This window comes from Tympanuchus pallidicinctus, unplaced genomic scaffold (genome assembly GCF_026119805.1).
Source record: "Tympanuchus pallidicinctus isolate F22 unplaced genomic scaffold, pur_lepc_1.0 scaffold16, whole genome shotgun sequence".
Taxonomy (NCBI): domain Eukaryota; kingdom Metazoa; phylum Chordata; class Aves; order Galliformes; family Phasianidae; genus Tympanuchus; species Tympanuchus pallidicinctus.
The window spans coordinates 8,788,619-8,932,797 of NW_026294679.1; the positions used below are offsets into that span (position 1 = coordinate 8,788,619).

Consider the following 144,179-nt stretch of genomic DNA (forward strand, 5'->3'; position numbering starts at 1 on the left):
ATAATGAATTGTGATGGCTTCAGTTTGCCTTCCTGTAATGCCAATGGAAGATCTGTGCATATCCAAAATAAGATAAGAGTTGTTATGTGTCCTTTACAGTAATTACAGTAATCAGAGACCTGTTAGGATACCATTGTTCCCTTATAGCCTTTGGACTGACTATTTTAATAGTCCATGTTCAAGAACAATACTTCCTCTTATTTTAGTGAGTAAGGACTTGAGCTGGAAAATGAATGCGCTTGTGGAGTGGTGGAAACCAAGTCCAATTACCCAAAAATACCAGCTTCATGGCATGGCAGCATTTGTTTTCTTCCACAGATGTGCTGAATGTGAAAAAAATATTTCTGAGAAATTGGAAGAAACTCAGGAAATAAAGAATATTTTGCCTTAACAGGCCACATGTATTGAACTGTGTAAATGCCTGAGTAACACCATGCTTATGTTTTGCAATCTTCTATCATTTTGTTTTTTTCATTTTGATCTTCTTTGAATTCCCATACTTACTGAACAGAACACGGAGTCCTCTTGGTGTTTTTTTTTTTTTTTGTTTTGTTTTTTGTGTGTGTGTGTGTGTTATTATATTGGTTTTATTCCCTTTGTGGAGTGTATGTGTACATATTTATACAAAAATATATTATAATTTTGGAAGATGGAATGAGTCTATTTTGTTCATTTCCTTCTCATTGATGATGTAAAAGATTACAGGATTGGCATGAATGCTGCATTTGGCCCTTGTGACACTTCAATCACAGTTAAACAGATTCTGTCGTACAAAATGCAAAGAAAAGGAAAGTACAGAGCCTGGCTTAGGGAAGGGTTTAAGATTTATGTATGCATGAAGAATTAGGGTGTCAAAGCATGCTGGATAATTCTGGGATGGCCTGGTAAGCTGCAAGGCAGAACTGAATTCAGCAATTGCATGCAGATCCTGTCTGATCCAGAAATTGCAGCTGTAGAAAATTGTAGAAAAGGAATATGGTTTCCTTTCATCATCGTGGAAGGCTCTAAGAGGCAGAGGTGAAGGAGAAAGGGGCAGGGTGGTCAGTCCAGGCACTAATTAGAGTCAAGGTCTGTTGAGGAAGTTAATGAGTTTCTAAATAGCCAACTAGGAGCCAGAAGAGAGCAGAAAAATAGCCTCTGCATCCTGTTCTTGTTTATGCCCTGCAGTAAGAGAGACCTTTAGGAGAGCTAGACAAAGTAAATACTTGCATCTGATGTGAAAACTTTTTCCTAACACAACATGAAGGAAAATTTAAGCATATTTTTAGTCTGTTGAGATTGGTGACGATTCACATGCGTACTCCTTGTGCCTTGCTGCAGTGCTCAGGATAGAATATTTTGACTGCTCTGAGCTGTTCTGGTCTCTCTGACCCTGCATTTGGCTATGCTTCTGAAAGAGTCTGGCATGACTGCTCTTGTTTGCACTTCTCCCCCATCTTTGTATGCCAGATAGCTTTTGCCATCTTCCTGACCTTGCTGGACAAACATTGCACTGACACAGCTTTTGCATAGCATTCACTTGTTTTCGAAAAACATCAAAAGGCAAAAGAAATACAAGCAGGTAAGTGAAGGTAAATGAGTTAGAAAAAAAAAGAAATAAGATTGGGACGTCAAATCAGCACAAGCACCAGAAAAACTGCATGAATAGTTCTTGTACAATGTAGGGAAGATACGTTGTTCTGAATCAGGACCTAAGTGCATGCCTGCCTGCGTGCGTGTGTTCAGCTGTGGGTGTAAGTGCACCCATTAGCTTGGCACCCACCTGCGGATGTCTGAATCAACACTGCAGCAACAGTGGATTTACTCAATCGGGTTCTCAGCTTTGGAAGGGTCTGGGCTTTCTGAACCACTTGCACAGTGGATCTGACTTCATCAGTTTTGTGCCCTGCAGGACTGTGTGCTATTCACATCTAGCAGATATTAAATAGTGTGTACGGGTTAAGAAAAATATTTGATCGGCTATAAGGTTCTCTTCCATTTTTACAACCTTACTGCCTGATGGATCTTCATCAGGAAAGACCAGTGCATTTCTTTCAAGTTTGAAATGTTTGTCATTCCTGTGGTAGCTCACTTCTGACTCACGTCCTTTAATGACCAGAAAAGTAACATTAATATAGCAACAAGCAATTTCAAACCCCAGCATCTATTTGTCCCACACTATCAATTGAGTGTGATTCCAGGCCTATAATTAACTCTGCAGTATTTGGAAGCATGTTGTATTCACCACCTGCCTTCCTTGTGCTGGATTTCTACTCCCTATATTATTCCTATGGAACTGAGCAAGACTGAAAGACAAGGCTTAAAATGGAGAAGTTTCTTGATCAAAATCAAACGCCTCGTGTGATGTGGTTGATTATCTTCTACTCCTCTTGTCGAAACAACCAACAGTGGTGGCTTAGGTTTTATCATCCTAGCACTGTAGGCATTAACTTTTTCCAAACACATTTGCCCTCCACCTTCTTTCTGGAAAAATTCTCTCCCACCTGTAAAACTGAGAGCTGTTGATTCATTTGTGGATTTTGCTCTGCTGTTACGTAATAGCTGTTTTTAGTCTGAGAGGATACTGCTTTAGTTGTGTCATGTTCATCATCCTCTTGTAACCAATTTTGATTTTGGCTCAGAAACTTGGTAAATGGACAGAATGCCTCAGCCCCGGTACCTATACAAACTGGTTATCCAAAAAGGTAGCTGACTGCATGGACTTCAAAATTGTTCCCTTCAAACAGGCAAATGAAAGGGAATTACCAATGAGTCATGTGCTATTTGCAGGTTATTGCTATCTAGAACCTGGTGCCAAGGAAACTGATTTATGCTCTGTTATTACTGTGTTATTCTTGCATTGCTTAACAGACTGATTCCAAACATAAATACATTGAGTAGTCCATGGGTTAGGATAAAACCAGTTACGTTCAGGTATACCGACGTACTAGCCCTATCGTGGGAAATCAGAAGTCACACGTTGTTTCTCTGGATTTTGTGAATTCTTCATTAACATTCTTTTGGTAGCATTTTTATGCAATTTTTTTTTTTTTTTTGGCTGCTTCCCGTTTGATGGCAACCTTGAAGGAGTGACTTGAACAGAACGCTTTGGACTCGTTTTGTAACTCGCCGTGCTCACAGGGGTCTTTTGTGCATTTTTGAGCCCTGGGTGTATTTGAAGGTAGTTCAAACTTTTCGGAGGTCATAATTTCATCTCGACTCTCCCATCAAGATTCAGCAGTTAAGGTATGTTCATTCTTGTATTAGCTATGGTTTTTTAAGTTGTAGCAAACAGAATCAACTTATGTTCCATGGCTGAGCCTCTGTGTTATATAGAACATATTCCCATTTCTTATGTTCAGCAATGAAGGCGCTCTGGGAACATCGTTGTAAGTGATGCACATCCAGTTGAATGATTTCTGCAGTGCCTTGGACCTTTCCTAAAGTTCATCTGGTGATTTGTAGAATGCTTTCTGTAAAAGAACTTTGAGGCTCTTCTGATTCAATTTGAGAGTGCTCACAATAAATGCCCTGCTGCTTTTATCAATCCTGAGACAGTACTGGTAGGGTTTTGCCATTTAGGAGCAAGTTCTGCCATTTTTTTTTACAGAAAAGTAGCCAGCAACTCATGCAATCTTGCACTCATCAACATCTTTGGCTTTATGTTAACTTAAAGACATTCCATGCAATTTCTTTTTAGTGGTCTCTAGAGGCTTTTTTCATGTTTGCAGTCACTCTCTGGGCTGCATTCAAACAGTGCTGCAGGGACAGAGAGCAACCGTTGGGCAGAAACCAACTGGGTGATCACAGACACAGCATATTGCCCTGTGCCTTTGGCTGCCCTTCAGCCTCTGTCTTGTATTTTTAGCTTGCAGTCTCTTTAGTGGAAGAATTGTGTCTTCTTACTATATTTGTAGCACATCAAGTACTACGGATGGATCTGTGGTTACATCCACTCCTCCTCTGGTCTGTAGTAAAAAGTAAATATTCAAAAGCTATTCTTTAATAGTGATTAATGAAGACCTGTATTTCTGAGCACATACATGGCAAGGCTTCCTTGTTTAAGGGAATTTCCTTAAGCTGCCTTCTGGCTTGGATGTCTTTGTCACACAACAGGTGCTTCAAATCACTAATCTCCTGCAGTCCAAGCTCGTATTTATTACTGTTCAATGTCAGATCCTCTTACCTGGTAAAGCAGAGCATACCACATAGCCTGCAAGTTGTGTTGGTGAGCATATTTAATTATGTATCATCAGATTACCTATAATTAGCTCCATCTCGACTAGATCTTTGGAGATCTTCAGTGGGAGGCTAATATCTGCTTCAGGGACTGAAACAGCCCTCCAGGGAAGATGGGAGCCCAGTTGCGAAGTGTTGCTGGAATAGGTTTGAGCCTTTGAAGTTCAGTTTCAAGTTGTTTAAAGTTTCATATTTTCAAGTCTAGCTTTGACTTCCTAGAGCTGGTCTAATGGGTAAATACAAATATCTCAGGGCTTTATGCTAGCCCTGTGCATCTGTACACATTTAATTACTTCCTTTGTATTGTACTGCCAAGGCTTACCAATTGGGATGGGGCTTTCCCTGCCCAGCACTAGACGTCAGTGGTTTGCCTATATTTGGGCTAGCCTCCTCAAGCTAATTTTGTGCTCAGTTCAGAGAAGGAGGCTCCTTCAGAGGCTGTTAGAACGAAGCATCTGAATGTTCGAGTCATCTACTTTGAGATCAGATGAACTGTGCCCTAGAAATGAATGTTTCTTTCCAGACTGAGGTACACATATAGATGCCAAAGCTTAGCTGGATGAAACTCACCCAGTACATTTGGCCTTCACTGTAGGTCAGCTTTTTATTAGCCTCTCAGTAATCTCTCAGTATTAGTAGGACTAAGTAGGACTTAGGTCGATTTTTCTATATATTAGGAGGTGCAGAGAAAGTATATAGAAAGCAGGGAGTGGCAAATCATTTGCATAACTTGTTTGGACCTAGGTGTCCATTCCAGTTTTGCACTATTAATGCTTTAAAGCAAACAAAAATCCACCAAAACAAGCAAACAAACAAAAACACTAAAATAATCATCCCTTCTGAGTGTACCAAAGCAACACCTGTACTTATGGGCTGTTTGGTCCCTTTTAGATCTAGCACAGGCCAGGTAAAGAGAATCACAACTCCCTTTGGGCTACAATAGCTATGGTTACAATACTGTGTTTACAACATATGCAGTATTATCCCAGATGATTACCCTCCTCTAATTTAAGAACCCACAATGTTTTTCTTTGTTGTAACTTCAGACTTTCTCACCTGATTAGCACCAAATCTATTCCACTCATCTGAATATCTACTAATCATACCATTAGCAGCGACTGGATTTCTCTGAGTAATATAATGATCAAATTTATTTTAGGGGTGCATTTGAAAAAGACTGAAAATTGAATTTGCTGTTCTGGAGGTATCTACATACTTCTCCCAAAACTGGCAACGCTGCATCAGGATCACTTTTGTGAGTTGAAAATCCAAGTGTAGGAAAAGTAGGAATAAGGAGATACAACTGAGGCTGAGAATGAACGCCAAGAATACAGAAATACAGTCTGGAAAGCTAAACTGAGATATATTTACGAGGTTACATAAAAGCAAAAAGAGAAGATTCCATAATGAAAATGTAAAGTAAAGAAAAAAGTTGGAAATTCACTACCTAACAGGGAAACAGATCAGATAGCAGATGATAAGAAAGTACAATTATTCAAGGCTTCCAAATGAAAGCTAGTTATGTCCAAAAGTTTAGTAAATGAATTCCATGTTTATGGTAGGAGAAACAGAAAGAACAGGTTGAAGAATATTTTAATGCATATATACAGAGAAAACCAGAGTTTAAAAAATCTGCATTAGAATATTCAGCAAATTAGCAAAAACACTCAGTGAATTGTTGGAATTGTTATCTGGGGTCATTGAAAATGGAAAGGCACAACACACTTCAGCCTTCTCCACATTATTCATGAGCAATTTTCATCTGCACTGAAAAGTGAAGAGTGAAACTATTTCTTCCTTCCTCTTATTCATGCATAGATTTCTTTCTTACTGCCTATTATGGTCCTTGCAGTTTGAATCTTAATCATTATACATATCCAGGGGCTGAAATGGTAATTTTGAAGACCTGCTGGGAATATTTAGACATGCTGGTGTAAAAATGTGGGATGTGGGAACTCCTTGTAGCCTTTCTGCCCCACTTCCTCTCTGTGGAAACTGCTGGTCTGAAGCATGGCACAGCAGCAACAACTGGCTGATCCCATTACTGTGCAGGTGTCTGCAGATACATATCTACTGCAGTAATTTACTGTTACATTTATGTCGAATGCTTAGAGATTTTCGTTCTTCCCATGTATGATCCATGTAGGCCTGGCTGTTAAGGGAACTGAAACCATTTCATGCATAATGAGCAAGCTGGAAGTGAATTTCCAATTTTACACCATGGCTGCTGTAGTTCTGATCCTCACAGGACCCTTCAGCACCAGCAAGATTCACCTGCAGGAAGAGAACTGATCAGCTGAACAAATGCTGAAGGGCCAGGTCTTGAATTTTAAACAATATTATCTACTTATGCTTTTCTGCCCCAAAACAGCCCTGCACAGCTGAGTGTACTGGATGTACTGTCATGTGTATGTGCAGTGCTGTCGCTATCTAAAGAGAATAGAAACAAGTTAGTATGCACTCATAGATTTGTCCAAAGATTTCTTAAAGAGAGAACTGCAACGCATGCCAACTCAGAAATATTGTAGGGAGACCTGAAAGATACATTTTGGTGTGTGATCTTCTATCTCAAGATCTTCCTCAAGATGCACTATGCCAGAGAGGATGTTGCACAACGTGTAGCCTAGCCAAGGGTCCTGGCATGCTTTGGAGAATGAAAGCAGGAAGTATCTGAATTACATCTCTCCTGAAGCAGAAAGATATCACTGTCAAAGTGAGATGATCCTCCAACTCCATAAGGCAATGCTGCAATATTTGTAGGCCAACATCATTTTTCAGCCAGTGATTGGGTCGAAAATACTTCTCATTTTGGATGAAACCTGATTTGAATTGCAAGAAATATTCCCATAAAGGCTAACTTTATGTGAAACTTGCCATCTTTCACACAAAAATACCTTACCAATGCAAAACAATATTAAAACCTGTTAAGAATCTTTTAGAATTGGTTGGCTCATAGATGTGACTGCAACACGTTAAAGTTAGTGTATGGAATTGATCTTAAAACTCATCTTGGTTGCAGTTGAAATAGCCACAAGTATTTTTTCAGCATGGAGATATGAGATGTGGAGACTGTAGCATCCAGAGAGCATTGGAATAGGTGAACTGTGCAAAACTGTCTAGCATTGTTGCCATCATTCTCACCCGAGGCCTTTGATTTTTCAACTAAGCTCAAACTGTCTAGAGTAAAAATAGTAGCTTATTAAATATGTGCTGAAAACTCCTTTCATTGCACTACTGCAACAGTGCTGCTGCAGAAAGTGTCTTTGGCATCTGAAATTTCACGCTATTTTCTTCTTGTGTATTTTTTCCCTTTGTACCTTTATTTGTCACAGGTTTTCTGTCATGAGGATTTTCTCTAGACATCTCCAACATATTGTCATGACTCCGGAACAAAGAATAATAACTAAAAATTGATTTAAAAACTAAATGACTAAAAAAAATTACTGATAACGAGACTCACTGAGCACAAATACGCATTGACATCAACAAAATGATGGGAGACAGGAATGCACTCTGTTAGAAGGCTGGTACAAGATGAAATATTTAGGTAAAACTGGAAAAATACATGTCTTAAAGAAAAAGATATCAACACACTGAGCGTGTATTTTTCATTGCCAAACATTGTCCAAACCCATTATTACATTTGAGCAATTAAGCCCTGCTTATTTCTCTTGGCTACTGAGGGTGTGAAGCTGTAAGGATTGCAGGGGCAATGTGGTGGGTGTTTGTTAAACAAGTGTCAGTGGATCAGACATGTCTCTGTCAGAAATTGCCATTCAGCAGTCGTAAGGGCCTCTCTAAATAACAATTGTCTTTCCCAACATCCTACCAGGTAGGTAAGCATTTGTCCATTTCAGAGATAACAATAATTATAAACATGTTAATGCTTTACGGCTGTATGGTATCACATGGGAATCATAAATTGTATAAATAAGAACATAATTCCCATATTGTGTCAAAGCAGCTGCATAGAGGTTATAGACTAAGGGGTGTATGAGGCATTAGCCAGCAATGGTTCCTTTACAGGAGAACCTACAGGAGTCAGACAGTCATCAGCCTGAACTTAATATCACTCATGGCAGATGTTCACCCCTCCTTTGTCACATGCAGAAACCTCACAGCTGGCTTCAGTAAACCAACAAGATCATATTCATATAAAATATATCTTAGGGACAGCTTCTTGATGTATGTAAACAAGTACATTTTACTTCCAATTAATTTCATGTATAAGTCTGTATTAAAGCATATTCTGCTATTCTAATTTTGAAACCTAAAATAGACTTTTAGAAGTCTCATCCTGAAACATATTTATCTTGACAGCCATAGCTTAAGAGCATTTGAGAAGAAGCTGTGATGAATTAAACACCAGTTCATTACAACTCTTGGTTTATTTCCAAGAAAGCATCCAGTTTGGGAATTCTTTATGACATTTTTGGTAGCACTAATGTTTTGGGAATGGGGCTACATGTTGATTTACATAGAAATGGTTGCTTAGCATTTTCTATTGATCAGCTGCTTGTGAAGCCAGTGTAATGATGTGTTCTGCTTCAATCTTCTGGCCTGAGATGACCACATAAGCTCTCCACCCTATTTGGGTGTTGTAAGAATAGCTCTATATTCTCGTATATTCAGGCACAGTAATGGGAGCCATATAAATGCCTCACCAAGGCAGATAAAATAGCAGGAGGCAGAGATAATCCCTGGCATGTCTCCTGGGTACCTCCCCTCTACATATGAATCATGTTTCATCCAGGCAGATCTGATTTATACCCCTATCTATGACCAAACATTTGGCAGCACCAGTCAGATGTGGTAAGACACTGTCTATTTTGTCTTTTTATACAGTGCTCAGGCAGAGGGAGGGGTGGGAAATTCATGGTTTGCAGGTCTCCTGCAATAGGCAAAGTGAACTGAATTGCTTGGGGTAGAGCAGCTTAATTTTTCCATTATTTATTTTATTTATTTTTGGAATTGTGACCTGCTTTACAGTCATCTGTTTTTTGTGTATTCCATTATTGTTACTTTTTAATCCAGGAAGGAAAATCCAGTTAGAAATAAATCTATGGAATGGTGTCTATCTGCTAGTTCCAAGCAATACAAATAGGATATTGTAGATGACAAACAACTCTGGAGCAACCTGTATAAAGAAGCATTAAAAAAACGTAGTGAGGAAGTTTAAAAGGAATTCAGAATACAGTAAGTAAATCCTTCATGAAATTTTCCCAGATTTCTCTGTATTCATAGACAGTTTGTATGCAGCAGTATATAGAGATAAAATGGCACTTTGCAAATAATAGTGGTGTGATTTTTGCCTGGGAGGAAAGAAGTCTATATGCCATTATACTGTCCTCCAAACTGCAGGTGGTAGAAACCACTTAGGAAAGTATTTCATTAAGAAAAAATAATAAAATTATGTTCCTGAGTGACATAATTTTGGTGTTTTCAAGCATGGCTGACTTGGGTGTAAACTGCAGCAAAACAGATCTGAGAGAACACCTTGTTCAAAAGGAACATCTTTTGATGATTAATCTGCTTTAAAGGGCTTTGACAAATGGAGTTTAGTTTTGTTTAGGGAAAAAATACTCCTGTACTAGATCTAAGAAAGCTGCAAGGCCCTGGCACCACCAAGACAGGCTCACCTACCAAACTTGAAGCATGTGAACAGCAAGTGAAAGAATGGGAGCATGGGAGGAGTGAGGCCCAGGAGACCACAGTGCACAACAATATGTTTGCTAATGATCTGTTTGCTTTAGAGCAAAAGTTTATTATTGCAGTCAATAAAGATATGAGTTGAATTGCACACACATTTTGTGTCAGTGTTGGCCAAAGTTTTAACAGGGTTGGCCAAACCTTTAACAGGGTTTTAAAGGCAAAAGTTTTAAGATGAAGTACAACTTTTTGGCAGACTGTTCGTAAAGGCTTGCAAATGGACTATCTGCTTACGAGCCACTGAAATTCAGAGCATCTCTTGAGATGCATTTAGCATGGAAAAAGACTTCCTGCAGGTAGAATTTGCCTTCTGGCACTGCTTTGGTTGTTACTCAAGATCCTGTCTGTGCCATGTTGGTGTTTGTGTTACATTGTGCAACTGCTTCTTAATGCCTGTTACGAAAGGATGCATAGATTACAGCTCCATGTGGTATCCTGCACAAATCACCACTGATAATGTGAGCATGGTTACAAAGGTTACTCTCAGTGGAATTAATTTTACACTCATTAATATCATCTCTACATAAGCCAAATGCTTGATTAATACAGAAGGCTGATAGAAGTTAAAAGAGACCTCGGGAAGCATGCAGCTGTAGTCATCCTATAACATGGTACACATGTGATGAAATTCTGTTTAGGAGTTTAACCAATGGCGTTTGTGCTGCCATGATTTTCCCCAAGGGTCTCATGCTAAATTGGCTAAAACACAGTACCATATAGACACCAGAAAAGACACTAGAAGTCAAGTTACAAGGTGGGTTTGCTTGTTTGCTTGTTTATTTGTTTGTTTGGGAAGAGGTGCATTTTATACATCACCCAATGTGTTAGCTTTTTTTCTTGTATTTAATCTGATTTTATTTAGGCCAAGCTGGTATCTGTACTGATGAAAGAGAGTCTGAAGATGTCTTGGCAGTTGCACTAAAGACAGGAGTTAGCCTGGAATGTGAAGACACTTGAAATTACGGGGAGAATTTAGTTTAAGAAAAGCAAAGCAAGTATTTAAATCTAAATCAGAAGTACTCTGAAAGGATTGTGATTGCAATGTTGCCAGCTATTAAAACACTTAATTTTTTTCCATTAAGATGTCTGAATTATTAATTTGAAGCCTAATAGCAGACCCCAAAAGTTAGATTTAAGGCATTTCTTCACTGGAGTGCCCTATCAGCACATATAATCTGGTGTGGTCCTCTGCAAATGCACACTTTGCTTTGCATGGAACTTTTTCAATTCTGAACATCAGCTGGCTGTGTGAATATAAGATGTGGCACGCCTGTATTCAGAAACCATCCTATATAGGTGTCTCCTGTAGAGAAAGATGGAAGAGAGAAGGGGAGAGAGTGTGTTGTGCTACTGACCACAAAGTTACAAAATGGCATTCAGGTTCTTTGATCATTCATTGTTCTACTTCCAGATTTTGCAAGTACAGAGATACAGATAACTTTCTCTCCAGATCAATATGACCTGGGCTATGTGAAATTTAACAAGGCCCAGGTTAAAAAATAAGTCATGTTTCAAAATATGTTGGCTCTAATTTTGAGGGTTGGAGGGTTAATCGTGAACAGATAACTATGCTACAGGTTGAAATATTGTTAAAGTATGGTACCTAAGACATTTGTAGCTGCAACTTGTGTCCTTAGTGTAAAAACAAAAAAAATGAGATTTTACTCCATCTTTCATAATTCTGGGATTACTGATGGTGCATCCTGGCCCAGATGCACTAATGATCTACCAGAGGAGCTAAAAATGAACAAGGAATGTCCAAAAATGTCTGGATGATCCCATGATGTAGGCTGGAGCAGAGGCTGCTTTTTTTTTTTTTGCCCAAAAATTCTCTTGGAAAGCTGTTCCAGAAATTACTTTTTAACTGTGTAGAAGCCTCTTCCAGTTTGTGATCTGGCCAGTGCTTACTCATTTTCTCAGTTGTGCCAACGTTGCCTCATAGTTCACAGAAGCATTCTTCCCTATCTACTGTTTTCCCTGAGGAATTTCTAGAAAGGAGCCTCCTTCTCCATCACTGCTGCTTTAGAGTTGATCACCATAGAGTTAGCCCTGCTCTGTACCTGTTACTGTGGAAAGTCATCTGCTTAGAAGAATGGCAGCTGCACTGGACATGGTACTGTAGATAAAGTTTTATACTTTCCCCAATAATGTCACTTTTCAAATAATGCAGGAATATATTCTGGTTGTGTTGGAAATACTGTGGGAAATGCTTTCTCACGTGGCACCACTTTGGTGGCTTACACTCATGGTGTGGTCAACTTAAACCCCAAGGTGGCTTGTTTTTTTTAGTTGGTTGGTTGGTTGGTTGGTTTTTGCCATTTCTAACTGATGGCAACTTATAACTTGTAGGCAATTTATGTCAGTTTTTGGTGCACTCTAGCATTTCACCCATTTTCTATTGTTCTGGTCACTATGAACATCCAGTTTTTCCTGTGTAACATTTTCATCTCCATTTTATTGGCAGTGCTTCCCAGTAGTTTTTTTTGTTGTTGTTGTTTAATTCATTAACTTGATTATCACATTTTAAACATATGCATGTAAGAAATGGTGAATGTTAGCAATCTGGAAAAATAAATCTGAGAGGTGAAAATGCTCAGAAAGTTCTTTCATGAGAAAAGCTGGAAAAAGCTTGAGTGGAGGAGCTCAGTTTTTCTGCAAGATGCTGGGGTAACTCTCACTACATGTGAACAAAAACCCTGCAAAACCTAATTCTGTTTTACCTCTGCTTTTGAGAGAAACAAGAGAAAAGAGCAGTAACAATAAACTATGTATATATGGTCCTAAATCTGGCAGTCCTGTGGAGTGACTTGATCCTAACCCCACAAACAGCTTGATGGAACCACCCTGTAATGCTGCACGCCATATAATTTTCCTGAAGCAATGGCTGTCCATGTACAAATACAAAGCTGGAACATATGTAATGTCCTTTCATAAAGTGCAAAAGTGAGAATTGCAAAAACATCATCTATTTGCAAGAGAAAATACTATTTTCAAGAACTTGCTATTCCAAGAACAGTCTAGGATATATGCATAAAAGATCTGTTCTGTCACAGAAGTATAAGGAGCTTGGAAAATTATTAGTTTATGCTTCAAACAGTTAAAAATAAACACACATACACAAACAGACAAAAAAAATCACTCTCCAACCTAAGCAGAATTTCATCCTGCTGTGAGCTGAATATCTGTTATCACTGAAAAGTTCCAGAACTTTAACAAAGATATTTGCTGCAGTTCCCAGATTCAAGAGACACATAAGTGGGAGTAGGAAAAAAAAGCTTTTGTTTGGGAAACACGCTGTGGGAAAATTGCTCAATATGATTTGAGTGTCAGAATTGAAATGTAACAACTGGTATAGCCAGATTAGTCTAAAGAAAAAAACCAAAGGCTTTTTGAAATAAAATTCCTTTTGTCAGGGTACTTAGTCAGTTTTGTGGCGCTGAAACAGAAAGTATAGCTTATCTTTTGTTTATGGTCTACTTAAGTAATCACGTAGAAAAATGCAAAGTAATAGATATGTATGTGATAAACCGAAGCCTAGCGATCTTGTATTTTTTTGGTGAGACTGATGTTAAAAAAAAAAGTCTGAACAATTATGGGAAGTTTTAGTTCTTATTTTGCAGAAGCAAAACCAGCAAACCCATTTTGTTGCCTGGGTAATTTGGGTAGGGGTTTGTGAGGAGCCTGCATTTGGGAGATGGCTCCATTCATTGCAGGCAATCAAACAAGAGATGGGAAAATACTGGGGTTGTGACACCTTCATTGGAATATGGAATCCTAGAATGTCTGAGTTAGAAGGAACCTACAGGATCACTGTGTAAGGTCAGACCTCTCTAGGTGTTTGCAATAGACATCCCAGCAATTCTAATAGTGTCACACCAAGCATTTGTTCCTTTCACAGCAGAAGTATTAAGCCTCTTCCAGCAGCCACAGAGCAGCACCCACAACTTGCACCTTGCTGGTGCAGTCCCACTGCCTCTCTCAGACCTTGTGATGTGTGAACAATCTGGGGATTGTGTCCAATACCAGCTCCATGCTGGGGGACACTAATACCCCTACTAAAGTGAAGGAGTGAGACATGGTGTATTTGAAACCTCGTGTAATAATCTGTTGTATAGGTTTTTCTGTATTGAAGACACACCTGTGTTCATGACTTCCAATATCCACATTCCTGGGGGTTGAAAGATGTGGAAAGTGTTTCTAAAGTCGACAGCTGCAGAACAGAGCCAACCTGAGCAGTGAAAATCACCTCCTCAAGAGATACTGATGAAAAGCTAGTCTGACATTTCATGATAATTAGTGGTTGTGTTATTCTTATAGCAATTTGCCAGCCCTCAAGGATGAGTCACAGTGAGTTTGATAAGATCACAATTTTGTGATTTATTTATGCTATGTCTTCTTTTCCCCCCCAAAATGGTCCATGCTCCTCTCAACTCTCCGATTTATTTCCATTTCTTTGTTGTTTCTTTGGAGGGATAAAAAGCAGAACTGCGTCCTTGGAAAGGCACTGAATGGAGCTGGATTCTATAATCCTTATGGGTACCTTCCACCTTAGGATATTCTATCATTCTGTGAAATGAGAGGCATCTGACCTTCTCCTGGACTTCTGTGGAGATCAGGCAACAAATAAAAGTCCTGTGGGCTTGATATAAAGCTGTTAGTGGAGCTTGAAATACCTGCAAACACAAAACACTATTTATCCTTTTTATAGCCAATGTCTTTCACACATACTTAATGACTTAGAAATGCATATATTTTTTTAATTAATCCCATAGTATTTAGGCCAATTTATAACAAACTAGTGTTTCATTTTTGTTGTTTTTCAGGTAAAGTCAACTCTTAAATACAACCAACTTTGCAAATATTCTCAACAAACAGAAACAGAGAACTGAACTACTTTTTTAAAAATGCACCCCTTATTTATCATAGGTACAGGAAAGTTTGTACTGTTTTGCTAGAAAGCTGCTTAAGGTCTGGGGGGAAGGAGGGGAATCTTACTCCAAATTCTGCCACTTAGCATCCCTAAATTAAAAATGCTGGCAAATTCATTTGGATACTTAAGATTTTCTGAACTGTATGTAATACAAGTATGTGTGTTATTGCTTGATAAATGAATGGTGCTATGTTGTCTGTAAGTTGAAAACTTAGTTATACTGGTTTTAATCCAACAATGCTTTCTGTTAGAACAAAAACCATTTTTGTAATGACACGAGTTACAAAATCAAGGGAAAAGCAGGGAGCACCTTGGGCTGAAACGCCTTTATCTTTTCAAGTAGCAAATATGATATTTGAATGAGAAGAAATTACAGAAACACAATGTGCTGTATTACACAGGAGACAGCCACTGTACTCTTAATGAATTTTGTACTGGTTCTCAAGATAAGGGAGACGAAATAGATGAGAAGAAATCATTTGTCCTGAAAGGAGATATAAAGTATAGCCAAGCCACTTCTACATACACTCTTATCAATCTGTTTCATGGCCATTTGGCAGTCTCAAATGCTCTCGGTATATTTTATACCAAAGAAAATGCTGCTGACACTGAGTCCTGTGACTGCCAAATTGCAAATTCATTATTGTTCACAGTCCCGTGAGGTCAAGCTCGGTCACTGCAAATAAAGGATCTTTGTCTGTATCTGTTCTCCCTCCTCATGCAGTTTTTGGTTTCCTAATTTTTGTAGCGTTCCCTTGGGCTGAAAGTTTCCTTTTAAAGAGGATGCAGTGTACTCTTTTGTAAAGATGTCTCCGCTCTAGGAGTGACATCATGGGAATTGCTGAAAGCGAGCTGGGAGCACGGAGCAGGGGTAGCCACCACGTACAAAGCAGTTCCCTCTGCCCTACACCCCCTCCTCCCTACAGCATCTTCCAGCAAACAGGTGCTTTGCTGCGCTCCGTTGGATGCTTCATGAGGAATGTGAACATAGGAAAAACTGATCATTAATTGACAAAACATGAATCCTTTCGGCTCGTTCTCATTTGCAGGCTGCCATGCACGGGGTGGTATGTAGCTTATTCACAGAGTGCCAGGGGTCTGCTGGTTTGCCATCAAATGCAAATTCCCTCGCTGGCCTCACTGGCAGAGAAACACCTCAGTGCAAGAAGTTTAAAAAGATGCACTGCAAAACTCAGGCATGCTCCCGCTCCCACTGAGATCAGTGGCAAGCCCACATCGACTTCAATGGAAGCCAAGTAGGGTCCCTGTTTTCTGGAAGCGAGACCTAGTAGTATTTAAGTTTTCTGGCACACATACAGCCCTCAAAGATTGTTCCCTCAGGGCATTCCAATCTTTTCCTCATTTCCCTGATTCCATGGCAACACAACATCAGTACCAAGCACAGAATACTGAATGAGATTTTACCACTAAGCCTGAGGATTTATACAAGTGTATCCTGCAAAAGGATCTTGCTGAACTGCAATTGCCATTGAACTAATTCTTTATCCTTTTCAGATGAGTGACAAAACTATCTCTGGATTTATATTACTAAAAGCCAAGAATTTGCTAAAGTTAGAAAAACAAAAGCACTGCTTTAAAATCATACCAGAAACAACCTTTTTTTTTTAATTACAATCACTATGTGTGAGTAAAACACTGCATCTATTTACTACTCCTTTCAAATCAGCCTAGAGAACTGCCTAAGCAGCTTTCTCATAAACACTAGCATATGTTCTCCAAACTAGTATAAAATGATGATAAAACCAGTATTGTTTTACTTACATCAAACAAATAACCAATTTTGCAACATAAAAAAAAGTGTGCAATGGAACAACAAGTTAAAAGATCTGTATTCACTCCATCTGTTTGGAGGGATGTGATGTAGACCAGCACTTCACTCTCCATAGCTGGGAGCTTACTCTGAGTTACAACACAGCACGCTGAAACTAAATGCACTGTTTGATCTCATATTTTGACAAGTGGAAACTGTGCAGAAAGGGAGAAAGTTAAAGCAATTCTATACCTAGAGAAGGTAAAATTGTGTGTAAGTGATACTAACAGTCCTTTACAATGGAAAGTACCTATTAGTAGAGTCCCAAGTAAAAATACAAATGCAGTGAAGCAATAACATGATTAAATGATGCTAATTAGAATTTTAACCTTTACATTTAATGCATTTTCTTCAACTCAGTATTTCTCGCCATCTCTGTCTCACTCGATTTTCTTGCAATCCATTTGCTGAATCATTTCCTCCAATGTGATTTTTAGATCAGCTTTGCCTGTTCAGGCACAGCTCCGGGTTTCCCCATGGCCACGTGGTCTCATCCAAGATGCTACAATCAGAGTGAGGGCTGCAGGTTACATCAGGATGTTGGCTGCCACTCTGATGAGCTCCTTTTGCAAAAACAGATACAAAAACAGGCAGCATAGCACTGAATTGCCCTTTCAATACTGTTCAGCGTTCTTTCTTTCAATGTGTGCTTTTCCCACCTAGTACAAACTCCCCCCAGGACCCAGTATGGGCTGCAAAGCAGTTACAAATTCATTTAGCTTCCACAGACACAACAGAAAGCAGACTCTGATTTCTTCCTCATTGACTTCCACTAAAGCAGCTCATAAAATGTTGGTGCAAAGTCAAATGCTTGGTTATGAGGCTGGTCAGTGAGAAGTTGGCAATTCACAAGTGGCCACAAAACGCGACCTTTGGAAGACCAAAGCTTGGAAGTGGGTGTCTGGCACTGTTTGAACTGGCTCTCCTTCATGAGAACTGACACAGATACTAATCAGATCTGGAATTCTTGGCCTAGATGATGAGAAAACTGGGAGAAAACTCCAGAATGTGAATGTGCTGTAAGAAATACAATTAGGGACTGTCCTTTCTCTATACAAATACAAGATCTTAGGAAATGGTGCTTTTCTGTATGCTGTTCACAAGCACTGCTCTGTATGTTATGCAGAAATACAGTCTTCTCACAAGAGCTGTGTGTTTCAATAGATCACATTATTAAAGCATGATGTGAAAAGCAGTTGTAAACTCCAAAGTCTGCCTTATAACAAACAGAGCACCTTTGCTTGCTAAAGAAGTCCTAAATCTCTTCTGGGCCGTAAGCTGCAGAATGCACTTAGGAAAGCATCAGCTCTTTTGTTTTGAAAAGAATACTAAATATTCTCCTGGATACGGGAGAAACAGGAAAATGGGGAAGTTCATTAACACATGTAGTTTGGGTTTCTGTCAAGTCTCATGCACTTTCAGTGTGACAAGCATGGGTAGTTCTTGTTTGTAGTAAGGTCAAAATGGCATCTAGAATCATAGAATGGCTTGGGTTGCAGGGACCCCACTGATCATCACACTCCAACCCCCCCTGCCACAGGCAGGGCCACCAACTTCCAGATCTGGCACTGGACCAGGCTGCCCAGGGCCCTATTCAACCTGGGTTTGAACACCTCCAGTGATGGGGCATCCACAGCTCTCTGGGCAGCCTGTTCCAGCACCTCACCACTCTCTCTGTAAAGAACTTCCCCCTGACATCCAACCTTCCCCCCTTGATCTTGAAGCACTTGCTGTTCCACATCCAGCTAGATACAAAATCCAGCCAATGAGACATTTGCCCTTTCCCTCAACTCTGATCATATCTTCAACCCTTCTTCCTTACCAAGTTCAAACTCCTCCTCTCCAGACCAGAGCCAATTCCTCCTGACTTATGTTTCTACACTAATGAGCAGCACGCTCATCTCCATGTGGCTTTTTGCTTCAGCTGGCCCTCTCTGCTCACTTGCTGCTCCTGGGATGGAGCATCCATAGCCTTTCCTGGCAGCCTGTTCCAGCACCTCACCACTTTCTCTGTAAAGAACATCCCCCTTACATCTAATCTAAACCTTCTGCCCTTGAGCTTAAAACCATTCTCCTTTGTCGTATCACTGTTTACTCCGGTAAAAAGTTGGTTCCCCTTCTAAATACTGGACGTATGCCATGAGGTCTGCTCAAAGAGAATCCCTCCCTGGCTTAATTTAAAAAATAAAATAAATGGGGTATATGATGTGTTACTTTATACCTGTATCAAGTAACAGTGCAGACAGCAGCCTTCCTACAGGCACACAGCTCGAACCTACACCCCAGCGACACTGCCTTTAAATAGCCCAGCAACGCCAAAGCCAAATTATGCGATGATCCCATGTTTGCTTGCATGCAGCAATCTCAATCAACATTTACTTTGGTATTCAGTGAAAGGCAAACTGGCAGTGCCGCAAGGCCGGGGAGGCGGATCGATACCTATCCCGAATTTCCCGCAATGGTTCCAACTTCAACAGCTCCGAGCTGCTGCACATCCCTACGAACACGATTTTCGGTCTGTTTGTTTGTTAAAGGTTTTATTTCCAGCAGCTCCGATTCGAGACGCAAGGCTCGCGGCTGCCGAGAGCGGCTGAGCACGGCACAGAGCGCAGCATGGCGGCGGGCGCTCAGGAAGTCGCGTCAGGCCCGGCGCCGGCAAGGGGGCAGCGGTTGCAGCCAGAGAGCTCCGCGGTGCTGCCCCCGGCGGCGGGGCGCTGCAGGGCAGGGCGGGGGCGGGCAGGAGGGGGCGGGCCGGTGGCGGTAGCCGGCGCGGAGCGTGGCGCCGGGAGCGTGAGCGCGCTCTGCGCTGAGGAGGACCAGCCGGCGCGGTGCGGGAGGACGGAGAGTTGCGGCTGGAGGGCCGGGGGAAGCCGAGTGGCGGTGCGAGAGCTCGGCGCTGCTCTGGGCCGGCCCCTTGTCCCGCTGCCCGCAGGCTGTGCGGCGCTCAGCGCCCCGTGTTACTGATAGCCGGTCTCGGGGATGGCGGGCTGCAGCCGAGTGGCGGCGTGAGCGGAACGGGCTCTGGGAAGGGCGGATTTTGTCGGAGGTACGTATGGAGCTGCCGCCGCTCGGACTCGGACCGGCTTCTATAATCGTGTATTTGCTTTGGTTCGCTTGCTGGCCGTGCAGGTGCAGCCAAGGTCACCTTGAGCGTAATTTGGGGACGTGTTTCGTTGTCGCTGCTCAGATATTCGTGAGCCCTTTTTTTTTTTTATATTTATCGCGTAGCTCAGGTGTTGGTTTGCCTGAGCAGCGATGTGAAGAAAGAGGCGAATAGAACTAAGCCGCGGAGAGGAAGAGGACTCCCTGCGCACGTAGGTTGTAACGACGCGCACACGTGCGGGGCTGCGGCTGTATGGAGAGCTGTGTGCGGGACGGGGAGGTGGGGGGAGAGGTTTGTGCCTGTTGGGAGGGAGCTCGGGGACGCAGAGTGCTGTGCTGAGTTCTTGGGCCTTGGTCCTGCGGAACACCTCGCTCCGGGGTGGTGTGTAGTTTGGCTGTGATACAAGGATGGCTGCAGGGCGGGCACAGCTGCTGCTGATACTTCTTCTGGTTGGAAATGTTGGGATTCCTTTCTCAATGACACTTCTTGTCTACACATTGCGCTGGTTCGTGACTTGCAGATCAGCAGTACGGTGTGCTGAGTTGTTCTGTTTTGGCCTGCTTTTTCTTTTTTTTTTTTTTTTAGGTTGGTTTGTTTGGAGAGGGAGAATTGTTTGCCTTGCTTACTATAGGAAAGATAAAACGTTCATTTCAAAATAGTTGTGTTAGTTTAGACTCGTAAAGTGCTTTCAATCCGGCGGGTGTGTAATGTCACTTACGGCACCAGCGTGCAGAAAGTGGGGCTGTGCTTATGTGTGGAGCACTCCTTCGACTGAGGAGTTTGCAAACTGGTTTGACTGCAGCTAGACCAGGCACATAAAATATACTGTGAGATGGGATTAGGAGAGAACATAAATGAAATTCGGTGTAGGTAATAGTTGTCTTCTGGAAGCAGGTGATGAAAGGACGAGGTTACGTAGTGTAAGAGAATGGTAAACTTTTGAAAGTGTGAGTGAAATGTGTAACCTTGCAGCTGGTTTAAGTCACACAGTCAAGAACAGTGGGAAAGCATGAAGGGACTGCATTGATCAGCATTGGGAATAACAGCAGAAGGAGGAAAATCAGCTGGTAGCTGGTTGGTGTGCTTCAATCAGGTGGACTTTAAATAAACTTCTTCAGCATCTAACTTCTACTGAAAAGTGCTGGAATAGCAGTTAGCTAATTTATTGTTAAATACCCGTCACTGAAATTGCTTGCGTGTATATGTATTTATGTAAATGTTTATATTTGTGTATATGTGTATTTATATAAATATTTATCTGTTATTCTGTAGCATTTGATCTTCCGTTAACTCGTGTGTCATGGATGAAACTGCTTTGTCGCTTGGAACAATAGATGTTTCTTATTTGTCCACCTCAGCAGAGTGCAGTGTCAGTAGATGTAAGCATTCCAATGAAGAATGGGTAAGTAAAAATACTGAATATAGCTCGTCATCTTACCTTTTTTTTATTATTATTATTCAAGTTGAAGGCAGGTTGTTGTTTTTTTTTTTTTCATTTTGAAGATATCACCTCTCGTGCATTATACAGGTTTTGGTTTGAATTGAACTTTGAGGCATAAGGAAGAACCAACAGTCCAAAGCTGCTCCAACAACTAATGACTGCTTGGGAGAGGAGATCTTCATATCAAGCCCAATTTGTGGTCTTACAGTGTCCTGTTGTGATATTATTCATTCTTCTATATAGTAGCAGACATGCAGAATTACATTTTGTAGGGGACTGAAGTCAAACAGAAAGTCATACAGAGAGCTGGGTGTACTTGTTTGAAATGTGTGAGGGGAAAAAGACTGAGAGATTAAAGATGCAAGGTGATGTAACTGTTACAGTTGGAGCTAATCATGCAGTGCAGCAAGCAGAGAAAACTTGGTGGATATAAATAAGGAACCTATTAAAAGTCTGTGTCCTCAGAGTGTGCCTTGGATTTGCAGTAGACTGCAAAAAAAAAAGGGAGTGAGCAGAGATGGCCAGCTGAAGCAAAAAGCCACATGGAGATGAGCGTGCTGCTCATTAGTGTAGAAACATAAGTCAGGAGGAATAGGCTCTGGTCTGGAGAGGAGGAGTTTGAACTTGGTAAGGAAGAAGGGTTGAAGATATGATCAGAGTTGAGGGAAAGGGCAAATGTCTCATTGGCTGGATTTTGTATCTAGCTGGATGTGGAACAGCAAGTGCTTCAAGATCAAGGGGGGAAGGTTGGATGTCAGGGGAAAGTTCTTTACAGAGACAGTGATGAGGTGCTGGAACAGGCTGCCCAGAGAGCTGTGGATGCCCCATCAATCACTGGAGGTGTTCAAACCCAGGCTGAATAGGGCCCTGGGCAGCCTGGTCCAGTGCCAGATCTGGAAGTTGGTGTCCCTGCGTGCAGCAGAGGGGGGATGGAACTTGATGATCCTCGGGGGAGTCCCTTCCAACCTGGCCATTCTATGATAAGTGGCAGTAACTGAGAGGTATGTGAGAGAGGGATGAACTCAAACAAGCAAAAACAGTAGGATGGAGGTGTTGTCAGAAGGTAGCAAGAAAGTTTGGACAGGCTTGGAAGCATCAGAAGGAAGACATTTTTGTTACAATGATGGAGACAGGGAATTAGCATTACTGAGGGTGATAGAGAAGGAGGGACTGATTGGAACTTTATGATTTTGGTGCTTATTAATTTCAGATAGAAGAGTTAACCTTGGAATAATTTCACATTCATACTGCTTTCCAAATGTCACATATGCCTGTTTTTGTTCTCAGTCATCTTCAGTGTTACTTTTGACTTTCTGGTTGTCTCTCAGTGTGTTGGCTTTCTAGCTGGATAGATGATGATCTGTATTTGTGTTTCTGACCCACATGCTGGGTTATGGTACTGGTTCTACCATGCTTGCCTTCCACTAGAATGTACTATTTTGGTTTGTTTTGTGGCTTCCCTTTTTGTTAAAAACTTAACAATATTTTATTTAGAAAATCTGAGTCCAGCGATCCTGATGCTCATGCAAGCAATCATTCAGTAGTTTTAATGGGAGCAGGCTTTGTCAAACTTCTAGTGAAGTATATTTTCATTATGTCCTAACAAACAGAATGTGTTCTGTAAATGTAACTTTTGAATTTACGGTTCTGTAATTTACTCCTAACAATGGCACAGTGGTACCTTTTCCACGTTGCTTTCAATGAAACTGCTGGAGAAGAGCTTACAGAGTCAGCAGGGTTTGTGTTTGGTGCGTATTCAAATTGCAATTCTATGGGGTGTTGTCCACTAAAAGCTTGAAATAGATTGCTCATATTACAAGCACCTTTACGTTATTAAGTGTATAATTTACTGTTGACTTCTCCCCCTTTTCTCAGCTGTCAGTTTTCTTGCTGTTTCTTACAAGAATTATTGCTGACGCACAAAATGCTTAAATAAACAAATTTGCTTAAATAAGCTGCAGTGCTTAAGATACCTAAGCACAACACAGTGGTTTTGCTTTTATTTTTAAAAATTACATCATTTGAAGATGATAGGATATACTTTTTAGGAAAAATCTTAGGAAGAATAAGTATTAGTTACAGATAAATTTTTGGAGAAGTTTTGTGTGCATGTGTCTGGCAGCTCCTCTAATGAAAAGTTTTCAAATACCCAGTGTTTGTTTATACATTGCTGGATATTTACATAGTCTCTTTTTGTTCTGTAGGGAGAGTGTAACTCTAGGCCTACTCTCTTCCGATCTGCCACTTTAAAATGGAAGGAGACTCTGAGCAGAAAAAGGCCATTTGTGGGACGTTGTTGCTACGTATGCACTCCCCAGAGCCGGGTAAGAAGATTATGAGCTGGATTATGTTTGACAATAATGCATAGTTAAAGTGTAATGTAGTTTCTTACCTTCAGAATTAAGGTCAGAATGTTCTTGGGTTGTAAAGGAATATGGTTTTTCTACTTTGCTTGTGGTTATTTTTTCTTTGTTGTGGGATTAATGGTTGTCACAGATCTGTTGTGATGCTTTGTCTCTTCTTTTAAGTAGTTACTTCTTGCCCCAAACTCTGCAGCTCTTCAGAATTAGCACTATGAAATTGTATGGAAAAAATGTGTCTGGATTAGTAATTGACATTTGGTGCCTATGAAAGTGCTAAGGTTTAATTTTAGTACATTTAGTTTTCTATTGAGACACTAGATACCGTTTTGAAAATAAGCAGTATACTGCTCTTCAAAACTGAAGAAATCAATCCTGTGCTTGAGAAAACAGCTTGGTTTTCTGCACCCAAGTACTTTTTGTCTTGCCTGCCCATCCTCGCAACAAAAGCTGATTAGAATAGTGGGAATATGTCTGCTGGGAGCAGCCTGACGTTGGTGGCAGTAGGGGCATTGCAGCAGCTGTTTTAAAGTGTGAACTTCACTGAACAATGCTGGGGAGGCTTTGTTAAGTAGAAGATGTAAAATGATAAGGGGCCTGATGTAGTTTGCAACCAGCTCATCAATTCATCACCTAATTTGACTATGTGTACACTGCAGGCTTTAAATTGCACTCTCCTGCACCTGCACTGAGCTTCGTAATTGGCTGGGCTGAAATGAAAATTTGCCTTTTCCCTTAACCAAGGAAAAATTCTTATTTCGCTGTATTACTGTGCCAAATAGAAAACTGCTTCAGTGATAAACAAATGTGAGATAGAAGTCCAAATTTGCTGTGAAGGGTGTGGGTGAGATGGTCAGCAAGACAAGCAATTAGACTTGGGGCTGCTTCGAACAGACACTTAAGTGTTTTGACTTGTAAAAAATGGTAGTAATCCTTAGCTTAGGCCTTTATATATTTAGTAATTAGGCTCTTCCTCTTGACTTGGGAGTTCCACTTTAAGAAGAGAAATCTTGTTCTGTATTTTGTCTACTTAATAAGAAATTACCTGTCCTGAGATCTCACTTAGGAAAGGGGCATGATCTGATTGAGACCTTTGTTGCCCTCTACTAAAAGAAGAAGCTACCATTCTTGATGCAGACAGCAACAAACTCTCATTAGACTCCACATTTCATTTACTCTCACTATATTTAGTCAATTCCCTTCAGAAAGGGAATTGCTTAGTGGTCCTGACTAACACCTTGCTGGTCCTTTAAATGGCAGGGCTAACTTTTCCCTTGTGCATTCTTCCTGCTGTTTTGTGGCTGATTAATTTTACTAACCTGGTAGAAAACTGCTTTATTTATTTATTTGTTCTGGCTGTCCTTAGTTTTCTGCCTTACCTAAATGAAACTGTCTCACTGAAGAGTGATACTGATCAGTGCTACAAGCAGTCGAAGTTAAGAGGTGTGGGATGGGGTTCAGTGGGGAAGGATAGGAGGTGGTGTAGCAGCTGAGCTTTTCCCTGGTGCTGCAGGGAGGATGGTGTGAGCTTGCTTTGTCTCACAGAACATCTTCTGCCTGACATGGGATCAGGGCAGAGCTAAGTGAGGAAAAGTTGAAGTGTGACATTGCACCTGGAGGATGAATTTCACAGAGTGAGTTTGGAACCTAATGGGCAGAGCACTGGAGTGGACTTGCATACTCTGTTACTCCTCTGGATTTATTGATTATTTTTTGGGAGACTAAGAACAAGTCATTGATCCTTTTTTGCCTGAATGTTTCATCTAATTTTTAGAGCCTCTCAGCATTACAAGTGCGTGTTATAAGAAAGTGATATCAATTTAAAGTTTCCTTTTAAGTGCCTGAAGTTATGATTTATAGATTATTTGCCATATGCAGGAGTGTTTTAAGATGGAACCAAAGAGCATTTGCTCCCATCATATTGTGCAGCTGATTTGCAGGTGGCATAGAGCACTCATACATTTCAGTTTGTGGCAAATGGTGTTTTCTGAACAAAATACAAACAAAAAAGACTTACCTGACTTCTGCTGCAAAATTGGTAGTGGGGCTGATCCATTGCTATTCTGTTACTGTTGACCATCTTTCTTCTTTGTTGTCCTGTTTTTGCCTTTCTTGAAATGCACATTTGCAGTGGTTTTATCTATTTCCGCTTGGCAGTGTACCAGTTTTATAATTAAACATCATTTGGACAGAAAGAAACTAATCTTTTGGACAAGATTCTTACTTGGAAGGTGAAAGCTCATGTCTGCCTGCCAGGGAATATTTGTTTATCCAAAGTGGAACTGTTCCCAAACTCATCCTAGCACAGCTGATAGTCTGGCCTGTGGAGTCCTTATGTGGATTAAGTTTGTTGTTCAGGCAGAGCAGGTGTGTGAAGGTGATTTGCCATGTAAGCATGGATATCCTCACCCTTGGGCAGCTGTTATGTGATGCCTGATATGCTGTCCAGCTGGATGTCACAGGGTGCCTGTCAAAAGGCTCATGGCTCTACTGCTGGGACTTAATGAATTTCTGGCTCAAACAAGAGTTCTGTATTACAACAAGCCCTGATTTGTATTACATCAGAAACTAGTAAAAAAAATTATGGCTTGAGGAAAGCAACCAAAGCACATTCCTTTTTTTCTATATGCAGTAAAACCTAGGAACTACATTGAAAGTACTGGAACTGGGAATGGTGGCTTTATGGATTTTTATTTCCATTTCAAAACAGTTTGTGTATATTTTGCAAGCAAGTTCAGTACTTCTCTGCTTTGACTTTTGTTTGTAATAGAGGTGAAAAACATTGCAGTATTATTATTAGGAATGTGAAAACACAACTATTTTTACAAAGGGAAAGAGTCATGCAATCTTCATTTCCTTGTTTTTTCAGGATAACTTCTTCAATGCTAGTATTCCTTCTTTGGGTCTACGTAATGTCATATATATCAATGAAACACACACCAGGTAATGTAACAAGTCTGTCTTTTACTTTTGTGTGCTCACGATTCAGTGTGTTCTGATCTTATGGCAAGGAAGTCTTGGGGGTTAGTCCAGACTGAGTGAATATACGTTGTCCTGAAATACAGGATCTGTTGCTGGCTTCAGGAAAGATCTATACTTGTAAAATCTGGCTGTGTGCATTTGAACAAAGTCCTTTGGGGTAATAGGCAAAGAGTGTAAAGGTCATACCTATTTCACAAAACACAAGGGATGTACAAAACTTTTTATCCCTCAGCGCAGCATCTGTAGCATAATGCTGGGAGGAGCTTTTTTTTGGTTCCCACACTGAAGAATGACTTCAGGCAGCATTTTAATATAATGAGCAAGTCTGGCTCACAATTTAGACTTGGACTATTATAACTAATGATAGTTAAATCTGAAAATGTTTTGCTAGGCTGTGGTAGTGTGTTGCTTCTGAAGGATGGTGTAAGCAAGGTTTTGTATGTTTCTACTATGTGAAATAGTCTTCTGTTCTGGGATGAAGTTGCTGAAACTACACAAAAATTTTAATGTTGTTCTTTGGAAAGTTAATAATGCTTGCTGCAGTTTTTACAGTAATCATTAGCATAAGCAGATTCTGCAGTGTTTGTTGTAGAGTCAGAGCAAACAAAGAGAGGCCAGTAGCCTGAAAGAAATGAGCCCAAGTGTCTGAGTGGAAGAAAGGCAGTATTGTGCTGTGCTCGAGAGGCAGGAAGCTAATGTTTGAGACTGTTCTTTCTTCGAATCTGAATTAATTATTTTTTTAAGAGTTGTTTGTAGTTTAGAACACAGAAAAGTAACTCAAATAGGGTTTAACATTTTTAAAATTAGTTTCTGAAGTCTCACCCTGGAGTGATTTTGAGAATTTCTTAAGTTAGAAACGTAAGAGCAAGAAAATATGAGTTAATGTATTATTCTGAAATATAATGCCTCTAGCTCAGAATGTCATTAGTCTGAAAATTGATTATTTTAATGAAGTTGTGAGGTCCACTGGGGTTAGACAGTAACGGTTTCTTGGTCTTAGGCAGCTTACTGAAACATCGCCAACATCCTTTTTCTGACATGGGAATGTATTCTGTAATTTGGAAACAGGTTCTGTTCAAAATAATATATATTGATGGGATTTGCTGTGAGTTGTTTCTCTTGTCATTACAGATTATGATTAGAAAACTGGTTTTCTAATTATTTTACATTGTGTCTAAGCTTTAAAGTGAGTATAGGAGCTTTTATGTCTTGACAAATCCCTCCAATAGTTGCATGCTGTTGCAATTTGTTCTTAATTACCAAAACTTTTGTCAGAAAGAAGTATATCTCTTTCACTTCACTTTTTAGAAGAATCGATAAAGCTGTCAAACTCAGATGGGAAAATGGAAGAGCAATTAGAACAGTGTCAGCAATCTACTTCCCTGACAACATGGTTAGCAAAATTCTTGGTCCTTTGAGGCAGTCTGAATATTTGTATAACTGTTATGAGGCAGTGTCGATTGCTCGTGCACATGCACTCGTCCTAATTACAGTAGGATTGGCATGCATGCTCAGACTGCTGGGTGTTTTGCAATATACAGGTTTCTTCTAATCTTTTATAGCTGTTTGCAATATGTATAAACACACTGAGAGGTGGTAGGGAGGTTTAACTGCCAGCATTAGCAGCTGGGGTGACTGCAGGCAGGTGCCATAGCAGTGCAGTGCTACCTGCAGTATTTCCATCTGTGACTGGGACCACCACAGAGCAGCACATTACATTGCACTGCCAGCCCTAAGAACAGTTTTTGTAAAAACAAGTGGAAAAAAAAGATAGGCTTTGAATGCTTCAGTAGTTTCTTATGCTTTATGCAGTGCCCTGCATCTCTTCCCTTGTCGCCGTTCTGATGTCTCCTCAGTAGTGCTTTCTATGTCACTTGGTACAGACAGATGATAGAAAAGCCCAGGCTTTGTCAATTGGGCCCCAGACTTTGTACCTGACCTCAGCAACCTGCTTCTTTCTTTCTCGAATTAACAGCTTCTCACAATTTTATGTTCTGTGTTCGTGGAGATCTTTCAGCAGTGAAGTGCAAGTAAGCTTCAAATATTTCCACATGTGCAAGGTAATGAAAGAGTATTGCACAATACTAAATGCTCAGCTGGCCAAGATCTAAAGTACAGAGAATACAGAAGTTTTTAAGTAGATCTTCAAAGAACTTTACTGCTTTTGCTTCTTAAATGGTACTTTTTTAGGCATTTTTAAGGTTCCTTTTTTATGAAGGTGACACTCAAACATGCTTCATGTTTTGTAGGTACAGAGGATGGCTTGCAAGACGGCTTTGTTATGTTCTTTTTGTGCTAGAGAGGGATGCTCACAAGGGAATGTTTGCCAAGAACCTGACAGAAAATGTGCTGAATAGCAGTAGGTAAGTTGATGCAAAATAAACTGCTTTTTGTATGACTTAAATCATATGATAATGTGGAAACTGCAGGCTTTGAAAACTAGTCTATTTAAAATATCAGAAGATACAATCTCTTCAGCGCAGCACTTCAGAACTGTAGCTTGCAATTTCTGTTTGAATAATAGGAGAGGAGATTTATAATTCTTAGTCTCAAAATAAACAATGCATTGTGGGCAGACAGCAGACTCAGTACACAGAAAAATAAACTGCTATGTGGAAATGCTTCAGACTTTTGTTTATCTAATTCAAGTAAATCACTATTACTTGCAGCTATACTGCTGCTATCAAAAATTACCAATCCTTCAGAAAGAGTGGGAAAGTGGCATTTCAGAGTCCCATAGTTTATGATGGCAGTGTGAGGCAAAACTGGAAAAAGACTATAGTGATGAAATACCTGCTCTTTACTTTGTGGAGCTTGTTTTCTGTCTCATACTGCATCTTTACTTTGTGGAGCTTGTTTTCTGTCTCATACTGCATTTCAAATGCTGTGTTGAGCCTTTGATCAGCTATTAAGGTATCCATTTTCTTGTGGATACAGGGAAACTGAGCCTCATGCCTGCTCCTCATGTCTAGTTTTATTGGAGGCTACACACCATCTGCATTAACATTCTGAACTCCTGAATTTTTAATGTTTAAGACCCATCTGAAGATGATAATGTTGGCTTTGAAAACAAAGCAGACTACCTTGTGCCACAGTTATTGTGTTCTAGCCCATGTAATTGCTCATGTATGTGTTCTAAATGGGGAAAGCAGACCCTGTAATATTTTTTTACATGAAGCTGAGAATTTGAAGAGGAAGATATTGTAGATGTAGAAAACTGCAACTACATAAATCTGTGATGAAGTCAGTGAAACTGCCAGGGAAAGCAAAGTACCAACAAAGAGGAGATTTCAGGTGTTCTTTTGCACTTATAACGTTATTAACCGATTCTAAAACTCAGTGATCAGTTGGTATGGGTACCTATGAAGTGTGGACATAGTATGTTTTATGGTCAAATTTCATCGCATATATCTGTCATCCACCTTTCTGATTGGAGCATAGTGGTATTGAATTAGAGGTAATTAGTAGAGAATTTGGAGTACCTAAGTCTTTGGTGTGGTTCTTCTTTTATGATTGCAAATTATTGCTGAAGTAGCTCATTTCCAGTAGTTGTCTGTCTTGAACTCTTCTGTTGCACAACTGTCTCATAAATTTTACTTCTTTAATGTTAGGGTACAGAAGGCCATCGTAGATGAAGCTTCTGAGCCAAGTGTTCCAGGTAGCTTTGCTCAGGTGGATCCTAAAGCTATCAACAAGGTGAAAAAAAAAGCTAGGAAAATTCTCCAAGAAATGGTAGCAAATGTGTCACCAGCTTTAATCAGGTAATGAGAATGGTTCGTCAGTATTGTCGCTGGGTAGAAGAACAAGAGAGAGCCTCTCTCTCTGTAGTACCAGCAGATCTTATAATGTGTTATTCATAAATAATGAATAATTATCATAAATAATAAGACATTATTCATAAAAACACCTTTTCTGATGTTAACTAGAGAAAGGATAGATATTCTTCATTTTCAGATGCAGCAAAAGCCCTCCATTTTTTCAAGGGATAAACCTATTTACATAATTTAATACAAACTTTTTTTTTCCTGAAGCTGGGCTTGGTTCTAGTGCTTTACACAACGTTTTTCTGGTAACCCATTGAATATTATTGCTTGTAGTTATCAGCATTTTAGTCTTATCTTACATATAATATTCTGCTGTGATGTCTACTTTTACTAGTAAAATTGAATATTGTTTTACCACAAAATGCTGTCGCCTGATGTGTTTATCCGCCAGCTTAGTTATTGCCATTAATTGTAGGACCTCTTAACTTGCCCCATATGTTAAGCAGTCTCTGCAATTTGAACAGCCTCTGTGGTTGCTGCAACTTTTTCAGCCTTTTGTGATTATGACACAAATGTAGTAACTAATCACAGCTTTAGTTGATAGGCAAAGACTTGTTAAGCAACTTGATTTCACAGTGAGTTTGTTTGAATGTGAAGTAATGAAATTGCATGGCTTTATCTTTAGTCACATGGAAGCAATGTAAAAATAAAGGTAGCAATGAGTGAAAGTCTTTGAATTATGTTTGTTCTTTTCTTCAGGTTGACTGGGTGGGTGTTACTGAAGTTATTTAACAGCTTTTTCTGGAATATTCAGATTCACAGAGGTCAAATAGAAATGGTCAAAGCAGCAACAGAGGTAAGGGGGATGGGAAAGTATTTAGGCAGATTTTTGATGAAGTTTCATTTCTGTTGCTGTTTACATTTATAGCACTTTCTGTTCTCAGAAGGGTTCTGCTAAGTCTGTGTGACAGAATTGTGTAACCTTAAGTACTGTATTAGCTCTGGTTTTGTCTTTGCTTCAGGATCAAATTTTAACTATAAAACTGATTGATTATCTCATAACCTGCACCCAGGATTATTTCTTTTTCTATGCCTGGACAAACAGTACTAAATTAGTGGGTATGTTTAGGATTTTCCGAATTACTCTTGCCTTTATGGAGTAGAAAACAATTAAGAAATCAAGTGCATTCTGTGCTATCAAATTGTTGCTGGTCTTTAAATTCTTTCTGAAGTTGATTAAAAGTACCACCTAAATCTGCTGTTTTGTTTACACTCAAATGAATTGACTCTTTCTTTGCAGGATTTGTTTCTACAAAGATACATTAGATAAATGGAAGAGAGAAAAAACTGTTGCCAATATTTTTTTTTTTATATCTTTTGATTACAGTTTTTAAGAACCCCGCTTTAGATTCTTTTTGTTGATGTCTTACGCAAAGAAATAGCAACACTTGGACACTGGCCCCTTTAAACTTCCTAATTGCTGTATCAATGCTGTGAGTTTGAAGATTATCAGTCATTGTTTCTCATAAGCACACAACTGAAAACTGTGGTCCGTAGAAATACAATTCACAAAAATGTTGGCAGTACGACAGCTGAATGAAAACCAGAAGTAAACTGAATGCTGACAACTGAAAAATACCATCTCTTCTGATAATAGAATGCTAGCAATCTCAACGATGGATGTTTAAAAAGGAGTAATATTCTACATTTCTAATCAACTGTTGTCTTGTTTTTCTTCTCTCCCTTCCATAGATGAATTTGCCTCTTATCTTCTTGCCTGTTCATAAATCTCACATTGATTACCTGCTCCTTACATTCATACTTTTCTGCCATAACATCAAAGCACCCTATATTGCTGCAGGGAATAATCTCAACATCCCCATCTTCAGGTAAAGTTAATAAGTTGCATGGAAGTTCTTACTATCTGGAAAAGACGAAAGTGAGGGGATTGTCAGGTGACCAGTTGAGCAGTGTATCTTCCAACTACACGTAAGGGAATCTGAGGATTATTGGGCACTTCAGCTGAACTTTTTGCTTCCTATTGCATTCTCAAAGAGAGACCATCACAAAATCCTTTTGAGAAAGTCTGCCATAACCTAAGTGGAGTAAGGAATAGTAATTTCATTGTAGGAGTCTCTAAGTGGGTAAGTGACTAAGGAAAGACTAATATGTGAGTAATGTGTGAAACTTCTTATGAAGTTTAATGAACCAGCTATTGGGCAATGACAGTACCGAGTGCATAATGTTTTGTGGGAAACTACTCCAGTTTGTTCTGTGTTTAAATTGTGTTGCTGAAGGGAATCAGAAGGTCTTTTATGCAGTTTTTGCCAGGGAGCAAGAGTTTGGGGATACTGATCTCTGAACTGCTCCTGGATTTTGTGGAACATAACAAGGAAAGAAAGGAGGTGCCTTGGATGTTATGCATCAGTAGTTGCTGGTCCCTTATTATCCCAGTATGAAAGAATGTTCTCATGAGAACTTCTTGGTGCACATTTGGATAAACACAAGTCCACGCAGATGGTGTAATTGCTGGTAGGGAGTGGGAGTTGCCTGCGTGCTCCTCTATTAAAATTAGCTGGCTGAGGTTATCCTGCAGCCAGGGCATATGCACAGTACAACAGGGGCATGAAGGCCTACTCACATAGGCTGTTCTTTGGGTCACTAACTGCCTGACTTACAATGCTCAGGTTCACTACAGTGGATAAATGGTCTGTTAATGTAGTGAAATGAAGTGAGTCAGTGTAGAGAAGCCTATTTCATTTGAAATATCTCTGTGGTCCCATAATTTACGAGAAGATTAATGTATTGATGGTAACTTCAGTTTCTGCTGTGTGCTAGGAATTTGGCATTGAGTGGCTATTAGCTTCCTATGGACTGAAACCCATGAGTGTAATTGTTCTTGATTTTGTAGCACACTGATCCGCAAGCTAGGAGGATTTTTCATTCGTCGAAAGTTGGATCAGAGTCCTGATGGTCAGAAGGACTTCCTTTACAGAGCTTTGCTGTATGTGGTATGTATTTCTTGTCTGTGTGTCCATGGATAGTACTTGAGTTGGGTGGTTGATGGGAGAGTGACTTCCATCAGCTGGGAGAAGATTTTTAGTACTTTGAATTTGTTTAGGGTTCATTTTACATAAGCAGAATACATTTTTGCATCAAGGCTTGAATGCGTGAGGTAAAAGAGAACTGAATGTCCAGTACCTTTGAGGATATGGTTTTCACCTTGTGCAGCCTTTGTTAAAGAAATGGAATTAAGATTTCTGGATAAATACTAGATTTAAGCCTTGTTTCCCTGATTTCTTTTGTACCAGGACATATCTACATCAGTTTTCTTTACTTAATGAAAGTCTCTGTTTATGATGTGTTGATATGCTGCTTTGTGCAATTGAGTAGAATAGCTCTATTTACATCTTGGAGGATGAGATTTTCTGAGAAACCTGAAGAAGAGACATATGCAATTCAAATGAATCAACTGATGTTAGAGATATTCTTGAACAAATGGCTTTATACTGCTTGTATATTCATGCAAATTAAATAACTGTTTGGTCTGGATTTGTGTCAGGCATTCGTTATTGCTTATTCTTCTAAGTATTCGTGCCAAGTCACACTTGTCGTCTTACAAGGGTTTTTAAGAGAAAATGATTGCTGATGAGGAACAATGTGTTTCAAACGTGAACTTAGCAGTGTATGAAGATATGTATTTTTCTTCTTCAATCTCTTCGTATTCAGCACATAGAAGAATTGCTGAGACAGCAGCAGTTTTTAGAAATATTCTTGGAAGGCACACGGTCTCGAAGTGGAAAGACATCAGGTCCTAGAGCGGGTCTTTTGTCTGTGGTAGTGGATGCTCTCTTCTCAAATGCTACTCCTGATGTCCTAATTATACCTGTGGGAATCTCCTATGATCGCATAATTGAAGGTCACTATAACAGTGAGCAGCTGGTAAGGGCAATTGAATAGCCTGTTTTGTCTGGGGATTTTCTGTTGATGTGCGGGGGAGTCTGTTACACAGTTAAATTATGTGCTAGTAGTTCTCTGTCACATGCATTTGCTGTTTGTGATGAAGAGTGTAAAGCTGTGAATCACAAAACCTCTCTGATAGAGATTGCTGAAGAATAGGTTATATACTTGTAGGTGCCAATTCATGAGGTATAACCATTTAATTGTATTACTTTTCATACAGAAAAACATTAGTTCTCTAGACTTCCTTGAAGTTAGAAAGCATATCAGAAGTTTTACCCTTGTGTCTATTGAATCTGTTTTAATTTTAAACACAGCCTTATAATTGTAAATTGAAAAAAAATAATAATAAAACAACCATTCACGTTTTCCAGGGCAAGCCTAAGAAGAATGAAAGTCTTTGGGGTATAGCGAGAGGAGTCTTCAGGATGCTGCGGAAGAATTATGGCTGTGTCAGAGTAGATTTTGCACAACCATTTTCTTTAAAAGTAAGTTTGATATTTTGAAGATTTGATGTTTTTGCTCTTTCATTATGCAATGCTAACTGCCTTCACTTTTAAATTCTTATGGATTTCTTTGCAGAATCTGCTAGTATGACACTTCCTAATCTATATACGTTTCAGTAGTCTGTGTTCTGCTACAAGTAAGCTATAGCTTACTTTTAGAGTGACTTTAATAAGATTAACGTGCTGTAACAACAACCTACGAGAACATTATTCAAATTAATTAGGCATTCCTCTTTCTGCCCTACTTCTCTCAGAAAAGCAGGAGGTTGGAGAGCTTCAGAGGGTTCAATTACCACAGCATGAAATTGTTGTGACTGTCTGCACTGCATTATAATTACTGTAGTAGAGAAAGATATTAATTCACTTATGAGGAAGGCGGCTTGGGTCACTTCCAGGCTATTCTTGGTAGAGAGCTAACAATTGCTTCTGGATCAGTATAAGGAAAAGAAGGTTATCTGCCCTGTTAATCTAGTGAAATGCTGATCTCTCTGTACCTTCCTAACAAACTCTGCCAGCTCTCATTTGTATGTGTACTCGTTCTTGTACAACAAAAATAAAGTAAGCATGACTTAAATTTGATCAGTATGCCTTAACCAAGAGTTGCAGAAGCATAACTGCATCATTTTTGAATTAACGTACTTATATCACTGCAGGTTTTCTAAGAAAATGAGCTTTTAGGGTTAATTTTGAGCTTTTGTGCAGCTCTGTGAGTACAGGATTAGAAACAGAAGAGGAAGAGCTGGCTGTGAAAGTCTTTTAAGTAGCCTTCCTGGGAGAACTTTTCCTGACCAGCAGGCCAAGTGGCTCTGCAGTTTCCCACATCAGTCTTCGTAGGAACTGGAAGAACAGAATGTCCCAAAAGCACAGTAATGTAAATGCTAAACTGTAAGGAGAGACTGAGAAATTTGTAATTCAAGAATTTCAAGTTTGTAATACAATGTCTTCTTCCTGAGTACTTTAATTTTATGATATCTTACAGCTAGAGCTTCTGTAGTCATGTTTACCTATGGAAATGTTTCCTATCCCAGTGTTTAAAGGAAATAGTGTGAAGCAATAATTACAATCTGTGTGTTGGTTCTAAATGGGTATTGGACTTTGCTCTCATTCATGCTAATGAAGGCAGTTCTCATTAATTTAATCATGGAGAAGCTAGTCTCAAAGGACTTGTCAGCAAGATGCTGACAGTGATTATGCATTGTTTTTGTTACACTGCTTTTCACCAAGTGAGGATTCCTTGCTCTAGGAAGTTTTCCATTTCATTATAAAAGTGAGCAAACTCATGCAAACTTGTCACTTTTGTAACCTTATTACTGCACTTTTAGCATGAGCTGTTTTTAATCATAGTTGCAGTTTTGAATGATTGCCTTTTTCATATTAATAATGTTATCAGTTAAATACAGAAGTTAGGTGGAATAAAAGTACAAAAATAATAATCCTTTTCTTAACAGGAATATGTGAACAGCCAAAGTCAAAAACCTGTGCCTGCTCCTCTTTCTCTTGAACAAGCTTTGTTACCAGCTATACTTCCATCGAGGTAGACAGTCTTTTGGATTTTGGGGAGAGAAAGGGCATGTTGGGCTTGTTTTTAGTTTCTTTGTTAGTTTTTTCCCTTCCTTTGTCTTTTTAGAATTCTCCAATATGTTTCAAATGGTGCTTGAACTTCCTAAGGATAATCTAATTGTGTGTAGGCAAACAAAAATCTTAGATGTTTATTACCGTGCGTTCTGTTTTAAGAGTTACATTCTTGTGATTTTTTATTTTCCTAAATAAGTTCCAGGAGGCTTTTTTTCTTTTTTAAACTGTTGTGACCTCTGATGGTTTAATTTTAAACTGTAAGGAATAATTTGAAGGAAAAAATGACACAGTGAAAAAGGAAGAGTATGTTATTAAAAGCTACAAATATTTCAGATGGATTTTGATTTGTATCCAAACCAAATAACTCTTCCTAATGAGGTCTTGAGAATGAATATCCCTTGCTCAAGGAGATGACTCATTCAGAAATGCAAAACTTTTCTTGCAGGAATAGACTTGCATTTGTTATAAAAATGTACATTTTTGTGGAGGCCTTTGCTTGGGTCATACAAACCCACGTGGACCTAGTGGAGAAAACATTTTATTTATCTTGAGAAGGTTGTAGGTCCATACAAAAGGCATTTCTGGTTTATAGAGTGGCTGAGGTGAAAACTGCCCTTTAAGCTTAATCTACTTCTGTTCCTGATTCATTAAAAATTGCTGTGGAGTGCAGTGATGTAATGGCAATATGAATAGCATAGGAAAAGCCAAGTGTTCTACATAGCTCTTTCTCTTTAGATGGTCTTTTATCTTGGATTGTTGCTCAGTGGGAAAAGCTGGTGAATACTCAGCATTTTGTGGAGCTTGTTAGGCATAACATGTTTGTGCCATTACCAAAACACATAATGTATTTTTGCACTGTAATTCAGTTAACGTATCTTAAAAAAATCGATGTCATAATGCAAATTTTTGTTTTGCATTCAGACCTAATGATACTGTGGATGAAGGTACTGAGGCTTCACTGCCTAACTCCAGGGATATAACCAGTGAGCCCTACAGAAGGGAGCTGATAGCCAACTTGGCTGAACATATTTTATTCAGTAAGTGCTTCAGTATCACCATAAGCTACCTATTTTGTTTTGCTTATTGCATGAACTAACTTGCTGTTTGATAATGCAAATTCCTGGCATTCAGACGATCAATTTCTGATTTCAAATGCTTTCTTGACAGCCTTCACTCCTTTGCCTTCCTCCTTCCCTCTGCAGTTTCTGATAAATTGGCTTTCTGGTCAAGTACAAGCTCTCTATCTGTTTATGCTGGTAACTTGTGTATTTATTGCACCAGTGTACTGAACTTGATGTACTTTGAAGTGTTTGAATTAATTTGTTGATACATTGATTTCTTATCACACCACAGAAAAAGCTATGACAGTATCTTGCAGGTGTAATTTGTGCTACATGCTCTCTGTCTGCATGGACCGGTGTTGCCAAGCTTATAGGCTATGTGGCATGTGTTTCGGTTAGTATGTCTGTGATCTGTGGTCTTAAGAGATGTATACAAAACAGTACTTTTAGCTTATTAAGTGCTTGAGCCTTACTCAGGCTTCCTAGTTTAAATTACTCTAGTTTGATTACATTAATATTTTACACGCCTAGAACACTCAGAATTTCATTATGGTACTTCTGTAGGGTTAATGTATTTCTAGAAGGAGCTGAAGCAGTAAGAGCTGAGATAGAGTCAAGGCATTTTTGAAATTCTACAGCTCATAATCTGTTATTATTAAAGCACTCCTTGTATTTTATTCAGAAGGTACAGTTCTAAGCCAGTATTGCTGTTTGTTTTTTTTTTAAAGTAGTGGCTAATTTTTCACTTGTAAAGGTGTTCTGAACTTCTCATTCTATTGAAGTCCCACAGTCACTTTGTCTTGTTTACCTCTAGCTGCTAACAAGTCCTGTGCTGTGATGTCTACCCACATTGTTGCCTGTTTGCTGCTGTACAGACATAGGCAGGTAAGGCTTCTGTGCTGCTTGTAAGCCCTAACAGCACTTTACAGTTGTTGATTGAAAGCATAGAGTGCATTCTACTATTGCTTGCTACTAAGAAAAGAAGATACATGTATTTAAAGTGCATTTCGTGTATGCTAATGTTTTGATTAGTAGTAGATGCTTGGAGATAATAATAAATGTCCATGTGAAAACAGATTTTTTTAAATTCAAAATTTAGTTGTACCTTTTTTTGAAGACTACGTGAGTTTGGTTCAATTCTATTAGAATCTCATTTTTGAGCCCTGACATTTGAAAACATTTATCATTATATAGGGTAGCAACTCTTCAGTTAATTTTCAAATGAGTTCTGCTATTCCTTGGTACCTGAATATTTTACCATGTTGGCAGAATGATTCTAATGTTTAATTGCACCTTTTTGCATGGCACTTGGAAGACGTTTTTCTCCTACAAGTGTGTTTTACATTTTGTCTGAAATTCCTTTCCCTCTAATTTGAAGTTTTTACTGCACATGCATTGAGATCACATTAAAAAGTATCGATCAGATGCGTAATTTTCCCAGTCAAAAGGAATCACTACTCCCATCAGTTCAATCTTTCCAATTTCCTACAATGAAGGGATGAAACAAACACTGTATTATGTGGTCTGAATATGTTGCAAAAACAAACAAACAAACAAAAAAACAACCAACAACCATCACACCAAGCAAATGCTTAAGGAAAAGCTCTTCCTCATGCCTCTAACCACTTAAAAATTTTTTTTACTCACAGTATTTCCAGATAATTGATATTTCCTTTTATGGTAGAGGTAATGGAAGTGTGGCAACTCATAACATATCCTCTTAAAGAACAACTTATGTTTCTGTTGGTTGTGAAATGGACAAAAATCAAACAAAAATCTTGCGTTCTCAAATAGCTTTGTGGCTGGAATTGTAATTCAGAAACCATGCTCTATTTCAGCAAAATATGTGAGAACAAGGATTTATAATATGACTGTTGGATTTTGTATTATTGAAAATCACTGTCTCTTTATGTGTTTTCTACATACATGTCATTTATAATAAACTCTTGTGCAAAAAGAACATTTTTTTATTTTGTGATTCTGTTTTTATTTCTAGGGAACTGATCTTTCCAGGTTGGTAGAAGATTTCTTCTCCATGAAGGAAGAGGTCTTAGCCCGTGACTTCGATTTGGGATTTTCAGGGAACTCAGATGATGTTGTCATGCATGCCATCCACTTGTTGGGGAACTGTGTAAATATCACAAACACCAGTCGAAACAATGAGTTCTTCATCACTCCCAGCACAACGATCCCTGCTGTCTTTGAACTCAATTTCTACAGCAATGGAATTCTTCACGTATTCATTAAAGAGGCGATCATTGGTACGAGCTGGAGTTTACTATGGAAAGACTTTCCTGTGACCTGTGAATTCAAAGTATCTGCACAACCCCCCAGTTCTTCTTACTGTTTACTATTGCTTATTTCTTCCCTCCCTGCGTAACCCCTTGTCTATTCTAAGAAAGACAAAATTAGACTGGTTTTCGTGTGGAATGTTTGAACTCCTTTTGCCCATTTTCCCTTATCTTTCTTGGAAGTATTCATGCGTTGGTAACTACCTTAAACAAGGCACAGAGTTTGGAGCCAATTTGGAGAACTTTTGCCTTTGTTTAGCAATATTTTAATGAAATTTTGTTTCAACTAGAGATAAATGGAATGCAAAAGCTGTAGTGGCATTTTCTGTCCTAGTTTTTCAATTACATATATGATGTTGGACTGTTCATAGACATAAAAATAGACAAAGTTTTAAAGTTTCCTTTGTAAAACTCTTTGTGAAAGCTCTGCTGATGTTTGTTTCTGCTCTAGCCTGCAGTCTTCGTGCAGTTCAGAGTAAGAGGTTCAGAAATGGTACCAATGGTGCTTCTCCCAGTTTGATTAGTCAAGAGCACCTTGTCCGAAAAGCTGCCAGCTTGTGCTACTTGCTTTCTAATGAATTTACTGTATCTTTGGTAAGTAACTAACTGTTGATTTATCAAATTTTTACTGCTTTTTTTGCTTTTAATGCTTTAAAGAGAATTAATGGTTTCTTTAGTTGTCTTGATTCCGGTATGTTCTCTAGTGATAATGGGAAGTAGGAAGTTGTAGAGCATTTGAAAAAATAATGTGTGTCCACTTGTTTCAAGGAAGTACATTTGAATGAGTGTAGTTGCATCACAATAGTTCATCCAGAAGATGTATAATCTAAGATAACATGAATTAACTTGCCTCTTTCTTGTTGCTGGATGGTTTCGTTAGCAGGATTGGACACAGTCACATTTAGGGATACATACTGGGTGCATACCTCCTGCTCATGCAGCTGCTGAGTGAGTGAAAAACAGCACAAACCTGCAGCATTTCTACAATGCTGGCATCAGACTTTTTCATGAGAAAGAAGGTCTCTGGAGCTTCCCATAACTGCTTGTTGGACTTCTAAGTGCCTTCTAGCAGATTTTGTCTTGCCTAGGTCATGAGACCATCGCAGTTATTATCTGCATTTCCCCAAACCTATTTAAATATTTTCATTTAAACAGATCTAAGTCTTTGAGAGTACCAAACTCATATGAGTTTGCATGCGTGATTGAAACTACACTGGAAATTAAGACTCCAGATTGTAAAGATAATTTTAATTTACATAGTTATGCAAGAGTCCTGTGGTGCCACACCTAATACTTAGCGACAGTTTTAAACAAGGCCTAGCTTTGGTTTTTTTGTTTTGCTCCAGAATGTTAGATGTTGAAAGATGCTCTGTACACTTAGAATATTCAGTGCTGTATGGTTTTTTGCCATATGAGTGCAGGTTGCTTAGAGATTCTAGAAATTCTTGAATTAGCTCTCAAATTTGCACACACGTTTTTTCTGACTTCTGCTTTTTAAGTGAAACATAAGGCAAGCTCATTTGGTTGGTAGAGCTTTCAGTAATTTCATTGCTCTGGAGTTTGTGGTTTTTTTTTTTTTTTTTTTTTTAGCTTAAATATTTCCTATTTAATATTTGATTCATTTTTTTCCTACTGGTGTAGTAGTGTTTCTTTTCCAAAAACATGGACAAATATTTAAATATCTTCTTTCACTGTAATATTTTGTTTGTCTGGCTCCATGGATAGACAAACGCATTGGGTGGTAAAAGAATGACTTGTTTAAAAGGACTAATGCTGCTGTATGTAGAAAAAGCATACAGAACAGGAAACTGCTGTTTTTTATAATGGATTTAATGGATGTGATATTTAATTATAGTTTATTTAGTACATTTCCTTTTTTGTTTTGCAGCCTTGTCAGTTGATATATCAAGTTTGCCATGAAGCAGTGGAAAAGCTGATACAATATGGTATTCTTCTGGTGGCTGAGGTAAGGTGATAGAGATACTGATTGTGCTGTTTCTTGTACATGACTAACTGTGGGTAGTTTGTTAGTTGTTGGTTTTGTTCTAAATATATGTTGTTACTTAAGATGCATAACAAATTAACAAGTCCAGGCCTGATGCTACTTGATTTTTGCATTTGTAAGCATCAAGTATCTGGTTATGGTCAAATTTTGAGGCTACAGATGTATGTAATGTCACTGTACCAACTGAAGGTGACATACTGCCCTGTGAAATGGGGATTTTTTTTTTTAAGCCCTTTAGATTTCTAGTACAGGTGCGCAGAAGTTTAATTTCTATTCTTCGAGAGCCTGTAGAACAGATATTTTTTTTGTGAAGTTTCAGTGGTGCATGGAAGTTGCTGCATGGTGTTTGAGGCAGATGATGTTAAGAAACACAGGGACCCGGAGACAGCTGACTCACCATGCCTTTGCTTCTTAGACGTGGCAAAACAGACCTTGGAGTCCAGGAACAAGTGGCAAAAAGTCAAAGAGCATCTGGAGTGATGTAGGGGTGTAGTGTATTTGGCCACTTCTTTTTTTTTTTCCATAGCTGTCCATTTTCAAAGGAGGTTAAGGCTACTTTTTTAGGGCCTTTACTCTAATACCTTTTGATATGTTTCAGTTTTTATTACATGTAGGTAATAGTTCCTTGATAGTCCCAGATATTAACTTTCTCCTCCTTTGTTGTTACTACTGAGTGTTTTTTATCTTAAGTGTGATGTTGTCATGGCATTAATCATCATTGTTATTAAATAAATCCAAAAATTAATGCTGCTCTGAGGATTAGGAAGAAACCTGTATGTTCAGTGCCTGGGGGCAGGTCGAGAGAACAGGTGTGAATAGCAACAGGTAAAGACTTCTGTCTCCTCAAGCATTCAACCTGTGTGAGCTTTCTCTGAGTTTCAGTTGCTGAGTCTGGTACTTAGATGCTTATAGCTGGGATATAGGTGACATAAGTGGTATATAAATACACACCTTTGTTATATGACACACAACAATAATGCCACAGCTGAGTACTTAAAAAGTAGATGTTCACTGCTGAATCTCTTAAACTTAGAGATGCTCTATACCTATTTAATTCTGTTAAAAGCATTAAGAATGTCCATAATCTGTGCAAACACTGTAAGCAATGGTTGTTTCATGAATTGGGACAGCTTGTAAATGTTTGTGGATTTTTACAGTCTGTTCTCTAAAAGAGGTAGCTAATTTCTGTAACTTCTGGTGTTTTAAGTTTACCACTGACTTTAACACATCAGTAAATTTCCTTTTCAATTGAGCTTAATTGATCCAGGCTTTGTGTTTCTTAATTGTTTTTCTGTGATCCTTGTGTTTATTTCTAAAAATGAGGAACAGTCCCAACACACAGTACTCTCTTTAGTATTTTCTTAAACTTATTTTCTGGCCTCTGCTTCTTTTAGAATATAACATTTGGAATATTGTAAGGCTTCTGTTGCAAATAAAAAGTGCTTCTTTTTTGTCATGGTATTATAACAGTAATAAGGTGTCTGCTATTCATTAGTTTTTAATCTTGCATGATTTGTAATTCTAGGCAGGATTGTATGGAGGGTCTTTTCTCATTGACTAAGCATTGGTGACCTTTGCAAATCCTTCTGTTCAGCTACTTTGAGGAAAGTGAATAATAATGAGTGATGGACACTGATGTTTCCCTTGTTTTTCAAAGCGTGTTTTCACTATCTGGAATTCATTTATAAAGATGCATTGTCAAAAGTGACTGTTGCATCAGATATTGATCAGACAGGTGGAGTATTCCTCTTGTACCTTTAATTATTGTGTGCCTGAACTTGTGACATACTTGCATTATTTCACAATAGAACTAAGTTACTGTTCAGGCAGATTAATGTCTATTGTTTTTGCTTGTGCTTATTGTCTTGAAAGATTACCTTTTTTTTTTCCTTGCCATGGAACTTTACAGCGCTTTACAACTTTCCAGAGCACTTCATTAGTTAAAGATTTTACTGAAATTGATGTTCCTTAACAGAAGAGAAGCAAACAATGAATATTGTGAGGGAAAAAGGAGTTCAGGTTGAAGAATTCCACCATGGTAGTATTCTTGCCATCATGCGCTTGTCCCAAAAGCCTGAAATACGTGCTTACCTAAGATACCTGCCTGTGTCTTAGATGAGTGTAAATCCATGCCCTGCTCTGAAGGTGGATTACTGGTGGGGTATTTGTAGGCTAAACTGGGATGCTGCTTGTCAGGGTGATTAGCAGAACAGAGTTACTGCGTCACAACAGGTAGAAGGGGCTTAGTGTCTCAACCAAGATTTAAACAGTTTGTGTCCTTTCAGCTTGAAACTGTCTTGTCATTTTCCAGCCTATATCTCATGTGTGGATGAGTACTTAAGGGGCAGAAAGTTAACATTTAAAAATAGGAACTTGGGGCATTCTTTGTTAACTGAGATTTCAGATATTGTAATCCAGTGAAACTCAGTTAACTAGTATGTCCTTGAAGTAATAGCAGCTCAAAGGTTAGTGGCATCCACATACCGACAGCATCTCAGCTTTCTATCCTAATGCAATTGTATACCTTTTCTTGGCAACAGATACTGCAAGGCTGCGACAACACTACACCAGAGATTTTCTCTTTGATTTGATAGGCAAACTGCAGAAAAAATATTTTCTACTTATATGAACCCTGTCTGTTATTAAGTCTTGCCTATTTTCATTAAATAATGATTAATGACAGGACTGATTTGGCTGGTTGAGATTATACAATAAACTACAGTAAATTTATTTTATTTATTTACATTGCCTCTTTATCATCTCATCTTCAAATTTAAGCAGGATGATCAGGAGGATGTCAGTCCCAGTCTTACAGAGCAGCAGTGGAATAAAAAACTCCCTGAACCATTAACTTGGAGAAGTGATGAAGAAGATGAAGATAGTGATTTTGGAGAAGAGCAAAGAGATTGCTACCTGAAGGTAATGTTATCCCAAGACTAGTAACATTGAAGTCTGTTAGCAGAAATAGGAACTGCTTCACTAGCTCGGGAGGGATAATGATACAACCTTTCGTTTTTTTCTGGTTCCAGTGTTAGTCTGGTTGCATTCTGTTGCAGTTGGTTAAACACATTTTCTTCTCCTTCCCATGGGAAATTCAGCTGAAGAAACATCAAATATTCCAGTAGGGCAGTGGAAAGGCAATGGTAGTGTCATGAAACCTCCTGGAGGATGAAGTATTTTGGTTTCTAAATGTTTTATTCTTACTTCATGGACAGGTCATGTTGGTTTTAGACTTTTTTTCTCAGAGAACTGATACAAACCTATTTAGGATACCTTGTTAACGTTTGGAAACGTACTTCCATCTTCATGAATACGTGGCTGCACTTCTGTTGGCTGCAGAACAGTGTAACGTCTTTAGTTTTATCTTGAGAAAATAGCTATTACATCACTAATATTCTGGAGGAGGGAAAAGTAGCATTGTCTCATAGTACCTAATTTGCCCTCCATGGTAAAATACTTTCTGCTCTGCTTCCACATTGCACTGTTTTTTGCACTGTGACGTTTTGCCACGTACTGTGGTGTGGGTTGTTTCTCCTTTCTGCTGGTCTCTCCTTTAAGTTCTTATTTCCCTTTCTTAGGTGAGTCAGTCTCAAGAGCACCAGCAGTACATCACTTTCCTGCAGAGGTTACTGGGACCTTTACTTGAGGCATATAGCTCTGCTGTCATCTTCGTACACAATTTTAGTGGTCCTGTTTCAGAGTCCGAATACCTTCAAAAGTTACACAGGCATCTAATAAGCAGGACAGAGAAGAATGTTGCTGTGTATGGTATGTCAAACAGTTTGCCTTTGGAACTGTATTTGATTTTTTTTCTGATCCTCCTGGCAGCAGGATAGCCCAAATACTATTTCAATTTGTTTATATCTGTGTGTTCTTTCTTGCAGCTGAGAGTGCTACATACAGTCATGTGAAAAATGCAGTGAAAGTCTTTAAGGAAATTGGGGTAAGTGTTCTGTGATCAGAGTTGAAGATTCTGAATTTCGTTTTAATAAGGAGCACAGTTCTGGCAAGGCATAAAACCTCGGCAACATCAGTTTAAAATCTGTGAATTTATCTGTGCAAACTTATTGTGTATTCTGAGCATTTTGCTTTTCCTAAAAGGCCGTGGGAAAAGAGTACACAGTACAGAACAGAACGCTGCTTGCACCTGAGAAAACTTGTCTAGGTGATGGCCAGGGAACCAGTTGTTTTTATTCCCAGCTAGTGAAGTTCTCTGTTCTGCTCCATGTCCTTGATGCACAATCAATGGTAGGAGGCTGAGAACTCTGCTCTGCTTAATGATAGCTAATTTTGAAGGACTATTCAAATCTCTGAGAAGCATTAGTTCTTGAACTTCATCCCAGCACTGATTGATGTTCCGTGAGCACCATCATAATAGACATCTAAGGCCCACCATGAGGATACAGGTGTTCTTTATTTTTGAAGTAAAGGAGCAGTTTTGCACTTTCCCACTCAAATTTCAAATTTTAGACTGCTTATATAGAATTTGCAAATTAAAAGTTTCTTTCACCAAAATGGCATGACATCCTGGATACCAAGTGGAATTTAGGATTGTAATTTGAAAAGCACCAGTATTTGGGCCGAGTATTGCTGGGCAGGTATTTTTGGTCTTTAAATAAGCTAACCATAGTTAGCATATAGGAAAACTTACAGTGAAAGCATCCATCATTTTAATTCTAGTCTATTCTGCTGTCAGGAAAATGGAACCAGGTGGCATCTGCTCAGCACTGCATCTGACTTCTTGTTTTCAAGTGCGTGCTTTTTTAATGTAGGTGCTTTTTGAGTGCCTCTTTAGTCCCTTGCTGTTGGTGGAGTTGGATGTTTACTACACACTGTACTTATTTCTTAGTTTCTTTTCAAGAAATGTGATTACTTGAATATGATAATAATTATTTGTATTCATACTGTGTTTCAGGTTTTCAGTCAGACGAATCAAAAGAGAGACACTATTTTGGATCTTAGCACTACGTTCCTACCTCAGCGCAACAGGCAAAAACTACTGGAATTCATTATGAGCTTCATGGTATTATAGAACACATACAGCACTTTTGTCCAGGGACATGAAGGCAGGTTTTGAGACTGTATCAAATCCTGGGGACATTTGCTACCCTTCAAAATTTAAGGTGCCGCTGTCTGGGTAAGGCCTTCTCTGACTTGAACTACTGGAAGACAAGTGCCTTCTTATGTATGCATCTATGGGTTTATTACAGTTCCAATCCTGTTCTGATACTCAGATGACACTTTGGATACAAGTTATAAAACATGTTGCAAAAAATAAGAGCAATGATTAAAATTAGATTTAGGATGGAGAGTGAAGTTTTATCAATGTTATGTTTTAAATAAATCCACTTTTAAAAATGGTAACAGATGCACAAATACAAATGTTTGTGATCTGTAGCTAACCCTGAGATCTTGAGTTTAGTGGCAGCACAGCTTATAGCATAAAAAATAACTTTCATTCAAATCCAGTTTTATTGTTTTAAATAAAAAGTATCTAAAATCTTGTTTAGGCAGGATAAATACTTCATGGATAAAGCCATAGTTTTGCATCAATGCTAACATAAATGCCAAAATTCTAATGTGAATAACAGTTACAAACATCCAAGAATAATGATTGTGTAGCAGATGATTGTCAGAAATGTCAGCAGGCATACCTTGCACTATTAGGGCTGTGTAGTGCAGTGGCAAATTGCACTGATCACTGCTGTCATGAAGAATGTCAGAATAGCATTTTTGTTTTTATGGTGGCATCTGTCCTTCAGGCAGATGAAAGTCAGGAGCCAGTTGTCTAACTGTGAATATCTTGTAAAATCTTAGATTATTATTTAATTGAGAAAAGCTATAAAGATTTTATTTTTAATTAGTAAAGTGTCAGATTTTTTTTTTTTTTTTAAGTGGAGCAAAAACTTGATTTGGTGAAATAATTTTTTAAGTTTGGCCCTAAAAATTTCATCAGTAACTTCAACAATTATTTGGAAAACAGTAGTTCATATTCTGTAGCTGAGCAGATCTTAGTTAGTGTTCTAAAGTAGCCTTTAGAAACACAGAAATATCATAAGCAGTGTCCTTTGGTCTCTGTTTTTACTGACTTGCAGAAAAAAAATTCACAGAGAGATCTGAATAATTGAAAGCTGATGAATAATTCTGTCCCATGAGACAGGACTTTAGTCTTGCAGTTTGGTCATTTTGCATGGAGGAACTTGCACTGTAGATTTCTCTTCATGTGAGATGAGTTTAAATTGGAAGCTGTAGTCCTGTTTCCTCAGTACAGCTGATCGAGTTGAAGCAATAACTTGGTGGTACATGAAACTGGCTCGCTTATGAAATGTGTTTTCCTCATGTAGATTGCTTTCTGTGTGAGGGAAATCAATACTTCCATTATGGCATTGTTTCACTTGATTCTCATGTCATGGCCTTGTGAGCAGAAAATTCCCCCAAGTTTTTCATGTCAATCTCTGTTGCTTAACATAAATATGGAAAAGCATACTTGAATCCCAACGTTTGCACTGTTATGCCAGCACAAAACTGACGCACACACTTTGAGTTAGTGGCCAAGGAGCTTGTGTTTGTACTGCACACTTATCAACGAGGATATTTCTGTAAATTTTTTATTAAATGCTATTAATATTTGAAATCTATGGTTTATAGTTTGTTAGCATTATACAGTTAGCACTGTGAGACACTTGTTCTGTCACTAAACCAGGTGCTGTACAACACTTAAAGAATTTCTGAACCAAAGCTACATTAATATGAATAGAAACTGACTGTAGAATTGCTTTTGTTTTTATGCATTCCTGCTGTCTCAGCAGGATAGTGACTGGAAGGCACATCCTTTCTTTTGTCTACTAGCTTTTTAGAGAAGTTTCAGCTCATTCTAGCTAATGTTCACAGTCCAGTTAACCCAATGAATGCTCATACATTGTTGTTGCTGATGGCTTCCATTTAGTCTTTTAAAAGACTAGGTGCTTCTAAATAACAAGGTCTCATAGTTTACTACACTTCAGTACATGTGAAGTGTATTAACGGTGAAGATTGTAAATAAAATTTTTTACATATGAAGCAATATGAAGCAAACAAAACTTGAGTCATTTTGTTAAGATTGTTCTGCCAACTGATGTGTTAATTGCATTAACCCCAGGAGCACTGTGGTCGCAGGAGTGTTCTGACTAGGTGTTGCAACTAAACCTAACTTATGGTTTACCTTAAAAAAGAAAAAAAAAAAAAAAAAAAAGGAAAAAAATGAAGAGAAAATCTGATTAACAGAAGTCAGTGAGTGGATAGAGTACTATGCATGTGAATACACATTAATGAATGCATTTGGTATGCTGAGGCAGGATACACCTGTAAGGTTGATTTTGTATGAAAAAGCTGCACGTGAAAAATCATGTACTAGCAGTCATCTGCCACTGGAAGCCTTTGCTTTCTGCAGCAAGTGTGTATATGTGCAAGCATGGATATTATGACACACAGCAGCGATGCTTTTCCCTGGAAATAAAGCACAGTATAAAAATTACCTGGCTGTAACAGTCAAAAACTACAACACTTTTGCACTGTATTTACACCTTCAGTAACTTCTGACTTTATTTACCTCTCGTGTTTCCTTTGCTGATATAATACCAGGTTGAGTTAACCTTGGTAAAGTTAATCAGTAAAGAAGAAATAATAGACTTTGAATTACCACAAATGTGTTTTAAGACTCTCCTCTTAACAAAGACACAAGCACCATCATTCTATTCATGTTAGTCAGGTATGCAGGTCTTTTGGGGTCAGGGTCTTGCATAATATGTGAAATGTAATCTTTCCACGTGTATCCTATAGATCTTATATTTTAGAGCAATGGAAGTATAGAATTCCATTTCCATGCTGCCACAACCCCCCATCCCCCAGGGATTGTGAGCTTGTTAACATGTTACTCACAGTGACCTGTAAGGCATATCTGCCTTGTCTTTGACAGCATAGGGCTTTTTTCACATATCTTTGGTTAGGAAGCATATACACACACTTGCCTTTACCTGGTCTCTGCTCTGCCAAGAAATACTCAGCATCACGATTTTAAAGAACATTGAGCTGGAGGGGTTGTAAGATACTGTTGCTGTTTTGTTTCTGTGCTTATGAGCCCGGTACTGCTTCCTTGTGAATGTTACCACGTTTTACTTGTTGTCTATTGTAGAAGCACAGAGGTGTTCTGGAGTCATTTTAATAAATTAAACTGTTTGCTAATATGACATTTAATAAGTATTTCTGGTGTGTCTTTTTTCCTTTATTTTTTTTTTATAACCTGCTAAAATAATTGATTTGATAAATTCATCCTGTTCCAGGGACTGAAATTAAACTATGAAAAACTTTCATTACAGTGCACATGGAAGCTTGAGACTGGGAGGAATCTCTACTGGAGTATTTACTAGATCAGAAACATTCAAAAAACTGGCTGAGGTGACATCCTGATTTCTGAGTTACTTTATATTTGATCACAAAGCAGAGCTGCCATTTAGCTGCCTTTTTCCCATATTCTGGAGAATCCTTGTCTGGTTTCCTTGTTTTTTTAATGATTCTAAGAGTTCCTTTTGCCTTGCAGGAAGGGTTGGGCTATTCATAAGTCTGATTCTATTGATTCTCCCTTCATCCAGTGAGTTCAAGCTGACCTGGAGAGCAATAGGTCCCTTTCAGCATCTCTGACAGCATCTGGCAAATGTGAATCAATTGGAGTTGGGCTTTAATATAATAAAACCTGCACAGATGATCATCACTTAAATCAAGGAGGAGGGATGCTGTTTCACCTTTCAAAAAAAAAGTTGTAATCAAGTGATTCTTTCAGAGGCCTCTAGCAATGTTCACATGCAAGCAAAGTTCAATTAGCTGACAACTCAGGGCTGAGGTAGGAAACAGAAATTCAATTAGAGTGAATAGCTTGAATAAAACCCAATTTTTATTGGTGATGACCTTATGTGTTATTCTTTGTGTAAATGTCTTCCTATTTCTCAGTCTTCTAAAATCCCAAATGTCAGATAAAACACTTATCTCCTGTTTTTGCTTAATTCAGTTTTCTTCTAATAAAAGCTTGTCAGGCTTATTTAGAAGGATCACTTGAATTGAACTCTGCTTTGTTTTCTCCCATGGTACACCAAGTTTTCAGCTGCCTTGTGTTTTCAAGGTAAGATCTGCTTTGGTCTGAATTGCTACTTGAAACTTTTTGTTTTAAATCTTTCGCAGATTTTCATTACACTTCGCATTTGTTACATGGGCAGCATCATCACAAAGACCATAAAGCCTGAAGAGACTTTTAGACTTTGTGTCATAACCATTGACAGTAATGGAAACAAGAGCTAATTAATTTATCTGTTGTATAGGTATTAGTTGTTTGTGTATGTATACAGTGCAAAATTTCAACAAAAAATGCATGGAATAATGGCTGTGAGTAACGTGCATAGAGAAGCACTGAAACAGGCGGCCTGGGGAAGCTGTTGTATTTGGAGTCTGTGGCCACTGTCTTTGTTGTGGTGGGATGGGAGGTGAGCAGAATGGATGGAGGAATGATAACCTTAGCCTTTGAGCATCCCACCAATTGTAAAATCCCCAGTGACTGGAAAGTGGGCTAAATTTTCACCATCCAGACTGTTCCTGGCGGGTTGCAATGACAAATTACAAATTAACTCTGCAATCTGTTAGCAGATTACAGTTTAACTTTGCCCCTGTTTTGGAAAAGCTAAAGACAAGTGGCGTTTCCTGATTTACCACAACTTTGACTATTGTGTTGTCTCAAGGACTTCAGGCTCCACTGACTGTGCCTACCTAAAGACATAAGGTTCAATAAATGCCCCAGAATCAATGGCAGCACTATTTCTGCATTGTGCATTTTCTGTGGGAGTCTTTCCAGGACCTCAAGCAAACACTTCAGCAGCCTCTTTGCACAGGCTCTGTGCAGCGTGATGGCTGCTGTGTAATGCACTCACCATGGCCTGCTAACAGTTGTGAATTTATTTTCTACTGTGAAGTGAGGCTGTGGAAGGGGTGATGGATTGGTTTTCTTCTTTAGTTAAGCATTTCTGCATGGCTGGAAAATTTTATAGGCTTGCCCTGTGGCTACATTAATACCTGCATTAATAATATATAATAATGTATTGTGACTATGTGCTGCTTAATTCAGCTGAAGCCTAATGTTAGCAGCATCTTCAATCAGGCATCCTCTTGTCCCCGTAGGATGGAGAAGGACAATTTTAAGTACTACCTGTCAGAAAGCTGTTAAATACCCTTTTTCAGGGTTGATATTCCCTCTTAATTAAACGTGTTTATTACAGTTCAGCACCTTTCCCTACAGACCTTTTCCTTTGGCCATTTATAACCTCCATTTTCTAGAGCCGTTTCTTCCTATGCCACAGGTTCAGACACTTGCAATCATTCCTGAGTCCAGGTGCTTCTCATCATCCTTGCTTCTTACAGCCACTACTGTTCAGATGGGTGATGCAGCTTCCTTGTTCCAACAGGGGCCCTAAAAATGTAAGAGAAGTTCCTCTAAAATACACTTGTTATTGGGATTAATAAATATTTTCATCTGTTTTCTTTTCTCTTATTAGCAAATCCTCTCTTCTTACAAGTCGATGCGTTAAAAGGCATCTGCATTTTTGTATGTGGTTCCTTACTTTGGTCAGGCATTTGTGAGAGAATTTGATTGCATTTACTGGGTTTGTTCAGTTTGGGGCTCTGAAAGTGAAGGTAGAGCTAGCTTTTTTGAGAAAATGTTTTCCATAAAAGCTTTCAACAAAGCAATCTCAATTGAGATGCTTAAGATGTTTCATTCAAGTACCTTGACTCATTAAGTAACACTTTTCTGATTAATTGTTATGTATTATTTTTGAGAATGATCAGAATGACTATACAAAATGAATCTTACTGCTCTGCTGTTCTCAGAGCAATGCATTCTATACAAAGAAGCTATGTTTTTGAGGAAGCCATGTCAGTGGGTTCGTTTCTTGAGCAATATTTTTGAAACTTACTGAAGAATGAGAATGAATTCTGGTTCTAAGTTTTCTTTTCCACGCTCTGTGAATTAGGTTCTGCCATAATTGGAAGGGTAACGTGTCATTGTAAAACCAACATTTTCAGAACTGTCTAATTCAAGGAAATAGACACTTCTCAATTTTTCATTCTAATTTGAAACAAAGACTCTGGTGAGGAGGCAGTAGTCACAGTGGAACAAGAATTGCCTTGTTTACCAACGTTGTTTTGAGCTCATGTTTCCTAAATCATTTTGTTCTGATCTCTCCCTCCCTGCTGACCCTAAACACAAGCCCTGCTTTCATTCTTTCTTCAACAACTGCTTATTTTGTCCCTTTTAACCAAAATAGAAGAATCTGAGAGAACTCTTTCACTTATTAGGAGAATTATATCTCTCTGGTAATCGTTAGCCTAAGTTGTAGTTTAAGGAAATCTGAAGCACGGAAGCATTGAAATATTAAAGCTGCTATTTGTGATTATACTCCAGAAATCTAGGAGAGAGAATGCAGCACAGGAGGTAGTTTGTGTTTTTTTGTCTTATAATTGGTTTATACAAAGTTACCCAATGTGGATACAGAATGCAGTAAAAATGAAAAATGTTGGAACCCGTGAAACGTGTACTTCATTTTCTGAACTAAATAGATTAAGTATGAATTGGTTATTAATAATTCAAAGCAAAATGCCTGATAAGAAATTGGAGCAGCTTGTCTATAATTTTCAATCATTAAAAAATCAGTCTGAGCGAGGCTGTCTGAAGCTCCCTTATCTCAAATTAAAGCCTTGCTTCTTCATTTATTAAGGAGTCAGATCTAAATGATGCAGCAGGCTTGAGACATTGCTGTTGCAATATCCTCATGGCCTGCTGTAAACTGAGGATAATCTGGAAATTGGCTTTGGTACAGTAAGTCCTGAGTATGTGGGACCTCCTGGTGACAGCTGCATACCTGGCACCACAGCTGAGAAGCTTTGGGGTGTGATTTCATAGAATCAAAGGGTTGGGAGGGATGCACAAGGATCTTAGAGTACAATTCATCTCTCCACACAGGACCACCCAAAATTCAAACCAGATTTTTGGGACAGTTAGGTTTGTTTGCTTGTTTAAGTTGCCTAAGAAAGCATTTTTTTCCTATTGTTTGCTGCTTTTTGTGTTCAGGCTGTAAGGTAAGAATTAAGAGGTAAGAATTGTCTCTCAGATGTGTCTGGGCTACAATAAAATAAAATTAAAACCACACTTTTCAAAGGAGTTGCACAGCTACTGCTTCTGCCCATAGGTAGAAAAATTCCCTCTGTCTGGAAAACAAGGACCTTAACACCTCTCCACCCCAGCATTTTTATCTTTCCTTTAGTTTAGGGGGGGATTTTGGCACTCAGGTAGTAAACAAACAGGGATGACGGCAGCTCCATCCTCAGAATGTCCAGCAGATGGTGGTGGAGCTTCATCAACAGCTACACTTCCTGGGGGAGGGCCTGGACACCACCACTGCCATACCTCAGTCCTCAAGCTCTCCGTTAGAAGCAAAACAGAATTTCCTTGGCAGCCAGATGCAGTATTTGCATGGAAAAATGTGGAAAACATAGTTTGGAGCTGATTTCATCTGTTGCTGTGATAATTTTGATAATAGCAGAAGGCTGTCTGTCTTTGGCATCTGACACTAACAAGTTCTTGAAGTGTTCACAGTGCTTCAGGAGAGAATTAGCATTAGGAAGGAGCTCTTTGCTCCCCATCCACCTGCAACCTTCCAACAGGCTTTTTGAAGAAACAAAGCCATTACTCAAGGTCCAGGCCTGAGCATACATCACTGGGAAATATCCCAGATCTGATTTCTGGGATGTAGACTCTCATCCCATACAGCTGCAGGCAGAACTGGACCTTCTGTAAGTAGTTGGAAGGGAGAAGAACTGTCCTTGGGGTGTTCAGGACAGCCTGGCAGGCCTGCCAGGTCAGCTTACCCCAAGAGATGGAATCCCTGCCCTCCAGCTGGATGTGGGTACCAGGAGATTCAAAGTACTGATGTCCAGACAGAGCTGTGGAACACAGGAGATGAAATTCAAGTGTTTTATCAGATGTCAGTCCTGTTGCTGACAAATATACTGCCCTTCTCTGCCCCTGCTTGCTTCTGTTGTCCTGGCAAGGGATTTCCAGAAGCCTTAAGGTCTCTGTGGTGATTTGGGCAGCCCCCAGGAAGGGAATTTGGAAAGGGTGGGGAGCAGCAAGGAGAGTACCCATAAGCTGTGGGTGAGAGGAGAAGCTACTGCCACAAGCCGAAGTCAGAAAAGGATTTTTTCCGCATCGGAGAGCCCAGCTGTAATACATAGCATGCGGCCACTGGAGGGCAGCCTCGCAGCTCACGCTGCCCTGCATCAGCCCTCCATCCCCACGTGTCTCGCTCCGAGCCCGCTTTGTCAGGCATTTCCTGCTGGTATGGTTGAGCAGAGGTACAAACGCACACAAGCAGCTTCTTTCCCTACAATTTTGCTCCGCGTGGTAGATGAGACCTGAAAAAATGAACGTGCACGTTTTCCTATGGGTGATGATGTTCCTCTAACTGGTGCTTTTGGTTGCCAGCTGTAACGCATCCCTTCCAGCCCGGTGCCTCTCTTGTCACTGTGATGCCTACTGCATCTTTTCAGTACTGTTGTGCAGCAGGGTGGGAAGGTTTCCAGCTTCCTCCAGCCTTGGTTAAACAGTTTTTGATTTCTTTGCTGGCACCAGCAGCTGTTTGCAAGAACAAAGCATAGGTAGAAGCCAGACATCTCAAAGAGGCCTCAAGAGCCCCAGCCTGCTCTGCTCTGCTTGGGGTTGTGCTTGGCAGCTCTTCAGGCAGCTGGGATGTCTGTCTTATTTTCCAGGCATTTTCAACCTACTTGCACAAGCCAGGATAAATGCAGATGTAACAATGAAATGCATTATCTCTGCTGTGTGGTTTGACCTGCTGGCTGCTTCAAGTTGTGTGGCTGAGCAGCACACACCAGGTGACCGGAGGTGTGGGAAGATGTATGATGAGGTGGTGGTTGGAGGAGACAGGACACCAATTCACAGGAAATAATGTTTAATTGGTTTTGTGTTCATGGATTACCATCCAAGTATAAATAGTTTATTCTCTCTTCTTAAATTCTTTGTATTATTGACTTCTAGGCACTAATTATCTCCACACAGTCCATAGGGGACAGAATTGCCGTAGGAAAAACAAAGGGGGGAAATAAATTTACTTGCATCTATGGAGAACTTGAAAAATTGTGTGTTTTTGTAAAGCTTTTACATCATCATCCTTTTCAACTGAGCATCCTAAATGCTTTATAAATATTAATTAAGCCTCATGTGGCTTCTCTGAATTACGTAAAGACAGAATTGCCTCATCCATCAGATAAGAGGATCCAGAAGCTGCTTAACAGTTTGAAACAGCATCAAAATGAAAACCAGCTCAGTGAACAAAAACATAACACCCACCTGAAACTTCTGGGCTGGAGGAAAAAAAAAAAAAAAAAGAGTGACTTGTCTTTATAATTGAATTATAGAATGGCTTGAGTTGGAAGGGACCTGTTAAGATCATCTGGTTCCAATTGCCTGCTCTGGTCTGGGTGCCACCCACCAACTCAGCTGTCCATGGTCCAATCCAGCCTGGCCCTGGGCACCTCAAGGGATGTAGAACTCAGCTCCTCTGGGCAGCCTGTGCCAGGAAATCACCACCCAGTATCACTTCACCTTCACAAAAAAAGTAGGACTGGATCAGGAAGGACTGCATGAAGTACTCTCTTCCCATACACTTCTTTCTTCTGTCTTTTTTGCTTTGTGAGATTACCTTGCCTTCATGGCATAAGCATAAGCTTTATTTATGTTAGGATTTCAGAAAGAAAGCAACCTAGAGGGAAAAAGCTCATTCTGTTCTCTCTTTTCTTTCCCAGACCTAAGACTCCATTGCATGCTGAGAGATGCTGACACAAGGAGCTGCTGCAAATGAAAGATGGAGGAGCACGGTGAGTAAGAGATCCCCATGAAGCAGTGTGGGACTGGGGGCAGGATGGTGAAGCCAAGCTGTCTTTAGGCAACAGAGAGATATATAGGTCTTCTACAGCTGTATATATACAGAGAATATTGCAGTTTGGGAAGGACTGGCAAGGATATTTCCAGTCTTGAGACTGCAGAAGCTCCCTAAAAGAGACAAGCTAAGGGCAAGCTGCCTGCCAAATACGTATCAGACACTAGATAAAATGTGCAACACATCCAGCTGAAGAGTCTGGGTTTGGACTTCAGTTAATTTAAGTGTAACTCAGAGTGAAGACTTTTAATAATTGCAGAGGCATCAGTTGTTTACTGAAATTTCTCATCTCCTACTCAAATTATTCACGTTTTCTCTTTCAAATATCTGAGAAGGGACTGGATTAATTGTTTCTCCAGGTGGACTTCTGCAGATGTGTCTTTTAAATCTACTCTGTATCAATGATGACTGCAGACCAGGAGGAAATTAAAGAACAGAACAAAATTTATGTTTGAAATTTCAGTCATTTTTTGTGATATAGTGGATACACAAGGCAAATATGGAATGTTGTAAAATTTCAGCTAGTACAGAGAATGTGGTAGAAATGTGCTTTATTTCTCAGTGTCACTAATTAGCCTTATGCAGAAATTTACAAGAAGGGACCAGGCTAACACATGGGAAGCTGAGTTAGCAGGAGTGCAGGTGATTATTCCCCTCTGCGACATTCAGATGTCCACATGTGGAATAATGTGCCCAATTTATATCCTCTGTGCAAGTTTCCTTCTTTGCCTACTACAAGAGAAGTACACTGGTTAGGAGGTAATGGTCAGGTGCTGCAAGAACGCAGTGGAGCTAGGAAAAACAGTGACAGATCAGTGAAACACTGAAGCAAGGGTTTAGGCTGTTGTACCAGAGTTCTTGTAGGTCACCCCCCCAACTTTCATTTTCCTCATTTACATTTTGGGAACTGGAGCAAATTTCAGGAAGTGAGCTTTAATCTGCTGTGAGTTTGCTGGCTTTGTTTCTTGTGACTTCCTTTGAAGAGCTCTTGTAAAGAATTGCATGGGCTTTGCATGGAAATGCCAGTTAATTCAAAACATCTTAGTATACACAGGTCAAACATGCAAAGTTGAAGCAAACACTTACAGCATGCCTGTAAGTAGTCTGTAATTAGCCTATGCAAGGTACACTGCACGAAAATCGATGGAGGAAGAAGGAGGTGACAGTGAATTTGTTTCTGGTCCCAGTTCAATGATTTTGTTTATGCTTGACTTGATGACCCAATCAATGATTGGCTTTATAAAATAAGAGAATTGACATATTTTAATGTATTTCAATTACATATTCAGATATTTACAATGTATTTCATAGTTGTTTTCCTGTATGCAACCTGAGTGCAGGGAAACTATTGGTACTTGACTAGGTAAGTGAAAGCATAGTTAATTATTAGGTAAACTTTGCTTTCATTCTCTGTAAGCTCTGTATGTCTTGGCAAGATTTTTTTGTTGTTGTCTTTGTGTTTGTTGTACTGCAAGTCCATATAATTAACATCAAATAAGCACCAAGGAAAGAAAGGTGTATTGTGGAGAAACAAATAGCGCTGATGGTAAATCTCAATGCTGGGAGAGGCTCGTTGGGTTTATAAATTGGCCCTCAGCTGGAGGAATTTTTGAAAAGCACCATTAGTTTTCAGTCATACAAAGTAGGATTGCAGCAATGCTTTCAACTATTTGTATTTGCCTGAGTTAAGATTTCTGCTTCGAGGTAAAACAACAGACCAGCACATTCTTTTCATTTTTTTCTTTTTGTTTTTAAAATGCCCAGCTGCCCCTGTAGTTAATGATGTGTCAGCATTGCCATTACAAAACCTCAATTCTGCCTTAGTATATGAACTGTAAAATAAATGCTTCAGACTTCAAATTTGTTTTCTAGGGTTTTGCTCATGAGATCCTTTGAAGCATTTTATGGATTCATAAGAGTATGTTGGATTCTGCTTCAGCTCTTGGATTACTTCAATCAAATATCCACAACAAAACTTTATTTAATAGTTTTTTAAAACACATTTATTACTGCATTTCTAATATAGCAAATTATAAACCTGTCATCATAGTTTCTTTATAGCTTTATTTCTGCTTATCACAAGTTAAAAAAAAAAAAAAAGCTTACTGTTTCTGCTGCTTTGGAAATTGATTCTTGACTCAGATAAACAGCATGGTCTTAAGACTCTCAGAAGGGTTGCAGCCTGCTTTCATTCTCATATAACCTGCATTTCTCTTACTTTGATCTCCCATGTTCTTGTTGTAAATACTTCCTGAAGGATTTTGAATGACATCAGCAGTGTTATAGCACCTACAGAATCTCCCTGGGGAGGACTTTAATCCTTCATCACCTCTCAAAAACGTTGGAAGGAATCAGGTTCCACAGGAAAGACAAGATCCCAATATTTTTGTTTGCTCAGAAGAGTTGAATCAAAGCCAATTATCCCCGGTATTGTAAGGTTATTAGCACAGCTTTTAGCAGGATTCTAGTTTCTGTGAATTACAGAAATGGAGGATTTGTCCTGCTGGAGGGAAACCTGGTGTGTGCCATCCTGTCTGACAGCTGCTGGGGCCATGTGCTACCACACCAGCCCAAGAAGCCCTGCCATGAGGTAACTTCTTTTCAGGTCTCCAAGTTAGTGGCTGGGAAACCAGCTGAAATGTAGGAGAGCTTTTATTTCATGATCTGTATTCCTCTGTGCCATGGCACCAAATGATACCGTGAGGCAAAGAGTTTTAAAGGCTCGTTAACATTTGCATGAATTGCTTCTCCCTTGTACTGACATGCATTTCCTCTGGCCAGCTTGCAATGGGTTCCCAATTCACTTTTAACCCAATTATCTCCTTCCTTTCATAAGGATGTATGCAGGAGTGCACTATTGCCCTTTCCATATGCAGTGATATTTTTACCTGAGGCACTATGCCTCTCTCTTTTCTCTTTTAACTGCCCTTACATTGCTATTCTTGCTTTGCAGCTGCTCCTTTGGATTAGATCTCTATACATGAAAGAGCATGAAATAGCCTGGTAGTCTGTACAGCTCAGGTGAAGTGTATAGTCTCTAGTATATCTTCTCAAAGAGTGCTTCTGAGTGTGGGGGCCCACAAGATCACAAAGTCCCAGATAGCTTTGGAGGTATTTTTTAAGCAAATGCTGATGTTATCCTTTATTTCTGTAGTAGGAAAGGGTTTAAGTAACAATAGGAAGTGAGACTCAGTTAAAGGAGGCATTGTAGGAACCAGCTCTCTCTTCACAATGAGATTTGGGCAGTGTGGATGTGCCCTGCATGCAATGATTTTACATGTGCAGGAGCAAGTAGTTCCTCCTAATCCCCTTCTGTAGGCTGCTTTGTGGTCTCACAACCCTGGGTGATACCCTGTAAGACTTTTGATTTCCTAAAGCAGCATTATTTAAAGACAGATTTAGGAAGGAATTGAGAGTTCTTTCTAAAATCAGAGCTTAAATTCAGAAATATGTTGTTCTCTTATCATCTGATTCTTCTCAGAAACTCTCGATGTACTTCATCAGTCTAAAAGGCTGCAGGAAACCCTGCACTGCTTTACAATAACAGACCATGAACCAGAGCTCCTGGGACAGACTCTGCCCAGTGTTGGGGCTGCAGCATTGCTGGATAAATGCCTGCTCCCACCCTACTGAAAATCATGCTGTCCTAAGGACCTAGAATGTTTTTTTCTCCTTGTTTGTTCAGCAGTTAGGTAGATGGATCACCTCCTAGGCTTGTGCATGGGAAGCTCTGCAGATGGTCCAGGACGTTGGAGAGATCTCAAATCCTTCCTCTTGCAAGGGAACTTGTGTGGCAGAAAGACAGATATCTTACTGTTTGTTCTGTAATATAGTGCTGTTTAGAAATTCCATAAAGAAAAGAAGTTTCTCTTTTTTTTCTCACAATGTTGCTTGTATAGGGAATCATCTGAAAGCACCATGTGTGTGAAATGACCCCAAGAGAGGAAAGATGTGTGAGCAGAGTTATTGGCATTCGGACAAGGAAGAGGGCAGGAGGTGAGGATATTCTTTCAGAGACTTTACAATACCAGTTTGCTAAGGTCAATTAACATCTCAAATGCAGCTCAAATTTGCTCATCTGTAGCATATTGAAAGCATCTAACTGAAGCCCATGGGAGCTGGGTCCTCCAATGAGGCTGCAGTGAGATCTGACCCTGAAGTACTGCAGGATGACCACAGGGTTGGAGGGGACATGCAGCTCTACTGAGCAAAGCAGTGGGCTTCATGCAGACCTGCAATGTGGGATCCACCCCATGAGCTTCTTCAGTTTGCAAGGCCTTGGGGCACATTGAAAATATACATATTATGTAGGAACTATCGCTTTGAATCTGCTGTGGGACTGACAAAAGTGGTTCTAGTGAATTACTGCAGGCTCTTAGGACCAACTTGGCAGCTCATTAACAAGTTTTGCTGGCCTGAAAAATTCCCATCTTATGAATATGCTGAAAGAAAATCTGAAGTTTGAACATCCCTGCTTCTTCAATCATTAGGATAAACATCTGAAGGTAGAGATGTATTGGACCATCAGTAACAAAAATGGTTGTGTGGGTTTTGTACTGTAAACTCCTTCATTTCTGATAGTGCTCTGCCTTGGGGGGAACAAGCAGAGTCAAAATATCCACAAATGATAAACTGTTGTATTTGAGAGTCAGTAAACTTTGGCCATGTGATTATTCTACTTGTCATAGGCAAGTGCTCTGAAACTTTTATCTCGTAGCTTCTTATAGCACATTTCATATATATTCTTTATCATCCCTCCTTACAGCTGTCTCCAGCAACAGAGATCCAAGAGATCTCTGAAAAATCATTTTTACAAGCAGAAACCAGGAGCAACTAGAAAGCACAAAGAAATTTCATGTCTTGCTGCTTGTAGTGATAAGTTCTCTCCAGCAATAGCTGTAAATCAGTGCTTTTACACTGTCATTTCTTACCAAAACCCTTAAGTGAAAGGAAATCATGGGCATGGAAATGAGAGTAAAATGCTTTATGGTCTCTAAAGTTTTGGAGCATTCAGTTTCTTCTAAAATTAATGGGATTTGGACCTGCAAATCCCTTATGTGGCTTTGTACATCCCATTTGACTAATATTTAAACTGCTGACGTTTATCGCAAGTCCCCAGGAGTGAGCAGTGGCAGGACCTTCTGGGACTTGAGAATACCAGCAGCCAGCAAGAAGAAAGATATTTTCCTTATACATAGAGGAAATGTTTGTTTTCATAACTACTGAGCCAATGTGGCACTTACAAGTCTTCAATTTCATCTGTTAATGAAGTTTTTAATTAATTCATAAGACAATAATATTTCAGTGGCATGTTTCCCATCCACCATCTGCTCTAGGTTATATGTCTTAAATTAAACACCTGTCTGGCTGCATGCTGGGTAAATTTGTCCAAGCACTATATCTTTTAACTTTGACAGTGCCTAGATAACCTATTCGCTGCAGGACCACCTTGTCTCACCTATAGTGTTAAACACATTGCAAAGAATGCTTCTTTGTAGGAGGGTCCAGCTAATACGAGGAGGCATTACTGGGTATTACTGCCATGAGGCACTGGAGTGATTATTAAAGCCACATTTCAGGTGAAGTTTGGAATGAGAATTGAGAATGGGAATATTTGGGTACCTCGTTGCAGTTTTCTTGTAGCTTTTGTCAAATCTGCTTGAATGCCCTCAGTGAAGGCTAAAATTTACTTCAGCTTACATCCATACAGTTACATCCATAGTGGCAGTACTGTATGTTCATTTATGAGGTGTGCTTCAAAGATATGACTCAGATTGTATCTTGTTGGTTTCTATTGCTGGAAGCTGCTGAAAAAGAGTGAGACGTTCAGAGTCGCTCATTGTAGTGTGATGGAAATAGAATAAATCTTGGGAAAATTAATAAGATTTCATCTCCAACACTGAAATGCATTTCTCTAATTGCTGGTCAGAAAGGTGTGTTTTGAATTCACTCTTGAAAAAAAATCTAATATCACAATTGTATTTCTATAGATTTCATGTTGATCTTCTGTCATTTGAGGTTTTAAAAATAGAATTGTTTCTATTCTTTGATACTTCTAGAATATCCAGACTGTTGTTAAAAGGCTTAGAAAAAAAATACAACAGCCCTTGAATGAATCATGCTACTGATGGCAGGCCCTAAATAGGCCTAGTGAATTTTTTTATCCATACAATCTGAGTATTTCCTCATTCCAGAGGGAATATTCCTTGAAGTAATAATATTTGATATTTCTTTTGCATCTTTTTGTCTAGGCTTGCAAAACGTTCTTTGAGATGTCACTTTCTTGTAATACATTCTTAAATAGTTTAGTTTTCATGTGATAAGATAGGGTGAATGAAATCAGTAATTTTAGAGATATGAGAGAGGCCCAAGGATGCCCAGAAAGTCACTGGCAAAGAGTGGAGAACAGTTACTGTATCCTTCAACCCCTGACCCATACAGCCCTACCAGCTTTGATGAAATATCTCTGTATAGAATCATAGGATTATAGAATCATCCAGGCTGGAAAAGACCTTTGAGATCTTCAAATCTAACCATGAGTTTAACCTGCTGTGTCCCATTGCTAAACCACCTCCTTCAGTGCTATGTCCACATCTCACATACCTCCGGAGATGGACTCCACCACTTCCCTGGACAACCTGTTCCAGTGACCACCCTCTCCATCAAGAAATTATTTCTAATATCCAATCTAAGCTTCCCCTAGTGCAACTTGAATCCATTTCCTTGGGTCCTATAACTTGTCACCTAAGAAAGGAAACCAACATCCTGCTCACTCTTTTCATGTAGTTGGTGATAGAGAGTGATGAGGTCTCCCCTCAGCCTCCTTTTGTCCAGATTGAACAACCTCAACTCCTTAAGTTGTTCCTCAAAACTTGTTTTCTAGTCTCCTCACCAGTTTCATTGCTCTTATCTGCACACATGCTGGAGCAACTCAATGACCTTGTGGTGAGGAACTCAAAACTGTGCACAGCATTTGAAATGCAGTCTCATCAGTGCCAAGTACAGAGGGACAGTCATCTATCCTGTTGGCCACATGGTTTCTGAGGCAAGCTGGGATGCCATTAACCAACTTGGCCACCTGGGCACAGAGCTGGTTCAACTTCAGCCAACTGTAGACCAACATCCCCAGGGCCTTTTTCTCTGGGCAACTTTCCAGCTACTCTAACCCAAGCCCATATGGCTACATGTGATGGCTGTGACCCAAGCACAGAACCCAGCATTGAGCTTTGATGAATGTCATGTGGTTGGACATGGCCCATCAATCCAGCCCATACAGATCCCTCTGCAGAGTCTACCTACCATCAAGACTATTACCAGTTCTTTTTGTCTCTTATATTAATTTAGTAAAGACTTCTCATGTCCAAGCAAAGTTTGTCTTGCACAAATCAAAATAAATAAGTTTTTGTTTGATAGAAGCCATGTAAAACAGGGGAAAGAAATCTGGAATAATTTGGATTTATTTTCCAATTTTGTGAGAAAACTTCAGAGATGTTAATGATCTAACTGTGCCTTAATTACCCATATATTTGGACTTAGATACTTTGGAACAGGCTTTTCACTCCAACGAGGCATCAGAAGTAGCCATGTAAAAGAGAACAAAAGACGATAGAATAAAGCATTTCTGTATGCACCCAATACTCTGATGTTTTATATTTTAAGAAGCTAATATTAATGCACATTGATTCAAACAGCTCAAAATATCCCGCAAGAGCTAATCAATCCAAAAGTACTTATGAGCAATAATTCAGTCAGCTGGTGAACTAACTGACTGCTAATGATGAGAGATGAAGACTCTCTGCTTTTGTGAGCGATTAGCTGGATCATCTAATCTGGCACTGAAGATAATTATCTACTAATACATATGAAAAAAATAAAACATGACAAAAAATTATCCCAGCAAGTGCTCATGTATTTGGGGGAGATTTCCAGTAGCTGCTGAGATCATAAAATTAAAGATGGTATTTCTAGAACAGGGACAAAATGAAGTAACTTTAAGCAGAATTAGAGGGATGGAAGTGCATTTGCTTTTTCTTCCTCATCTCACTGAAATTTTATCTCATTGTTAGAGATACATCATGCACCAAAAAAATGTGTCTTTCTCTTCCATGGCAGAATTAATGCAACATATCTTCTTGCTCAGTGCCAGAGTGTTGCTTGTGCAGCTTTCCTGCAATGTTGCAAATCTGCTCCTCAGTCTCAGGTGACGGCCTCTGTGTTAGCAGTGGAGAAACTAAAGTTTGCTTGTTCTCCAGCTGCAGCTATTGAAAGTGGCTTTGAGTTTTCCCTCATATATTTTATAAGAAGGGGAAAATTATAGGTATAGGAGAGTTAAGCTGTCTAAGTTGGTCGCCACAGGCTATTTATTATCATTTCATAGCAGAGAAAGATAATCTTTGTCTTTAATTACAGTAGATTCCTACACATGACTTAATACTTTAATGGGAACTCACACTAAATCTCCGTCACAGGTTCATTTGCATCTTTGGGCCTCATGAAAATTTGGGATTTGTTTCAAAATTAATTCCTTTGCTCATTAAAGCATCAAATTTATCCTGGTGTTGTTTTAATAGCAGTTGCAACAAGTGCCACCAAAGAATTAAACAAGCAAACAAACAAGACTGTAACTACTGTGGTTATACATGAAATTCCACATGCAATGAATTTATCATATTCTTATTCAAAACATCTGGAATAGGTTAGCTGAAAACCTGTGCACTTGGCCAGAGTCTACTTGGACACAATACCTCTTGATAACTGGGTCTCTAGCTTACCCCCCCCTCTCCACCTACTGGTTGTTTCTGCCTCTTTTCTGTTTGCCCAAACGGGGCCAGACTTGGGGTTTTAAAGTTGTGTATGGGAACTGCTGAATCACGGCCTGAACCTCTGATTGATCACCTGAGGTGAGCACTGAGTCAGCCACAGGAGCACAGGTGAAGGCAATTCACCTGTGCTGCTGGAAGGGGTGGAGCTTGGCTGCACCTCTCCTAGACCCATTTAAGAGCTGACTATGGGTGGTGAAGGATCTGTTCTGGAGATCCCCTCCTATGGAGTTTTGCAGTGAGCACAGTATATGGGTAAGCATTCTATCTATTCTCTTTTGATATAACAACTGCTTAGCCAAACTCTCTGGCGTATTTCATAATTATGATATGTGTACATTCGCTGGTTATACAAGTTGCGTGGCCTCTATAGCCAAAACCAGGCTCTATGGCTGGCTTTATTTTGTACGTTCTTCAGTTTTCCTTATCTAGAGGTGAGTTTCATGGCAGATGAGAATGTTGGCAATGCCCAGAATGAACAACTCTGGAGGAAGGCTGGATCCTGGAAGCTAGTCTGTGAACCACAGGGCAGCTGGGACTTTGTTCAGACCTGAAGAGATCAAGGCTAGGCAGAGGGTGCGTTACATGTTCACTGAAACTAATCCCTTCCCAACACAAGGGAACAGGAAGTGAAGCAGGTGCAGGGAATTGTTTTCATTTAATATTATGCTTAAAACACTTGCTGTAGGTGATGGCACTAAAGAATTCCAACTTAGAAGTGATGGGTATGTGACCTGTCCACATCCAACAACAAGAAGACATTTGTTTGCCTACATGGAGCAAAGTGATCACAATCATTAGTGTGTGAAATATGATATTCTTCTGCTTTATAATACGTTTTTCCTAGATACAGACTCTGCCTGAAGGATTGGAGTCTTCAGCTGTGCTTCATGTGCTGCAGGTCACCACTACACTAATGGCTGTTGTTTATGGGTGAAAGTGCTGCACCTGAAGTAGCAACACACCAGGGTTTGCTCTGCATTCAAGTTTCTCTGTTGAATGTTTAATTATTGTTAAGTTGAATTATCTGCATCTACTCAGGCAATATATCGGCATCCTAATGCATTTCTGTCATATCATCAAAGCAATGCTCTGTGTTTAAATTCTGCAGCAGCAATAAACTGAAAAAAAAGCCATGCTCTTTGAGTAATGCACAGTGTGTCGTGTTATGAATGATGGCACTGCTGTTGGTCTTGCTATGACTTTAACCAGTTTGTACTAATTTTCAATTTTTTTCTGTAGTTTTTAAATGAACTGCACATTTGCCAGATACTATCCAGGACACAAAATGCTATTTAGTAGAAAATAGCTATAAAATTACTGTATAACTTCCTGCATTTGTGTTTTAATTAATCAAAGAAAATGTTCTGGGTGGAGCATGAAAGAATTAATTCTGACTATAAGATAAAGGATGAAATATTTAAATACTCTGTTAAATAATCACAAGGAAAAAACATGTGGAGGTGAAATAAAAAGCTAGAGGAATGTTTCTTTGGAAGAAAGCCTGAGGAAAAGTTAAAAGGGAAGTTTAATGAAAAAGAGAGTGGGAGGGAAGATCCCAGGTGAGAGAAGATTAGTAACATCATTTTGGGAGTTTTTTCTTTGTTTCCTACAGAATATTCTTATTTGCATAAAACATGGAGATTGGCCCTAAACACAATCAGATTCAATATGATAATATTAAAAAACATGAGCTATTTTTTACTGTATAGATAAACTCATAATAAGAATGACATTCTTGGTGGATACCAAGAGAAAGATCTGCTTTCACAGGTGAGGGACTTGATTGCTTAATCTGAGATCTAACTGGCAGCAGGTGGGGGTGTAAGGTCATGGAGTGTTCTAGAAAAACTGAATATTTTCAAAGGTGCTTAGGACTGCAAGAAAGGAAAATTTAAGGTGCAATAATTGTTATAGCTTATTTAGTTCTGAAGCCCAGAGAAATCTGTGGAAATACTTGTATTGTCTTTAGCAGTGAATTAAAGACAACTCATTTTGAGTGAGGGCACTCAAAATATTTTTTTACAGGGTATATTTGTGATGCCTCAGAAGACAGTATGCAGCTACCTGGGAGTAGAAAGCTCTTGCAAGTAAACCTGTGGAGTAAGGACTCAGAGTGGAACTGCTGTCTATTCACTGGTAAGTGCTTTACAATATTCTGCTGCGGCAGAAGGAAAGTTAATTCACACTGTGATACAGATTGTATTTATGTGCCTATAAGCATTATAAACTTCAATACTCTTCTGAAGATGTAGGTAATCTATGTTTGCAGAATGTTGTTGAATGGCTGAGTTGCAAGTATTGCATCTTGGCTAGGTGATGGTGGAGAGATGCAGCTCATTTGCATTTTGTCCTGAAGAAAAGTAGAGAATAGGTTTTTGCTACTGGAATGACTAGTCTGGAAATCTATTTAGTTTCTAAACAGTGAATTGCAAGGTCTCGTACGCTTACGTTTTCTATGTTATTAAATACAGATCTTGTCACTTTCTTTCTCAATTAAAATGGAAACTGCTCCAGAAGCTGCCCTAACCTGTAGGCTGTAGAACCATATTTAGAGCTCTGATTTCTTTGGGTTGCATTTGCCAGAGGCTGATTCTCTCAGAGGAGATGCTGGTGCCTACTGGAGAGCTCTAGCAGGTATGGAAGGTAGATTCAGCAAAGCTTTCGGGAATGGAGAATTTTTTGCTTGGTTTTTTTTTTTTTTTTTTTTTTCTCCATATGGCAAAGATTCTGAAACTAAAATCTGCTTGTCTCCAGGTGCCCTTCGTAGTCTACAGAAAGTGTAGGCGCCTTCTTGTTGGGTTAATACCTGCCTCTCTGTAGTTCTGTAGTTTCCAGAACAGTGGCTGAAAGCAACAGTGACTTGAGGGAGTCCTAACTCAGTAAGAGTGCTTATATTGAAATTCCCTGCTGTGGTTCTGAACCTTTGCAAAACATTCTTTAGCGAGAGTGCTGGTGAGCACTTTTCAGGGCACTGTAGATGAGCAGCCAGTGTCAGTGTCTGATCCTTGTGTCAGGCCTCCCAAATGGAGCCTTTATATATGCTGTTTAGTGAAGCATGGAACCAAAGTGCCAAGCTTGTATCAGGAATGCTATAAGATGCTTTTATTCTCTTAGAAAGGAAAACAAACCATTACAGAGTCTTGAGCTAAATGCCTTTTACCTAGGGACTGTGATGAGAGATGCAGATGCGCTGCTAACCAGGGATGCAAACGTTGTTTTTATCTCGAGCATTGCTTTTATTGTTAGAGTCCCACTTCAACTGTGACTTTAGACCTTTGTTTGGAAGGAGAAGACTATGCACTCTGATCTGGAGACTGACAAACTGAGCAGTTAAACGCTGACTGCTGGGCCTGGCAGACGGCTTATTCAAATTTCAGAATGTTGGCTGTAAAACATAATAGGCTATGTTTTATGGGACCGGAATAGCAAATAATGTAATAAAGCACTTGTCAGAAAATGAAAGGAGAACTCAATGAGTACGAATTACTTAATTAGTGATAAAATGTCTATTATGTGCTAGAAACAACAAACAGAGCAAAAAATGAAACTCCTGTCTCTTGTGTGCTGAACGACAATTCTTTTCTTGTCACTGGATTAATGAATCATTAGTTCATAAGCAAATAAAACCTTTATTTTATCAACAAGCTGGTTATAGTGTTAGCCAGAGAATTTTGTTTGACTACATAATATCAAGTGTACTTTGAAAGATGTTTTTTGAATTTCATTAAAAACTTTTGCGAGATGGCTATTCAGATGATTAATAGATGAAAGGAGATGTGTTAAACATTGGGCATAATTTATTACATGCTTGCACTCCTCTGCAACCTGCAGAGCAGTCAGTAGGGTGCTGCCACATACAGCCAAGCCCTGTAGCAAGGCTGTCTGCCGGCTTTGATAAACGGAGCATGTTACTCACTGAGGAGTGGGCCTTCCCCAGAGAGAGGGAGGGAAAAGAAGGCTGTTTTTGCATTATGACGCTGCTTTTAATATAAGACATTTCAAGTGGTCTTAAGAATGAATAAATCAATTAAAAATAAAAAATGTCAGCCTTATGCTCAATCTCAGGGAAATGCTGTGCTAGGCTAAAATACAGGAAAAATACAATGTTGGGGGAGGTAAGGCTGAATGAGAGAACTCTGTATCTTAACATAACTTTTTGTTTCCAATAAACGCTGCTGTGTGATCAGTGAACTTTGTCTGTATGAAGATTCAGCAAGGAAAACTGAGCAGTAAGGCAATACTCAACAATTCTTATGAAAAAGTGTGTTGGGTAGAGCTCTCCTCTTTTACACAGTGCAGATCTGTACCTCTTTCTCCTGATTTAACTGAGCAAATGGTCACTGAAACTACTGTTCTGTGTGAATGAGAAGAGGACAAGTGTGTGCAGAGCCAGCTGTGTTTCAGAGAGAGAGATATGAGTAATGCTAGCCTATTGAGAGTACTCTTGGACTGAGCGTTGAAGAAAATGCCTGTTAGTAGATAACATTAGGCCTAAATAATATACATGAAGATAAAGATTGCATCTCGCAATGCTTGCTGTTTATTTTGTTTTTTATTGTTGAAATGCCTGTTACTTCCAGATACAGGCTGGAATTCTTGTGGGGAATAGCTAAATCTTGTGGACGTTTTACAGCTGGTTAAAACAAGTAGGAATATATTCTGTCACTCATTACTTTCATTTTTATACTAAAAAATATGGCAAATAGTGGCTGTCCTGCTTTTCTTTGTTTTGTGGGAATGTACAGTGCAAATTTCAGAGTGTTATGTGAGAACTTCATTACATTAAACATATGTGTTTTTTTTCTGAAAAGGTTGACTTTAACTTGCTGGAGGATATTTTTTTTCACTTTGTCAAAAACAAAGGAGTAGAACAAAAAGTTCTACTCTGCGGAAAAAAATCTCTTCCATGCATGTCAGATCTGATTTAGGAACGTGTGCTTAAGTGAATATTTAAGATATGTTTCAGTTTATCTCCCTCTGACGAGGGTTTCTTTCATGTGACCTTAGACTTCTCCATATTTCTGCACAGAATTCTTCCATACACTGTGACTTCACTCTAAGTGACTCCAGCAGTAAGAGCTCTTTCGGTTTTTATTCATTACTTAAATTATACCAGGCTAAATATCCTTCATTTAGAATCATAGGCTGTCTATACGTTAATTACAAAGTTACTCAGATTCTTCCTGATCTGCAAGAGGCTTGAACTAAATTCCTTGCCCTGTGCAGTCTCAAACACCAAGGTTGAGTTTCATGTATCTCAGGGACCGTTAAGGTCTATAGCTGACTGTACTTTGAGGAGATGTATAAACTATTTCTACTCAAGTTTACTTCAGGGGGGTTGATTGCAGCTGAAAGGCACTGTGATGGTGTTGACAGTGGTGTTTGTGTTCTGCCTGCACTGAATGGGTGATTGATGTATAATTCTGTTGTCTCCTCTGCTGAGGGCTTCATTTCTGGCCTTCCCCTCCTGTTTTCGGTTCTGTTTGCCTTGACTTCAAGAGCAGTTTTTGTTTGTTTATCTTTTAGTCTCTTCTGTCTGGGTAACAAGTGTTGTATAATTGTTCAGATGCTCTATTGAAGGACCATGGTACACATGCTTTGGTGTACAACAAAATGCTGCTGCTTATTTAAAGGAATTAAGTCTACTACAAAGAGAATTGAAGAATTTCAGGCTGGAGGAAGAGCAACATGGTAGCCATGTAGGTGAGGGAGTGAGACAAATCAAACTGAAGTACTTACTGAAAAAGGTCTGGAGCCCTCTCACCTAACACCTTGACACTGTTGACTACATAAAACTTTTGCAGTAATGTTCAGGAATGCCGATAAGAACATTCTTTGTTTCTTATAGTGCAGCTCTATGGCAATGGAGAGGTCAGCCAGTGATAGAAATGGGCCCACGAAATGTCCAGGCAGCAGAGATTTTCTTTCCAGTTATTTTTAGTGCTGCTTCTGTGCACTGTCTTCAAAACAGAAGGGGCCAAGGGTTGTGAGAGCCTAGATTCCTTCCCCCCACAGTGACCTCCTTCCATTTAACAGAAATTGAGGTGGAATTTGTTGAATTGTGATCTGAACTCTGAGTTCTGCTGGATTTGATGTTCTCACACAGACTGGCTGACTTCTGATGATGCTGTTTGTCTTCAACTGCCGTATGGGTGAGTGGAGGTGGTGGCACCTATGTTCTGGTGATCATTACATGGGTTTGTAACAGATGTGCAACAGTTAAGTACTGGGATCTTGCTTGCATTCTTGTTTTTGCTGTTCTCTGATGACCTGCCATAAATATCACAGATAACTTTTCTACCCTTTTTCCTCTAGAGACAGAAAGCAGATGCTGAAGAGTATTATGTACTGAGGAACTAAAATAAATAAATTGTGAAGGGTGAGCTTCCTTGCCTTTAAATCAGAAAATGGCCAATGGACCATATTATGAAAAGACAGTCTTTCTTTCCTTATTCTAAGCCACCTCATGGGGAACTTGGGTACTTGTCTGCGGTAAACTAAATGTTGTGATTCAGCTTTAAGCTGTCTGGTATGCTTTGTTTCAGTCTAATCTACAGTGAGCAGGTAATTGATGGAGTTTCTTAATTTTTAAGAAAGCAATCATAATGAGAGATAGCTGTTGCTGTCTGACCGAGGGGTTATTCTTCACTCTTCATTTTCATCGAGACACTTGGGTTTTCTGAATAACATCCTGTAGGAAATGCTCCTTTGAAAGCATTCTTAATCATGTTCCGTTTCATGTTTATTCTTCATCTTGATCTTTGTAGGAAGCAAGTCATGTAATGGCTTACTTCTGAGAAGCTGGTATTGTGGCCTGCCCCTTAGGGGTGTCTGGGGAACAGCAGTGAATTACAGTTACCGTTAAACTTCTTGTTACGATGGCAAATTGAAAACCCAAGAATGCAGGAAAAGTGTCTTGCAATTATCTTTGAGTTGCAGACGCACAGCAATGCTTAATTCACTTTTAAATTAGAAAGGAGATACTCTGCTGAGAAACATGCATGCATATTTTAGGAATATGATGAATTGCTTAGAAGGTTTCAAGCTAGTGCTTCTTACAATGTCAGCTTATCGGCATACTGTATTTTAATTAGTACAAAAGATAATTAAATGATTATAGCAAAGTCTCTCAATAAGTATGAATCAGTATCTGTGTTTGTACAGCTTAGACTCTTTCATGGGAAGTGACACAGGAAATGTTCAACAGCCTTTAAAGCAGACAGCAAAGCCTGCGGTTTTTGTGTGTAAAAGGCAGGCAATAATACAAAGTATGGATAACAGATATGAAGTCTTGTCTTGAACAAATCTGTGCTGTGCTGGTGGAAATGATTTCCCTTGGCAGCTGGGTGACTGGAATTATTCTGGTGCCTTCTGCCATTAAGTGTTGCAACTCTTTGCCATTTTGTGTCTAGTTGCTCAGAGGCCTTTGATGTGCATGAGCAATGAGGTGGCGCTGGGTAACGGGCACAGCTCTGCTACTGACTAAAGATGCTGAGGCTTATTGTACATTGCTCACTGGGGGCACAAGGAAACAAGACAGACATAATGATATTCAGAGTTACTTCAAGATCATAATGCCAGCAGTTCTTCTCGCCTAAAGCGATGTGGCATCATTTCTCCTCACGGGAGAGTTTCCTGTTAACACTTCTCCAGAAACACTGCTGACTTTTCCTGCTGACCCTGTCCTGTCAAAACATAGTTTTTGCAATGTGTAGGACTTACATGAAAGTTTCCAATACCAGGTGTTGGAATTAATCTTGTCAGACCAATGTTGCTTGGGTGAATTAATGGATAGACTCCACAGTGCTAAAATTGGAAAGAATACAGTTCCCTTAGGGTCATTTAGTGACCTGCCTGAAGATTTGCTGCTCTGTTCGCCATCTCTACATGGAATAACCTTCCTTTGAACTTGGTCAATTTTGTAAATTGCCAAGAGCAGAAATCTTGTATAGTGTGTGAAAGAGTGTGAATGAACAGTCATGGGATGGTCGGGGCACTTCAAGGTCTACTTAGGAAAAGTCTGTTGTTGTGTCACATCAGTGCTGTGCAGTTTATAACATCCCATAGGATGGAACTGTCTCATCTTTCATAATATGACAGTTGCCTCCAGAGCAATGTTGCTAACTTTGAAGTTGCACCTTGTGTTTATATCCCTGTTGTGCAATGTTGTCAGTGCAAATGACGTGGGTCTAGGCTGCAGTGTATGGTCCCAGACACTGGGAGTATAAGGAAATTAAGTTATTTTGGAGACATCTGTATCTTGCTCCTTGGGACTTGACTGTTTCTGTAATGGTTAGCACTCAGCTTACTGAAGGAGCTTCTTTTGGCTCTGGTCCAACAGTTGATCTTGCTAAACTGCTGGCTAGATTCTGGAGAAAGCTAAAGAAATTTAAATGCATGCTTTTAAGAAGTCATTTCTGTCACTTTTATTTTTTCATAATAGGAGAAGCTGCTTTTTTCTTTTCTCCATCCTCTGAAAAATTATGGGGCAGTGTTAGAGGGCATGAAATTTAAAGTCTGTTTTCACTTCTGAATCAGAATATTTTTGAGATTCATAAATGTCTCTTTTTTGACATTTTTTTTCCCCTGAATAGTAGAGCATGATTTTCATCATAAATACTAGGCTAATAATATTTCTAACCTGGTAGAATTCAGAAATAACTCTTTATTTCGAGTGGCAACCTGATTATCTGAGACTTTTTAGAATCAAAGTAGGAAAAATAATTGAGGAGCTTTATCTTCTATCTTTAGAGATGCAATTTCTCAGCCTGCTTCACCCCCCACCTGCCTTGCCTCTGTGAAATACAATTATGTCCCATCCCTGGAGGCATTCAAGGCCAGGCTGGATATGACTCTGGGCAGTCTGGTCTGGTGTTTGGTGGCCCTATACATAGCAGGGGGTTGAAACTAGATGATCGTTGTTGTCCTTTTCAACCCAGACCTTTCTATGAAATACTGTTCGTTTCAAAGCCCACCACAGGATTTCAGTTTCTATACTGGTTTATTGCTAATTATTCTCAAGCATACTGATCCCAAGGATCCTTGAAAAGTTTAGATTGTTACTAGGTGTAGAATCATATTGTTATTAAGCCTGGAAAAGACCATAAAGATCATCTAGTCCAACTGCCAATGCATCACCACTGTGCCCGATAAACCATTTCACTCAGTGTCACAGACACATAGAGTCATAGAATCATTAAGACTGGAGAGGACCTCTAAGATCATCTAGTCCAACCATTTGCAGTACTGCTTTAAAGTAATTGTTTTTAGTTTACTTTATTCAGTTGTTTTTAGATTACTTTATTTTTCTATAGTCTTGATGTAAAGTATTTCTAGATGAACACACAGTATGGATGCATTTGTTTTCCGGATCTTGTGGAGGCATCTTAACGTATTCCTATCTTTCTTCTAGTGCTAAAATAAATTTTGTCTGAGTAACTTCAGAAATAAATTTTTCCATTGATATTAGGAAAAAATTTTCCACAGGACTTTCTGCAAACAAGGATTCCTGCTTGCTGTTAAGGAGCTGCTGTAGAATTTTTGCTACTGCAGTACTGCAAAATGTCATTATTCCTCTGTGTTCAAAATTGCCACAGCTGTGAAATGCTGAAGTGTCTTGGTTATGATTCAATTGGTTTTAAATAACACCATCATGGCTTAAGATATATCTATGGGTATATCTGCAAGTAGACATTAGGATGTAACTTTGTTGAATAAACCTTTAGATGCATTTCACAGTGGTCCAGAATCCCTTGCCCTAGCTGATAACATGTGGCCTCAGGGAGATTCAAACAGCTAGATGGCCTCATGTAAGAACCAACTTGATGTTCTGGGATACATTTTGTCAGTAAATGAGTATGGTCAGCTTTGCGTCTCCTATCTCCCTAGGATCAGCAAAAGGAGGGGAAAATCATGCAGAGAGAAGCATAAACACTTTTCTTTCAGGCACTATCTCATCAGTTTGCATCACTTATCATATGAAAGTGCACTTCAGCATAAAAATACATCAGGATTTCTTTTGCTGCTGCCACCTGTTTTTGACCCCTTGATTGTATTGCTTTCCCTCACGTTGCATAGTGAATTGGACTGAGGATTTGATTGTGTCTAAAATCAGTGTTTCAGCTCTTATGAGGAGGCAGTGCTTAGATGCAAGCATCAGGGAAAGAGGTAGCTAGAGACCTGACCTCTAATGAGCTGGAAGGAAGCTGAGTTGCATTAGTGGAGCGAGCTCTGATAAGTTACATTAACTACTCTCACCTGTGAGAGGTACTACAAGTCTTGCTATGACCTTGTTACTACAGGCAGCAACTCCTCCTGCTTTGAAAAGTCATAAATGGGAAGATTTCATACAGTCAAAATGAGGCAACTGAGTGTAGCAAAACTTATGATGAAAAACTGAGTATTTCCTTGGAGAACCTGCAGAAAGCTCTGAAAGCTTGTCATTCTTAGGAGTGTGTTCCCAAGGGGTATACTGTGCCTTGGAGAGATATGAAGTAATAGATGCTCCTATTGCTATGCTTGGCTGTGTTTTTGTAGTGCATCAAGGCAGAGGTTGGTTTAACTTCAAAATGATGTACAAGGCTTATGGTGGGAGTAAGAGGGAGAAATTCAACTAGCCTTTGGGGACTGAAGTCTACGCAGAAAATGGATGTCTCTTGTTCTCTGGCATTATTTATGGTGTAAGAAGCAGGCAGAAAAGGCTTTTTTTTTTTCTCCAGACTTTCTCCTACCCACTTTCCTTGAATGACTATGTAAGCTAGATCTCCACAGAACAGTCTCTCTAGGTGATATGCAGTATAGCAGATTTACAGACTTATTCTAGTCTATCAGTTGCGGCTTTTCTTAGGCTTTAGGGTTTCCTAATAACAAAGACAAGAAAACAATGTCAACTTTTCCTGGAGTGGTATAAGAACTGTCCTTGCTGTTTGCTAAACCAAATTTCTTCCCCAATATTACTACTGGGAGAGAACGGAGCTAACAGAGACTAAAGCAATCACTGTAGCTTTAGGCTAGAAAAGTCATGACTAGTGTGGGCTCAAGGATCAGGTTTTACTAGAGGAAAAAAATGATTGATCTTGTTAAATTTGGTGGCGGAGAAATCTGAGAACATGCAGGTATTTCACAGATTCCCACAGACAAACTTTCCTTTGAAAACAATGCTAGATAACCTAGTATTAAGAGCAGATGAAATCTCATTAATTCTATTGTACTTGGTTTTCAACTATTGATAATCGTGGGCTGAAGTACCTTACAGAATGAGGGCCTGTGACAGTACTGTGACAAATAGCTGCCTGAGCACTAGCTGGAAATGAGTTGCAGTATAAGATTTGGTACAGGAGGTAGATCTGAGCTGCACAAGTACCCATGTCACTTGATGAGTACCACTGGCTTGCTTGAAGGATGTAGTTCTTTGATCTGGATAGAAAAAAATGTATGGACAAACTTGACTCTGTGTGGAATGAAGGGCTCAGCTCTAATGCCCTATTCCGGATTAGGGTGTTGCCTCACTGCTCCATACTGGCACCATGGAAACTGGCAGCTGTGCACTGAGACTCCTTGTACAGGTCTGAGAGGGGTTGCAGGGCAGCTGAGCAGTCTCTTGTTTTCAGGCAGTTGTTTGGAAGAAAATAGTGCAGTAATCTTAAACTCTGCAAGGCTTATGAATATATGCCTGCAAAGACTCACATGAGGTGGAAGGCTGAGAAACTGGATACAAAACAGCTATATTCATTTTGCAAGTGCTTCTGAGACTTCAATTGTTGCTGTTTTGGCAGCACAGCTCATTTCTGTAGCTATCCTAGTTATTTGCTCTTCAAATATAAAGCACAATTCCAAGAAAAACATTACAAAGCTGTGACTTCTGGAGCTTGTGTCAGATCAGGTGAGTAGCTTTCTGTACTGTACTTAAGCACCACTTCCAGTTGCCTACTAAGGGTCACATGGATCACTGTCCAGAGATTGACTTAGAAACATTTCTAGTATTTCTCTAGAAGCTCTTAATAATAGGTTATCTAGCATTGTTTTCTCTAGAAACACTACATTTACTAGCAGATGCACAGTAAATGCATTTAATCTGAGGTTTGATATAAATAAGACTCTGCCAATAGAGTAGGTCTTCAGTTTGTCTAATCTCAGTATTTCTCTTCCACACATTAATTAATATGCTGAGGGGAAAAAAACATGCCTCAAATGGGTAACTTTAAACTATTGACAGAAGCTATACCTTCTCTGGTGTAAGCAGGAATTAGGCTTATTTTCTCTCTGCTGACAATCTATGTGCACAGACCACATTTGTCATGCAAAGGAACCTTTCAGCATCCTAAGGAAAATGAACTATTTCAGGCTTTATAAATCTTGATTGATTGTAAACCACAAACCAGGGAAATTCGGAAGAGATTTTTCTTATTTGATGCCTGAATGTTTGACACTGGGGAGCTAGTATGCTCCATGATACCTGGTAATGTCAAGAGGTGGCATCCTTTAAGGCTAAAAATGAGCAAGCAAATAAAGCCCAGGGAATAGGGAAATGATTAGGGAACTAAAAAGCACAGAAAAATCCTTGTGAAATGAGTGTAAATGGGAAGTCAAAGGTTTATGAAAGTGATGGAGGCTGTGTTTCAGACCTCTCTACCAGAACCTTTTTTTTTTTTTATTTGTCTCTAACCAAGCTTTTTGAAGTGGGTAGTTATCTTATGGTTTGTTCTTTTTCTGTAACCTGAATGAACCAAAATCCTGCTCCTCATCTAACAATCATTATTGCGATTAGCTGTGGAACACAAACTAACATCAGACCAATTGTGTGTGTAATGAGGGAGGAGAAACTGTAGGGATGTGCCATGGAAGTGAAGAAAGGAGGATGTTTGTGCTCTGGTATGGCTGGAAGTGGAAACACTGTAGACAGAGAACGATTCTGACTTCAAATGTGCTTTTCTGTTAGACTACAGCAGAAAATGCAATAGCTGAAGTACTGGAGCAGACTCCTTGAAATACGTATCCTCACTGAATGACTTATAGTTCATTTAAACACTTTGTTAGCTATGCTAAGATTATATCTTTGTGCACATGTAATCGCTTAAGCTGTTGACAAGTCCGTGACTAGGTATGAGTTTGGCAGCACTCGGGCCTCCTTATCTCTGGTTCAAGGAGTTTGGAAATCGGGAAGGGGGGGGGCGGGGGGGGTGTCTACTGTGAACCTTGTGATTCCATGGGAAATCCTCTTTGCTTTTTGGCAGCAATTGTTGACCAAATCTGGGACTAGGAGTGGGTTCAGCTGCACCTAGGCTCCTCTGAGAAGGAGTTTAGAAAGAAAAGATGTTGACTCTGAACCTTGAGACTAAACAGGAATTCCTCCTGGATGAGTGTGTTTAACTCTACCCTCTATGTAAATAAACAAGTGTACTTTGCCATCTCAAATTTTATATTGCTGTCTTAGTTATGATCGAGCTTTGGTTAAATTGCTGAAAATATATTCCTGATTCTCTCTTATGAGTGCAGGGTACCTTCCATCTGTAGTAGAGCCTAAGCACATGCTTTGTAATTATTTGCAGAATTGTGCTTTCCTTTCACCCCAAGTGGATTCTAAGGCATTTGGATATTTTTCTTTTCTTCACAAATACTTTTTCATGCTATAGGAATGCTGTGTAGGGTGTCACTCATGCTTCTGACGTGCTACAAATATAAAGCAATATACAAATAGAATACTTGAGCTCTTCCTGGTTTCTGTGACTGTGAATCATAGAATTGTTAAGGCTGGGAAAGATGACTAAGATCACCTAGTCCTGCCATCAGCCCATTCCCACCATGCCCACTGACCCACATCCCCCAGTGCCTCATCTCTATGTTTCTTGAACATCCCCAGGGATGGTGACTCCACCACGTCCCTGGGCAGCCTGTGTCAGTGCCTCACCGTTCTTCCTGAGAAGAAATTTTTCCTAATATCTGTGCTTCACTTCTTAAATCTTTCTAACAGTATTTCACTGTAGAGAAGAGATTACTTGAGCCAAATAACCACTTAGAAAAAATAAACAATTCATCTTGGCTGTTTAGTTTTTCAAAAGCTTCAGCCTGGGGATGAACCAGTCATTGTAACTCTGAGGAACAGGCTGATGCCAGTGTAGCAAACTATAGAAATAGCACTCAGAACTTGAAAAAGTGAACTCAAAAAGATCAATGTGCTTTGTTTAGGTTGTCTTTCACTACCTTTAGAAATATAATTCAAGAGGATATGAAAACTTGTGTACAAAGAGCGCACTTGTAATACCAGAAACTATTCTCTAACTGAAAAGATGCCTAAAAGACAGTCTTGCAGAGCCTAATCTCTTCCAGTCTGACTGGAAATCACAAAGCTGAACTTTTACTCTAAAATCTTGCTATTCATTGTTCTAGTGGCAGTTGTACAAGCTGAGGGCACTGTCTGCTAAACCATTACCAATGAGGCTGCTGTAGGAGCATAACCTGGCCAGTGTCAGGTCCTTAGGAAATGCTCTTCTAATGGACTCACTCAAGCAATGATAAAAAACAATCACACTTTTCAGCAGTTGCCCACCTGAACCACTTCCTAATTCAGTTTCAACTGACCTTAGAGTCGAATGCGAATGTTACAGCTTTCTACATCTTCCTCTGGAAGGCTGCGCTTCTAACATCACCATGTGTAGTCATGTTAATTCTCTCATTTATTACTTCTAGCGATAGCTCAAGTCTTGTCAGATTTATACTCTGTAATTTGCACCACAAATTTTTTTACAGCAAGGTTCATGTGTACAGCCCCAGTGTTTATGAGAACAGGAATATTGCTTTTTTGTGCTTCAGCCTGGGGACACCACTGTGGCAGAGCTGTTATGATGCACATCCTACTGTGCAGCTTTTCAGTAACAACCTGGACTCAATCAGTACGTTTCAAGTTGCCTTTGCCAGGCGCAAAGCATTTCTTATTTGCTTAATCCATCTAAGCGTAGGAAAGAAAGTTGCAATATGAAATAGGGAATGCAGGAGTTCTGACAACTTCTAGTGAAAATGCACCACTCTTGCTTTCTAAACAACAACAAAAAGTTAGTTTTGAGCTATGGAGGCTTGCAACTGCAAGTTAATTAATATCCAGTGGGATATTAATCTCTGCTCTCCCAGCTATGACGCCTGTTCACTGAATGACCCGAGGCCTTCCAAGGATGCCTGCAGTTCAGAGGATGAATCCACAAGACCCGAATATCAAAATTACTGAGGGACCACTGTGCCCTGAGTGAAATCTCAGGAATTGGAATTTAAAGCATGTCAGCTTTTTCTTTTTTTTTTTTTTTTTTTAAATTTTAAACGTAAACAGATTAGAGAATTCTCAAACCTGCACATATGCAATGAAGAGAAACCTTGGCTGTTCGTTGGCTTTTGCAACTGCCTTTTGAAAAGAGACTAGCTTTCTCAGCCGTGGTATAGCCATCATCATCTTCCTGCACACAGGATCCTTAAAGTGATTCAAAATAATGCTGATGGTTTAATCCTTAGTTATGGAGATTCACATTTCATGTCCATAGGTTCATACATCTTTCTGTGGAACTTGCATATTCCTCAATGCACTTCAGCAGACCAAAGCTGCATAGTTCTTTGGGAGTAATACATTAGACTTGGGATTTCTTCTTTATCAGGCTGAAATTTAGGTTCTTTACAGAAGAGATGAGCAAAATTACTGGTGCTAGCAGTACAGAGTCCTGCCATCAACCACACAGTGATTAGACTTGATTGGAGTTGCTGGGGACTCTTATGGTATGAAAATGAGTGAGGTGTCACCCTGCATACAGGACATAATGCGCAAGGGGTGAAGTGAGAGACAGAAAAGTGATTTGGCACTGGAATTCTGTCTGGATGAAGGCAATTTGGCTGATTAAATACCAAATAAGGATGAGATCCAGAAACTGGGAAGTAAGTTTCATGATTGTGTTGTCTTAACTCATGATACAAGAGAACAGAATTCTCAAAGCCAAAAGGGAGTTATTTGAATTCACTATGTCAGAAGGATGAGTCTGAAGTGAACTTTTTATAGCTGGATGAAAACAGACCAAACGAGGGTAATTTACTATTTTTTTTAATAAGGTAAATAGTAGATGATGATCTCAGACTTCTTTAAATGAGTGGTCACTTTCTGTAAAGAACATTTTTCCTCTACTATAAAAAGTGAAAATCATCAGCTTATATGCATGTGTACACACACACACACACCCACACCCACACACACAGACTTTTTATCCCTCAGGCTCTTGATGTGCTCATTTGCAGTAATGGAAACTGGTTACTCCACAATACCTTGCCTGAGATGTTGGAGTGAATTAATGAATCATTTCATTGTGACTAGTGGGAAAATGGGGGACTTCAAAACACAATAGTTAAGTTGCAACTGAATTCCATATCTCAGTAGAAAAAAGCACTACTGTATTTGTCAGAACTGGCAAGTACTTTGGCTTGCAGTAACTCAGGGAAACAAGACAGATAGTTTTCTTGTATCCATTAGCATCTCAATTGAAAGATACAAAGGCTTTTTTTAAAAAAAAAAAAAAAAAAAAAAGTAGAATTGAATCATGTACAGAAGAGGAGAATATTTGCTTTTTGTCATAGTTTTTAGTAGGACTTTGAACTGACAGGTTAGTAGGCATTGAGGTAGTTAAGTGGCCATTTTGGCTTGAAACAAATTGCTTAAATTTGAGTGACTAGATAACTTTAAGATGGTGGCTGAAGAACTAGACCATCTATAAAAGACCTGAAGCATTTATTGAAGCTGTTTTGAACCAACATGGGCTCTCTTGGATCTAGCTCCTGATAAAGTCTACTAAGTGAAAATGTAACAGACTCTCACACAGGTAAGGGGAAACACTGATAGTTTCACTGGCCTTTACGTTTCAGTTAAATAAGAGTTTTGTCACCAACATGCTTATGTGATATATGAGACTTAAGTTTCTGTTTCTGGTGTCTCGGGCGCTATATAAATATATAATATAATAGTCTAATATATAATATAAATTAGACTAGTCACATTCAAAAGGGCTTTTTAAATTATGTTGGACATTATACTGCTTAATAATAATAAGAGCAGAATGTTGTCCTCAGTGAACTTCACTTTACACTGAAGTCTTACAGGTCTTTTGACTCCAGGTCACTAGAGTCAGATTCCCAGTGATATTTAAGGAACAGCTGGCATTTTAAATGTCAGGGAACATCATCCCGGAGCTGTCTTTTTTTTGTTTGTTAGGTTGTATGTTTGGGGCTGAAGTGAAATCTTATTCTTGAGTACTGACCTTTTTACCTACCTTCTTGTGTCTGGGATGTATGATAATCTGATGAGCTGTGCAATGTGGGTTTGTTCCTGTATGAAAATGAAAGGAATGGGATAAAACAGGTTGTTCTAACTTTTACTGGAACAAAGTTATGCAGAGTTATGCTCTGAAACTGGATCCTCGGTTTATATTTCATTTGTCCTTCCCACTGAAGTACAGCCTGACTTCCTGAACTGACATCTTGAAACTAGGCTACCTGTACAGCTGCTTGCTCTGGCTAGAGAAAAGAGATTGAGCAAATGGTGGCTTTTTGCATGGTCTCTGGCTCAGCAGGTACGCAGAATGAAAATCAGTACATTTCAATGCACTCCATTTAGGCAGCACTTCCAAAAATGGTTATTAAAAGAGGGTTCATGTTAGAGCTCCCTTGCAGTAGCTCTTACACTGGGCAAGGCAGATCCTCTTGGGATTGGTGAAGTGGCTGAAAAATGTATTCTGACATTTTCTTCTCTTTCAGGTTCATCTGAGGACTAAGCATTGTAAGTGTTGTCTGTATCTTTATCTTCATAAAATCTTAATTAGTAAACTTCTTGCAAAAATGTAAATGTTTGTTTTTGAGATGTCTTTGGAAACCTTTTCCAGTTGATCTTTACTTGTGGAACTTTGTATCTTTTAGAAAAGTTCTTTGTTTGAATAGGAAAAATAAGAATTCAAATATATATGCTGTTGATACTCTGAGGTTGGGTTGAGTTCATTTAAGGGGTCATGAGGCATTTTCTCCTCATCAGGTACTAAAGTATTTGAGCAAACAGATCGCTCTCATTCAGTTCAGAGAAACAGTTTTCACTCGACAATGAAGCTAACACAAAGGAGAGTTGTATAAAAGTCCTGTGCGTCAATCTGAAGGTTGTGTACTCTTTGCTCTGAGGTTGCCTTCCCCACCTTGAGTGCTTCAGGAGATGTTTAACAACTGTTGTGGAGTATTACCAATTAGAAATTACTGATTGTTCCCATCCTTATGACACTCTCAGCCCTTGCTGACCAGCTGTGCTCAGCCTGACCTTGCAGGCAGTGAGCTGCACCCCCTCTGCCTTCTGTGCACCAGTGCTGTGGGAAATGGTGCTAGCTGAAGCAGCTCAGCTGTGTTCATACACCCTTCCCCACCTTCCCAGGCTCTCTCCTTTGTGAATATTTATATGGTTTTTGTCCTTCTCAAAATTACCTCTTTATCTGATTCTAATGTTTCATTTGGAAGTTTTGTCATGTAGCAGTGATATGCTTCTGTGGGTTTATGGAAGAGAAATGCAGTGAAGAAAACTGTAGGGGGGAAAATACCAACCACCACCCGAAACAAACCAATCATTATCCCATAATCATTACTGCACTCCTATTCTTCATCCCAACAATGATTCACATTGTATTCCAGAACTGTAGGAAACAAAACTTTCTTTAGCTCCTTTTGTTTCAGATGTTTTGAAATGACAGAGCGGTTTATAATTGGCATCTTTTCTGCAGCAAAATGTGGGTCTGTGTGATGCTTTCAGGTAGTGAGGTTATGAATTCACTGCAAATTGGTATTCAGAGGGAGGTGTTCTTAAGTTGCCTGAATGCAGAAAGCTGCTTACTGGACTTATTCTAATTCTGGCAGGTGGTGGGGTTTGGTCCCTTATTTGTTCTTCTTGTCTCTTTTTGGGGCTGCTGTTGTCTGTGAAGGATGGAAAGTTCTGCTTTTTCTCATATCTTACATGAAGTATGACCCAGTCCCCTTCCTGCAGCAGGACACTCCCATGAGAAAATACAGTACCACTTCCCACAGCCATCTGAGTTCTGAATCAACAATGCCTCCTTCCACTGAAAGTCAAGTTTGAGTTGTTCTTTTTTTTTTAATTCCTGTTCTTTGTATGATCATGGGCATGATAGTTGTCCTGATCAAGAAATACACTGCCTAGTGCCATTTGATGTTTAATATAACTCTTTGCCTGTGACACTTCTACTCAGGAATGCCATCTACAATATTGTCTTTGTTAAAAGATGGCGTAAGGTCATGAATCTAATTTTGTTTCTTTAACTGCCAACATATTTTAGAGCAGGGAAAAGCACGGGGCCTCTGGAGAACTTAAATAAACAAACTTCTGAGAAATTGCTCAGCTTATTATCTCCTACTGATCTTTTGTTCTCTGAGTAGAGAAAGCTTTTTCTTGCCTGTTATACATGGAAATAAAAGTCTGAAAATAAGCCCAGGTACTTGATGTCAATTATAGTAGTACTATTTAAATGCAAATTTTGTTGTGGTTGGGCTGATCAGTAAGATAAATAGAGGGCATTTATGTAAATAAGCATATTGTAATATAACAATGAAGTATTTGTAATTATGGCGGCCAGCATTTTCCTCTTTCCCACAGGATGTGTTGGCTGGGTTTTTAGATGCGCAGGGAGTAACACTTGACATTCAGAGTATGGAATAAAATTGTGTAGTGCCATAGGCCACAGACTGAAACAGATCAGATTCATTAGTTGCCCAACAAAGGAGAGGACTTGCAGTTTTCTATTTGTAGCATGCAAACAGAGAACTGTAGAAGAGCAATCTAGCCAGCCTTTGGAAACAGGATTTTTAGAATGATAGCCTTTCAGTTTGAGTCTCTCTTTGTTTTTGAGGGAGAGATTTATTGGTAATAAACCCACTACCTCTGTCACAGGAATTAAATGGACACAATTGTGTGTGCATGATGCTAATTATTTTTATACTGGTAGCTAAAATTACTTGGGTGTAAGTAGTACTATTAACACTAGCAGCAACAAATTTAAAATGTTGAAATCTTACTTAAGACAGTCTAAGTTAGGCTTTTAGGTTCTACAGTCAACAGAGATTAGAAGATGCTCCAAGACATATTTGAAATAGAAAGACATCTCCATTGAGCAACTCGTTTTATTTTCATCCGTTATTGTCTGGATGAGTAGGTCAGATTAGAGGCCTATCAAATTAAGGTGACTCGCATGCTGAATAACTGAGTAGTATTCCTTGTTGCTCAAAATGTCAATGTGTACTGAGCTGACTTATGTAAAGTGACAGTAGAATCACTGGGGATTCACTTCTACTATGGAGAAATTCCCTTTGAAATGAATAACAAGGGATCTATTCAGCAGAAATGTTTTATGTTTTTCACTTGAAGGCAGGAGATTAGTGGGCTGTTGGTGTATTATAAAATCCAACTTAAAACAGACTGAGGAGAGTCATTAACACCTCTTACAGTTACCCCAAGGTATACCACGTAATTTGCCATGTGTCACTTCATAATTTTGCATTCAATTGACCAAACATCAGTTTGTTCTAAAGTCTTAAAAATGTGTTACAGCTCGTCAAGAGCAGAAGTTGTTGTATCTGGTATATATTTAGAATGACTGATTTCTTGGTCTTCAACATCACTCCTCTGAAATTTGTGTTCCTGAATAACAGTTTGTTCTGTATTTCTGTATCAAAGTAACTTCAGATATTGGAGTATGAAATCACACTGTAAAATACGAAAGATACTGCACACAGACAAATATCAATCGTGCCTGATACAACAATGATGCTGTTAATTTAAAAACACTTAAGAAGGTAAATAATACTCAGTCTCGATCTTTCTGAATGGTATTTTCCCATTTTTTAAATGGCATCCAGGGTTTCTTTCAAGCTTAATTTGTTTTCAGGATTGCGGAGTGCTATTTCTAATGCAACAGGATTACTGAGACTTCTGGGCAACTGCTAAGACAGGTTTATCAGAGTCAAATTAAGAGCCCTGCCTTCATAATTCTGTAGGTGGCCTGAATCCTGAATACTTTGTGAGCTTTCAGTCTCCTTTCCCTTCATAGGGAGCTGGGAGCATGTAGGATTTGGATTTACACAGACCAGTGAGGTATCAGAAAGTAGGAGGGTTGAGTCCAGGTCATGATAACCAGTGCAGCAGTATTATAGTGTAGATGATCTAATCTTGTCTTATTTAACAGAGCAGTTGGGAACTCAATAGGCTGAGGATAAAATTGTTGCACTTAAGGTCTTTAGCCTTCCCTAATGAAGTTCCATTCTTCTTTTGCTATGATTTAAGAACTGTTCAATTTGGTGCAGTGTACTGCTAGGTTTGGATACATTGTGTGAGTTAGCCAGGATGTAAATCCTCACTGCTATCTCATCTGCTAAGTACAGTAAGGATCAGTTATATATTTATTCATAAAAGCTGCAGTCAGAATGAGTGTATTTTTTTTCTTTCTAACTAGTCAAAGAAAACTTGAAGTATTTAGTAAATTTAATCTCTGTTAAACCAATCTTAATCTTACTGGAGCATATAACTTTCCTATTCTCACAGGAGTGAATTCCAAAACATTGTAGAACAAAACCTTGTTTTTGTTGCTTGTTATTTTAATGATGTTTTTAGATTCTACACTGGGCGAAGGTTTTAAATATTTGTTACTGTACTTCTTTCTGCCTCAGATTCTTTGCTGCGAGATCCTGCTGTTTATGGACAACCATGAATGTGAGTTTAGAAGCCTCTCATCTCTTCCTTGTAGGGACATCAGTGGTTCCAAATTAAAAGCCTGGTTGCATGATTTTAAGCTATACTTGTCATTGAAAACAACAAGAATGTGTGGAACAGGAATTTGAACCCTAAAGAGTACCCCTCCCATCCACGTACTGTTAACTGTAACTAAAGAATATTTCATGGTAAGGTCTGTAAACACATGCTACCTTGATCTCTTTGGCATAAAGAGGTTGGAGAAAAGGCAAGCCTTCCTTTTAACCTCCTTAAAAATAAATTAAAAAGCCATTTCTTAAAGGCATTCTTTATCTAGGATAGAGAGGAGGTATTAAAAAGAACAAAAAAACCCAAAAAGAACTAGAAACTTGGCATACAAAGCAGTATAGCTGAAACTAGTGGAGAGGAGTGGAATAACCTAAACTTAGGAAGCTGTAATGGAATGACTTGTCAGTATTTTTTTGCTAATGTCATTTCATTTTCTCTCTGTGTTCAAGTGGCTTCTGCCAGTTTTCACCGTGCAGGAAGCTAAAGGCTTGAATGAATCTATGTACTTGGATGTTACAGCTATTAAATGAATATTTGATACAAGTTTTAAAAATAATTCCATCCCAGTTAATAAAGCCATGTGAAACTGAGGATTAAAAGAGCTTAAGACTCCTAGATTTCCATATTCTTACTGAGGTGAATACACATTTAAAAGGACTGAGCCAGTGGAGGAACTGCAGAACTGGCAGCCCTCCTGATTCCAATAATGGCAAGGAACGAGCTAGCCAGGCTTTCTGCAGCTGAGACTTCACTGATTTTGTGTAACTGCGTTATTTGCTCAGTTGCAATTTTGTTACAGCAGAGTTTGGCTCTGATTTTTCTCATCCTCTTCCTAAGAGGTTTTGCGAGTTATGAACTCAGTTTTGATTACTTTTTGTCTCAATATACATTTTATATACAATCAGTTTTAAATTATGTATGCCTCGTTGTTTTTATTTTGTTCTTATTATATGGTAGTAAAAGTGTCAAAGGGGGAAGAGTGTTAGGGGAGAGGCAGGCTTTTCCATCTCACCAGAACTGTCTTGTGATAACTTCAAAGAGTTGGAATTAGGTCTCAAACTGTTAACTGTTTTGGAAGAGAAATTCTTGTCCTTATAATAAGGAGTAAATTCTACTCAAACTGGGAGATGCAGACTGCTCACTGAAAAGCACTGTTTTGCAGTAGAAGCTAAAGTCGTGGAAATGTCTTTGAAGGAGAGACAGAAGATTCAGTGAGATTTGGCTGATACTTCATCTACTCTTTAATTTTGCAACTCCCAGCTACGTAGCATGTCAGCAAATAGTTTTTTTGATTCAAACTTTTTTTAAACAGTACTTCCCTACCAATAATCTTGGGGGGCCAGAATCATACAGTTGATAAAATTAATGCTAGTGAGGACTGAATATAACAAAGACTACTAATTCAGCCCAAACCACTGTCAATGATACTTAGCTGGTTATAATAGTGAAGACTGGGAAAACTTGTAATGAGCATCTGAGTGGTGTAAATTGAAGGCTGGGTTGATCTGCTGGTGGTGAGTGGTAATGAATGCAGAGTAACGATGGTCTATCTAACTGTCTATCTCTCAGCAGTGAGATGATCATGCATTTTCTTACCAACCTACCATCAACACTACCATCCTGCTTCTGATACTTGTTCCAGGTCTGCCAGAATTAGCTTAGGGTTCCCTGCTTTGCTGTGATTTTAACTGGTAGATCTCTGAGGGTTCCAGCATTCACTTGCATCATGTTCTAATAGTAAGTCAAGATATATGATACTGTCATCGTTCCCCACATTCATCCTTAGTCTTTTCTTCTAAGTATTGTTAACCTTTGGAACAACTTGTGCAGAAGCAAAGACTGCAAGACTGTAGCTTCAACTGATTTCTGACATAACATCAGTATTCTGATGTTAAAGGAAACTAGTTGATGATATAGGACATCTGGGCTCAGTTTCTAGTTCTCTAAATTTTAACTACTCTGTCAATTTTGTGATCCAGTTTTTGCAAGGTGGGATGCTTTCAGTAACTGTGATGTGCTTTGAGGCTGCAGTAGAAAGATGAATAAATTTGTAGTTGGCTCAGTAGCAGATGTAAGAAACCAGTAAGACCGAAACTATTGTGCTGCTTTTTTTTTTTTTTTTTTTTTTGCTGTAGGAGGGAAAAAGTTGAAGTGTGAAGCCTGAAGGTGAGCCTAGACATAGCAGACACCAAGTTGAACAGCAAGCAATGTGATTTTTCAAAAATGAACCTTGTACAGATTAGTGTATTTTATCAGTAGTTCACATGCTCATAACTCGATGCTGATTTTCTCTGTATTTAGTGAAAAGAGCTAGGAATTGTGCAAGTGTTCCTTCAGCTGAAAGCTGAAGTCATAGTACTATGTTGAAATTTTGACTAGCAAAGCAAGGCAATATGAAGTCAAGGGTAAGAATATAGAAATTTCTGCCTTCATGCAAAAGCATTTTACAAAAATATTTTGCAAAAATATTCTGCTAAAAGCATTTAATTTTAGTAGTACTGTTATTGGGTAACCATAATGAAATTACCACCTTGTTCAGAGCTTGGTCTTCCAGTAATTTGAAGTGAACATGTCAGAAACACACTGCCAGCAAAAATATCTTTCAGTTCTAGCTGGGTACAAGATGTATTTCTACTGTGTTAGCTGGCTAATGGGCTGTGAGGCTTGTAGAGATAGCAATGCACATAACAGCCTGTATATTAGTTAAACTAGGACTTCAGTAAATACTTCTGGGAAGACTTCATTGTTGTGATTAAAATATTTACAAGCAAAAATATCTATGTTTTTTGACGTGTCTCTGTTCAGGGGTGTTACTCAAACATTTTGAGTAACATCTGATTTTTCCAAAACTATTGTTTGGCAAAATGTCTGGGGATTTCATTAGTTCACTGAACTTTAGCTTCTGGGTTTGTGTAGAAGCTACTAGGAAACATTCATATTAACTTCTGGAAAATATGGTACATTGTTATGTAAACTCGACGTCTTGTAAATTCTGGGAATAATAAAGATCATCTGGAAAATTTTGCAAATTTTTCCCAAACTGATCTTTTGTTTCTGAAAATTGCATTTGGACAAGATGTTCCTAAATGACTTCGATGTTTAACATCTGAAGCTGCTTGAAAAGGCAACTAAATGCAAATGTAAACTATATGCACACGGCAGTCCTAGAAAAAAGACTTCTGTTTTACTGCTCTCTGCCTGAAGCAAATGACTACTTTATGTCTGTGCTATGACACGAAGGTGCTGTGGAGTGGGTAAATTCATGTAGGAAGACTCTGGCTGTTTGCTGTGATTTTATGATAATATTGCACATCATTGATTCCACTATAAGAATGTAGGGTAGTGTCTATTCCCCCTTATTGTTAAAACAATCATCCACATAATTGTGGATATTAATTTGTGTGTTTTTCTGAGTGCTTTGAGTAATGTGGATGGAAATCAATGTTTCATTTCTGATCTGATCCTGAATGCAAATAATCTTTAAGAAACAAAATTAGCCCCATTTAATTTTGCCTCTGCAAACATATCTAATTAGTGAGAAGCAACTGCATAGTCAGACTCTAAGTAGGTTCATTATTTTTATGAAGTTATTGTTGTTTTTCTTTGGAAATATGCACCTACAGTCCCCTGGATTGACAGTAAACTAGATGATAGAATTTGAGGATGGGGAGGCAAAATAAGAGGCTCTTCGTCTGCCTTCTTTCTCCAGCTTTAATCAGAATTGTAAACGACATTGTTTTATCATTATTACTTTTTCCATTGTTAAAGTATCAGAAATGTACACAACACTGCTCAACAGGTGAGAAAGGGCTAGGAGAACATGTTAGCCCTCACAATAAACCTTGTACTTTAAAAGCAAATTACATATTCAGAGGGCAGTGTAATTCACTAAATACTCTTATCCAGCTGATAATTACTTGCCTGGTAAATGAGCTTCCTTCCTATGTTAAAGTTCTGCTCTTTCAATAGTTACCCAGTTCTTTTTTTCTTTGCCTTTTGTCAAGTGTACTGTGCTCTTTTCAAGCTGGGTTCTTCTTTTGTACAGTGCTGAGTGACAGATCATTTTTTTTTTCTGAGCAGCCTATTCCATTTCTTCTGCTTGTGAAAGAGGCAAAGAACAAGAAACTATTTTCTCCGTGGTAGTAGATCCACTGGCTGATTTGGAAACGAGTACTTCTCAAAATTATCTCCACTTTGTGAATTTAATTAAATCCCTTCAATTTAGTAGTGTGCATGGCTTAAACAAGCTTTGGTTGCAGATCAGGGCCAGGTTTTTTTCTAAATTCTCTACAGTTTTATTCAAACTAAAGTGATAGTATTTGTCTTCTATTGGTATAGAATATCATGCTTTGCTATCTCAAGGGACGAGATTTATTTTTATGTTATTCCTACTGATGTCTACTGTAATTGCTCTTAGAATTGCCAAGGAATATAATGTTAAAGGAAGCCATCTCCTTACCTAGCCATCTCCCCCCTCCCCCCCCCCCCAAGGACCAGCTGGATGACCAGCTCACCACTTCAAACATTTTAGTGGTTGTCCCAAACTGCACCTTGCAGGTCTTGTAATATTTCTTCCAAGGCCAGGAAACTTGCATAAGTGTGCAGTGCACTGCAGGCGGTGTGATAGCGTAGTTCGTAATCCTGCAAAGACTGGAAGCAACTGGTGATTAAGCTTTAATGAAGAACCAGAGACAGAATGCATGAGCAGATAAGCAATGAAGTGCTTTGTGGGCACTGTTCTGGGAAGCACCGGTTACACAGATAGCTGCATAGACTTTTCTAACAGCATCTTGCTGCTTAGGACACTATGCAATTTTGAGCAGTGTGCTTGTATCCTTCTTCCACAAGAGGAGGACCTAAGCCTTTTAATATAGTCAAAAGCCAGTACATTCTTCTTAATACTTGTCATCTAGTGCAAGTTAATGTTGTGTTAGAACCATTTAAAATGATTGGAGGGAATTGGTCTGGGAAGAGTAACAGATGTTAAGATGAACTCAGAGTTTACTGCAGTGTGGCCTTTCCGTTTTATGGAACTCTGAGGTTCTGCTATATTATTTTCTTCTGACATAAATCCAAAATGGCCTGAATATGCCTCCACTCCCCTCATTATGTTATTTTCAAGCAGAATATATGTTAGGAACTGTTAAGCTGAAGGGAGGGTAAGTCTTCTGAGGAAAAATCAGTAGCAAGCTAAAGCTGGGCAACTTGAGCAACAATCTTATTTACCACAGATGCTTAAACTGCAGATTGATGGAAGCTAAGTAAAGGTCAAGCAGAACATCTGTGAGCTGAGATTGGTGCTTGGGGCTTCCTAATAAAGCTGTGGGTATCCATCATTGTTGAACGAAAGTAGTTCCTCAGTAGACAGCAATTTGCTGGTTCATTGATATAAACTCTACTACTTGCTTCTACAGTTCATTTTGCACTGGTGTGTATGCTTCAGATTGACGGTCTTGCAGGTATGCTAGCATCAATTTGCACACCTTGGGTAGCATGGAAGCGCTTGCAGAAGTGTGGAATGTTAAATGGGGGTGGTTTTGAATTGCTTTGAAAGCTCTCTCCATCCCTTTACATGTTGGGGGGGATCAAAGAAGGCTGAACATTCATTATGCTTCTACAAGAAGCATAATGATCCTGTTGAGAGCTGCTGGTGTAAAATCATTCCAGCTGAAGAATAGAAGTAGACCTATGGTACCTCAGTGTTATCGTTTTGATGTTTAATTTAGAAAAGTGAAATAAAATACAAACATATTTTTTCTTTACAACATCTCCACTTCAAAGTATCAAACAACTGATAATTCAGAACAAATGCTTTTCTCTAAGCATCTCTTGAAATAGAGAAGTTAAGTAGTTAGCTTTAGAGCATGGTTTCCCCAGCCCGATAAACGTACTGTAAGTGATCAGTGTGTGAATACATTTAGCAGCATGCAGGTGTTGTCTGAGCAGTCAGCAGTTGTATTTGCCACTGCTGCCAATGACTAGATCATGTGCATAGTTTGGGAAGTCTGTTTCCAGATTTGCTAAGCATATGATCACTGTTAAAACTGAATTCCCTGGTATTTCACCACTAGTATGACTTTACATACCTAAATTAATTGTATCGTTAAAGGTTCTGTTTCTGCTTATAATGCACTGAAAGTGGAACTCTGGCAATCAAGTCAACTAATTAACGTCCTTAAAAGATTGGAAACAAATTTTCTCCTGGTATTCTACTGGCATTGCGGAGACTGCCAATGCCAAGAGCTTTGGCTCTTGCATGCTATGGTGCCTCTATCAGGACGAGGTTTGAAGCAGAGCTTTGCTTTCAGTAGCCACATATTTACAGCATGAACAATGCTTCACATCTGTGAAGCATTGGAACATTTATCTTTTTTGGCTTAATGTGATGTGAGTGCCACCCAGAATGAAGAAAAGCAAATGGCTCTTGTGTTCAGAATGATATTTAATCAATAAAACAGTTCTGACAATACTTCACCTTTTTTTCTGATTCTCTGCTTCATTACTTTTCATCTCTTCAATCTGATTGTCTGATACATCTTTGTCTCCCTTGCTCTGCCTCTTAATTTCTCTCTTTGGTAACAGCCTCATGGCTCATCAACCTAAATGATTCATCGTGTGATGTCTTAGTATGCATTGTAGACTTCTTGCTGGTCTAATACCTCTGCAGTAGGGATGACAAAACAGACTTCAAAATGTAAAGCTATATCCAACTGTAATTGCACTGGTTATGTGATGGGATGACCTTTAGCACCAGAAAATTAAACACAGGCAAGTGGAAATGGTATTGTACAGTTATGATATATATGTGTTTGGTCTCTTCAATAAAAAAAAAGTACTTCTAAGCTATCTGTTCTTCTAACGGAAAGCCTCAGAATCACACTCTTAAAATATCTCAGTAATAAAGTTATTACATCACTTCTAAATCCTACCTGTGAATGTGAAGACCAAATCATGAGTTTGGGTGAAAAGCAGAACTTGGAATATCCTGTGTGGTATTCTTTTTTCCTTCTACAAACTATACAGGTGAAAGGGGGAAAAAAAGTAAACAAAGCCTGCTGTCAAAATACTGAGTTTCCTTTTATTGCTACGAGGCTGCTAAGATGGCACTTTGCTGGATTTTGTGCAAGAGATAATTCAGTTGTAGACCTGTTCAACAGAAACTCATATGATGTGAAATCCTTGAACGTTCTTTATGCAGAGCTAACAATTGGAAAAGTGATTTGAATCTAATGCTTACTAAATTGCAAGTTAAATGGTGTGGGTTTAAAAAGATTCAACCAACTGCCTCTTCTCCGAATTGCTGAGCTTCTGTTTGGGTGGGAATTGAGACTGTGTAGGTAACTAATTGATCTGAAGTTGTGTGTTGACGTGTATGTAGGTTGCTCAGACTGTTTCTAAAAGCAGAGATTTGCACGCTCTCCTCAGAGCAGAACACTTTGCTTTTTCTGGCACTGCTTGCATAGTTTAGCAACATCTTTGAGTGTTAAGTGGCAACGAGGACTGAAAATCTGTCTCAAAGAGGAAAGCTGTCATTTCTTCACAGCAGTGTTGTCCATCAGGATTACAGGCGACTGCGGTGAGGCTGGATATGTGCAGTTTTTTTTCTAGCGATAGAACAGGCTGGGACAAGGCAGCTGGATGGATAGGTGAAGTGAGGAAGAGAGGAGATGTTTCCTACAGCAAAGCTTGGAAGCTGAGAAGGAGAAAGTGAAGAAAATGACTGGCTTTTGCTGTCAGTGTATAATCTTGTTTGCACTGAAGTGCAGGAGTGTCAACAGGAGCTCCACAGAAGCTGTGGAAAGGACATCCTTGTTTTCTCATGTGAATATCTACATCAAGGCGAGGGTTTGGGAGATAAAGGGGATTAGGAGCCAAGATGAATCTTTCAGCATACCTATGCTTTACAGCCATTTAAATGTGGTTATAGTTGTGCCACGATGTTTATCAGGGTAAGGAGTTTAGCCACTAGCTGAAGAATAGAGTAAGCTTGTACCCAGCTGGGAAGCACCATGGACTGCAGAGGTTTTGAGGAGCTCTGAGGAATTCATTCTGTGCTTTGTGAAGAATTTCAGAGTGTTAGTATAGTATTGGAAGGGGAAATACAGTACAGATGGGAAAGATCTCATGTTGTAGAAGAATATTGAAAAAACAAACAATGTGCCAACAAATTAACTGACCTCTATTTTCTTGTTGGTTCATGCTATTCTGGAAAACAGCTCTAGAATTTCATGTTCTGTTTTCCCATAAAGTTGGCAGTTACATTCTTGTGCCTTTGGAAGTTTAGGACTCTTAAGAAATAGTTTTTTGCAAGACTAGAATCCTATAAAAGCCATGGGATTCCTGACCATCTCTGGCACAGCCAGGTATTAACCTTGAGGATTATGAAACAGCTGCAGTAATCTTGGTTGAAAATTCCTCCTCTTATCTCCTGTTTCAATACAGCCTGAGAATATAAGGCTGATAAGACTGTCCTGCCAGTTACAAACTTGCTTGTATCCTGAAAATATTTGCAGCACGGAACTCATGGGGTAGGGAGGACTTAATTCTTCAGCTGTGTAGATGTAATCCTAAAGCTCCTGCTGTGGCTTAGTAAACTTGATGTATGAGAGGACTCTGGCTAAGCCCTGTGAGCTGTGAGAAGCTTCTGGTTTTCCGCTGATGAACAAAATCCCTTGACTATATTCCTCCTTAAAGCTTAGAAGAGCTTGGATTCATTGAGGGTGTGAACCTACTTGCATATGCTGCCCTTCCTGTTTGTGCCAACGCCCACGAAATGCATACTGGTTGGAGCCATGCAAGTGCTGGAGCTGTGTGAGCCAGCAGTCCCAAGGCAGAGATTGTGTATTTGGTCGTGTATGGTGGGGAACAACAACTCGCTGCTCTGGAAGTGTTCATGGTAGCACCTCTCATCCAGGTCACTCAATTTATCTGACACATGTTGGGTATAGATAAAAAGGTTATCCACCCAGCACTCTCATTTTAACCAGCTTGAACTGCTCTTTGTTGAGAAGAGGTTTAGCAGTTTTGCTGTGATGGGGTATGTATAAGGGGATTGCTTGGGTTGACGACTGATTTCAGTGGATTTTGTTCTCTAAGGGGATTGCAGCCTGGCTCTTGGTGATGTTTGTTTCACTTCATATACTTCTGAAGTTAAGCAGCAAAAAAAATCATGAACAGAGTGCCTTAACATAAAGCATAATGTATGTTACTCTCTACCATGAGTTAGGACAGTTGGCTTGCTCTTACAGTATAAACAAACATTTTTGTTCCATTAGGAATATGACTACTTTATTTGTCTGGTAAAGGTACAGAAATCTGAGATGTTGTCTGCACAGAAACACCTTTTCTTTTAAATCATCCTGTCAGTATGTGAGGAAAACATGGTTGTCTTCAAACGAATACTCCTTTGAATAAGCACCTCCACTTTTCGCTCTGTTCTGCCTCTTATCTTCAAGCTGTTGTAGTGTAGCGCTTCTGCTGAAAGACTGAAGCTGGCAGTTATAGTTAGACATAAGTCTGCTGAGATTATATGCCTAAGAAACAAAGACAAAGATGCATGACATTTTCTGCATCTCCACTGAGCTGGAAGCTTGCCAACAAGTATTGCTATCATCTTTGGATTCCCTCCTTTTTTGAGGGAAATTAGGAAAAATGGAAACCTCAAGAAAGGCAAGAAAAGGAAGAGAATATAATTAGAAAGTAGTTAATAGACTGCTAACAGGTCAGAATGATGTCATCTTTCGAGAGCATTTCTTTATGGGAGCAAAATGGCCCTTGCTCAATATTCCTGCCACCTGGAAATAAAGAAGTTGAACAAAAGTGGTTTGTACTATGAAATACATTGGGAATAAAGAACCTGGGTTTAAAATGCTGGAGTTGAATTGAGAATTCATTTCAGGATGAACCTCTTCTCTTCCCATCTTTGCCACACAGCTGTAGAAAGCTAACATTGTCTTGGACAAGAATGATGTGAAAGCTTCACAAATCCTGAAATGGAGATTTAGAGGGAATCTTGTTAGCAAGGGATGAAGTGGAACAACTGAGAGATTATCTATAAATGATGAATATTTTCTGGAAGAAGTGGGGAAAAAATATTCTACATTACTGTATAGTGATGGGGAAAATAGTTGTCAGAGTGACAGAAAAAATTATCTGTATGCAAAGGAATAGAGAAGCCATTGACTGACTTTCTTTACTTGTAAATTTCTTCTTTCAAATATCAGCAGAAAACAACTTTTACAACTTACAACTTTTTCAAAACATGAGATAATCTTCCACTGCTTTCTTCACTCCCCCCCACCTCCAGTTCTGTGGCCAGATTTCAGTGTTATTTGAACCCGTTAAGCCATATGATGTGAGATTTCCTAGCACTACCTCCTGCTTGAATCAGTGTGAAGCAGAACATCTATTTGAATGGGAAAATACTCAATCTGATTCTAAATATGTTTTTTGATGTAGAAGTGACCATAGATGTTGGAAAAACTATTCACCAAAAATTAATCATCTTTTCTGCCAGTTGAAGTGAAAATGTACTTTTACTCTCAAGTAAATTGTACTGATAGTGAAGCGAGTGGAGAATGAGTACTCGACAATAAGAGGATGTTCTGATCATGCCAAGAAACTTCCCTTTATAGGCTAATTTGTTCACCTCTCTGTTCCTAATTCATTCCCCTAATGTCAGGGTGATAATGTCATTGTCTTCTCTGCATGTTTCTTTCCAAAGCGTAATGGAAAATACTGTTCTGGGTAGAATAATTACCTAGGTCCAAGTATTATCACTTCTTATTTTTTTGGCAGAAAGTTGAGTAGTGAGCTCAGCTCCTCATCTCTATGCTTACCCAATGCTTATGTCATGTCTGGAGAGGTAAGTTCAAGTACTGTTTTAGTAACAGAAATCTGGAAGCACAGTGCTAGTAGGCAGTGTAAGCCTACAGCAAAATGTTTTTGAATCTGGTCTAGGGTCTAAGAAGGTGATTACTTTAACTGAGTTCAGATTTTAGTGTATTATGCTGCCTCCCTGCTGCAAAGCACTGAAAGGACCGTTGCTGGCTTTGTGCCTTTAACTGTTGGAAAGTTATTTAATCAGCTAACTAGAGTCAATATAAAACATTCTTCATCATTTGTAGGTGTTAGGCATGTGGGAAAGCAAGAATCCAGTGGCTTAGCCTTTTTTTTAATAAACAATAGAAAGCAGAAAAAATGTGTTTCTCTCATGAGAAAATATCTTTGGAAAACACTTGAAACCCAATGCCTTTTATTAATAAATGGTATATCATAGTAATCCTGATGAATTACAGAAGATACTGCCCTTCTGTGCATCCCACATTATAGAATTAAGTGAAGTTTAGTCTCTATTATCAGTCTCTATTGCTCATCTCCGATGAAATTTTGGAAGAAATTTCAGAAAGTTCTGCCAGATGATGACTTTTATTTGCGAGTAGGGGAAATGAGGAAGAGAATCTTCGATATAAGCAAGATTTTAAGCAGAACAGTTTCAAAAAATTCTTAATCTTTTTGACTAACTGGGAAAAAACTGGTCTCCACACTTTCTCTACTCAGCCTCCCCAGTCTTCTCATCAGCTTCATGAAAATTTTAAATAATATTGTCCCTCTTAGTTGACTATAAATTGCAGAGCTGTGGGATCTTTACCTGTCTAACTTCATCTGGCATTTTTCTTAGAGGCTACTTGACTCTGCAAGCCCTTCTTTCATCTCCCTTATTTTGGAGTTCTCAGAAGTCCTGTCTGGCCTATTGTGTTGTCAGATTATTGACCTTCTTTAAAATAGGACAGAAATTGTCTTCACTTAAAATCCCTACCCAAAGTAGTCAGGGCTGTGAGACATTATTGAGGCTTAGGTTATACTAAGCGATACCACCTGACGTTCATGAGATTAGCTGGATAGAATTTTAAAGCTCTTTGGTCTTAGGAGAGCATCGTATGTTCTAGTACAGCTCACTCATGCTGCTAGCTAGAAACTCTTAATAGAGAATCATTTATTTTTTCTCTTTGCCCAAAAGTTCTGTCTGTAATCTTGAGCCTTCTCAGTGATATCACGGATGACCTACGTGAATGATGTACCTGAAGCCCTGGCAAATTTAATGGTGAAGTCCTGTCCTGCCCAGGAACTGACCTTTCAGAAATTAAAATGTAACATTTTGAGTGCTGCTAAACAAAGCTAGGAATTGGCAGAGGAAAATAAACAAAAAAAAACACACCAAAACCTTGGGTAATAAGGGTTAGATTTCATTAGACATTTGAACTGAATTTTTCAGTAATTATAGTGTGTAGAAATAATAATTCTGTTAATAGCTGGCATTGTCCTTGAGTTTAAAATACTTTTGTTTATTTTTAGACTTTATTTTGTAATTAGTGATGCCAGAAATGCTTGTCATCTTATATATAATTTCTATGTTTGAAGAATAAAGAATTAAATTTTCTAGTTTCATATAATTTGAGCTCCTGCAGATGCATTAGGGTAATGTTTTAATAGAAAAACCTGAACTGTAGTGACTGGATGCCTTCTCCTGGGCAGTTAATATTATAAAAGAAACTCAAATACTGTTCTTTTGAATTTCTGCTCCTGCTCGAACAGGCACTCAGCATCCGATCTGACTGTAGGTGACCAAGGTTGTTTTTCAACTGCTTGCAGTATGCTGCTTATGTGCACACATAGAGAATGAGAGAGCTGTAGGTGAGATCCTAGTGGAAGAGGCAAACAGGCAGGAGAGGTCAAGAAAAGCTGTGGAAGCTCCAACAACATCAATCTGTTGGTGACATCTCTGCTCCATCTCCTGAGTAGTGAGCACAGCCCTTTGTTCTTGACCTAGGCTGCATGGTCATCTGGTTTCCAGCAAGCTGAAAGCTTCACTGGAAATTACTTTCCTTATTTTAATGTCAGAGAAAAACAGTACTAGAATGTTCTGTCTACTAATTTTGTAAATGTACAAGCTGTGTTTAAAAGCTTAGAAAGAAAGAACTCTTTCTTGTCAATGTTTATAAAATTGAAGCATTGACTTGTTTTACTAAAAGTTAGTCTGTATTAGAAAAGTGAAAGCTTGTAGGTAGTAAATAGTCAGAAAAATGAAACCAACCTCCTCTTGTTCTGTTTTCTATTTTGTTGGAAAAATAACCTCTGTGAGAACCATTATTTTTTCCTCCTTCATTTGGACCTTTCAGCTGAAGAATATATTTGTAGTAACCATCCAATTACACTCCATGTAACTTACTAAATTACGTGGCCTTGTTCCCGAGTAAACAAAGCTAATGAATGCATGGTATATACTTAAAATCTTTTTTCAGTAGTAGGCAATTCTCTCCTTGTCGTCATCCCTCTGGATAAATAGAAATGCTCACACTGGTAGTCATTTTTTCCTACTTTTTTTTTTTTTTCTTTCATACAGGCAAGTAGAGGGGCCCTCCTGCTTTGTTGCCTAGGTTATGCCTTGATATGCATATCAAGCAATCTGTATGGTACCTGGCAATTATGTGGCAAAGATAAACCTAGCTGAAAAATACCCAGTGGTTTCAATGCCCTGTAATACAGACAGACATCTCTACCAGTGCCTTGTGTGGGGATTGACTTGCTGGAAGTGAAAAAATTATTGCTCATCTCTCTGTAACGGAACAACAATATGAAGTGCCAACCACGAGTCCAATTGACACTAAACAAATGTACAAATGGCTGTTGATACTGACCTCAGCATATAGAAGAGCAGTTGCCTTTGTCTGGTCGAAAAGTCACTCACTGAGCAATAAACATGTCTTTCTGGAGGCTGTTTCCTTCTGCCCTTCTCATAAATGTCTGTTAGCCCATAGTGCTTACTAAACCTGACTAAGAGTGGGCATGCAGGGGACTGCTAGGGATAGATTAAGTGAAGCTGCAGGAGGCAGGAATATTGAGAGAGACTTCTTATATTTGGAGTCTGGTTACTGTAGCCAAGCCATGAGATGCACCCTTAGATCTGTTTTTCAAGGTATCCACTGAGAAGCTAGAGGATAATGCAGGAAGACACCAACTACTCTGTGTAGTAGTCCCTGTGTTGGTTCACCTCCCTTCTGGGTAGTGTTGTACTGTCACGGAGCAAAATCATTTAATACAGTAAGGAATAACTTATAGACTGGGTTATGTCTCTGCTAGAAAAGTTTTTTTTTAAATTACACTTCCAAATCATCTTCTATAATTCAGTAATCTTGATATCTATTTATTTATATCAGTGGAATAACAATTGGTGCCAGTAACGTTCACCACCTTGCTGCAGGAAACACTGAAATCTTTGCACAGCAGAACCATTGTAGGAACCAATCCTGTTTGTAATTAAAAATGAAGTTTAGCTAGTACAGTAGCTCTGCACTCAAATTACTGGTGGCTAATTTCAAACTCATGTCTTACACATGAAGTTGTAAGATATCCTTAACAATCAGGTGCAATCCTTAACATTTTTATGGCAACAGAGAGGCCCTATTATTTTCCAGGAGAAAATGCATCTGTGAAGACAGGCTATCCTTTCTGCAACATAATCGCCAGTAAAGACCCATTCTGTAGAGTTTTTAGGGGTGAATTTGGAGGTGAGAGTAACTGAATTTGCAGCTCTTAGGGAGGGTTCTTTAAACCCAGGTGCTATCCAAATTAGCTGTCTTTAATCAGCCCTCAGGAAAAGAGAAGGGGCTGCAATTTGAACTAAGGAAAGCTGCTTCCTGTTTTCTTCAGTCTTTTTCTTAGCTCTGCTCAATTCTTAGGGTGACAGCTCATGAGCTTTTTCTTGTATTTTCTTCCCATGGATGCATGTTTAAAGATCTCTGGCTTGCAATGGAGTAAACAGCAGCTCTATTTCTGAACACCTAAAGGTCACTGTCTGTTTGTCTTGCTTAGCAATAATGGTCTATGGTGTTCTGACCTAAATATGTGTGGATATGGGATACAAGTATAGAAGGACTGTTTAAAACAAAACAAAATGTTTTGCTGGATGTTCATGTTACCTTGCTCTGTACTGGATCCAGTCAATGGGGATCTAACGACTGGTTTAGAAGATTGCTGTAGCAATTGCCACCTGCAGTTTGCAAATATGGTTATAATGTCTCAGCTCAATAGACTTTGTTATAAAAGGTTATGGAAGTTAAATGGCTCTTAATTTAAAAAAAAAAAAAGCAATAAAACTGTGTAAGAAGAAGGCAGTGTCTTTCATAAATTTAGACAGTTGTACGGATACTGTCAACTATTCAGCATCTCACTCAAATTATGCTTTTTTTGATGTTTACTTATTTTCTTGCAGCTATAGTTAGAGAAGTTTTAAAGTTAAAGGGAAAAGTACATGAAACTTAGGTGTGTAGGTTCTCTCTTGAACTTCCTGGATGTAAACAATGCATGAGATAGATTTCTTCAGAAGAATAAAGGATTTTGGAGCCTTCAAAATCAGTCCCATTTCACATCATTTACAAAAAAATAAACTATTACAACAGCCAAGGTTTTTGTACATTTAGAGTAGGGTAACTCAGTAAGAGAAGCTTTGCTTTAGACAAGCGAGACTTGTTTATTGCATTAGATTGGCTGTAGATTGTAGGCTGGATTAATTTTCAAAGTGAGTCAATGCTTCTGGACTTGCATGCGCAAGCCATCTCTAGCCTGTGAATGCTCAGTCCTGGTAATAAGTGACTGTATGTTATCCTTACATATAGAACATATCTGTGAAGAAAACAAATCTATTATTCCACCAAATATTAAAATAAACAGAACAGGGAGTGCAGCTGCTACTGCAGAGGTCAGAAATGCAGTTGCAGAGGTAAGCAAGTGAGTGGAGTTCAATATCTTGTGATGAAAGACCACTCTGCCATGGTCCCCTAGTGTGTGTGGTACAGGTAAAGAAGCAGGGGAAGCCCCCCTGCTGCTGGAATGCTGTAAGAGCATTTAAAGTCCGGTAGGGATGCTTCCAGTCACAGATGGACTGTTACCAGATGGGGTTGTTCTTTGCCTGTGATGAGTTCAGCTGGAGGTGCAGCATATGGCTGCATCCCCACTGCCCAGGCATCCTTGCCATGGGGTTGTAACTTCCCCTGTGCTGTAGGTGGGATGATATGGGTTAGGCCTCTTAGGGGAAAAAGTATTTTCTATTTCATCTCTGCCACTCACCCTCAGTCAGAAAAGCAAACTGATGCTGAGGCTTATGAGAATGATTTCTGCTGCTTGTTATCCCAGCAAGCCTGCACTTATCCTCACTACTGCACCAAAAATCCGTCAGAGAGCAGCTGCTCTTTCTAATATGTCTGTGCCAGCCATTCATCAAAGCCTTATTGGGTTTGGATTATCAGCCTGACAAATCTGAATACATTTTGTTGCAGCCTATGGGAATAACCTCAATGCTTCATTGTGTTTCTAATGTCTGTTTTGCTTGGTGACTGAAAAACATACACATGTAAAAGCAGTTACTGATGATGAGAAAGTAGCTTGAATGGGGAAGATGGTCTGTGCAAGAAGTAAGAGATGATGAACAGTGCAAGGGGCTAAGGTGAGGGAAAAGATGTGGCTGTTCCTGGACTTGCTCTGTCCTTCCCCTTCTCAGTGGTCCTGGCTCAGAACCATGTGGCTGAGAACTTTCTTCTTTCAGCAGAAACAGCCTGCTGCCACATACAACCCTTGCTTTAGCACCCACTGCAGTTTTCTTATTCCCAGTGAAGGACCTTCATGTTTCAATTGCTTTACTTTCAAGGCAAAGTTGTACCAAAAAAAAAATTAAAATAAAATGAAAATCTCCATCGAGCAATAGAAGCGTAAATGACTTCAGTATAGTAAAAGGCCTATCACATAAGTCTGCGTGTTGTATCCCTTGGATTGTATGCTGATTCTTAAAAAAGTTTGCATGAAGAATTTTGTTAGTGGGAATAATTTATTCAAAAGGAAAATTTTGCAAGTGCTCTTCACAGCTCAGGGTTTGACTGGTTGCCCTTTTGACCATTGAGTTAATGGTTAGGAACCTTCTCTAAGCTGAATGAAGAGGACTGCACCTGGCATCAGAGCAATCATCTCTCTAAAAAAGAGCTGCTTCCTCCACCCCCATTCTGTCAGAAAGATCAGAGTTGGATCAAAGGAAACTTTAATGAAAAGAAAAAAAAAGCAAAATTTTTTTAAAAAATTAACTTAATCTATCAAGCAAATTCACACTAAGGAGCAAGTCTACATGAAGTTATACAACACAATTATCCTCTTTGCTCTTCCATTTTCTCCACTGGATGCTCTGGGAACATTGCCTTTGTTATCAGGGTAGCACACGCAATTACAGTCTTAGAGAAGCCATGCAACTACTATAAGCTTTACATTGCATATACCTATTAGAAGAAATTATCCTGCACAGTAAAATCTGCTTTACACAGGCACGGTTTCCAGGTGATTATTTAAAAAGGCATTTTCAGTCAGTTTTGTGCTATCAGGTCAGCACAAAGGAGACGGAGCAGTCACCCTGCGGAGGTGATGATCACATTCATTTTAGTACAGTAACGTTTTACAGCTGAGTGCAAAAAATGCAGATATTATTTAGGTCAACTAAAAGAAGCGTAATGTATCTCTTTAACAAGAGGCTGTAAAGGATGTAATATATTTAAATAAACTAAATAATAGTTAGAAACCTACTTAGGAATTTTTAACATGGTGGCTTTCAATAACCCACTTCTGTTGAAATGCAAATTTTGACTCATTGCCTACTAGAGCTGTGAGCAACAGGAACAACTAAATGTATCCTTCTCAGGAAGGTCCTATAACTGTATTTGCCTCTCTGCAAAGAAAGGCTTAGCAGGAGCCCTACAAAGGAAACTAGAGGAAGATTTATAGGTCTTGTAAACTGTCTTGAACAGCTGTGGTAGTAAGTATCCTGACAGTAGCTATTAGGAAAGTATTTTAACTGCAGTACTCATAACTACATACATATTTGAAGAAAAAAGTTCTCTTTATCAAAAGAAACATAGTGAATCTAAAAGATTTTAAGAAACTTTTAGAAAGAAGCTATTAGGTTTTCAGCTGATTTTTTTTTTTTTTTTTTTTAATTTTAAATAAAAGCCCTAAGAACTTGAAATAGGGGAGCAACTTAGTCAATTTCTTAAATAATAACATCTTGCTGTAACAATGGAAAGTCATTAGATACCAGTTTAGATTGAGATTATGCTATGGATCTTCGTGGAGGAATAAACTGCTTACTATGATGTTAGTGCATCCTAATGAAATGCAATGCCATGCCCCTTTCAACATGTACATGAAGGGACTCATGGAGTATTCTTGATATGAAAGACTAAAGACTACAAAACGCCAAGATGGCATCTTCACTTTTCCCTTCCAAAATACATTTCTAAAATAAAACCATAAACTTTCTTTCCCTCTTCTCAACCATGAACTTCAAAGGTTTGAAAAAGCATATAGTTGTGTATCTAGCATTTCAGTTCTTCTTTATATTGTATCTGGTATTGAACAAAATCTGTTCCCAGAGCTGATCTATGAAACGGCCAATAGACTACAATAAAGCATAAACGGGAGAAGGTCGAGGTGAAAAACATCCCTTGATGTGCTTGTTCCCTACCCAATACCTGTAATTACCTGTCTGAAGATCTACAGGCACTTCAGTTTGGCTAGAGACAGCTATTGATTTAGAAATCAGATGTTCTTGGGTTGAGTATGGAGGGGAAAAAATTTAAAGTTATTATTTTCTCAGCCTGCTGTGGCCATGAATAAGCATCATTCATTTCTTGCAATTTTCATCTGAAACATTTTTGTGCTGGGAATTTGTTTACCACTTGTGGCCCGCTAGTCTGAAAATTAGCTTTCTAACCAGGCATTTGAAATGCTCCATTAAATTTTGCAGGGGTTTTTGTCTCTATTGTTTATGAGTGTTATCTATCAATCTTTACGTACAGGGTAATATGATTTATTTTTGAAAGATGCAGAGCCTCAACTGTCACGTTCTTGGAGAATTTGCTTTGATTATTTAGGTTATTTATAAAAGATTGCTGTAAGAGTCATAAAGACAACACTTTGGGTTACTGGAAAATCTAATCAAGAAACAAATACACTTATTTACTTTCTCCCTCAGGTGTGTGCTCTTAGGACTAATTAAACAGAAATGTGACTCGTTGAAATTTCAATGTGTATGTACCACATCATAAATGCCATCAGTGAGCAGTTCTGTGGGAAATTGACTGGTAGGTGCTGGGGAGCTTTATTCTTCCTAGGGAAATGGAGATTACAGCCTTTTTTTTTTCTTTCTTTCTTTTTTTTTTTTTTTTTTTTTTTTTTTTTTTTTTAAATGGATGTTTTAGATAATTCTCATGGTTTAGAAGTAGGTAACTTTTTGTAGTGTGACGTCGACTTCTACTGTCACTGGTGGCTTAAACAACTGCCAGCAACAACGTGGTGAAGGCAGTGACAAGCATTGAAAGCAATCCCTTTTGGGTTACAACAGTTATCTATATGTTGCCTAGATTTCCCAGAAGCCTGGTTCTAGTGAATTAACCAAGCATTGATGGAAATCTGTTCTAAGCAACCTTTTCTCTTGCTTCATCTATGCTTCTGTGCATATTGAAACATGCAAGGCAAACTTCTCAGTCATTATATCTGTGAAAGCAGTTTGGAGTGTCCATAAGTGATATGGGACTAGAGATGAGGAACTTCTCTACCACTCTGATTCAAGCAGCTGTTATGGTGTTTTTTTCTTCCCCCTGGTTGTTGGTTAAGTCTCTTAGCCCCCCCTTCTTCCTCAGAAAAGTGTGAGGAATACAGTTTTCAAGTATGGTTTTCAAAAAGTATAGTTTTCAAGTATACCTTAGTAAGAAAACTTCTTCAAACTGTAAAGTTTGTGCTACTGGAGAAGCCTGTATGATCTGAATATTCCACAGCAATTTATGCTAATTGTACCCTCCTGTGTAGTATTGAGATTCATGAACATATCAAGAGAGAGCTTATACTGAGTTAGAAACTATTGGACTTGTTATTTCAAGGCTCCTGCCTGGAAAAAAACAATTATTAAAATATGCTGCTGAATTAAATGTGGAAGTCAGGAAACATCTAAGCTTTCAAAGGGTAAACACTATTGCTCAGGTAGAAGAGTGTAGGGATCTCTAATATGAGAGCCAGGCCACGTGAGGAGGGGCAACTCCTCACCCACATCTCCTTATCCCTGAGTGCTGAGAAAGTAGAGTGGAAGTATCAAACCATCTGGGGATGCTCTGAAGCCTGTGAATGACTGGCTGTTGGTAAATGGTATGGAGACAATTTGGGGTGCAGCTATGCTGGGCTTTGGGAAACCCTTACACACATGGAGGAGCTGTGCTCTGGGCAACTGGAGATGGAGCCTCTCCTTTTCACAAGCTCCAACCATACCTGGATGAATACTTAAAGCTGCCCAGACACGTGTTCTTTTACAATCTGAAAGGTGTGAACTGACTGCTTCTGTGCCTTAACCACAGTACTTCCTTCCGCTTTCTGGGCTGCCTACCAGCTATAATGAGACCTTTTGGGATAGTACTTCTAGCTCTAATGTTTCCATCACTGTTCCTATCATTCTCTGGAGTTCAAAGTTTGCTTACATCAAAAACTGAACTTCTGGGCACTTATTCCCTTAGCAATTGGTGCACCTGCATGCTGAAATACTGATACAGACATGGAAAATCAAACAACAGCAACAGCAATGAAAGAGCCAAACTTTCTGAGAGGTTTTCAATCTCCTGATTCTTATCTTCTCCAAATTGAAATGAAAATATTGTACTAGGCAGCTGTAGCCTGCCTGATATGAGGTTTTGGTGAGACCTCTGCATTATCCATTTTTATTGTACCGAGAAAAATGATATTCAGTGTGGTGCTGTCAGCTTCATTAAACAGCAAAACAGGATGGATTCATTATTTTCAATAAACCCTAGTGAGAAATGCTCTGGTGCTCAGTTTTTCCAAGGCTAGAAGAAAAAAAAAAAAAAAAAGTCTGTTTCTGTAACTTTTTTTATGATTATATTTGTGCATTTATTTAAATTGTGCATTACTCTTAAGTATTCAGTTGTTTGACACTTGTTCTTTACTTATTGGAGCACTGGAACAGGCTGCCCAGGGAAGTTGTGGATTCTTCTTCTCTGGAGATATTCAAGACGCGCCTGGATGCCTACCTGTGCAGCCTGCTGCAGAGAGCCTGCTTTGCAGGAGGGTTGGACTCAGTGATCTCTCGAGGTTTCTTCCAACCCCTACAATTCTGTGATTCTATGAATCCCAATCAACAAGGAAAACTCAAGCCTTCAAGAGTATAACTGACATTCAACTTCTGAACTGCTTAGAGGACCCGCTTCTCTGATGCTTCTGGTGCTTGTGTGGGGGTGCCTGTGCCAGCAGCTCACTGCTTACTCTGCAGACACTGCTTTACTACCTGTCAATGCTACCAAGCACACCCCTGAAAGTCAGAAAGTGTTTTTTGTTTATCCTTTACGCTACCTGCAGTCTTTTTCCCAGTAGTAGCTTTGGGATTCCAGGAAACAGTCACTTCTGTGGTTTGTTTCTCAATGCCAGAGAGTCCCAAAGGAGTTGGTTTAGCACAGGTATTTACACACTTGAAGATCTGCTGCTACTGTGAGATCTCCCAAGTGAAATGGTATGTGACCCTTATAACGAGTTTTGAACTAGAGAAGAGGAAAGTGTTTTTATGCTCTGTGGCTTCAGTAGGTTGTGAGAAATTGCATCCTTTTTCACCTACCTGAACCAATGAACTTGTTTCTGGAGTTGAACATAATTTCAAGGATCTTGTGTACAATCACAGAATCATAGGGGATGAAGGAGACCTCTGGAGATGTAGTCCAACTTCCTGCTGAAGTGGGTTCCCTACAGTAGGTTTTATGGGAAAGTATCCAGGTAGGTTTTGGTTATCTCCAGAGGGTATTCCACAACCTCTCTGGGTAGCCTATTCCAGTGCACTATTACACTCACAATAAATAAGCCTTTTCCTCAAGTTCAGATGAAACTTTGCATGTTCCAGTTTGTTCCCATTGTCCCTTGTTCCATCCCTGAGTACTGCTGAAAAGTCATGCCCTATACACTTGTCTCTCATCCATTATGTATTTATAGGCATTGATAAGGTCCCCTCTCAGCCTTCCCCAGGCTGAAGTGTCTCAGTCTCTCAGTTTTCCCTTATACAGGAGATGTTCCAGGCCCCCACCATCTTTGTGGCCCTCCACTGCACTCTCTCTAGAAATTCACTGTCTTTCTTGAGCTGAGTAACTCAGACCTGGACAGAGTACTCCAGTGTGGCCTCAGTAGAGCAGAAGGGAAGATCACCTCTTTCAAGCTGCTGGCCATGCTTTTATGAATGCACCTCAGGGTACAGCTGGTCTTCCTCTCCACAAGGGCAAACTACTGACTTGTCCTATTGTCCATCAGGACACCGATGTCTTTCTCTGCAGATCTCCTCTCCAGAAGGTCAGCCCCAAACTTGTACTGATGTGTGGTTATTCGTGAGGAGATGTAGGACTCCACACTTGCCCTTGTAGAACCTCAGCAAGTTCTTCTGAGGGTACTCTGGTATGTCAGCCACTCCTCCCAGTTTTGTATCATCAGGAAGCTTTTTGAGGGTGCATGTCTAAAAGTCCTCAGCTACCACTGTTTCTGGTGTGTGAGACCAGAGCATCAGCACAACTATGGTGTTGCACAGCTCTGAAAGCTGTACAGTAAAGCTGCTTGTTCATTTCTTCTGGGGATGAATTCCAACGTTCTGCAACATTTCGCAGTAAGTTAAACTTACCAAAAGTGTACTACCCAGGACTTTCTTTTTCATTTAAAACTTTGCCAAAAGGAGAGGTGACAGGATTACAAGAACTAGAAGTCAGCCATACCTAGAAAAATGCTTCACTGGCAGCTGAAGGAATTCCTGCAGTAAGGAGGAAAGAGAAGGGAGGGATGGTTACAAGCTCCCTAACATCATTGGTACCAGGCTGGAAGAAGTTATGAGAAGGCAAGGGTAGAGTCTGCAAATACTTATTCTCACAGCAAGTTTGTTCTTAGCCTTACAAGAAGCCATAGATACTGTATTTTCCATTTGTCAGTAATGAAAGTTGTAAATAGTATGATTTTAAACCGAATGATTGTGTTCTGTAACAGTGATAGAAATTTTAATTTATTTTTTTCCCCAGATAACTTATTAATGAACACAGAAAAAAAGCAACACAATAACAACAAAAGAAACAACAGGAGTGCCTGTGTATCTGTATGTCTTTCTCTTTTTTTCTTTTTCTTTTTTTTTTACTTGTTTTGTTTGTTTTAAGAGACTACTGGGAAGACTTGTCATCGGCTTGCTTTGGGAGGAGAAGTGGATTACTGGCAGTAGATGGCTGCCATCTGGATAGACTTTGTGGCTGATAAAATGTATAACTGGGACACAGATGTGTGCTTGATCCTATGCCAGTGCAGTGACTTGCAGACAGAACTATGTGGAGACAGCTTGCAGGGAGAGCATGTCAAGGGGAACTCCAACATCTGCAGGGGGGGGAGTTGGTATCATTGCCTTACCTTGCAGGCGGACAAGGGCAATGCATAGAGGCTATGCTTTGGAAAAGGCTTTGAAGTGATTAAACTATTTAGTCAGATCCCCAGAGGCTTGGAATTACTTTCTTACATGGAGAACAAACTGTAAGTCTCTCATTTTTCTCTTGTTCCTCATTCTTCTTAGTGCTGTCCAGAGCTCAGCACTTAGTGGAGCATCACTATCCCTAAAGCCACCATCAGGACCTTTCTCAACTTTTGGCTTCTCAATTTGTCTAGCCTTTTGGGGGAAATCTCTTCCCTGACACTTGACTCCTTTTCCTAAGGAGGTACCTCCCTTCTTGAGGATCTTGCTGATAACAAATAGGATACATCCAGCCAGATTTCAAAGCAGCATGTTTGATGACTCTTTCTTACCCTCTTGCAACCCTTCCTGTTAGGGGTTAGGGCTGTTGCAACGTTAAAGACTTCTCTTGTTCCCAGAACATGACTTCCACGTTCCTCCAAACCTTTTGCTCCATGGAAAGTTGTGGTTTTTAGCTTTGTCTTTGTCCTGACGTATATATTGAAAGCAGCCCTGTGGAGAAGGACCTGGGGGTCCTGATAGATGAAAAACTTAATACGAGCCAACAGTGTGCTCTTGCTGCTTGGAGGGCAAAAGGTATCCTGGGGTCCATCAAAAGAGGGGTGGCCAGCAGGGACAGGGAGGTGATTTTCCCCCTCTACTCTGCTTTTGTGAGGCCCCATCTGGAATACTGCATCCAAGTGTGGAGCCCGCAGTACAGAAAAGACAGGGAGCTGTTGGAGAGGGTACAGAGGAGGGCTGCTAGGATGATCAGGGGACTGGAGCATCTCCCCTATGAGGACAGGCTGAGGGAGCTGGGCTTGTTCAGCCTGGAGAAAAGAAGGCTGCGGGATGACTTCATTGCAGCTTTTCAGTACCTAAAGGGAGCCTACAGAGGGGAGGGGAATCAACTCTTTGAAAGGGTTGATATGTGTAGGATGAGGGGAAATGCTTTTAAGTTGAGGGAGGGGAGATTTAGGTCGGGCATCAGGGGGAAATTCTTTACCCAGAGAGTGGTGAGGTGCTGGAACAGCTGCCCAGAGAGGTTGTGGATGCCTCGTCCTTGGAGGTGTTCAAGGCCAGGTTGGATGGGGCCCTGGGCAGTCTGGTTTAGCATTAAATGTGGAGGTTGGTGGCCCTGCATGTGGCAGGGGGGTTGGAGATTCATGATCCTTGAGGTCCCTTCCAACCCTGGCCATTCTGTGATTCTCTGATCCACGTGTAGCCAAGTCACTCATTCTACTTGTGAAAAAATGTTGCACAATAACAGTGAAAAATACACATGGTCCTTTTCTCCTTTAGTTGTCTTTGTAAGTACTTATCTTCATGTTTAATGCTAAGTATCTTGTATCTTCATGGAAAAGAGGAGGCTTAAGCCTAGTGAGCTATAGAGCTGCTCACAGTGGCTTGGTCTGGAAGAAAAGGATTTGTAACACTGTGTCAAGTGCATCAGCTTTTGCAATCCCTCAACAGCCTTTTCTCTAAACCAGAAAAATTCCACATACACAAACCTATCAGCTCAGGTTCCTTGACAGTTCACCTGCTTTCCAGACTGTTCCCTTTTGCAGAGAATGCATTTTGATTTCAAAATTTGGACGGAGATGTGTTTTAAATCATCTGCCTTAACTCACATATGTTCTGATTCCCATGAGGCCTTTCAGATGACTAGTCAAGTCACTGTTAAATATTCAACACAAAGTTGCTTTAATAAGTCCCACAGCTGTTGCAAATCTGACAGGGAAGACGGTGTTATGCAAATATTTTGTTACTGAAGAAAACAATTCCAACAGGTTGAATGTAGACAGGTATATTTCTTTTGACTAGCAATGAAAATTAGTTTTTCTTAGTCTAAGTGGAAAGAAAATAACAGAAATAAGCAACCTGAGTTGTTGTGGTTCCATGTAGCCCATTTCTTACCTGGTACAGGATGAGGTATAAGCATAGGATTTCTCTTTTTCTTTAGATGCTTCATAGTGTTATGTGGTCCTGTGTTTGTGCATGTGAAGGATTTTACAACCAAAGGATTGAACACACAATCTTTCAGCTGCAAAAGACTGCAAAATCTCTTCTAATGGATTCTCAAAGGAATATTACCTGGTTACTGTTTGGTTATACTAGTTGAGTAAAGGTATAAATTATTGGTTTGTTTTTATTCATCTCCTCAGCTCAGCTCTTCAATACTTCAAATTGTATCAGCACTAGCTTTCTGGTACTTATCTTTCTGCTCAAAGGAAAAAAAAAGTGGCAACTTTTATTTTGCAGCTTGCCCCAGAAGAAAATATGACTTGTTCTTTTATTATGCTTTCTTGCTTGCCAGGAAATGCACAGATTGAAAATAGAAAGTGTTTTGCTTTATGATTTTTTCAAAGCTGCTTTTGTTTATTATTTTAATCAAGTTGCTGATAAAAGGAACACAAATCTTTCTTCTACCCCAGAAAGTCTTTAAAAAAAAGAATAAAACAAACAGTATTTACTGTTTATCAGATAGAATAATGGATGTTAACTTCTGCATCTGTCTTAAACGCGTGGTATGCTAGTAGATAAGACCTCAGGATACCTGAAGAGTACAAGCCATCAGGGTTCATCCAGAGATATTAGCAATTGCCAGTATGAAAGCTCTGCTGTACATTAAAGGAAAACATCATTATAGCAAACAAAAAGGTTCAGAGAAAAATCCCCTCATCCCTGTAGATTTACGCCATTACTGGCTCCTGTCATTTCTGTAATTTCTGAAATAAGCTCTCAGTTTTTGTTTCAGCTTTCGTTCAGGTTTTCTTGCTGTAGTATTTACTTTTGCAGGGCTAATGCCTCACCATTTCAATTTTCCACTGGTGAAGAGCTATGTTCCTGCATCCTGCTTCCTAAAAGCTTGACTCATTCAGTTTTCACAGTGGGTATGTATGATTACAAGCTCCAGGACAAGACATATCACTTTTCAAAAGCTTTTAGGGCTTCAGCAGTAAGAAACCAGAGCTATTTGGCTGCAGTCTGTGATTCTGGTAACAAGTATTAGGCACTGTTATATATTTGATTTCACTAATAGATACAGACCCTTCTCCTTCAGGAGGCTTGTGTTGTCTGGCATAGAGTTATTGTTGGGAATTTCTGTCTAGGTAAACTCCAACCTTTATATTTTGTAATTTGTGCTATGCAGTTGAATTTAACTAGAAGATTTTTGAAGGACAGAGGTGAAACAAGAAGTACCCTAAAAAAAACAACAACAACAACAAAAAACAACCCAAACAAACAAACAAATGAATGCAAAACAGGCAAAACCCATTCCCATGCCCTCCCCACCTCAGGGAAGCATCTCTCCCTGTGCCTAAAACTGAAATGGTCAGTAGTCAACAATACAACAGAAATTACAACCCTAAGTAGGGCTAAAAAAATTTTCAAGTTAATTGAGATTTTTCTGCTGTTATCATCTTTGATAGTCTGAGTTAATTTCCAGCATTTCCTGAACTAGGGAGGCAGTGAATTCATCTACCACAACTAGTCATTCAGCACCCCAAGTCCTTGAATTCTAGCAGCCCTCCTTGTTTCCTGAAGTCTAGTGTTACGTTGCACCTCAAAAGGACTTGAGCTTCATGTTAAGTCCTTACTTCTATTACATGCAAGATTTACCAATTAAAAGTAATTTGAGGATGAGGGCTAAGGAAACATGTACAGCTAGACTGGAGCTCTGGTTTGGCTTCTTGTGCGCAAGAACTTCTTTGCAGTGAGGTGATGGAGCACTGGAACAGGCTGCCCAGGGAGGTGGTGGAGTCTTCTCTGGAGATGTTCAAGACCTGCCTGGATGCCTACCTGTGCGACCTGCTGTAGGGAACCTGCTTTGGCAGGGGGGTTGGACTCAATGGTCTCTGGAGGTCCCTTCCAACCCCTACAATTCTGTGATTCTGTGATTCTGTTTTGTCTTCTGTTTAGAAGTAGCATTTAGTCACATATTTTTTGGTAAGCATAAATGTAAAAGAGAGTAGAACCAAGAAGAAACTTCTTATTTTTAGTTTAATCCTATGTATGTGAAAGCAGCTATTATTATACAGAGTAGGAACTGCAGCTTACCTGTCTTCCAGTTCCTTTATTTTTTCATTTCCTTTAGGTAAAAACAAAGCTGCTGGTTTGAATAGTAAGATTTGGACATGGTCTCACAAGTGTCAGACTACCTGGTAATGATATGGCTTATTTTGGAGGCAAAACAGCAGGCAGCCATCTTGTTATTGGATGAGAGAAATTAAAAAACTTTCTCAGCTTTCTTAAATCTTAGTATTTAGTGCTGTAATATTAATGTTGTGCTCTTTGCTGCGATGCAGGAAAGATGTCTCTCATCCTGTTCTTGCTCAGGGAAGATCTAATGGGAACACCTATAGTTGCAGGCATCGCCTCCAGTGTTCCTTTCCTTACCAACAAAATATTTCCCTTGTAACATCTCTCCAGATTTTCTCCCACTCCTCTACAAGGTTTGAGAGAGTGTTTTTTTCCTTTCTTTACAAAGACACTGAGAGGTCAGAAGTTTAGCTCTCTAGCATAAGGATCTTAATGGAGATTGGCTCTTCTCTCCTCAGTGGCACCTTCACAAGCAACCTGTATTAAAAGACGACCTGAGTAAACTGGAGATTTGAGTGCTGATAGAGAAAAATGTCCCTAATCCAGCCAATAGTCACATAAGGATTTCCTCTTCAGTCAGAAATAAAGGCTAAGGGATTATTAATCTCTTCAGATGCTCATCTTAGCCAATTTCTCTCTGTGAGCAAAGCAGAGCAGTGCCTCTGTTTCCAGCAGAGCCTGAAGCTGATAGACCCAATCCTCTGAAAGAAGGGAAGTTTCTAACACATGGCGGCTGGCTTCATCACCAAACACTGGTAACAGCAATCTTTCCACAACCATCCTAGTGTATCTCCTGTTTCTGAAAGGAAAGTGACTGAGGAGGAGGGTCAAGCTTTCTCCAAGATTTTCCTCATTAACTTAGAGCAGATGGAGCTACCTGAAATCAGCCTCTGGGCTGCTTGGGAAGCTCACAGCATAGTATTCTTTGCACTGTTCTTGCAAGGGTGAGCAAAGCATTTCAGGCTCAGAAAAGAGGACTCTGCTGAGCAACTCCATCACTATTGAGCTTATTGAGATTATAGTTGAACTCATAGATTTGCTGTTTTCCATTAAGGTGTCTGTATCAATATCTTAGAGTGCATGTACAACATTTACGAAACATAAAAATGCTTACAAGCTGATTGTTTTTCAGCTAGAACTAGTGCATCTACTGAAAGTAGTCATGCTTTGGTGTTTGTGGGTACTTCACCGCTTGAAAGCATATGTGGTAATTTATGTGCTTTTATGATTTTTCTTTACCACAAGGAAATGATGAATGTGAGTGTAACTCAGGAGGGCAAAACTAGCAGCACAGAAATAGGGTTCCTAGCGTGGAACAATAGGTGCAGAATTGAACTTTTTTCCAGTACAAGAGTTTGCATTTTTTAATGTTATCCTGATAAGGTACCCCTGATTTGTGTTTTATTTTCAGTTCTCATATGATGCATTAATCTATCTGTTTCATCTACAGTATACCTCACTCCAGCTTGTTCCCTCACACTGTCCCCTAAGTAATTTCAGAAGAACAGTATTTTTATGAGTCACTCCAGATTTGAGAACAAGCAAGAGCACAGCACAAATACACAAAAGGAGAAAAAGCACACTTTAGCCAGCAGGCATGACATTGGGGCCCCAGACCTGATGAATAGCAACAGGATTTGCAGTGCACACAAAAGGCACAGGAAAGATTGAATTGTATTTGCAAAGACAGATTATTTTTAGTATTTTTTATGGCATTCATGGATAAATAATGCAGCTTCTCACAGTTAGAACTGGAGGACATTTCCCCAGGAAACAATAACTTCATTATAGAACAAACAAATAAAAAAAACCAAATAAAACAGAAATGTCAGCATCATAAGGTCATAAGGACTAGAAGTACTTGGGGAGCTGAGTCACATTACATGAAAAACTTAATATGAAAATAAACGGTGAAGACCCTGTAAATGTTAAAACATTTATTTTGATGTTTAAAAATTTATTATCTTGGCAATGCTGTTAACTTCAGTTAATGTTGTTTAGAAACTAAATTTTTGGAGTGGAGTTTCAAAATTCCTTTTTCTTCCCCTTCATTTAAATCAAACCTACGAGGAAAAATTCGAAGGAAGAAAAATGTGCTGAATGGAATACATTTGTAACTTTTAGCTTCTATGGAAACAATCAAATTTAAACAACAACAACAACAACCAGCAAATGTCTATTGAACTCAACTTCATATTGGTAACTGGGGAGGCAAAACCTTAGGAAAATCTCCTGAAGGATATCTGAGAACCCAAACTCTAGTTAAATTTCTAATTTTCAGTCAAGTATTTAAAACATCGGGCCATTCTTTTTCTGACAGAAAAAATGGAGAAATTTTAGAAAATCAAAACTAACCAACACACATAGCCTACTATTTCACTACAAATAGAGTGGATTTCTGAGCCTTAAAGGATAACACTGGCCAATCTTTCAGCCAAAAGTTGAATAAGAACTTCATCTAGCTGCAGACTCTGTCCCACTGGGGAAAAGAGTTAGGATTAATGCCCAGATGCAGATGCTCTTTCTTGCAAGGCCTACAGGGCGTACAGTTGTTCTTGATGATCTTGGAATAGAGTTGCTCAGTTACAAGGGATTTTCAAAGTATTAAGAAATCTAAACATTCAGACTGATGCTTGATTTGGCATTCTTAGTCAATTGTCTGAAAATTTGCCTCTCTATTTCTTTAGACCTATTAAAACCCTGAAAATCTACCTGGAGGGCTCCTGTTAGGTCATGCTGTTGTACAATACTGTTGTGCATCTTTATATTTTTATTTTTATTTTTTTGCGTGTGTGCTCTGTGTTCTCTTGAGAAACATTTTCTATGACTTTCTACGAGTGTGTGGTTTTTCTGATTAATCTCTCCTGTCAGCTTTCTATGTCTCCCTTTACCTGCTGACCACTTCTAGCATATATACAAGAATTCCTTCTTCAAAATCTGAGTTTGCCTAATTGTTTGACCAGAGCAATCGCCATATTTTCTCCTCTTTCTACTGTCTATTTATCATTTGTATAGAAAGTGGTGCTTTTTATTGGGCAAGGTAAGGAAAGTCAGTTAAGACATTGTGAATGAATGCACTAGTTTTAGGTATTCAAACCTGAGCTCCTCTCAGCTACCTGGTGTCCTGCTCCCAGGCTGTAGAAAGACAGAGCTGTTCTCTGGTCTGTTCCTCACTTTTGTTTACTAAACTACAGTGAGATCTGAAGGTTCCAGCAGACAGTAGGCATTTTTCAGCAAGTGTCTACATTAATTTGTGCTGTGTATGCCTACCTTTCCTCAGTAGATTCTCAAGAGCTTTACTGCTGAGGAATAAAAATTGCATTATTAAATTGCAAACATCCTTTCTTCACCTGCAACAAAGCTTTTGAGTCTTGTGTGTTGAATCCTGAGCTGAACAAAGATGGAGATGGATCACATCTGCTTTAAAGCTCAGTGTGATGGAGGCTCTGCTGACACAAATTATGACCTCCTTCTGCAGAAAATAAGGCTTTCAAGACCTGAGGAAAAGTTGAGGGCACCTCATGTTGAAAGTTCCTTTGTTTATTGAGCTTTCCAATGGCACAATGCAGAATTTGCATTTTTCTTCTTCACTCTGGAGATCTTCTGCTGTTGCCTGTAGAGCATTAGAGGTTCTCCTTGACCCTTGTCTAAATGTTTGTTTATTCGCATTTGCAAAACTCCCACATTAATAATGAAATTTCTAGGTATGGTGGAGTTTCAAGTAGTAATGTTATGAGAGCAGCTGCCTTGTAGGAAGCCAGCAGGGGATCACTAAGTAAAGGATTAAGAATAACAGTGTGGTGAGGCACCAGGAAACCAGGATATTTGTTTTCAACCCAACACTTAATGCAAAGGCAAGGAGATAACCATGCAAAGATTTGCCTCATGAAGAATCCTTTGGCCTATTTTACAGAAAAAGTTTTTCAGTGTTAAACAAACAATCTTTCATGTGCAATGAGAATGAAGCTGATGCTAGGTCAGACTCCGCAGTCCCGCAATGTGGCTTCTCTCTATGCCCAGACATGCAGAGAAAGTCAAAGTCTCTGTAGGAGATGAAGATCTAAGGGACCATACTGCTGTAAAATGAGAATGGACCAGAAAACATGGCAACCTCTGTCTGCTTCTGAATGCCAGCTTGAATGTAGAAGTGCAGAGCAATTGCCCTTCTTTCCTCTCTTCTTGACATTCACTTTTACAAATAGAGGTATTCATAGATGCTCAGTGAGAGGAGGCAAGCTGTAGCTCACTGCAATCTAAAATGGTTATTTTTCTGTAGGCTCTTCTTCAGTTTCTCTGTCAATTCCTTCCCCAGGATGGAAAGGTGAAATCTCTCCTGCCAGGACATGGAGATGCCACCAGGACCAGTTCTAGGGACGTTTCAGCAGTAGGTTGTCCTCTGGGTTGCTGGAACAGCTGGGTTACTATCTGCAGGAATGCCTAGTGCTCCCTGGAAAAATATTTTTTGTATAAAGCATTACATCTAGTGTAATCTAGCTTGTTATATATCTAAGTTAGTACTAGTTGGTTAGAGAAGAAATTCCAGGAAATAAGTGGACCAAGTGAGAAGTTAATGAATTCATGATGACTACAGAATTTCTCTGAATATTGAATAAAGGTTTTCTTTTGTCCTTCAGCTTTGTTAGTCTATTTTCAGAAAATTGCCTCTTCCAGCCTTGCTTTTGTTTGCAGGATAACATCTATGAACATTGAGTTAAGTTATAAGTGGCTTTTTGGCAGATGCAGGGACAGTTATATACGGTGCACTCAAGCTGGAATAGAGAATTCTGTTGTTTGGTTTTTAGACAATGAAAGCACAGAACAGTCAACATTTATTTCTCACATTTCTCAATCTGTGAAGAATGATTTTTTTTTTATTGGTAGGAAATGTTTCTGTGAGTTATTTTCTACTAAATTAAGTTCTTCAGACCAGAATTCTATCATTTGCTTCTCTCTTTTTCCTTCTCTGTGTTCTTAATTCCTGGTTTAAGAGATTAATTCTGTTTGTAATGAAACATGTATCTAAAACCTTTTCAGCTAACCAGACAACTGTGGGTATGTAACAGTGAAACACTGCACTGAGCTCTAAAGCTCTATAGGCAGTGAGAAACTGTTCATGCAGTGAAGGGATGTAGAGTTTGAGTGCCATTGATCCTGTGTTTGTAAGCTGGCAGGAGAACAGGCCCACTGACATGGGAATACCTAGATTGCTTCTGCACCTCAGGTGCTGAATGTGCATTATGAGAACAGACTTTAGTAGTCTGGATTTTCAATGCTTCTGTCTCCTTCCTTGTTCCCAGTGATGATGTCAGATAATAGAAGACATTTTTGTCAATAAATGTGTAAGCACACGCTCCTTCTTGTACCTCAACGTATTCTCAGATTTGGGAAGATTTTGTCTGCTGTTCAATCCCTTCTTTGATGCTAATTTGCTTCTCATCTTCTGTTGTATGGCACAATTTATCATTACACATAATACTTCAAATCTAAGGTTATTTACATGAAGAAAAGCTGACTCAAATTCACACTTCAAGAAGCACAACCTTTTTCCAGGCCAGTATCTGCTTTTTAGAAATAACTCTTTCATTTTTAGTATGTGTTTTTTTTGACCACATAATTCTTTTATATAGAAACATATAATGTAAGTCTCAGTGTAGCAAATCATGTCTATGAATACTTATCCACGTTTGTGATTTCAAATTCCAAATCTGTGTTGTAAGAGGCTTGCTCTCCCTGATGAAAAACTCAACAATTGAATGCAGTTTTTAAAATAAACAATTACATCTGAAACATCATATGTCAGTGTAGGAAATTGCACTAAAAATCTGCGAAGCCATACGTAAGTGGAGTATGTACTTAATGCTTAGTTCCTCACCCACTAAAGCAGGTGTTGCTGCTGCTGAGCAAAAGTGAAGTAAAAAAAACATGCACAAGCTTGGGCAAAATAATGTTCTTGCATCTTGTGTGCTCTGATCTGTTGGCTCTAGGGATCTTCTGATCCATTTCACTATACGGTGAATCACAGCTTAAAACTATATTAAGATTTTAAAAAATACCACAAGAATTTACGTAGATTAAGCAGTAAACATATCACACAGCTTTGACCATCACAACCTCAGTGTTTTCCCCCTTAGTGCCTTCCCTCCAGTTATTTCCTTTCTGTTCATTAATATCCCATCACTTTCCGCTTAATGTGTGTGATTGAATGTAATTCCTGTCATATGGTGTCTCAGAGGTAGGTCTGGATGCATAATATTTTTTTGTATTTGCCTGTCAGGGCTCAGCAGAGAACTGACAAGCTTTCAGTGTCTGAAATAATATTCACTTATTTTCAAGGCCCAATGCTATGCATTGAAACAGCAGGCAATGTCTACATCCTGGAGGCTGCTCCACAGCTTATGAGGTCCAGAGATATCTGTTGCTCAGTCAGCTAGATCATGGTCATGAAAACAGCAGTATCTTCCATGCTGATATTAAAAGCTGGGTGCAGCTTCTGCCTTCCTGATTTGTGAACTTTGCAGACATCAGTATCATTTTTTTGTCTCTTAATGCTGGTGTTCAAGCAAAGTAAGATTCAAACAAGCCAAACTGGGACTATTCTGAAACTGTTGTAAGAAAATGCTCCCTGAAAGTTTAGAAAGCTTTTATATATATATATTTCTAACTCTTTTTGTTGAAATGTTATTCTAATTTTTTTGTTGCCAAGCTTCTGGTTCAGTTCTTTCACCCAGACTGCAGTAATTAAGGAGGGTCTCTTTTTAGGTGGAGTAACTGACAAAAGCACCAAGTCTTTTCATGATAACAAATCTTTGACAGGTGGAAGGTCAGGAAATAAAAAATGAAAGTGTTTTGGAAATAGATCTGTTTGCACATATCTGTCTCTGACAAAAAAAATACTTGTGTGAAATAGCATACTCAGATATCACTGTCATTCCACAGTCTTGTAAAAAGTAACTTGCCCTTGGGTTCAGCTGAATACTGTAATTTCCACATTTTTTGACGGAGAATTAGAGGAGAGTGCTATATAGCTCTTTTCTGAATTATGTTTTTGACAGGGGAGTGTTTATTCCTGGTCACTTCTTGTCCTTTTTCCTGGCCAGTCACATTCACCCATGTAAACACCTTAGAGGGAATATATATGTAGATATAAACTCCAGTTAAATGCAAAGTTGTTTCATGTCTTCATAGATATGTATTAATCTGCTAAGAACGTGGATTCATCCCTTCCAATCATGTTTCCTTGACCCCAGCTAATTTTTTTAGGATTTTCTTGAACTGACTGTGATGCTGCATAATTGTGGGTGTTATTTTTTTCTTTCATGTCAATGAACTGAAGGAAATGAATAAGGGTAAATAAATATAGGATAGCTTTTAAAAGACAAATTCCAGCTATACTGGCAGTCAAACAAATGTTGATGAAGTAAGTTAATATACTTCAATTATTGCTATAATTACTTGCATTACTATAAAATTTTTAAGTGATTTTCCTCAGAAATATAGCGAGGGTGTAATTCCTGTATGTAGCCAGTAGTGGAAGACTGTCTGCTAGGACTTGGTAGAGTCTAGATAAATACTTCTCTAATGAATTACATGTTGAATGGATCAACCAAGGCAAACCACATTCAGAAGCTGCAGTCCAAAGTGTGCCAATAAACATAACCTGTAAAGTTACTGTATCCTGAGAAGTTCTCCCCCGGCTGAACTTGTCTCTGCTCTGTTGATTCAGAGATCAACTCAGCAAGATTATCGTCAGGGTTCTCGTGAATGAAATCCTTAATGATCTGTTAAAGTTTGGGCTGTGAAACTTTCTGAAAATTTTTTCTTTTTCCCCATGAGTCATTCACTGCTGCCCTCTGACCAGAGGGGCTGGGTGGGGGATTGCTTTCTGATTCTCAGAATAGGATGCTAATACTATCCTATTAAATGGATGACCTTGTGTCATTTTGCTGTTTCTCAAATATTCAGCAGGTCTTTTCTAAAAGGTACCCTCTGGTGTTCTTGAAATTCAGTAATGATATAAAATAATTAACTGAAGGTCAGAGACAGATCCTGCTACATCTAATTTGTAAGCAACCGTTGAGCAGAAGCTGCACGTGATGTACATGCTAACGAAGATCCCCATTTAATGCCATATTTTAAGTATTCTAAAAGTCCTTGGAGATAAATGGTAGAAATTTGAATGCTAAGAACACTGTAAATACAAGCAGGCTTCAATTTGGTACAGTGCTTTTGCCAGTTTGCTTAATGCAATGTTTGTGCTTATAACCCCTGAAGACATGCAGCACTGCACATGGATGTAGGCAGATGCCAAGTCCCATTCAGATCAGGTGCTGCTTTGGTGGTTCAGGTGTAGCTGTCTGTGGAAAGAGGTCATTTTATAAACACAAAGGAAATGCATTTTATTTCAGGAGGAATGAAGAAGGTCCTTCGCTCGACTGGAAATCCCCTTAGTAGATTTTAAAAAGGTAATATTTACATTGATGGTTATGCCCACCTTCCAACTAATATTCCAAAGTATGGTTATGAAAGAGTAATATATTTAGTTTACAGTGCTGTCAAAGCTGAACAAAAAGTGTTAATTTAGAAATGTTAACCTATTTGAGATCTCTCGTAAATCAGCATGATTCCAAAGACAATTTGTTCAGGTACTGACTGTTGCGCTTTTTAAAATCTCTGTATACAAACACAGACTTTTATAATGCCCATTAGGAAGCATAATTTGAAAGCAAATATTAGCAAGAACATTCCACACTATAATTCAAGAGAATTAAGGCAACAGGACTTCTATAAGATTGAATCTCTATTTCTTTAAACTCTTTTAAAATTAAAAATATTTACACTGTGTTTATAAACCAATTTGAGTGTTCCAAGAAGACTGAAAGTAACAAAGTGCATCACTTAATAATTACTTGTATTAAGATTTTAAAAATAAACTAATTGTTGAACTGGTTAATATTTAACCTAGTATTCAGCAAAAGAAACTCCAGAACCAAAAGCAAATTTTCCTGCCCAGTACAAATAGGAGATATTTTCACTGACTAGTAATCTATTGAATTATTTTGTTTGCATACAGGAACTCTTTGTTTTGAGTGTCATCGACAGATCATGCACTGGTATTTGCTTGCAAAAGTTCTCTGGAATTGTATAGAATTGTCTGAGACTGGGATTCCTAGATATGAGGGAAGACGGTGGGAAGTTGTCCATATCAGTTGCTAAGTGTTTGGGAAAGGGATATTTTTTCACAGGATAATTGCCAAGAATGGTGGGGAAAAATAAAAGGAAAAACAGAAGCATTCTCCAACAAATCTCAAGGTGGAGAAGATAAATTCTGACTGCTTTTTCCTAAAGCTTTTGCAATGCTTTAATCAGCAGAAATTAGAATCCTAAAGATCCTACCCAGTGATTAGCCCAGGTTTTCTCTGAGCATTTCAGCTCCAAACAAGTGACCAAGAGGAAAGCCGAAGAGGGACTGCTCCATTTCATATTTGATTCCCAGTGTAGTTGACATCTGAACAGCTTAAGTTTACAGGGGTTAATCCAAGGCATATATATTTTTTAAGCAGAAAAAAAAAAAAAAAAAAAAAAAAAAAAAAAGAGGCAGGGGAAATAGTCGGCCTCTTTCATTACTGCTCCTTCGGTCTCTTTCCTTGACCCAGATGACACAGAAAGATACAGCAGCCAAAGATAAAAGTGCAGGAGCCCTTTTTTTTTCAGAGAAGAAACTGCACTTTCTGGCAACAAGATAGCAAAAATGTCTGTGGAGTTGTTAGTCTTTTATTTCCTTCTGTTGAATGTAATTTGAAGCGAAGGCATAGCCAGTGCTAGTTCACTGACATGCCTTCAGAAATATGTACACTCTGTACAAAACAAGGGGAAGAAGTGAAATGTTTCCATACCTGAAGTGAAAAGGAAATCTGCGTTTAATTCCATCCAAGGGAGGTCCTTTTACATGACTGGAAGGTGTACAGAGAAGTTATGACCATCCAAAGAGTAGAAGCAGAGCTGTGACTCACCATGCACTCTTGGGAGCATGCCACCCAGCTGTAAAAACAGGATGATTTTACAATATTAGATCCATTTCTGTAAATCCTGTGTGACAGTGCAGATGAGCTCTAGCTCGCAACCCTGTTTCCTGTCAAGAGTGGACAAAAATCTAGCATCTCTGTTGGATAGGGGGCTCAAAATCTGAATTGCAGTTTAACTGCGTACCCTTGCATCCACCCTGAGGTATTGGTATAAGTCTTTGAACCCGATCTCACAAGAATTTCTCATGCAGGATTTGATCACTGCAGTGCTAATGCTGCCTTACCTCAGGAAAAAAAAAAATTATTGCTTTGATTATTTGACACTGAGCTATTGGAGCAGGTCCAGAGGAGGGTCATGAAGATGATCAGAAGGCTGGAGCACCTCCCTTATGAGGATAGGCAGAGAGAGCTGGAGCTCTTCAGTCTGGGGAAGAGAAGGCTCCAAAGGGATCTTAGATTAGCCTTTCAGTACCTGAAAGGGGCCTACAGGAAAGCTGGGAAGGGGCTTTTTAGAAGGGCATGTAGTGATGGTACAAGAGGAAATGATTTTAAAGTGGAAGAAAATAGATTTAGACTAGATACTAGGAAGAAATTCTCTACTGTGAGGTGAGACACTGGAACAGGTCACCCAGGGAGCTTGTGAATGTCTCCTCCCCGGAACTATTCAAGGCCAGGCTGGAAGAGGCTGTCAGCAATCTTTTCTAGTGTGAGGTGTCCTTACCTATAGCAGGGGGATTGGAACTAGATGACCTTAAAAATCCCTTCCAACCCAAACAATTCTATGATTCTACAATTTGTTTTTCTAGTGCCTGTGTAACATAGGTAACTTCAAAGAACTGACCACTTCATACTGCAAAAAGTGAGAGGAGTGCAAAACAGTTTGTGAGTTATCCCAAACCAGTTATCTTCCCCATTCTAAGGAACTGTTTACATTTTGTCCATTAAGCTGGCACGATGTTGCTGTTGGATCTGTCTTGGCTAGTGGTGGTGATATCTCTCTGGCTGTTCTGCAGGTCAGTTCACCCCAACCTTGTTCACTGTGAAGGGAGGAGTTAACAGCTCTCTGTTATCACTTGTAGCCAGCAACAGTCAATAAATATTAATTCTTTATGGCATGTGTCTGAAGAATATTTAGCAATGTACATACAGTGTAACTTCAATATACACATGGCAAAAGCATGAGGAGGTACAAAAGGGTAGCTTTTATGAAGCTTGTTGAAGATGGTATATATAAGATGAACATCCTAAAAGGAAATGAATGGTTTCATTCAGCTTTTTGCAAAAATTAAGTTGATATATCTTATTTAATGCAGTGGTTTCTGTTAGTGATTGTTCTTGGAGGTCATTTAGTGGGATACTGAAAGAAAAGTAGTACAGTACCCATCTGGACACCTTCAAGGTATTTCAGGAGTTAGGCTAAGAGATCCTCCATTTCAAAAACAAAAAAACAAGGCTCAGGAATGGCAAACCTACTTCTACAAAAGAGCTGGAGTAAGTTTTAAGCTGAATTCCTTGAAAATCAATAGTAATGAGCACCTATAACTTCAAAAGCTTTTTTTGCACTGATTTGTGCAAGATGTCTTAGAAGGTGCTACTCAGTAAAAACTGGCAACTTCTGCAGCATTTATGAGTATTTTGTCATGCACGTCTCCTGTTATGCAGAATCTAAGCAGCAGGTACACATAACACTTCCTGTCTCAACCCTTGATCTCAGTTAAGTGTGTTATTTGTCAGTTGAATTTCTTTTTCTTCTACCTCTACAGAAGAAACAGAGACTCTAAGTATGAGGGAAGAAAAGATGATTTTAATTCAACATGTCACTTCACTTCTTGATTAGTCGATCATCTTAGTAAGTGCTTTATTAAGGAGAATACCCTCTCCACAAGGCACCAAATGGTGCATGGCTTACAGAGGCGATGCTGTCACCAGCAACACCAGGCAAGCAGTTCCTCACACTGTTAGATACTCTTTGTAGTCATTCTTCACAGCATGACAGAAGTAATGTAATCCTGGTTTGTACAGGCAAACATCAAAGGAGTAATCTCAAATCCTATCACAACACAGTGAATAATCACAATGCATTGTGTAGGCTGCTGGAGATGTCACCTTGTAAGCAACTGAACACACCAACAAGTGAAGCAGGGATACTTCAGCATCTGGCTCTGTTACAGCATGGGAGCACCCCACTGATCTGCTGGCTTACACAGGAAGGCTGATGTGACGTCCATCCTGCATGAGCCCTGTAGTTTTATGGTCAGCAGTGCTGGTAGAACAAGCAGTGTACCTGACTGGAGGCAGAATAGCTGGGGAAGGAATAAAAGGGAGATATGCATGTGTGTGAGAGGGACAAGGAGGTGGAAACCAAATGAAAAGAAAGGAGAATATAGCAGGATTTTGTGCATGTCTGCTTTGTGGGGAGCAGCTGAGTGAGGTGAAGGGAGAGTGAAGCTGGGAGAATTGTGCTTGCAAGATGCTAGTGAGCACTAGTGTTCATAACAGGCAGTGCTGGAGACTCTCAGAGATCCTGCACTGAAGGCAGTGTAAAGGAACTCAGGGTGAGACTGGAACAGAGCTTCGCCATGAATAAATCAGCACCTATCTATTGCTGTTCCCTAGGAACAGGATGATGCGGTGTGCTAGGGAACATGCTTTGCTCTGCTCTCTCGTACCAAAGTCTGCGAAAGTCCCAGAGCCAGACAAGCCTAGCACTCTATTATTTCCTAATCAGAGCTAATATTTAATTTCAGTTCTTGAAAGTTAAGATAGAAGGAACAGAGCAATTGTCATTTTGGTTCAGACCTAAGGTTTAACTGGCTGCTCAACTGTAGCTATACTAGTTATTTTCAGAAGCTGTGAGAAAGAAATAGCTTTGCAGATGACAGATAGCCTAATGCAGTTAGGGGAAGCTGCACAATTAAGCAAGTTTGATGAAAACCCTAGCTACTTTGGAAGAATTTTGAGTAATATTAAGATCAAGATTTTACTTTAAGTCATCATAGAAGAGTTTGCTATACAGAAGTTTTTTCTAGACTTGAAGGATGATGCCTTATAGCTTTATTTTTCTTACTCCTTACATAACCACAAATGCCCTCATTAGCCTTATAAATGTCTGAACCTCTTTTGAATGCTACTAAATCCAGCTGTTTCTTAGTGCCCCAAGGGCAAACTAATTCCTTTCACTAGAGCTGCAAAACTATAATGATAGTCATATAGCATTTTCCTCTTAGGTGGACCAGGGATATGCTTAGTGCTCTGTATCATAGTCAACAATGATTATTGAATGGTTTCAAAAATTTAGCTTTTGGGAAATCTCTGTGTTGAATTCTCTATGGCACTTCCACAAGAGAAAGAACAGAAAATATTTGTTGAGATCTATTTTATGTGGTGGTTTATGGCATCTCTTCTAAAATTTCTCCATTTCTAAAGATGTACCATTAATTTCCGTGGAAAAGACTCCTGTTAAGCACAAAACCAGCTTCCCTCACTGCAAACTATGTCTTCTGTGAATTTAAGAATAGGGTGGTGAGTTTCCACACTAAAAGAAGTGGCTTTGTTTCTTCGCAACTCAAATTTTCAGTGTTTTACTTGAAATTTTACTGCATGTTTCTGCACATTTAGCCTTTGGCTGGCTGAGATGCGTGACTTATGATACAGCCATCATATTTTCACCATGCTTCAGATAAACAAGAAGAAGCTATTTTAAAGAGAAGATGTCTGAATGTAGCGAATATATGTATATCCTCAAAATGCTGAAATATATTTGAGGGAAAGGATAATAACTTTGTTCAGACACTGATTTGTAAGGGTTCTTTGTAGTCAGTTCTATCATTGAATGGTTGACTGGCAGGAGATGAATTACTTTCCTGAAAACATTATTTTTTCCTAATCTGTCTCATGTCTGCCGTGTCAGCACCAGTATCTTTGGAGGCATGATGGGCTGTTTGTTCTCACAGTGCCTACTGTGAGGCCTGGGATGTGGACCCATGCGACTGCTGAGCAGACATCACTGCTTGCGGACTTTGAAGAGTGAGATCTCTTTCCCTCCTCTGCTCTTGAATGTACCTGTGTACATGGAGGGCCTGTTTGCCTCACTGTCTTAACTGAATGACTCATTTTGTCAAGATAGTTTCTTACTGCTTTAGTAGATTGAATTGATGCATTGCACGATCAGGCCTGTGCCAGAGCTGGCTCAAGGTAAAGAACAGGGCATGAGAATAAGGAAACACAATAGTGGGCTGCACAGTAAGCAGCTATTTGCTCCAAAACTTGCTCTACTTTCTATAGAGATGAGGATTTGATGCAGTTTTCTAGCACAATATAAATTTATTTTATAAGTTTAGCTGATCCGTGCACTCCTCTTCTAGCTGAGATCTGTTACTAAACTCATGTAAGACCAAAGCATCTTCGAAGTTAATGCTATGGTATTTATAGAAAGTCAAAAGAAGGCAGAGTGCTGTTCAATACTACATCAATATAAACAAATCTTTCCAGAAATACTTGCTTTAAATTCAAGTTTTGAAGTAGATATTCAATTTTATAAGTATTTAGCTATTAGCTGTCCACCTCCCTCTCTCTCACTTCATACATTCTGAGGTGGTTGGGCACCTCTGAGTTCAGGCCATTTCCATATGGTGATCAGATTGTGTGGATTTCAAAATGTTATGTTAGGCTGGCAGACCTGAAAACTGGGCTATTGGTCTGACAGTTCTGGCCAGAGATACACTTTTATCTTCCTCTTGATGTGATCAGGACTGAAATTCAGTGCTTGTCACAGGGACTCTCCTTAGCAACGTCAGAAAGAAGAAGAGCCGTCAAACGTGTGACCACAATACCAAAGCTCTGTGCATGCCAGCATGTCTGAAGAAGAAACTGGCAGCAGAGTTATACACATGGCTTTGTCCTCTCTCCCTGCTCTCTGTACATGCAGATGCTGTTGCTGAAGTGCGGTGTTTTGGCAGATGACAGTGACACAGAGGGGTCTGTAGTCAAGCACTGTGGTGCTAACCAACATATAAACTTTTCCTTTGCTGAGATGCTTCACAAATGCTTACTTTCTCTGCTTTCCAGACAGAAGAGCAAGGTGTTCTTGTCTCTTAACTGCACAAGTTAGTGGTTGATCTCTGCCCAAAGTTTAGATGGAGCTCCAGAACAAGTAGTTGTTCAGAAGATTGCTGATTAAAGACATTTTTGAAAATGTGCAGCTGTTATCAAAAGTGGCTGATGCACAATTCATAGAAATTTCATTTTTTGGGTTGGATATCCTTTATTAATTTTGGCTGAGATAGAAGTACTGCCTGTACCTCTTTCCCATCAGTGGGAGGTTGCTGGCTCGCTGTTCTCACCATGCTGGAAGGAGAAATGCAGAGATCTCCCAGCCCTGCATCAGAAAAATCAGCTGGGCTAGGATAAGCTTCTGAGCCTTCCAGAAATTCACTGAACTTATTGTAGGTGAATTCAGGGTTGCACAAGTAGCCCATTGGCTGGAAGAGCTGCAAAGATGCAGCCCAAGCAGGAAGCACAAACAGAGTTTCAGGAGCACTGCTCCCTAAAATCCGCTGCTGCGCTAATCAAGGCAAATGACCGTCAGCCATCTCATAATGCTCGTAGATCCTGTAGCTCATCCAAGATGGGGTTTTACTCCAGAAAGCACAGCATAAGAATGGGGTCACATGTTCCCTTATCCCCCTTAACGGGAAATCTCTCACATGTTCATTGAGATGTGCATGGTTTTGTCTATTCAGCTTGGAGAGGAAGGGCTCGTGGAAGTGAGTACAATGGTCTCAGCCTAGTGTTGATGCTTCATCAAGGCTCCTCTTACACCTCTTTAAGCTCCTTTAGGGGCTGCTGTACCCCAAAGACTACTTCTCGTTTGAATATTGCAGCGTAGCTATAATTTTTTCTGGCAGCATATATTCCACTTCACAGTCACACCACAGAATACTGGCCATTATGGTTCCCCTGAGTTTCCCTCCATTAACCATAACAAAATGTCATTAACTATTTAGAAAGTGCAGCTTCTAAACACACTTCCAGTTTTTTGTTACATCCTAAAATGTAAAGGACAGAAATGATTATTCTAAAAAAAATGGTTTTGAGGTAACACATTACTGGAGTCATTTCAAATCATCTGAAGGAGTCATTTGGGAAGACAGCCTTTATTATTTTCTATGCCAGTAAATTAAGGAGACAGTATAAAAGGCAAGTGATTGAACTGAAGCAAGAAATATGTTTCCAGGTGTTTGCAGACGATGTTCTAAATAATGTAGTAGCTGGGAGCAGTGCGTTATGCAGTCATCCAGGAGAAAAGTGAAAATTGAGGGTGTGCAATTCCCTCAGCTACTGTTCTGCTCTTGCTGATGTTTACATCAGTGAAGAGGTGGAATAACACTGTGATGAATCTAGCCAGTGTGGCTGCTGCTTTGTAATAGTATACATTTCCTATTGGAAAAGGCACAATGGAGAGGCCTTCATATTCTGATGTTGCTCCCCTTTTATGAATGTATGTATGTAGGTATAATTTCAAGTTCCTTCACTTGGTCAGCTACATTTGTAACTGATTTTTCTCGTCTTTACTTCCCAGAGGCCTTGTCTTTTTCTAAGTATGACGTATATTTTCAGTCCTCTTGAATGCCCATTTTTGTTCTTTGTTTTGGGTGCCATCTCCACTGCAACTTGTTTGTGGTTCCTCCACAGGGCTGTGCCAGCTGTTTTGAGAGCTGCCACTAGGAGCTTGAGAGGGTGGGCTGTCAGCCAGCAGAGATGCTCATTGGGAGCATTGTTATCAGGAAATAATGTGATGCAGTCAGTGTAGCTTCAGTGCAGTCTACATTGTTGTAGGTACAATAGCTTATGGCTGTAGAGACTCATATTAATCCAAAACCATCTGTGTAATAGGGACCTTTGTTTGCTTTAAATAGGAGATGGCAGTGATGTTATAGGCTATGAATGGGCAAAAAAAATTAATACATATGTGCAAGTTACTAACCCACTTCTAGTTTTCTATACAGTTCATTTTACTTTGATCCTCTTTGTCAAAAAAATTTCCACAGATATAATTGGAAATTCTCAAAAAGGAGTATCTATTGCCATGATTAGTCAAAGAGGTGTGAGTATGTCCGCAGATGGTTTGTGAGCAGTTTACTATGACCAGAGCTGTTACAGAAGGTTTTATTCAATTTGCAGGAAAATAGTATTTTTGTTCAAGGATATAAAAATTAAATTTTACCTTGTGTCAGTAATAAAGAATCCAAGCTCCTAATAAAATTGAGGTATTCAAGCTGTGAGATAACAGAAGCTTTGAAAAACTACAATTTCATATCCTAGTCATTTCTAGCAATAATGGGACATCTGAATAAGAAAAGTTGTGCTATATTAATTTATGGATATTTTTGAGACACTTTCGTGTGCAGGGAGAGGCTGGACTCTTCAGGTTACTTCCAAACAGCGTTTATTAAACTGTGGGTTCAGATTACTTGAGATTGCCTCCATCAATTGCCAGTTCTTAAAAATTTGAAATTCAGAATTCTTCTCTCTAAATATGACCTTCACTTATAAAATATTGAAAATTATCCAGAATAAAAATTCTGAAATTCACTTATCCTATTTCCTGATCTGATTGCATAAAGAAATTGTGATCATATGTATATACATGGTATATATTTATACATACACATATGTGTGTGTATATATATATATGTATACTTTCATTGTATCACTTTTTAAAATTGTTGTTATTATTTTTTTTTGGATAGTCATTACTTTACAAGGTCGCCTCAATGCAGGTTTACTGGTTAGGCACATCACACGTGGCTGATATGGCAAAAATGTACTCCATTCATCTAGTGCTCTGCTTATTGCCAATTTAAATATATGACAAGAACCTAGAGATTGGAATAGGCAGATGTTCTAGTCTTCTCTCTTCTGGTGTAATCTGCACCAGTAAATTGCATAAATGATTGTTTTCCCATTTCTAGAAGGCTGGTCTTCTGATCTCAGTGCTGTCAGGTTCCTGATACCCTGCTGGTGATGGGCTCCCTGAGGTCTGAGTGCTGCCCTTTGGTGTGCAGGAACAGAATTTGCATTACATATTTTGAAGCTCTTTTAAGAGACTGATTGAAAAATCTGTTCTCAGAAAGAGACTGACTAAAACCATCCTTGGTGTTGGTGCCTTCGTAAGAAAGAGATGCTACTTTCCTGAAATGTAAAGTATTACTTGGACTGATGTTTTCATAGGCATTCATTTGATTATTAGAGGAAATTGGAAATATCAGACTTGAATTATGCTTGGTTCTAGGCAGCAGTTTCATTTTCCCCACTGAGCTGTGCTTAGTTAAGCATACCTTCATAATTGTCTCATATTCTAGTGATATTCCACTGTGAATTTCTATTGATTTTGGACCCAAACCAAATGATTTTGAACCTTCACCCGAAAGTATTATTTTCCAAATGAGCTGCACAAAGAAAACACAGTGTATGGAGACTAGCCTTGTTGTATGCAGGTCAGATTTGCAGTTGTGCTTGTATCTGCATACCTGAATGTCACTCATTTGACAAAATCTGTCTTCGATCTAAAAGGAAAACTGAGATCCCTGCTTGCATTTCCAGTTTGTTGATTAGTCGGAGTCTGTCATAATTTTAGGAAATTGTTTCTTTCTCTTGGTGCAACATTTTGGACACCAAACATAATTCTGACTGTATAGAGGAAGCAGCAAAAACCGCTGTTGCCTTCAAAATGATAAAAGACTGCAGACAAACTGCATCAATGTACTCGAGTTTGCTCTTTACATTTCCTTTCATGCCTGTTACAAAAACATTTTAAGTCAAGTTTTGACACATATCAGTGACAGTGGCAGACTGAAAAATACTTGAAACACATGAAGTGGCCAGACTCTTTGCTCTTTAGAGTCAGGCTCTGAAGTAACTTCTGAATGGTGAAAGATATCTCAGTAAACAAAATCCTCCACAAGTGCCCATGGGCTGAGGGATTCTGCTTCTGATTACACAGCTCCAGTGCCCTCTTAATCTGCCCCCTCTTCTAAATCCATCTGCCTTACCTTTCCAAGTTTATGTTTCATGTGGATCAGTAGTTCTGTAAAGTAGATATCTGATAGACTTCAGAAGAGTCCTTACTACACCCGGACAAAATGAGATATTTGTTAAGCTAAAAGAGGCAGCAGATAAGGCAATGAGAATGTAACGCTGAAGATATGATGTGAATGTGAAGAAAAGGGTTAATAATTGGAGACCTGTTGCTGCTGGTGTGCATGTGACAGAGGATGAGGATGCCTACAAGTAAGGCTGTGGAACTGTACTTCATCCATACAAGTCAGTTCTAATAATTTCTGACCTAACTACTGTTTTTTTGATACCAGTTAAAAGAAAAACAAAATAACACAAAAACAGGTAAACTGCATGGTGGTCCTTTTTACTCTGTTTGTTTTCTTTTTGGGGGAGGAACCTGATTTTGCATCAGAAATAACATGACTTTGTAGGAGCTTAAGTCCCTATTGGTTAATTTTTTTTTTTCAGGAGTGTGAGTAAATATTTGTTGCTTTCCCTGGAACAGAGAAAAATCCTATGCGTATTTGTCAGTGTTGTTCAGGAAGAAAATGTGTACTACCACAGGTCATGCTAGCCAGGGAGATATCTACTTAGCATTCCTGAAAGTAGAGCATGACGAATACAGGTGTTATTGTGGTTATTGAGGCTGATTTTAATTGGGCTTTTCCCAAAGCTCAAAGTCTCACCACTGACCCAAACTTACAAATAGAAATTATGATTTACCTTGTGCATGCACAGAGTGGTAGCAACAGGAAATGTGTACATTTGGAACTGAAAAGATCTGCTAAAAGCCTCAAATAAGTTTAAAACATTACTAAAAAGAAATGTGTATAAAAATGTAAGTGGTAACAAATTCTGCAAGCAGTTACAGAATAATCTAGAGAATGTTTTAATTGTGTTAACAGAAAACAAGCTGGGAGAGTGCTGGAATTCAAAACGTAGAAGAAAAGTTGCCTAAAGAATGAACAAATGCAGGAAGTGAACGAGCAGGAATTACACCTTCTCTGCCTTAAAACTGGAAAGATTGGGTACATGGAAATACATACTTTGTATGTACTATACTTTCTCTCAACTTTTCACATACTTCCAGTATTGTCATGTTCCAGTTCCTTATATGATAGGTGAATGATATTTAGCTGCCAATACAGACAGTGCCCCATAGACTCCTACCAGTCAGTGCATGTCTGAGCTGGTTGGATTTCATACTGAACACAGACACTTCAGAGGCTGATTTTTTTTCATCACTGAAGTTCAGTAAGACCCTGTGCTTTTTCCTGAATCTATTCTCTGCTGAGATTTGTTAGGCTTGTTTTTGTTATTATTTCTTTTCTTATTATGGTTTGTTCTGTAATGAAAAATGAATATTTGGTAGACCTTGATTTCAGACAATAACTGTAGAGCATCTCACTGAAGAAATGCATGATAATGATTATAAAAATGAGAAATATGACATCCACCAATATCCAGTATTATATTCCTGTGCAGAGCAGTACTTTCTGACTCTGTTGTCAGGAGCAGAATTTCACTCCGTCAATTCCATTGTGTTAAAAGGAATCTCAGAATTGCATCTGAAATGTGAGAACACAAAGTGGATGTGAGAGAGGTGATGAAGAAAGAGTAAACTCATTAATGCTTTAAAAACTACATCTGGCTCACCAGATCTCTGTGTGATAAATCTGTGCCTTGTGATTTTCATCCTGGCCTTTTCCTTCTCTTCAATTTACGAACTTTGATGTGCTCCTTTCCTGTAAAAAAGAAAAAATGTGCAAATTATTTCACTGCAGGTTTTTTAATTTCCCTGGTATCTCTGCCCCAGTCATGCTGAGACATTCAGCTAAGTTCCCTTGCCTTCCCTGCTCTGGATCGCTTTGAGGCTATAGCTACAGGAACAGATGCTGCAGGGTAGTCACAGCTAACTTTCACACTTTCATTCTTTTCCTATTTGCTTATGATTCCTCAGCCTTGTCCAGATTTTTCTTCTTTTTTTCTCTTCCTTCCTTTTGTTTTCTACATAACTTTCAGAAATCTCAGTTTCCTAATCTAGTTCCCAATTTACCAGATTAAGACCATAAGAAAGGATGCCTTCCTGCCGCATTACAAACTCTGTGCATTCTTTCTTTACCATGCAGTTCAGCATGGATCTGCCACACTATTGCAACACTCTTCTGCAATCATTCTTCTCACAATTAGGCATACTAATAAAATCATTAGATAAATTAGAATAACCTTCCAGTGATTAGACTTGCTGTTCAATTACCCCTAGAATTACATAATCAGTCACGTGCCAGGTTTGCTTTTTGCTTCATGTTATGGAAATACGGAGTACCTAGGCATCCTCTCCTGTCTATGCTTGTACTCCTTGTACGAGACCAGCAGCATAGACAGATGCATTATGATAGCTGTTTAATACATCACTTGTAGGCATCATATTGTTATTGCCTTTGTTATATTTAAGATCAGCCTTGAAAAACAGTGGAGGTCAAGAGATACAAGAAGTCACAAGATCAGTTTCTGAAGATGCTCGCATGGCTTCGATCACCAAGCAGGAGAACTGGATGGAAGTGGCCAGAACAGGCATTGGAGTGCCAACATTGCCAGTCTTCCCAAGGATAAAGCTTGGGAGTACAAATGGTTTTATCCTCAAAATTATCTTAATAGCAGAGTCACTTAAGAGCCATACAGGCAGATGTGAAATCAGACTCTAGAGCTATTCTTGTGCAAAGAAACCCAATGATTTTTAGTTGAAAACATGGTTCTGAAGGGCCAAACAAACTAGCTTCTAGCCTATGCAGTTTCTTTTTTGCAGGACAGAGTCTTAATTGTCCCAGACTATCTAGAAAGTATATAACCATTAAGACCACAGTGCAACTGAAACTCATTTAAAATGAATCCGAATCACAAAATCATAGGGGTTGGAAGGGACCTCCAGAGACCATCGAGTCCAACCCCCCCTCCAAAGCAGGTTCCCTACACCAGGTCACAAGTAGGTGTCCAGGCGGGTCTGGAATATCTCCAGAGAAGGAGACTCCACGACCTCCCTGGGCAGCCAGAAATGTTGTATCACTGAGGTTACTGAAGAAATAATTAATCCTGTTTAAAATACTATATGATTAATAATCTTTAGACCTGACCCTGAAAAGTTATACAGATGAATGAACACTTTCGACAATGAATGACCCAGAACTATGAGAGGATACAGGACTTCTTAGTTCATGAATTGACTGTGCAGTACAATGATCCTTATTGGCCAGTAAGAGCATTTGTGTGGCTATGAATTACTTCTGGGAGTCAAGTCTGCAAAATATGTGTGGACTGAGAAATGCATCATGGTAATTTCTACCATCTTACAGTTCCTGTTAAACTTTGAATACTCAACTTAGCAATAACTTCATTTTCAGAAGCTGTCATAAGCAGCAGTTGAAGCTTTCCACATCAGCATTCTCCAGTCTGGCACTGTGACTGGAAAAGCTAGTAAAGGCTTTTTCAGTATATGGAACGTGTTAAGTTGACCACCTGTGCTCAAAACACTATAGAATAGAAACATTATATTAAAATATCTTTGGCTGACATATGCAATACTAATACTATTAAAAAACTGCAGATCCACTAGTATGAAGGATGTTTTTTGGCAGGGTTCAGCAACAAGATTTCATTAGTAGTCTCATGATTCATAGCAGGGTAGGGTTGTTAACATCTTGAAGATGTGTGGCTTTCAGCTAGTTGCACTGACAACTAATAAACACATCTTGTTGGCAGAATGAGGTTCTGGACTTAGAGGTTCCTTTTCACCCCCATTTTTCCTGTGTAATTTATGTTTAGCTCTTATCTGTTAGTCTCCTACACTACTTCGGTATTATTGAGAAATTATTATTCTAAGCACAGAACTAACTTCCATCTGCAGGAAGAGCATCTTCAGGAGTTGCTGTAATAAATATGATGTTTAAATACCCTTGACAGCAATGAAATTACAGCAGCGTTAGCATGCACTGAGTATACTCTCTAGTTCAGAAAATAACACATTATTTTCCTTGATTCTATTAATGCCCCAAACATATTTATTTTTCACCTTTATGAGTATGGTTTATCAGATTTAAAAGAGTCAGTGAGAACACCTTTTGCTGTGTTAAGTTGCATTATGTATAAATTCACTGGGAAAGTGGGATCTGGAATTTCAGGAAGGCAGAATTATACAGGTTCATAAGCAAAACAGAAGGCCATTTGTATATTTGTGTCCGTTACAGATTTGTCTCTACTTCTTGAAGTCAGTAGTTATAATTCAGATTTTCTTGTCTTCATATATGACATTTGTGTTGGTTGTGTGGAAGTTTGGGGAATCCTAGAGAGTGCCAGCTTACATTCAATTCTGCTCTAGATTTAGTTCTTACTTACCTAAACCTGCCTAACTGTGGAAGGTAAAATTCCTATTTATCTCCTTCCATTTGTTTTGAGCTAGTCAGAAGAGAAGATGTAGCAAGGAAAGTTAATACGTGGTTATTTGTTTGTACAGTCTCTTCTGAGATTTGTGACTTGTAGATAAATGCATTTTGGACCTCACTAGACTACTGTGGCATTAAACCAGAGAGGCAAAAACAAGTAAATAAAAAGAAAACAAGCAAGCAAACAAACAAACAAAAATACCTGAGTGCCAAACAAATGCAAACTGAGGACTCCATATACACTCCTATAAATAAAAACATTTTCAAAAACAGGTTTTTCAATGATGGATGTAGCAGAATAATTTTTGAAGAGCAAATTCAAGGTAAATTAAAAGTGAGAGAAGGATTTACCAAAAAGAAATGATCAGAAATTAAATAAAGGATTTTCCTCCAATATACTTGATAAGTGAAGATCTCGTTACTTCTGTTAGGTGCTTGGGGCAATGACAAAATGACAAACTTTTAAAACTGGAGGAGGTGGGAATCAGTTGTGGCACAAGGGAAATAACAATTTGATCTGGGAAGGAAAGTATTGGGATGAGGGGATGTTAATATTGAATTCCTCAGGCATAGGCCCTGGTTAATGTTTCCATTAATAAACTTGGCACAAAACATAGTAAGATTTTAAATAAATTTGTTGAGGCTCTATCAATACAGGGGATTGAAACACTATGTCGGAATATTTGGTTGACCTTGGGGACTGAAGCAATAAAAGTGAAATAAAATTTAATAGAGCAAAGAACCAAGGTTGTGAAAGGAGGGATTTACAATCAGTGCAGATGCACCAGTGCAGATTTACTAGTTCGGATGGCACCAAGAGGAGATGATAGCTAGAAGGAAAACTCAAGTGTATTCATTGAACATCATTAGAACGGGAGCCACCAATGTGTCTGAACAGATGCAGAGATTCTGAGAGGATGAACTGAGAGCCTATCATGCTCAAAAATACTGAGGATATATAATGGGTACTCTGGGAAAATGAAGGCTGAGAAGGAATGTGAAAATACTCTATAGGAGATAAACACAAGAGAAGTGACTTAAGGCTGAGTAAGGCCAGAACGAATGATCATAAATGGATCAGGAATGAACTGTCAGTTGAGAACTGCACCAGTAGTGATGTGTAGGTCAGCCGCCTGGAACAAACAGAGGGTCAAATTATTACACACAGTTTATTAAATATGTGATTTCAATTATATGATAAGGTTGATGCCAGTAGTAGGAGCAAGGAACTAGATTTCATGTCATTTATCTTATATACATACACAAGTACTTGGTAAAATTGAAGCCATAAGAATCAAAGAAAATCTTTGCTGAGTTGGTAAATGCAATGAGCCGGTTGCCTTTCTCAAATTACTCAGCTGAAGGCAATTGCTGGAGGCAATGGTCTCACAGCTTTTCTGTGGATGTAAGAATGGTTTAGCAATTGTAATATGATATATTCTTTATTTTTATTCTTTCTCATTCTATTATTTCGAGAAGTCTACATAGCCTTTCTGCAGGCAGTTTTGATGCTGAATATTACTGAAGAAACTTCTGTCATGACCATGAATTAACTTTTTATGAACCTAAGGTCTTGGCTTTTAGATCCTGCAGAATTATCTGATGGAACCACTTTGCTGAAGTACTTCTGTGTAAAAGAGCAAAAAAAGGTAAAAAACAAGAACAAGAGCAAAACAAAACAAAAAAAAAAAAAAAAAAAAAAAAAAAAAAAAAAACAACAAAAAAAGACAGAAAAAGGATTCAGACCCACCTCTATTGTATTTCTAAGGAACCTTTTGAAATCGAGGTCCGATAATGTCCCCTACAAATCTGGAATGTTGTTGCTGATTTGTTAGGAGATGGATTACAACACAAGGGGCCATCATGAACAGCCCAAGTTGTTCCGCAGCTGGTGTTCATCTGCCTTATTCTCATGACATCTTTGAACTTGTATTGATTTGTGTCTCTGACCCCTACTCTAAGACTCATAGTTCACTATAAGTGAATAGTGAATATTGTCTGAAATGGCCTTGATCTTCTTATTGCCAAAGTCATGTAGTAATTGTCAAGTTCTCTGGCAAGATATTTATAATTTATAGGTGCAGCTTAAGCTTATTCAGCTTAATTCAATCAGATATTTACAAAAAAGGCATACAAGATATTTCCAAGTCATATCCTATCTCTAAATGCGATTATATAATGTCGCTGCTGCTATGATTTCCTTGTCATTGCAAACCACATTTGCAGTAAGGGGGTGATGAAAAGCTCATTGAAGTCAATGAAGGCCGATGAGTTCTACTTCAGCCTTTAACACAGTTAATCTAACAAGAAGTTTACTATATTGGTCTTGCTGTTCACTGCTGATGTTTCTCCCCTTCCATTTATCTTCCTTATTTTCCAAGTAACTTTAAATCTGGAACAATCTGTACAAAGCTCAGGCAGGAAACTGTCCTTAGTCCTCAGGTCAGCACTTCCTGACTATTACTTAGCAGGGACGTGTAGGATGCTATCCCCTGCCCCTTTCCACACCTGACAGGGGGAGTTATCAGACCTTATTTTGCCAGGCTGCATTTATATGGCAATGGATTAATGCCAACTGTCCTTTTCCTTGCAGTGTGAGCAGTATTTCTTATTGCTACAAAACCAACCTCCAGTGAAAAACCTTCATCTTTTAAAATTGTTATTTCAAGATCCTATGCAGTCAAGAGCCTATGCAGTGATATGCTACAGAACAAACTGATTTTTGCTTCCTGACCATAAAAAAGCATACATATATACCTATATACACACACATATATATGTATATGTGTGTGTGAGTGTGTGTGTGTATACATATATATATATATATATATAAAGATGTACAAATTACCACTTATTTGCTCTTTAAAGTTTCCCTTGATGGATAGCATTTTTGTGTAGCTTTGAACCTACTGACCTTCTCCTTGCAATGACTACAGATCATTTGTCTAAACAGATATTGTGAGATATGGTTTTCCAGCTTTTGCCTTTGAGGGACTGGGTCTGTTACCACCAGCCTGTTTAGTGCTGGGCTCAGATGGAGCTCAAGCAGTGCTCAGATGCAGCAGTGCCGGGTGAAGTGTTGTATTATCCTCTCAAATGATGAAACTTAGAATATTGTTTTGGCCTTATGTGTAAAATAAGAATTTCAAAGCAGTTTCACAGAAGTATGAGTCCCCAATCTGAAGGCACTGTATTCCCAGATCAGTGTAGGTATTATCCTGGAGAATGGTTGCTTCTCAGACATCCAGCTAAGCCCACCTCTGCTCACTTCTGTACTAAAAGCTTTCATGCACTTCATTTTCGCATAATCTGTCTGCTGTGGTGACTAATTTCAGAATGAGCTCATTTATTCACAACATAGCAGGAGATAAGCATTTTAATGGAGGATAGTAAAACCTCCCCCATTTTCTTTCCTTGTTAACCTCGAAGTAATGGAGCAGTGTCAGTGTTGGCTGTAGGAGGAGGCAGCTACAACCTGCTCTCCATTCCCTTCTTCTCAGTAAAAAGGTAGATAGAGTTTTAGGTAGGAAAGAGATTTGGAAATCCTCAGAACTCCAACGACTGAGAGATGTTGTTCTGTTTATAACTGTTTCAGTGTGGAATAAAACAAGGGAGAGAACAGTCACTTCAGGTGACCATGGCAGTGGCATGGCTCCTGCTCAGTACCATCTCTGCAGCACAGTTCCAGGGAGGAGGCAATGTTCTCACCTGGCGTAAGAAACCAGACAATCTGTTCTGTAGCTTGAAAATATTTTCTCATTTCTGTGCTGTTATTTTCCAAGCATTTGAACCCTGCACCTTGCTTACCTCTCCTCCTCCTCCTCACATTCAGCTATTTTGCTTTTCATCCACATCTCATCTCCTTTGCAGCGGAGCGAGCTTACACATTACATTTGATAAACTGACTTATAAAACCCAGGAAACATGCTGTGGTGAGAAAGAATGCATCTCTTATTTCAGGAAATAAAATGTTTTATCAATAAAACTGATTTGGCAGGGTTCACAATAACCTGATGGAGATTTTAGTGTTCACACATACCTATCTGTCAAAGCTATCTGCTCAAAAATATTTTGTTGTGGCCTTTATGATTTTTCAGGTTGTTAGTTGTATGATGTTGTGCTCAGCCTCAAGCACCATAAAAATGCTAGAAATACATTTACAAGCCATTGAAAAGCACAGAATAATGAAAAAATGCATTTTATTTGACTACTTATTTACAGTACATTAGTAAAACAAGGCATTTTGTCCAGCTTCCAAACCCAAAAGCTAGAATTCTAAGAACAAAGTCTTATTACTATGATTGTAAACACTCTTTATAAAATTGCAGGGTTACATGAAGCCCCAGTAACTACTCTTTTGCTGAATATTGTGAATGATATTTTAGGATATTTTCAGAGTAGGATTTTCTTGCTGAGTGCAAGCATAAACCAGTCTATGGCCAGTTCTGTGCTGCAGGTTGGTGAGGAGTGATGGTGAGCGGAGTCCTTGTTTTTAATCTGTTATTTGAGTTAGTAAATGGCTGTTGTTCTGCTGCTCAGGTGAGAAGTTTGCATAAATGCAGGTCAGGAATTTTGTAGATGCAGTCTTTTTTTTTAATTTCATTTTACTTCTTAATAAGAAATTCTAGATGGTCTTGTTTCACTTGTTGCAACTATACAAAATGTTGTTCTGTTCAATAAAGCTGTGAATTATTTTGTTCGAAAAAATCATACAGATGATTCTTCTTCAGTGTATGTCAACTCTTCTCAGTTTCCTTTAGGATGCTGTTGATTTTCTAAGAAATAAGTTGTTGTTTTAGTTGTTTGGGGTTTTGTTTTTTTGGCTTTTGTGGTTTTTTTTTTTTTTTTTTTTTTTTTTGTTTTTATTTGTTTTGTTTTGTGTTTCATAAGATACAAATTACTGCACACTTATTTCGTATTTTAAGAACTTGTACCATCTTTCTTGCTCTAAATCTATCAAGAAAAGGTAGAAAAACTGTGGCCAAGGAGAAATGTAGTTCTACTTTGTCAGATACAGTGTATGTGAAGAGATCAGGACGTCTGAACAGTCCCCAAAAGGTCCCTGTGTCACAGCACAGAGGTGAGCCACTGAAATAACACTGGTGAAAGGAGATGAATACATTTACTTGCAGATCAAAGGCATATTCATTAGCTATAGATGGCAGAAGAACTTGGCTGCCGTTGATACTAGGATTATGAGCTGCTTATATGCATTTGAAACATGACAGCCAGATCTGATGGCACTGACTCTCAGGCAAGGAAAAAAGAGCGTGCGCAACTCCGTAAGTTCCTATTTTCTTCCACTTCTGTTCATATTTAAATCATAAATGGAAAAGACTGTGTTCTCCTTGGAACAGATGTTACCTAATTGCTAAACCAGAGAATTTTGTTTGATTATCTATTTAAAAGTTGCCTTTTTCTTTTGAACTGCCTGCTTTACTTTGGTCCTAAAGCACTACGCTTACAACAAAAGCCTTGCTTGGACCTAAAGTAAAGGCAGAGATACTGTGGAGCAGAAACTGGATCTTGGGGGTTCAAGAAGAGAAGGCTTCAGCACATAGATTTGTTGTTGTCAAGTCTCCTGTAATGCCATTGCTTTCATATAATAATT

General features: G+C 39.1%; 1 protein-coding gene and 2 long non-coding RNA genes across 7 annotated transcripts; 2 read left to right on the plus strand and 1 right to left on the minus strand.

Annotated features, from left to right (window-relative positions):
• Positions 1 to 14,285: 14,285 nt before the first annotated feature.
• On the minus strand, positions 14,286 to 19,033 carry LOC128077558 (uncharacterized). 2 transcript variants are annotated; one of them, XR_008205056.1, is made up of 3 exons: positions 18,910 to 19,033; positions 17,024 to 17,251; positions 14,286 to 14,600 (listed from the first exon to the last, which is right to left on the minus strand). It is a non-coding gene; the product is annotated as an uncharacterized LOC128077558 (long non-coding RNA). The 2 variants fall into 2 exon arrangements; XR_008205055.1 differs by having other exon boundaries at positions 17,018 to 17,251.
• A 57-nt stretch (positions 19,034 to 19,090) lies between these two features.
• On the plus strand, positions 19,091 to 48,987 carry GPAM (glycerol-3-phosphate acyltransferase, mitochondrial). Of its 4 annotated transcripts, none has more exons than XM_052676891.1 (21): positions 19,091 to 19,203; positions 21,064 to 21,193; positions 23,437 to 23,556; positions 26,462 to 26,535; positions 28,824 to 28,937; positions 30,186 to 30,335; positions 31,098 to 31,194; positions 32,091 to 32,227; positions 33,250 to 33,349; positions 34,068 to 34,280; positions 34,673 to 34,786; positions 36,253 to 36,338; positions 37,301 to 37,416; positions 38,255 to 38,325; positions 39,437 to 39,701; positions 40,183 to 40,325; positions 41,620 to 41,697; positions 44,515 to 44,655; positions 45,315 to 45,504; positions 45,621 to 45,679; positions 46,652 to 48,987. In XM_052676891.1, exons 2-21 carry the CDS (start codon positions 21,092 to 21,094, stop codon positions 46,766 to 46,768), a joined length of 2,487 nt encoding a protein of 828 aa, XP_052532851.1. In that variant the 5' UTR covers positions 19,091 to 19,203; positions 21,064 to 21,091; the 3' UTR covers positions 46,769 to 48,987. The 4 variants fall into 4 exon arrangements, with proteins under 4 accessions (XP_052532851.1, XP_052532852.1, XP_052532849.1 ...); XM_052676892.1 differs by lacking the exon at positions 19,091 to 19,203 and adding an exon at positions 19,451 to 19,734 and having other exon boundaries at positions 44,518 to 44,655; XM_052676889.1 differs by lacking the exon at positions 19,091 to 19,203 and adding an exon at positions 19,452 to 19,734.
• A 16,786-nt stretch (positions 48,988 to 65,773) lies between these two features.
• LOC128077991 (uncharacterized) lies at positions 65,774 to 90,391 on the plus strand. The gene is made up of 4 exons (XR_008205250.1): positions 65,774 to 65,839; positions 67,613 to 67,723; positions 83,360 to 83,381; positions 89,537 to 90,391. It is a non-coding gene; the product is annotated as an uncharacterized LOC128077991 (long non-coding RNA).
• Positions 90,392 to 144,179: the final 53,788 nt, after the last annotated feature.

Bases quoted from the DNA above. Each gene is read 5' to 3' on its own strand.
- GPAM (XM_052676891.1), top strand. From the start codon at position 21,092: ATGGATGAAACTGCTTTGTCGCTTGGAACAATAGATGTTTCTTATTTG. The intron at 23,557-26,461 runs GTAAGAAGATTA...TTGTTTTTTCAG, and splicing joins TATGCACTCCCCAGAGCCGG to GATAACTTCTTCAATGCTAG. The intron at 34,281-34,672 runs GTAAGGGCAATT...CACGTTTTCCAG, and splicing joins ACTATAACAGTGAGCAGCTG to GGCAAGCCTAAGAAGAATGA.